The sequence below is a fragment of the Phasianus colchicus genome, unplaced genomic scaffold (genome assembly GCF_987193195.1).
Source record: "Phasianus colchicus unplaced genomic scaffold, bPhaCol1.hap1.1 HAP1_SCAFFOLD_60, whole genome shotgun sequence".
In the NCBI taxonomy this organism is placed as follows: domain Eukaryota; kingdom Metazoa; phylum Chordata; class Aves; order Galliformes; family Phasianidae; genus Phasianus; species Phasianus colchicus.
In genome coordinates this window covers 471,678-583,228 of record NW_028325236.1, presented here as the reverse complement: position 1 = coordinate 583,228, position 111,551 = coordinate 471,678, and the positions used below count along the sequence as shown (strand labels likewise).

Sequence of the window (111,551 nt, the reverse complement as noted above, 5' to 3'; positions counted from 1 at the left end):
TAATCGCTAACCCTAACCCTAACCCTAACCCTAACCCTAACCCTAACCCTAACCCTAACCCTAACCCTAACCCTAACCCTAACCCTAACCCTAACCCTAACCCTAACCCTAACCCTAACCCTAACCCTAACCCTAACCCTAACCCTAACCCTAACCCTAACCCTAACCCTAACCCTAACCCTAACCCTAACCCTAACCCTAACCCTAACCCTAACCCTAACCCTAACCCTAACCCTAACCCTAACCCTAACCCTAACCCTAACCCTAACCCTAACCCTAACCCTAACCCTAACCCTAACCCTAACCCTAACCCTAACCCTAACCCTAACCCTAACCCTAACCCTAACCCTAACCCTAACCCTAACCCTAACCCTAACCCTAACCCTAACCCTAACCCTAACCCTAACCCTAACCCTAACCCTAACCCTAACCCTAACCCTAACCCTAACCCTAACCCTAACCCTAACCCTAACCCTAACCCTAACCCTAACCCTAACCCTAACCCTAACCCTAACCCTAACCCTAACCCTAACCCTAACCCTAACCCTAACCCTAACCCTAACCCTAACCCTAACCCTAACCCTAACCCTAACCCTAACCCTAACCCTAACCCTAACCCTAACCCTAACCCTAACCCTAACCCTAACCCTAACCCTAACCCTAACCCTAACCCTAACCCTAACCCTAACCCTAACCCTAACCCTAACCCTAACCCTAACCCTAACCCTAACCCTAACCCTAACCCTAACCCTAACCCTAACCCTAACCCTAACCCTAACCCTAACCCTAACCCTAACCCTAACCCTAACCCTAACCCTAACCCTAACCCTAACCCTAACCCTAACCCTAACCCTAACCCTAACCCTAACCCTAACCCTAACCCTAACCCTAACCCTAACCCTAACCCTAACCCTAACCCTAACCCTAACCCTAACCCTAACCCTAACCCTAACCCTAACCCTAACCCTAACCCTAACCCTAACCCTAACCCTAACCCTAACCCTAACCCTAACCCTAACCCTAACCCTAACCCTAACCCTAACCCTAACCCTAACCCTAACCCTAACCCTAACCCTAACCCTAACCCTAACCCTAACCCTAACCCTAACCCTAACCCTAACCCTAACCCTAACCCTAACCCTAACCCTAACCCTAACCCTAACCCTAACCCTAACCCTAACCCTAACCCTAACCCTAACCCTAACCCTAACCCTAACCCTAACCCTAACCCTAACCCTAACCCTAACCCTAACCCTAACCCTAACCCTAACCCTAACCCTAACCCTAACCCTAACCCTAACCCTAACCCTAACCCTAACCCTAACCCTAACCCTAACCCTAACCCTAACCCTAACCCTAACCCTAACCCTAACCCTAACCCTAACCCTAACCCTAACCCTAACCCTAACCCTAACCCTAACCCTAACCCTAACCCTAACCCTAACCCTAACCCTAACCCTAACCCTAACCCTAACCCTAACCCTAACCCTAACCCTAACCCTAACCCTAACCCTAACCCTAACCCTAACCCTAACCCTAACCCTAACCCTAACCCTAACCCTAACCCTAACCCTAACCCTAACCCTAACCCTAACCCTAACCCTAACCCTAACCCTAACCCTAACCCTAACCCTAACCCTAACCCTAACCCTAACCCTAACCCTAACCCTAACCCTAACCCTAACCCTAACCCTAACCCTAACCCTAACCCTAACCCTAACCCTAACCCTAACCCTAACCCTAACCCTAACCCTAACCCTAACCCTAACCCTAACCCTAACCCTAACCCTAACCCTAACCCTAACCCTAACCCTAACCCTAACCCTAACCCTAACCCTAACCCTAACCCTAACCCTAACCCTAACCCTAACCCTAACCCTAACCCTAACCCTAACCCTAACCCTAACCCTAACCCTAACCCTAACCCTAACCCTAACCCTAACCCTAACCCTAACCCTAACCCTAACCCTAACCCTAACCCTAACCCTAACCCTAACCCTAACCCTAACCCTAACCCTAACCCTAACCCTAACCCTAACCCTAACCCTAACCCTAACCCTAACCCTAACCCTAACCCTAACCCTAACCCTAACCCTAACCCTAACCCTAACCCTAACCCTAACCCTAACCCTAACCCTAACCCTAACCCTAACCCTAACCCTAACCCTAACACCCTAACCCTAACCCTAACCCTAACCCTAACCCTAACCCTAACCCTAACCCTAACCCTAACCCTAACCCTAACCCTAACCCTAACCCTAACCCTAACCCTAACCCTAACCCTAACCCTAACCCTAACCCTAACCCTAACCCTAACCCTAACCCTAACCCTAACCCTAACCCTAACCCTAACCCTAACCCTAACCCTAACCCTAACCCTAACCCTAACCCTAACCCTAACCCTAACCCTAACCCTAACCCTAACCCTAACCCTAACCCTAACCCTAACCCTAACCCTAACCCTAACCCTAACCCTAACCCTAACCCTAACCCTAACCCTAACCCTAACCCTAACCCTAACCCTAACCCTAACCCTAACCCTAACCCTAACCCTAACCCTAACCCTAACCCTAACCCTAACCCTAACCCTAACCCTAACCCTAACCCTAACCCTAACCCTAACCCTAACCCTAACCCTAACCCTAACCCTAACCCTAACCCTAACCCTAACCCTAACCCTAACCCTAACCCTAACCCTAACCCTAACCCTAACCCTAACCCTAACCCTAACCCTAACCCTAACCCTAACCCTAACCCTAACCCTAACCCTAACCCTAACCCTAACCCTAACCCTAACCCTAACCCTAACCCTAACCCTAACCCTAACCCTAACCCTAACCCTAACCCTAACCCTAACCCTAACCCTAACCCTAACCCTAACCCTAACCCTAACCCTAACCCTAACCCTAACCCTAACCCTAACCCTAACCCTAACCCTAACCCTAACCCTAACCCTAACCCTAACCCTAACCCTAACCCTAACCCTAACCCTAACCCTAACCCTAACCCTAACCCTAACCCTAACCCTAACCCTAACCCTAACCCTAACCCTAACCCTAACCCTAACCCTAACCCTAACCCTAACCCTAACCCTAACCCTAACCCTAACCCTAACCCTAACCCTAACCCTAACCCTAACCCTAACCCTAACCCTAACCCTAACCCTAACCCTAACCCTAACCCTAACCCTAACCCTAACCCTAACCCTAACCCTAACCCTAACCCTAACCCTAACCCTAACCCTAACCCTAACCCTAACCCTAACCCTAACCCTAACCCTAACCCTAACCCTAACCCTAACCCTAACCCTAACCCTAACCCTAACCCTAACCCTAACCCTAACCCTAACCCTAACCCTAACCCTAACCCTAACCCTAACCCTAACCCTAACCCTAACCCTAACCCTAACCCTAACCCTAACCCTAACCCTAACCCTAACCCTAACCCTAACCCTAACCCTAACCCTAACCCTAACCCTAACCCTAACCCTAACCCTAACCCTAACCCTAACCCTAACCCTAACCCTAACCCTAACCCTAACCCTAACCCTAACCCTAACCCTAACCCTAACCCTAACCCTAACCCTAACCCTAACCCTAACCCTAACCCTAACCCTAACCCTAACCCTAACCCTAACCCTAACCCTAACCCTAACCCTAACCCTAACCCTAACCCTAACCCTAACCCTAACCCTAACCCTAACCCTAACCCTAACCCTAACCCTAACCCTAACCCTAACCCTAACCCTAACCCTAACCCTAACCCTAACCCTAACCCTAACCCTAACCCTAACCCTAACCCTAACCCTAACCCTAACCCTAACCCTAACCCTAACCCTAACCCTAACCCTAACCCTAACCCTAACCCTAACCCTAACCCTAACCCTAACCCTAACCCTAACCCTAACCCTAACCCTAACCCTAACCCTAACCCTAACCCTAACCCTAACCCTAACCCTAACCCTAACCCTAACCCTAACCCTAACCCTAACCCTAACCCTAACCCTAACCCTAACCCTAACCCTAACCCTAACCCTAACCCTAACCCTAACCCTAACCCTAACCCTAACCCTAACCCTAACCCTAACCCTAACCCTAACCCTAACCCTAACCCTAACCCTAACCCTAACCCTAACCCTAACCCTAACCCTAACCCTAACCCTAACCCTAACCCTAACCCTAACCCTAACCCTAACCCTAACCCTAACCCTAACCCTAACCCTAACCCTAACCCTAACCCTAACCCTAACCCTAACCCTAACCCTAACCCTAACCCTAACCCTAACCCTAACCCTAACCCTAACCCTAACCCTAACCCTAACCCTAACCCTAACCCTAACCCTAACCCTAACCCTAACCCTAACCCTAACCCTAACCCTAACCCTAACCCTAACCCTAACCCTAACCCTAACCCTAACCCTAACCCTAACCCTAACCCTAACCCTAACCCTAACCCTAACCCTAACCCTAACCCTAACCCTAACCCTAACCCTAACCCTAACCCTAACCCTAACCCTAACCCTAACCCTAACCCTAACCCTAACCCTAACCCTAACCCTAACCCTAACCCTAACCCTAACCCTAACCCTAACCCTAACCCTAACCCTAACCCTAACCCTAACCCTAACCCTAACCCTAACCCTAACCCTAACCCTAACCCTAACCCTAACCCTAACCCTAACCCTAACCCTAACCCTAACCCTAACCCTAACCCTAACCCTAACCCTAACCCTAACCCTAACCCTAACCCTAACCCTAACCCTAACCCTAACCCTAACCCTAACCCTAACCCTAACCCTAACCCTAACCCTAACCCTAACCCTAACCCTAACCCTAACCCTAACCCTAACCCTAACCCTAACCCTAACCCTAACCCTAACCCTAACCCTAACCCTAACCCTAACCCTAACCCTAACCCTAACCCTAACCCTAACCCTAACCCTAACCCTAACCCTAACCCTAACCCTAACCCTAACCCTAACCCTAACCCTAACCCTAACCCTAACCCTAACCCTAACCCTAACCCTAACCCTAACCCTAACCCTAACCCTAACCCTAACCCTAACCCTAACCCTAACCCTAACCCTAACCCTAACCCTAACCCTAACCCTAACCCTAACCCTAACCCTAACCCTAACCCTAACCCTAACCCTAACCCTAACCCTAACCCTAACCCTAACCCTAACCCTAACCCTAACCCTAACCCTAACCCTAACCCTAACCCTAACCCTAACCCTAACCCTAACCCTAACCCTAACCCTAACCCTAACCCTAACCCTAACCCTAACCCTAACCCTAACCCTAACCCTAACCCTAACCCTAACCCTAACCCTAACCCTAACCCTAACCCTAACCCTAACCCTAACCCTAACCCTAACCCTAACCCTAACCCTAACCCTAACCCTAACCCTAACCCTAACCCTAACCCTAACCCTAACCCTAACCCTAACCCTAACCCTAACCCTAACCCTAACCCTAACCCTAACCCTAACCCTAACCCTAACCCTAACCCTAACCCTAACCCTAACCCTAACCCTAACCCTAACCCTAACCCTAACCCTAACCCTAACCCTAACCCTAACCCTAACCCTAACCCTAACCCTAACCCTAACCCTAACCCTAACCCTAACCCTAACCCTAACCCTAACCCTAACCCTAACCCTAACCCTAACCCTAACCCTAACCCTAACCCTAACCCTAACCCTAACCCTAACCCTAACCCTAACCCTAACCCTAACCCTAACCCTAACCCTAACCCTAACCCTAACCCTAACCCTAACCCTAACCCTAACCCTAACCCTAACCCTAACCCTAACCCTAACCCTAACCCTAACCCTAACCCTAACCCTAACCCTAACCCTAACCCTAACCCTAACCCTAACCCTAACCCTAACCCTAACCCTAACCCTAACCCTAACCCTAACCCTAACCCTAACCCTAACCCTAACCCTAACCCTAACCCTAACCCTAACCCTAACCCTAACCCTAACCCTAACCCTAACCCTAACCCTAACCCTAACCCTAACCCTAACCCTAACCCTAACCCTAACCCTAACCCTAACCCTAACCCTAACCCTAACCCTAACCCTAACCCTAACCCTAACCCTAACCCTAACCCTAACCCTAACCCTAACCCTAACCCTAACCCTAACCCTAACCCTAACCCTAACCCTAACCCTAACCCTAACCCTAACCCTAACCCTAACCCTAACCCTAACCCTAACCCTAACCCTAACCCTAACCCTAACCCTAACCCTAACCCTAACCCTAACCCTAACCCTAACCCTAACCCTAACCCTAACCCTAACCCTAACCCTAACCCTAACCCTAACCCTAACCCTAACCCTAACCCTAACCCTAACCCTAACCCTAACCCTAACCCTAACCCTAACCCTAACCCTAACCCTAACCCTAACCCTAACCCTAACCCTAACCCTAACCCTAACCCTAACCCTAACCCTAACCCTAACCCTAACCCTAACCCTAACCCTAACCCTAACCCTAACCCTAACCCTAACCCTAACCCTAACCCTAACCCTAACCCTAACCCTAACCCTAACCCTAACCCTAACCCTAACCCTAACCCTAACCCTAACCCTAACCCTAACCCTAACCCTAACCCTAACCCTAACCCTAACCCTAACCCTAACCCTAACCCTAACCCTAACCCTAACCCTAACCCTAACCCTAACCCTAACCCTAACCCTAACCCTAACCCTAACCCTAACCCTAACCCTAACCCTAACCCTAACCCTAACCCTAACCCTAACCCTAACCCTAACCCTAACCCTAACCCTAACCCTAACCCTAACCCTAACCCTAACCCTAACCCTAACCCTAACCCTAACCCTAACCCTAACCCTAACCCTAACCCTAACCCTAACCCTAACCCTAACCCTAACCCTAACCCTAACCCTAACCCTAACCCTAACCCTAACCCTAACCCTAACCCTAACCCTAACCCTAACCCTAACCCTAACCCTAACCCTAACCCTAACCCTAACCCTAACCCTAACCCTAACCCTAACCCTAACCCTAACCCTAACCCTAACCCTAACCCTAACCCTAACCCTAACCCTAACCCTAACCCTAACCCTAACCCTAACCCTAACCCTAACCCTAACCCTAACCCTAACCCTAACCCTAACCCTAACCCTAACCCTAACCCTAACCCTAACCCTAACCCTAACCCTAACCCTAACCCTAACCCTAACCCTAACCCTAACCCTAACCCTAACCCTAACCCTAACCCTAACCCTAACCCTAACCCTAACCCTAACCCTAACCCTAACCCTAACCCTAACCCTAACCCTAACCCTAACCCTAACCCTAACCCTAACCCTAACCCTAACCCTAACCCTAACCCTAACCCTAACCCTAACCCTAACCCTAACCCTAACCCTAACCCTAACCCTAACCCTAACCCTAACCCTAACCCTAACCCTAACCCTAACCCTAACCCTAACCCTAACCCTAACCCTAACCCTAACCCTAACCCTAACCCTAACCCTAACCCTAACCCTAACCCTAACCCTAACCCTAACCCTAACCCTAACCCTAACCCTAACCCTAACCCTAACCCTAACCCTAACCCTAACCCTAACCCTAACCCTAACCCTAACCCTAACCCTAACCCTAACCCTAACCCTAACCCTAACCCTAACCCTAACCCTAACCCTAACCCTAACCCTAACCCTAACCCTAACCCTAACCCTAACCCTAACCCTAACCCTAACCCTAACCCTAACCCTAACCCTAACCCTAACCCTAACCCTAACCCTAACCCTAACCCTAACCCTAACCCTAACCCTAACCCTAACCCTAACCCTAACCCTAACCCTAACCCTAACCCTAACCCTAACCCTAACCCTAACCCTAACCCTAACCCTAACCCTAACCCTAACCCTAACCCTAACCCTAACCCTAACCCTAACCCTAACCCTAACCCTAACCCTAACCCTAACCCTAACCCTAACCCTAACCCTAACCCTAACCCTAACCCTAACCCTAACCCTAACCCTAACCCTAACCCTAACCCTAACCCTAACCCTAACCCTAACCCTAACCCTAACCCTAACCCTAACCCTAACCCTAACCCTAACCCTAACCCTAACCCTAACCCTAACCCTAACCCTAACCCTAACCCTAACCCTAACCCTAACCCTAACCCTAACCCTAACCCTAACCCTAACCCTAACCCTAACCCTAACCCTAACCCTAACCCTAACCCTAACCCTAACCCTAACCCTAACCCTAACCCTAACCCTAACCCTAACCCTAACCCTAACCCTAACCCTAACCCTAACCCTAACCCTAACCCTAACCCTAACCCTAACCCTAACCCTAACCCTAACCCTAACCCTAACCCTAACCCTAACCCTAACCCTAACCCTAACCCTAACCCTAACCCTAACCCTAACCCTAACCCTAACCCTAACCCTAACCCTAACCCTAACCCTAACCCTAACCCTAACCCTAACCCTAACCCTAACCCTAACCCTAACCCTAACCCTAACCCTAACCCTAACCCTAACCCTAACCCTAACCCTAACCCTAACCCTAACCCTAACCCTAACCCTAACCCTAACCCTAACCCTAACCCTAACCCTAACCCTAACCCTAACCCTAACCCTAACCCTAACCCTAACCCTAACCCTAACCCTAACCCTAACCCTAACCCTAACCCTAACCCTAACCCTAACCCTAACCCTAACCCTAACCCTAACCCTAACCCTAACCCTAACCCTAACCCTAACCCTAACCCTAACCCTAACCCTAACCCTAACCCTAACCCTAACCCTAACCCTAACCCTAACCCTAACCCTAACCCTAACCCTAACCCTAACCCTAACCCTAACCCTAACCCTAACCCTAACCCTAACCCTAACCCTAACCCTAACCCTAACCCTAACCCTAACCCTAACCCTAACCCTAACCCTAACCCTAACCCTAACCCTAACCCTAACCCTAACCCTAACCCTAACCCTAACCCTAACCCTAACCCTAACCCTAACCCTAACCCTAACCCTAACCCTAACCCTAACCCTAACCCTAACCCTAACCCTAACCCTAACCCTAACCCTAACCCTAACCCTAACCCTAACCCTAACCCTAACCCTAACCCTAACCCTAACCCTAACCCTAACCCTAACCCTAACCCTAACCCTAACCCTAACCCTAACCCTAACCCTAACCCTAACCCTAACCCTAACCCTAACCCTAACCCTAACCCTAACCCTAACCCTAACCCTAACCCTAACCCTAACCCTAACCCTAACCCTAACCCTAACCCTAACCCTAACCCTAACCCTAACCCTAACCCTAACCCTAACCCTAACCCTAACCCTAACCCTAACCCTAACCCTAACCCTAACCCTAACCCTAACCCTAACCCTAACCCTAACCCTAACCCTAACCCTAACCCTAACCCTAACCCTAACCCTAACCCTAACCCTAACCCTAACCCTAACCCTAACCCTAACCCTAACCCTAACCCTAACCCTAACCCTAACCCTAACCCTAACCCTAACCCTAACCCTAACCCTAACCCTAACCCTAACCCTAACCCTAACCCTAACCCTAACCCTAACCCTAACCCTAACCCTAACCCTAACCCTAACCCTAACCCTAACCCTAACCCTAACCCTAACCCTAACCCTAACCCTAACCCTAACCCTAACCCTAACCCTAACCCTAACCCTAACCCTAACCCTAACCCTAACCCTAACCCTAACCCTAACCCTAACCCTAACCCTAACCCTAACCCTAACCCTAACCCTAACCCTAACCCTAACCCTAACCCTAACCCTAACCCTAACCCTAACCCTAACCCTAACCCTAACCCTAACCCTAACCCTAACCCTAACCCTAACCCTAACCCTAACCCTAACCCTAACCCTAACCCTAACCCTAACCCTAACCCTAACCCTAACCCTAACCCTAACCCTAACCCTAACCCTAACCCTAACCCTAACCCTAACCCTAACCCTAACCCTAACCCTAACCCTAACCCTAACCCTAACCCTAACCCTAACCCTAACCCTAACCCTAACCCTAACCCTAACCCTAACCCTAACCCTAACCCTAACCCTAACCCTAACCCTAACCCTAACCCTAACCCTAACCCTAACCCTAACCCTAACCCTAACCCTAACCCTAACCCTAACCCTAACCCTAACCCTAACCCTAACCCTAACCCTAACCCTAACCCTAACCCTAACCCTAACCCTAACCCTAACCCTAACCCTAACCCTAACCCTAACCCTAACCCTAACCCTAACCCTAACCCTAACCCTAACCCTAACCCTAACCCTAACCCTAACCCTAACCCTAACCCTAACCCTAACCCTAACCCTAACCCTAACCCTAACCCTAACCCTAACCCTAACCCTAACCCTAACCCTAACCCTAACCCTAACCCTAACCCTAACCCTAACCCTAACCCTAACCCTAACCCTAACCCTAACCCTAACCCTAACCCTAACCCTAACCCTAACCCTAACCCTAACCCTAACCCTAACCCTAACCCTAACCCTAACCCTAACCCTAACCCTAACCCTAACCCTAACCCTAACCCTAACCCTAACCCTAACCCTAACCCTAACCCTAACCCTAACCCTAACCCTAACCCTAACCCTAACCCTAACCCTAACCCTAACCCTAACCCTAACCCTAACCCTAACCCTAACCCTAACCCTAACCCTAACCCTAACCCTAACCCTAACCCTAACCCTAACCCTAACCCTAACCCTAACCCTAACCCTAACCCTAACCCTAACCCTAACCCTAACCCTAACCCTAACCCTAACCCTAACCCTAACCCTAACCCTAACCCTAACCCTAACCCTAACCCTAACCCTAACCCTAACCCTAACCCTAACCCTAACCCTAACCCTAACCCTAACCCTAACCCTAACCCTAACCCTAACCCTAACCCTAACCCTAACCCTAACCCTAACCCTAACCCTAACCCTAACCCTAACCCTAACCCTAACCCTAACCCTAACCCTAACCCTAACCCTAACCCTAACCCTAACCCTAACCCTAACCCTAACCCTAACCCTAACCCTAACCCTAACCCTAACCCTAACCCTAACCCTAACCCTAACCCTAACCCTAACCCTAACCCTAACCCTAACCCTAACCCTAACCCTAACCCTAACCCTAACCCTAACCCTAACCCTAACCCTAACCCTAACCCTAACCCTAACCCTAACCCTAACCCTAACCCTAACCCTAACCCTAACCCTAACCCTAACCCTAACCCTAACCCTAACCCTAACCCTAACCCTAACCCTAACCCTAACCCTAACCCTAACCCTAACCCTAACCCTAACCCTAACCCTAACCCTAACCCTAACCCTAACCCTAACCCTAACCCTAACCCTAACCCTAACCCTAACCCTAACCCTAACCCTAACCCTAACCCTAACCCTAACCCTAACCCTAACCCTAACCCTAACCCTAACCCTAACCCTAACCCTAACCCTAACCCTAACCCTAACCCTAACCCTAACCCTAACCCTAACCCTAACCCTAACCCTAACCCTAACCCTAACCCTAACCCTAACCCTAACCCTAACCCTAACCCTAACCCTAACCCTAACCCTAACCCTAACCCTAACCCTAACCCTAACCCTAACCCTAACCCTAACCCTAACCCTAACCCTAACCCTAACCCTAACCCTAACCCTAACCCTAACCCTAACCCTAACCCTAACCCTAACCCTAACCCTAACCCTAACCCTAACCCTAACCCTAACCCTAACCCTAACCCTAACCCTAACCCTAACCCTAACCCTAACCCTAACCCTAACCCTAACCCTAACCCTAACCCTAACCCTAACCCTAACCCTAACCCTAACCCTAACCCTAACCCTAACCCTAACCCTAACCCTAACCCTAACCCTAACCCTAACCCTAACCCTAACCCTAACCCTAACCCTAACCCTAACCCTAACCCTAACCCTAACCCTAACCCTAACCCTAACCCTAACCCTAACCCTAACCCTAACCCTAACCCTAACCCTAACCCTAACCCTAACCCTAACCCTAACCCTAACCCTAACCCTAACCCTAACCCTAACCCTAACCCTAACCCTAACCCTAACCCTAACCCTAACCCTAACCCTAACCCTAACCCTAACCCTAACCCTAACCCTAACCCTAACCCTAACCCTAACCCTAACCCTAACCCTAACCCTAACCCTAACCCTAACCCTAACCCTAACCCTAACCCTAACCCTAACCCTAACCCTAACCCTAACCCTAACCCTAACCCTAACCCTAACCCTAACCCTAACCCTAACCCTAACCCTAACCCTAACCCTAACCCTAACCCTAACCCTAACCCTAACCCTAACCCTAACCCTAACCCTAACCCTAACCCTAACCCTAACCCTAACCCTAACCCTAACCCTTAACCCTAACCCTAACCCTAACCCTAACCCTAACCCTAACCCTAACCCTAACCCTAACCCTAACCCTAACCCTAACCCTAACCCTAACCCTAACCCTAACCCTAACCCTAACCCTAACCCTAACCCTAACCCTAACCCTAACCCTAACCCTAACCCTAACCCTAACCCTAACCCTAACCCTAACCCTAACCCTAACCCTAACCCTAACCCTAACCCTAACCCTAACCCTAACCCTAACCCTAACCCTAACCCTAACCCTAACCCTAACCCTAACCCTAACCCTAACCCTAACCCTAACCCTAACCCTAACCCTAACCCTAACCCTAACCCTAACCCTAACCCTAACCCTAACCCTAACCCTAACCCTAACCCTAACCCTAACCCTAACCCTAACCCTAACCCTAACCCTAACCCTAACCCTAACCCTAACCCTAACCCTAACCCTAACCCTAACCCTAACCCTAACCCTAACCCTAACCCTAACCCTAACCCTAACCCTAACCCTAACCCTAACCCTAACCCTAACCCTAACCCTAACCCTAACCCTAACCCTAACCCTAACCCTAACCCTAACCCTAACCCTAACCCTAACCCTAACCCTAACCCTAACCCTAACCCTAACCCTAACCCTAACCCTAACCCTAACCCTAACCCTAACCCTAACCCTAACCCTAACCCTAACCCTAACCCTAACCCTAACCCTAACCCTAACCCTAACCCTAACCCTAACCCTAACCCTAACCCTAACCCTAACCCTAACCCTAACCCTAACCCTAACCCTAACCCTAACCCTAACCCTAACCCTAACCCTAACCCTAACCCTAACCCTAACCCTAACCCTAACCCTAACCCTAACCCTAACCCTAACCCTAACCCTAACCCTAACCCTAACCCTAACCCTAACCCTAACCCTAACCCTAACCCTAACCCTAACCCTAACCCTAACCCTAACCCTAACCCTAACCCTAACCCTAACCCTAACCCTAACCCTAACCCTAACCCTAACCCTAACCCTAACCCTAACCCTAACCCTAACCCTAACCCTAACCCTAACCCTAACCCTAACCCTAACCCTAACCCTAACCCTAACCCTAACCCTAACCCTAACCCTAACCCTAACCCTAACCCTAACCCTAACCCTAACCCTAACCCTAACCCTAACCCTAACCCTAACCCTAACCCTAACCCTAACCCTAACCCTAACCCTAACCCTAACCCTAACCCTAACCCTAACCCTAACCCTAACCCTAACCCTAACCCTAACCCTAACCCTAACCCTAACCCTAACCCTAACCCTAACCCTAACCCTAACCCTAACCCTAACCCTAACCCTAACCCTAACCCTAACCCTAACCCTAACCCTAACCCTAACCCTAACCCTAACCCTAACCCTAACCCTAACCCTAACCCTAACCCTAACCCTAACCCTAACCCTAACCCTAACCCTAACCCTAACCCTAACCCTAACCCTAACCCTAACCCTAACCCTAACCCTAACCCTAACCCTAACCCTAACCCTAACCCTAACCCTAACCCTAACCCTAACCCTAACCCTAACCCTAACCCTAACCCTAACCCTAACCCTAACCCTAACCCTAACCCTAACCCTAACCCTAACCCTAACCCTAACCCTAACCCTAACCCTAACCCTAACCCTAACCCTAACCCTAACCCTAACCCTAACCCTAACCCTAACCCTAACCCTAACCCTAACCCTAACCCTAACCCTAACCCTAACCCTAACCCTAACCCTAACCCTAACCCTAACCCTAACCCTAACCCTAACCCTAACCCTAACCCTAACCCTAACCCTAACCCTAACCCTAACCCTAACCCTAACCCTAACCCTAACCCTAACCCTAACCCTAACCCTAACCCTAACCCTAACCCTAACCCTAACCCTAACCCTAACCCTAACCCTAACCCTAACCCTAACCCTAACCCTAACCCTAACCCTAACCCTAACCCTAACCCTAACCCTAACCCTAACCCTAACCCTAACCCTAACCCTAACCCTAACCCTAACCCTAACCCTAACCCTAACCCTAACCCTAACCCTAACCCTAACCCTAACCCTAACCCTAACCCTAACCCTAACCCTAACCCTAACCCTAACCCTAACCCTAACCCTAACCCTAACCCTAACCCTAACCCTAACCCTAACCCTAACCCTAACCCTAACCCTAACCCTAACCCTAACCCTAACCCTAACCCTAACCCTAACCCTAACCCTAACCCTAACCCTAACCCTAACCCTAACCCTAACCCTAACCCTAACCCTAACCCTAACCCTAACCCTAACCCTAACCCTAACCCTAACCCTAACCCTAACCCTAACCCTAACCCTAACCCTAACCCTAACCCTAACCCTAACCCTAACCCTAACCCTAACCCTAACCCTAACCCTAACCCTAACCCTAACCCTAACCCTAACCCTAACCCTAACCCTAACCCTAACCCTAACCCTAACCCTAACCCTAACCCTAACCCTAACCCTAACCCTAACCCTAACCCTAACCCTAACCCTAACCCTAACCCTAACCCTAACCCTAACCCTAACCCTAACCCTAACCCTAACCCTAACCCTAACCCTAACCCTAACCCTAACCCTAACCCTAACCCTAACCCTAACCCTAACCCTAACCCTAACCCTAACCCTAACCCTAACCCTAACCCTAACCCTAACCCTAACCCTAACCCTAACCCTAACCCTAACCCTAACCCTAACCCTAACCCTAACCCTAACCCTAACCCTAACCCTAACCCTAACCCTAACCCTAACCCTAACCCTAACCCTAACCCTAACCCTAACCCTAACCCTAACCCTAACCCTAACCCTAACCCTAACCCTAACCCTAACCCTAACCCTAACCCTAACCCTAACCCTAACCCTAACCCTAACCCTAACCCTAACCCTAACCCTAACCCTAACCCTAACCCTAACCCTAACCCTAACCCTAACCCTAACCCTAACCCTAACCCTAACCCTAACCCTAACCCTAACCCTAACCCTAACCCTAACCCTAACCCTAACCCTAACCCTAACCCTAACCCTAACCCTAACCCTAACCCTAACCCTAACCCTAACCCTAACCCTAACCCTAACCCTAACCCTAACCCTAACCCTAACCCTAACCCTAACCCTAACCCTAACCCTAACCCTAACCCTAACCCTAACCCTAACCCTAACCCTAACCCTAACCCTAACCCTAACCCTAACCCTAACCCTAACCCTAACCCTAACCCTAACCCTAACCCTAACCCTAACCCTAACCCTAACCCTAACCCTAACCCTAACCCTAACCCTAACCCTAACCCTAACCCTAACCCTAACCCTAACCCTAACCCTAACCCTAACCCTAACCCTAACCCTAACCCTAACCCTAACCCTAACCCTAACCCTAACCCTAACCCTAACCCTAACCCTAACCCTAACCCTAACCCTAACCCTAACCCTAACCCTAACCCTAACCCTAACCCTAACCCTAACCCTAACCCTAACCCTAACCCTAACCCTAACCCTAACCCTAACCCTAACCCTAACCCTAACCCTAACCCTAACCCTAACCCTAACCCTAACCCTAACCCTAACCCTAACCCTAACCCTAACCCTAACCCTAACCCTAACCCTAACCCTAACCCTAACCCTAACCCTAACCCTAACCCTAACCCTAACCCTAACCCTAACCCTAACCCTAACCCTAACCCTAACCCTAACCCTAACCCTAACCCTAACCCTAACCCTAACCCTAACCCTAACCCTAACCCTAACCCTAACCCTAACCCTAACCCTAACCCTAACCCTAACCCTAACCCTAACCCTAACCCTAACCCTAACCCTAACCCTAACCCTAACCCTAACCCTAACCCTAACCCTAACCCTAACCCTAACCCTAACCCTAACCCTAACCCTAACCCTAACCCTAACCCTAACCCTAACCCTAACCCTAACCCTAACCCTAACCCTAACCCTAACCCTAACCCTAACCCTAACCCTAACCCTAACCCTAACCCTAACCCTAACCCTAACCCTAACCCTAACCCTAACCCTAACCCTAACCCTAACCCTAACCCTAACCCTAACCCTAACCCTAACCCTAACCCTAACCCTAACCCTAACCCTAACCCTAACCCTAACCCTAACCCTAACCCTAACCCTAACCCTAACCCTAACCCTAACCCTAACCCTAACCCTAACCCTAACCCTAACCCTAACCCTAACCCTAACCCTAACCCTAACCCTAACCCTAACCCTAACCCTAACCCTAACCCTAACCCTAACCCTAACCCTAACCCTAACCCTAACCCTAACCCTAACCCTAACCCTAACCCTAACCCTAACCCTAACCCTAACCCTAACCCTAACCCTAACCCTAACCCTAACCCTAACCCTAACCCTAACCCTAACCCTAACCCTAACCCTAACCCTAACCCTAACCCTAACCCTAACCCTAACCCTAACCCTAACCCTAACCCTAACCCTAACCCTAACCCTAACCCTAACCCTAACCCTAACCCTAACCCTAACCCTAACCCTAACCCTAACCCTAACCCTAACCCTAACCCTAACCCTAACCCTAACCCTAACCCTAACCCTAACCCTAACCCTAACCCTAACCCTAACCCTAACCCTAACCCTAACCCTAACCCTAACCCTAACCCTAACCCTAACCCTAACCCTAACCCTAACCCTAACCCTAACCCTAACCCTAACCCTAACCCTAACCCTAACCCTAACCCTAACCCTAACCCTAACCCTAACCCTAACCCTAACCCTAACCCTAACCCTAACCCTAACCCTAACCCTAACCCTAACCCTAACCCTAACCCTAACCCTAACCCTAACCCTAACCCTAACCCTAACCCTAACCCTAACCCTAACCCTAACCCTAACCCTAACCCTAACCCTAACCCTAACCCTAACCCTAACCCTAACCCTAACCCTAACCCTAACCCTAACCCTAACCCTAACCCTAACCCTAACCCTAACCCTAACCCTAACCCTAACCCTAACCCTAACCCTAACCCTAACCCTAACCCTAACCCTAACCCTAACCCTAACCCTAACCCTAACCCTAACCCTAACCCTAACCCTAACCCTAACCCTAACCCTAACCCTAACCCTAACCCTAACCCTAACCCTAACCCTAACCCTAACCCTAACCCTAACCCTAACCCTAACCCTAACCCTAACCCTAACCCTAACCCTAACCCTAACCCTAACCCTAACCCTAACCCTAACCCTAACCCTAACCCTAACCCTAACCCTAACCCTAACCCTAACCCTAACCCTAACCCTAACCCTAACCCTAACCCTAACCCTAACCCTAACCCTAACCCTAACCCTAACCCTAACCCTAACCCTAACCCTAACCCTAACCCTAACCCTAACCCTAACCCTAACCCTAACCCTAACCCTAACCCTAACCCTAACCCTAATGCCTAACCCTAACCCTAACCCTAACCCTAACCCTAACCCTAACCCTAACCCTAACCCTAACCCTAACCCTAACCCTAACCCTAACCCTAACCCTAACCCTAACCCTAACCCTAACCCTAACCCTAACCCTAACCCTAACCCTAACCCTAACCCTAACCCTAACCCTAACCCTAACCCTAACCCTAACCCTAACCCTAACCCTAACCCTAACCCTAACCCTAACCCTAACCCTAACCCTAACCCTAACCCTAACCCTAACCCTAACCCTAACCCTAACCCTAACCCTAACCCTAACCCTAACCCTAACCCTAACCCTAACCCTAACCCTAACCCTAACCCTAACCCTAACCCTAACCCTAACCCTAACCCTAACCCTAACCCTAACCCTAACCCTAACCCTAACCCTAACCCTAACCCTAACCCTAACCCTAACCCTAACCCTAACCCTAACCCTAACCCTAACCCTAACCCTAACCCTAACCCTAACCCTAACCCTAACCCTAACCCTAACCCTAACCCTAACCCTAACCCTAACCCTAACCCTAACCCTAACCCTAACCCTAACCCTAACCCTAACCCTAACCCTAACCCTAACCCTAACCCTAACCCTAACCCTAACCCTAACCCTAACCCTAACCCTAACCCTAACCCTAACCCTAACCCTAACCCTAACCCTAACCCTAACCCTAACCCTAACCCTAACCCTAACCCTAACCCTAACCCTAACCCTAACCCTAACCCTAACCCTAACCCTAACCCTAACCCTAACCCTAACCCTAACCCTAACCCTAACCCTAACCCTAACCCTAACCCTAACCCTAACCCTAACCCTAACCCTAACCCTAACCCTAACCCTAACCCTAACCCTAACCCTAACCCTAACCCTAACCCTAACCCTAACCCTAACCCTAACCCTAACCCTAACCCTAACCCTAACCCTAACCCTAACCCTAACCCTAACCCTAACCCTAACCCTAACCCTAACCCTAACCCTAACCCTAACCCTAACCCTAACCCTAACCCTAACCCTAACCCTAACCCTAACCCTAACCCTAACCCTAACCCTAACCCTAACCCTAACCCTAACCCTAACCCTAACCCTAACCCTAACCCTAACCCTAACCCTAACCCTAACCCTAACCCTAACCCTAACCCTAACCCTAACCCTAACCCTAACCCTAACCCTAACCCTAACCCTAACCCTAACCCTAACCCTAACCCTAACCCTAACCCTAACCCTAACCCTAACCCTAACCCTAACCCTAACCCTAACCCTAACCCTAACCCTAACCCTAACCCTAACCCTAACCCTAACCCTAACCCTAACCCTAACCCTAACCCTAACCCTAACCCTAACCCTAACCCTAACCCTAACCCTAACCCTAACCCTAACCCTAACCCTAACCCTAACCCTAACCCTAACCCTAACCCTAACCCTAACCCTAACCCTAACCCTAACCCTAACCCTAACCCTAACCCTAACCCTAACCCTAACCCTAACCCTAACCCTAACCCTAACCCTAACCCTAACCCTAACCCTAACCCTAACCCTAACCCTAACCCTAACCCTAACCCTAACCCTAACCCTAACCCTAACCCTAACCCTAACCCTAACCCTAACCCTAACCCTAACCCTAACCCTAACCCTAACCCTAACCCTAACCCTAACCCTAACCCTAACCCTAACCCTAACCCTAACCCTAACCCTAACCCTAACCCTAACCCTAACCCTAACCCTAACCCTAACCCTAACCCTAACCCTAACCCTAACCCTAACCCTAACCCTAACCCTAACCCTAACCCTAACCCTAACCCTAACCCTAACCCTAACCCTAACCCTAACCCTAACCCTAACCCTAACCCTAACCCTAACCCTAACCCTAACCCTAACCCTAACCCTAACCCTAACCCTAACCCTAACCCTAACCCTAACCCTAACCCTAACCCTAACCCTAACCCTAACCCTAACCCTAACCCTAACCCTAACCCTAACCCTAACCCTAACCCTAACCCTAACCCTAACCCTAACCCTAACCCTAACCCTAACCCTAACCCTAACCCTAACCCTAACCCTAACCCTAACCCTAACCCTAACCCTAACCCTAACCCTAACCCTAACCCTAACCCTAACCCTAACCCTAACCCTAACCCTAACCCTAACCCTAACCCTAACCCTAACCCTAACCCTAACCCTAACCCTAACCCTAACCCTAACCCTAACCCTAACCCTAACCCTAACCCTAACCCTAACCCTAACCCTAACCCTAACCCTAACCCTAACCCTAACCCTAACCCTAACCCTAACCCTAACCCTAACCCTAACCCTAACCCTAACCCTAACCCTAACCCTAACCCTAACCCTAACCCTAACCCTAACCCTAACCCTAACCCTAACCCTAACCCTAACCCTAACCCTAACCCTAACCCTAACCCTAACCCTAACCCTAACCCTAACCCTAACCCTAACCCTAACCCTAACCCTAACCCTAACCCTAACCCTAACCCTAACCCTAACCCTAACCCTAACCCTAACCCTAACCCTAACCCTAACCCTAACCCTAACCCTAACCCTAACCCTAACCCTAACCCTAACCCTAACCCTAACCCTAACCCTAACCCTAACCCTAACCCTAACCCTAACCCTAACCCTAACCCTAACCCTAACCCTAACCCTAACCCTAACCCTAACCCTAACCCTAACCCTAACCCTAACCCTAACCCTAACCCTAACCCTAACCCTAACCCTAACCCTAACCCTAACCCTAACCCTAACCCTAACCCTAACCCTAACCCTAACCCTAACCCTAACCCTAACCCTAACCCTAACCCTAACCCTAACCCTAACCCTAACCCTAACCCTAACCCTAACCCTAACCCTAACCCTAACCCTAACCCTAACCCTAACCCTAACCCTAACCCTAACCCTAACCCTAACCCTAACCCTAACCCTAACCCTAACCCTAACCCTAACCCTAACCCTAACCCTAACCCTAACCCTAACCCTAACCCTAACCCTAACCCTAACCCTAACCCTAACCCTAACCCTAACCCTAACCCTAACCCTAACCCTAACCCTAACCCTAACCCTAACCCTAACCCTAACCCTAACCCTAACCCTAACCCTAACCCTAACCCTAACCCTAACCCTAACCCTAACCCTAACCCTAACCCTAACCCTAACCCTAACCCTAACCCTAACCCTAACCCTAACCCTAACCCTAACCCTAACCCTAACCCTAACCCTAACCCTAACCCTAACCCTAACCCTAACCCTAACCCTAACCCTAACCCTAACCCTAACCCTAACCCTAACCCTAACCCTAACCCTAACCCTAACCCTAACCCTAACCCTAACCCTAACCCTAACCCTAACCCTAACCCTAACCCTAACCCTAACCCTAACCCTAACCCTAACCCTAACCCTAACCCTAACCCTAACCCTAACCCTAACCCTAACCCTAACCCTAACCCTAACCCTAACCCTAACCCTAACCCTAACCCTAACCCTAACCCTAACCCTAACCCTAACCCTAACCCTAACCCTAACCCTAACCCTAACCCTAACCCTAACCCTAACCCTAACCCTAACCCTAACCCTAACCCTAACCCTAACCCTAACCCTAACCCTAACCCTAACCCTAACCCTAACCCTAACCCTAACCCTAACCCTAACCCTAACCCTAACCCTAACCCTAACCCTAACCCTAACCCTAACCCTAACCCTAACCCTAACCCTAACCCTAACCCTAACCCTAACCCTAACCCTAACCCTAACCCTAACCCTAACCCTAACCCTAACCCTAACCCTAACCCTAACCCTAACCCTAACCCTAACCCTAACCCTAACCCTAACCCTAACCCTAACCCTAACCCTAACCCTAACCCTAACCCTAACCCTAACCCTAACCCTAACCCTAACCCTAACCCTAACCCTAACCCTAACCCTAACCCTAACCCTAACCCTAACCCTAACCCTAACCCTAACCCTAACCCTAACCCTAACCCTAACCCTAACCCTAACCCTAACCCTAACCCTAACCCTAACCCTAACCCTAACCCTAACCCTAACCCTAACCCTAACCCTAACCCTAACCCTAACCCTAACCCTAACCCTAACCCTAACCCTAACCCTAACCCTAACCCTAACCCTAACCCTAACCCTAACCCTAACCCTAACCCTAACCCTAACCCTAACCCTAACCCTAACCCTAACCCTAACCCTAACCCTAACCCTAACCCTAACCCTAACCCTAACCCTAACCCTAACCCTAACCCTAACCCTAACCCTAACCCTAACCCTAACCCTAACCCTAACCCTAACCCTAACCCTAACCCTAACCCTAACCCTAACCCTAACCCTAACCCTAACCCTAACCCTAACCCTAACCCTAACCCTAACCCTAACCCTAACCCTAACCCTAACCCTAACCCTAACCCTAACCCTAACCCTAACCCTAACCCTAACCCTAACCCTAACCCTAACCCTAACCCTAACCCTAACCCTAACCCTAACCCTAACCCTAACCCTAACCCTAACCCTAACCCTAACCCTAACCCTAACCCTAACCCTAACCCTAACCCTAACCCTAACCCTAACCCTAACCCTAACCCTAACCCTAACCCTAACCCTAACCCTAACCCTAACCCTAACCCTAACCCTAACCCTAACCCTAACCCTAACCCTAACCCTAACCCTAACCCTAACCCTAACCCTAACCCTAACCCTAACCCTAACCCTAACCCTAACCCTAACCCTAACCCTAACCCTAACCCTAACCCTAACCCTAACCCTAACCCTAACCCTAACCCTAACCCTAACCCTAACCCTAACCCTAACCCTAACCCTAACCCTAACCCTAACCCTAACCCTAACCCTAACCCTAACCCTAACCCTAACCCTAACCCTAACCCTAACCCTAACCCTAACCCTAACCCTAACCCTAACCCTAACCCTAACCCTAACCCTAACCCTAACCCTAACCCTAACCCTAACCCTAACCCTAACCCTAACCCTAACCCTAACCCTAACCCTAACCCTAACCCTAACCCTAACCCTAACCCTAACCCTAACCCTAACCCTAACCCTAACCCTAACCCTAACCCTAACCCTAACCCTAACCCTAACCCTAACCCTAACCCTAACCCTAACCCTAACCCTAACCCTAACCCTAACCCTAACCCTAACCCTAACCCTAACCCTAACCCTAACCCTAACCCTAACCCTAACCCTAACCCTAACCCTAACCCTAACCCTAACCCTAACCCTAACCCTAACCCTAACCCTAACCCTAACCCTAACCCTAACCCTAACCCTAACCCTAACCCTAACCCTAACCCTAACCCTAACCCTAACCCTAACCCTAACCCTAACCCTAACCCTAACCCTAACCCTAACCCTAACCCTAACCCTAACCCTAACCCTAACCCTAACCCTAACCCTAACCCTAACCCTAACCCTAACCCTAACCCTAACCCTAACCCTAACCCTAACCCTAACCCTAACCCTAACCCTAACCCTAACCCTAACCCTAACCCTAACCCTAACCCTAACCCTAACCCTAACCCTAACCCTAACCCTAACCCTAACCCTAACCCTAACCCTAACCCTAACCCTAACCCTAACCCTAACCCTAACCCTAACCCTAACCCTAACCCTAACCCTAACCCTAACCCTAACCCTAACCCTAACCCTAACCCTAACCCTAACCCTAACCCTAACCCTAACCCTAACCCTAACCCTAACCCTAACCCTAACCCTAACCCTAACCCTAACCCTAACCCTAACCCTAACCCTAACCCTAACCCTAACCCTAACCCTAACCCTAACCCTAACCCTAACCCTAACCCTAACCCTAACCCTAACCCTAACCCTAACCCTAACCCTAACCCTAACCCTAACCCTAACCCTAACCCTAACCCTAACCCTAACCCTAACCCTAACCCTAACCCTAACCCTAACCCTAACCCTAACCCTAACCCTAACCCTAACCCTAACCCTAACCCTAACCCTAACCCTAACCCTAACCCTAACCCTAACCCTAACCCTAACCCTAACCCTAACCCTAACCCTAACCCTAACCCTAACCCTAACCCTAACCCTAACCCTAACCCTAACCCTAACCCTAACCCTAACCCTAACCCTAACCCTAACCCTAACCCTAACCCTAACCCTAACCCTAACCCTAACCCTAACCCTAACCCTAACCCTAACCCTAACCCTAACCCTAACCCTAACCCTAACCCTAACCCTAACCCTAACCCTAACCCTAACCCTAACCCTAACCCTAACCCTAACCCTAACCCTAACCCTAACCCTAACCCTAACCCTAACCCTAACCCTAACCCTAACCCTAACCCTAACCCTAACCCTAACCCTAACCCTAACCCTAACCCTAACCCTAACCCTAACCCTAACCCTAACCCTAACCCTAACCCTAACCCTAACCCTAACCCTAACCCTAACCCTAACCCTAACCCTAACCCTAACCCTAACCCTAACCCTAACCCTAACCCTAACCCTAACCCTAACCCTAACCCTAACCCTAACCCTAACCCTAACCCTAACCCTAACCCTAACCCTAACCCTAACCCTAACCCTAACCCTAACCCTAACCCTAACCCTAACCCTAACCCTAACCCTAACCCTAACCCTAACCCTAACCCTAACCCTAACCCTAACCCTAACCCTAACCCTAACCCTAACCCTAACCCTAACCCTAACCCTAACCCTAACCCTAACCCTAACCCTAACCCTAACCCTAACCCTAACCCTAACCCTAACCCTAACCCTAACCCTAACCCTAACCCTAACCCTAACCCTAACCCTAACCCTAACCCTAACCCTAACCCTAACCCTAACCCTAACCCTAACCCTAACCCTAACCCTAACCCTAACCCTAACCCTAACCCTAACCCTAACCCTAACCCTAACCCTAACCCTAACCCTAACCCTAACCCTAACCCTAACCCTAACCCTAACCCTAACCCTAACCCTAACCCTAACCCTAACCCTAACCCTAACCCTAACCCTAACCCTAACCCTAACCCTAACCCTAACCCTAACCCTAACCCTAACCCTAACCCTAACCCTAACCCTAACCCTAACCCTAACCCTAACCCTAACCCTAACCCTAACCCTAACCCTAACCCTAACCCTAACCCTAACCCTAACCCTAACCCTAACCCTAACCCTAACCCTAACCCTAACCCTAACCCTAACCCTAACCCTAACCCTAACCCTAACCCTAACCCTAACCCTAACCCTAACCCTAACCCTAACCCTAACCCTAACCCTAACCCTAACCCTAACCCTAACCCTAACCCTAACCCTAACCCTAACCCTAACCCTAACCCTAACCCTAACCCTAACCCTAACCCTAACCCTAACCCTAACCCTAACCCTAACCCTAACCCTAACCCTAACCCTAACCCTAACCCTAACCCTAACCCTAACCCTAACCCTAACCCTAACCCTAACCCTAACCCTAACCCTAACCCTAACCCTAACCCTAACCCTAACCCTAACCCTAACCCTAACCCTAACCCTAACCCTAACCCTAACCCTAACCCTAACCCTAACCCTAACCCTAACCCTAACCCTAACCCTAACCCTAACCCTAACCCTAACCCTAACCCTAACCCTAACCCTAACCCTAACCCTAACCCTAACCCTAACCCTAACCCTAACCCTAACCCTAACCCTAACCCTAACCCTAACCCTAACCCTAACCCTAACCCTAACCCTAACCCTAACCCTAACCCTAACCCTAACCCTAACCCTAACCCTAACCCTAACCCTAACCCTAACCCTAACCCTAACCCTAACCCTAACCCTAACCCTAACCCTAACCCTAACCCTAACCCTAACCCTAACCCTAACCCTAACCCTAACCCTAACCCTAACCCTAACCCTAACCCTAACCCTAACCCTAACCCTAACCCTAACCCTAACCCTAACCCTAACCCTAACCCTAACCCTAACCCTAACCCTAACCCTAACCCTAACCCTAACCCTAACCCTAACCCTAACCCTAACCCTAACCCTAACCCTAACCCTAACCCTAACCCTAACCCTAACCCTAACCCTAACCCTAACCCTAACCCTAACCCTAACCCTAACCCTAACCCTAACCCTAACCCTAACCCTAACCCTAACCCTAACCCTAACCCTAACCCTAACCCTAACCCTAACCCTAACCCTAACCCTAACCCTAACCCTAACCCTAACCCTAACCCTAACCCTAACCCTAACCCTAACCCTAACCCTAACCCTAACCCTAACCCTAACCCTAACCCTAACCCTAACCCTAACCCTAACCCTAACCCTAACCCTAACCCTAACCCTAACCCTAACCCTAACCCTAACCCTAACCCTAACCCTAACCCTAACCCTAACCCTAACCCTAACCCTAACCCTAACCCTAACCCTAACCCTAACCCTAACCCTAACCCTAACCCTAACCCTAACCCTAACCCTAACCCTAACCCTAACCCTAACCCTAACCCTAACCCTAACCCTAACCCTAACCCTAACCCTAACCCTAACCCTAACCCTAACCCTAACCCTAACCCTAACCCTAACCCTAACCCTAACCCTAACCCTAACCCTAACCCTAACCCTAACCCTAACCCTAACCCTAACCCTAACCCTAACCCTAACCCTAACCCTAACCCTAACCCTAACCCTAACCCTAACCCTAACCCTAACCCTAACCCTAACCCTAACCCTAACCCTAACCCTAACCCTAACCCTAACCCTAACCCTAACCCTAACCCTAACCCTAACCCTAACCCTAACCCTAACCCTAACCCTAACCCTAACCCTAACCCTAACCCTAACCCTAACCCTAACCCTAACCCTAACCCTAACCCTAACCCTAACCCTAACCCTAACCCTAACCCTAACCCTAACCCTAACCCTAACCCTAACCCTAACCCTAACCCTAACCCTAACCCTAACCCTAACCCTAACCCTAACCCTAACCCTAACCCTAACCCTAACCCTAACCCTAACCCTAACCCTAACCCTAACCCTAACCCTAACCCTAACCCTAACCCTAACCCTAACCCTAACCCTAACCCTAACCCTAACCCTAACCCTAACCCTAACCCTAACCCTAACCCTAACCCTAACCCTAACCCTAACCCTAACCCTAACCCTAACCCTAACCCTAACCCTAACCCTAACCCTAACCCTAACCCTAACCCTAACCCTAACCCTAACCCTAACCCTAACCCTAACCCTAACCCTAACCCTAACCCTAACCCTAACCCTAACCCTAACCCTAACCCTAACCCTAACCCTAACCCTAACCCTAACCCTAACCCTAACCCTAACCCTAACCCTAACCCTAACCCTAACCCTAACCCTAACCCTAACCCTAACCCTAACCCTAACCCTAACCCTAACCCTAACCCTAACCCTAACCCTAACCCTAACCCTAACCCTAACCCTAACCCTAACCCTAACCCTAACCCTAACCCTAACCCTAACCCTAACCCTAACCCTAACCCTAACCCTAACCCTAACCCTAACCCTAACCCTAACCCTAACCCTAACCCTAACCCTAACCCTAACCCTAACCCTAACCCTAACCCTAACCCTAACCCTAACCCTAACCCTAACCCTAACCCTAACCCTAACCCTAACCCTAACCCTAACCCTAACCCTAACCCTAACCCTAACCCTAACCCTAACCCTAACCCTAACCCTAACCCTAACCCTAACCCTAACCCTAACCCTAACCCTAACCCTAACCCTAACCCTAACCCTAACCCTAACCCTAACCCTAACCCTAACCCTAACCCTAACCCTAACCCTAACCCTAACCCTAACCCTAACCCTAACCCTAACCCTAACCCTAACCCTAACCCTAACCCTAACCCTAACCCTAACCCTAACCCTAACCCTAACCCTAACCCTAACCCTAACCCTAACCCTAACCCTAACCCTAACCCTAACCCTAACCCTAACCCTAACCCTAACCCTAACCCTAACCCTAACCCTAACCCTAACCCTAACCCTAACCCTAACCCTAACCCTAACCCTAACCCTAACCCTAACCCTAACCCTAACCCTAACCCTAACCCTAACCCTAACCCTAACCCTAACCCTAACCCTAACCCTAACCCTAACCCTAACCCTAACCCTAACCCTAACCCTAACCCTAACCCTAACCCTAACCCTAACCCTAACCCTAACCCTAACCCTAACCCTAACCCTAACCCTAACCCTAACCCTAACCCTAACCCTAACCCTAACCCTAACCCTAACCCTAACCCTAACCCTAACCCTAACCCTAACCCTAACCCTAACCCTAACCCTAACCCTAACCCTAACCCTAACCCTAACCCTAACCCTAACCCTAACCCTAACCCTAACCCTAACCCTAACCCTAACCCTAACCCTAACCCTAACCCTAACCCTAACCCTAACCCTAACCCTAACCCTAACCCTAACCCTAACCCTAACCCTAACCCTAACCCTAACCCTAACCCTAACCCTAACCCTAACCCTAACCCTAACCCTAACCCTAACCCTAACCCTAACCCTAACCCTAACCCTAACCCTAACCCTAACCCTAACCCTAACCCTAACCCTAACCCTAACCCTAACCCTAACCCTAACCCTAACCCTAACCCTAACCCTAACCCTAACCCTAACCCTAACCCTAACCCTAACCCTAACCCTAACCCTAACCCTAACCCTAACCCTAACCCTAACCCTAACCCTAACCCTAACCCTAACCCTAACCCTAACCCTAACCCTAACCCTAACCCTAACCCTAACCCTAACCCTAACCCTAACCCTAACCCTAACCCTAACCCTAACCCTAACCCTAACCCTAACCCTAACCCTAACCCTAACCCTAACCCTAACCCTAACCCTAACCCTAACCCTAACCCTAACCCTAACCCTAACCCTAACCCTAACCCTAACCCTAACCCTAACCCTAACCCTAACCCTAACCCTAACCCTAACCCTAACCCTAACCCTAACCCTAACCCTAACCCTAACCCTAACCCTAACCCTAACCCTAACCCTAACCCTAACCCTAACCCTAACCCTAACCCTAACCCTAACCCTAACCCTAACCCTAACCCTAACCCTAACCCTAACCCTAACCCTAACCCTAACCCTAACCCTAACCCTAACCCTAACCCTAACCCTAACCCTAACCCTAACCCTAACCCTAACCCTAACCCTAACCCTAACCCTAACCCTAACCCTAACCCTAACCCTAACCCTAACCCTAACCCTAACCCTAACCCTAACCCTAACCCTAACCCTAACCCTAACCCTAACCCTAACCCTAACCCTAACCCTAACCCTAACCCTAACCCTAACCCTAACCCTAACCCTAACCCTAACCCTAACCCTAACCCTAACCCTAACCCTAACCCTAACCCTAACCCTAACCCTAACCCTAACCCTAACCCTAACCCTAACCCTAACCCTAACCCTAACCCTAACCCTAACCCTAACCCTAACCCTAACCCTAACCCTAACCCTAACCCTAACCCTAACCCTAACCCTAACCCTAACCCTAACCCTAACCCTAACCCTAACCCTAACCCTAACCCTAACCCTAACCCTAACCCTAACCCTAACCCTAACCCTAACCCTAACCCTAACCCTAACCCTAACCCTAACCCTAACCCTAACCCTAACCCTAACCCTAACCCTAACCCTAACCCTAACCCTAACCCTAACCCTAACCCTAACCCTAACCCTAACCCTAACCCTAACCCTAACCCTAACCCTAACCCTAACCCTAACCCTAACCCTAACCCTAACCCTAACCCTAACCCTAACCCTAACCCTAACCCTAACCCTAACCCTAACCCTAACCCTAACCCTAACCCTAACCCTAACCCTAACCCTAACCCTAACCCTAACCCTAACCCTAACCCTAACCCTAACCCTAACCCTAACCCTAACCCTAACCCTAACCCTAACCCTAACCCTAACCCTAACCCTAACCCTAACCCTAACCCTAACCCTAACCCTAACCCTAACCCTAACCCTAACCCTAACCCTAACCCTAACCCTAACCCTAACCCTAACCCTAACCCTAACCCTAACCCTAACCCTAACCCTAACCCTAACCCTAACCCTAACCCTAACCCTAACCCTAACCCTAACCCTAACCCTAACCCTAACCCTAACCCTAACCCTAACCCTAACCCTAACCCTAACCCTAACCCTAACCCTAACCCTAACCCTAACCCTAACCCTAACCCTAACCCTAACCCTAACCCTAACCCTAACCCTAACCCTAACCCTAACCCTAACCCTAACCCTAACCCTAACCCTAACCCTAACCCTAACCCTAACCCTAACCCTAACCCTAACCCTAACCCTAACCCTAACCCTAACCCTAACCCTAACCCTAACCCTAACCCTAACCCTAACCCTAACCCTAACCCTAACCCTAACCCTAACCCTAACCCTAACCCTAACCCTAACCCTAACCCTAACCCTAACCCTAACCCTAACCCTAACCCTAACCCTAACCCTAACCCTAACCCTAACCCTAACCCTAACCCTAACCCTAACCCTAACCCTAACCCTAACCCTAACCCTAACCCTAACCCTAACCCTAACCCTAACCCTAACCCTAACCCTAACCCTAACCCTAACCCTAACCCTAACCCTAACCCTAACCCTAACCCTAACCCTAACCCTAACCCTAACCCTAACCCTAACCCTAACCCTAACCCTAACCCTAACCCTAACCCTAACCCTAACCCTAACCCTAACCCTAACCCTAACCCTAACCCTAACCCTAACCCTAACCCTAACCCTAACCCTAACCCTAACCCTAACCCTAACCCTAACCCTAACCCTAACCCTAACCCTAACCCTAACCCTAACCCTAACCCTAACCCTAACCCTAACCCTAACCCTAACCCTAACCCTAACCCTAACCCTAACCCTAACCCTAACCCTAACCCTAACCCTAACCCTAACCCTAACCCTAACCCTAACCCTAACCCTAACCCTAACCCTAACCCTAACCCTAACCCTAACCCTAACCCTAACCCTAACCCTAACCCTAACCCTAACCCTAACCCTAACCCTAACCCTAACCCTAACCCTAACCCTAACCCTAACCCTAACCCTAACCCTAACCCTAACCCTAACCCTAACCCTAACCCTAACCCTAACCCTAACCCTAACCCTAACCCTAACCCTAACCCTAACCCTAACCCTAACCCTAACCCTAACCCTAACCCTAACCCTAACCCTAACCCTAACCCTAACCCTAACCCTAACCCTAACCCTAACCCTAACCCTAACCCTAACCCTAACCCTAACCCTAACCCTAACCCTAACCCTAACCCTAACCCTAACCCTAACCCTAACCCTAACCCTAACCCTAACCCTAACCCTAACCCTAACCCTAACCCTAACCCTAACCCTAACCCTAACCCTAACCCTAACCCTAACCCTAACCCTAACCCTAACCCTAACCCTAACCCTAACCCTAACCCTAACCCTAACCCTAACCCTAACCCTAACCCTAACCCTAACCCTAACCCTAACCCTAACCCTAACCCTAACCCTAACCCTAACCCTAACCCTAACCCTAACCCTAACCCTAACCCTAACCCTAACCCTAACCCTAACCCTAACCCTAACCCTAACCCTAACCCTAACCCTAACCCTAACCCTAACCCTAACCCTAACCCTAACCCTAACCCTAACCCTAACCCTAACCCTAACCCTAACCCTAACCCTAACCCTAACCCTAACCCTAACCCTAACCCTAACCCTAACCCTAACCCTAACCCTAACCCTAACCCTAACCCTAACCCTAACCCTAACCCTAACCCTAACCCTAACCCTAACCCTAACCCTAACCCTAACCCTAACCCTAACCCTAACCCTAACCCTAACCCTAACCCTAACCCTAACCCTAACCCTAACCCTAACCCTAACCCTAACCCTAACCCTAACCCTAACCCTAACCCTAACCCTAACCCTAACCCTAACCCTAACCCTAACCCTAACCCTAACCCTAACCCTAACCCTAACCCTAACCCTAACCCTAACCCTAACCCTAACCCTAACCCTAACCCTAACCCTAACCCTAACCCTAACCCTAACCCTAACCCTAACCCTAACCCTAACCCTAACCCTAACCCTAACCCTAACCCTAACCCTAACCCTAACCCTAACCCTAACCCTAACCCTAACCCTAACCCTAACCCTAACCCTAACCCTAACCCTAACCCTAACCCTAACCCTAACCCTAACCCTAACCCTAACCCTAACCCTAACCCTAACCCTAACCCTAACCCTAACCCTAACCCTAACCCTAACCCTAACCCTAACCCTAACCCTAACCCTAACCCTAACCCTAACCCTAACCCTAACCCTAACCCTAACCCTAACCCTAACCCTAACCCTAACCCTAACCCTAACCCTAACCCTAACCCTAACCCTAACCCTAACCCTAACCCTAACCCTAACCCTAACCCTAACCCTAACCCTAACCCTAACCCTAACCCTAACCCTAACCCTAACCCTAACCCTAACCCTAACCCTAACCCTAACCCTAACCCTAACCCTAACCCTAACCCTAACCCTAACCCTAACCCTAACCCTAACCCTAACCCTAACCCTAACCCTAACCCTAACCCTAACCCTAACCCTAACCCTAACCCTAACCCTAACCCTAACCCTAACCCTAACCCTAACCCTAACCCTAACCCTAACCCTAACCCTAACCCTAACCCTAACCCTAACCCTAACCCTAACCCTAACCCTAACCCTAACCCTAACCCTAACCCTAACCCTAACCCTAACCCTAACCCTAACCCTAACCCTAACCCTAACCCTAACCCTAACCCTAACCCTAACCCTAACCCTAACCCTAACCCTAACCCTAACCCTAACCCTAACCCTAACCCTAACCCTAACCCTAACCCTAACCCTAACCCTAACCCTAACCCTAACCCTAACCCTAACCCTAACCCTAACCCTAACCCTAACCCTAACCCTAACCCTAACCCTAACCCTAACCCTAACCCTAACCCTAACCCTAACCCTAACCCTAACCCTAACCCTAACCCTAACCCTAACCCTAACCCTAACCCTAACCCTAACCCTAACCCTAACCCTAACCCTAACCCTAACCCTAACCCTAACCCTAACCCTAACCCTAACCCTAACCCTAACCCTAACCCTAACCCTAACCCTAACCCTAACCCTAACCCTAACCCTAACCCTAACCCTAACCCTAACCCTAACCCTAACCCTAACCCTAACCCTAACCCTAACCCTAACCCTAACCCTAACCCTAACCCTAACCCTAACCCTAACCCTAACCCTAACCCTAACCCTAACCCTAACCCTAACCCTAACCCTAACCCTAACCCTAACCCTAACCCTAACCCTAACCCTAACCCTAACCCTAACCCTAACCCTAACCCTAACCCTAACCCTAACCCTAACCCTAACCCTAACCCTAACCCTAACCCTAACCCTAACCCTAACCCTAACCCTAACCCTAACCCTAACCCTAACCCTAACCCTAACCCTAACCCTAACCCTAACCCTAACCCTAACCCTAACCCTAACCCTAACCCTAACCCTAACCCTAACCCTAACCCTAACCCTAACCCTAACCCTAACCCTAACCCTAACCCTAACCCTAACCCTAACCCTAACCCTAACCCTAACCCTAACCCTAACCCTAACCCTAACCCTAACCCTAACCCTAACCCTAACCCTAACCCTAACCCTAACCCTAACCCTGCCTAACCCTAACCCTAACCCTAACCCTAACCCTAACCCTAACCCTAACCCTAACCCTAACCCTAACCCTAACCCTAACCCTAACCCTAACCCTAACCCTAACCCTAACCCTAACCCTAACCCTAACCCTAACCCTAACCCTAACCCTAACCCTAACCCTAACCCTAACCCTAACCCTAACCCTAACCCTAACCCTAACCCTAACCCTAACCCTAACCCTAACCCTAACCCTAACCCTAACCCTAACCCTAACCCTAACCCTAACCCTAACCCTAACCCTAACCCTAACCCTAACCCTAACCCTAACCCTAACCCTAACCCTAACCCTAACCCTAACCCTAACCCTAACCCTAACCCTAACCCTAACCCTAACCCTAACCCTAACCCTAACCCTAACCCTAACCCTAACCCTAACCCTAACCCTAACCCTAACCCTAACCCTAACCCTAACCCTAACCCTAACCCTAACCCTAACCCTAACCCTAACCCTAACCCTAACCCTAACCCTAACCCTAACCCTAACCCTAACCCTAACCCTAACCCTAACCCTAACCCTAACCCTAACCCTAACCCTAACCCTAACCCTAACCCTAACCCTAACCCTAACCCTAACCCTAACCCTAACCCTAACCCTAACCCTAACCCTAACCCTAACCCTAACCCTAACCCTAACCCTAACCCTAACCCTAACCCTAACCCTAACCCTAACCCTAACCCTAACCCTAACCCTAACCCTAACCCTAACCCTAACCCTAACCCTAACCCTAACCCTAACCCTAACCCTAACCCTAACCCTAACCCTAACCCTAACCCTAACCCTAACCCTAACCCTAACCCTAACCCTAACCCTAACCCTAACCCTAACCCTAACCCTAACCCTAACCCTAACCCTAACCCTAACCCTAACCCTAACCCTAACCCTAACCCTAACCCTAACCCTAACCCTAACCCTAACCCTAACCCTAACCCTAACCCTAACCCTAACCCTAACCCTAACCCTAACCCTAACCCTAACCCTAACCCTAACCCTAACCCTAACCCTAACCCTAACCCTAACCCTAACCCTAACCCTAACCCTAACCCTAACCCTAACCCTAACCCTAACCCTAACCCTAACCCTAACCCTAACCCTAACCCTAACCCTAACCCTAACCCTAACCCTAACCCTAACCCTAACCCTAACCCTAACCCTAACCCTAACCCTAACCCTAACCCTAACCCTAACCCTAACCCTAACCCTAACCCTAACCCTAACCCTAACCCTAACCCTAACCCTAACCCTAACCCTAACCCTAACCCTAACCCTAACCCTAACCCTAACCCTAACCCTAACCCTAACCCTAACCCTAACCCTAACCCTAACCCTAACCCTAACCCTAACCCTAACCCTAACCCTAACCCTAACCCTAACCCTAACCCTAACCCTAACCCTAACCCTAACCCTAACCCTAACCCTAACCCTAACCCTAACCCTAACCCTAACCCTAACCCTAACCCTAACCCTAACCCTAACCCTAACCCTAACCCTAACCCTAACCCTAACCCTAACCCTAACCCTAACCCTAACCCTAACCCTAACCCTAACCCTAACCCTAACCCTAACCCTAACCCTAACCCTAACCCTAACCCTAACCCTAACCCTAACCCTAACCCTAACCCTAACCCTAACCCTAACCCTAACCCTAACCCTAACCCTAACCCTAACCCTAACCCTAACCCTAACCCTAACCCTAACCCTAACCCTAACCCTAACCCTAACCCTAACCCTAACCCTAACCCTAACCCTAACCCTAACCCTAACCCTAACCCTAACCCTAACCCTAACCCTAACCCTAACCCTAACCCTAACCCTAACCCTAACCCTAACCCTAACCCTAACCCTAACCCTAACCCTAACCCTAACCCTAACCCTAACCCTAACCCTAACCCTAACCCTAACCCTAACCCTAACCCTAACCCTAACCCTAACCCTAACCCTAACCCTAACCCTAACCCTAACCCTAACCCTAACCCTAACCCTAACCCTAACCCTAACCCTAACCCTAACCCTAACCCTAACCCTAACCCTAACCCTAACCCTAACCCTAACCCTAACCCTAACCCTAACCCTAACCCTAACCCTAACCCTAACCCTAACCCTAACCCTAACCCTAACCCTAACCCTAACCCTAACCCTAACCCTAACCCTAACCCTAACCCTAACCCTAACCCTAACCCTAACCCTAACCCTAACCCTAACCCTAACCCTAACCCTAACCCTAACCCTAACCCTAACCCTAACCCTAACCCTAACCCTAACCCTAACCCTAACCCTAACCCTAACCCTAACCCTAACCCTAACCCTAACCCTAACCCTAACCCTAACCCTAACCCTAACCCTAACCCTAACCCTAACCCTAACCCTAACCCTAACCCTAACCCTAACCCTAACCCTAACCCTAACCCTAACCCTAACCCTAACCCTAACCCTAACCCTAACCCTAACCCTAACCCTAACCCTAACCCTAACCCTAACCCTAACCCTAACCCTAACCCTAACCCTAACCCTAACCCTAACCCTAACCCTAACCCTAACCCTAACCCTAACCCTAACCCTAACCCTAACCCTAACCCTAACCCTAACCCTAACCCTAACCCTAACCCTAACCCTAACCCTAACCCTAACCCTAACCCTAACCCTAACCCTAACCCTAACCCTAACCCTAACCCTAACCCTAACCCTAACCCTAACCCTAACCCTAACCCTAACCCTAACCCTAACCCTAACCCTAACCCTAACCCTAACCCTAACCCTAACCCTAACCCTAACCCTAACCCTAACCCTAACCCTAACCCTAACCCTAACCCTAACCCTAACCCTAACCCTAACCCTAACCCTAACCCTAACCCTAACCCTAACCCTAACCCTAACCCTAACCCTAACCCTAACCCTAACCCTAACCCTAACCCTAACCCTAACCCTAACCCTAACCCTAACCCTAACCCTAACCCTAACCCTAACCCTAACCCTAACCCTAACCCTAACCCTAACCCTAACCCTAACCCTAACCCTAACCCTAACCCTAACCCTAACCCTAACCCTAACCCTAACCCTAACCCTAACCCTAACCCTAACCCTAACCCTAACCCTAACCCTAACCCTAACCCTAACCCTAACCCTAACCCTAACCCTAACCCTAACCCTAACCCTAACCCTAACCCTAACCCTAACCCTAACCCTAACCCTAACCCTAACCCTAACCCTAACCCTAACCCTAACCCTAACCCTAACCCTAACCCTAACCCTAACCCTAACCCTAACCCTAACCCTAACCCTAACCCTAACCCTAACCCTAACCCTAACCCTAACCCTAACCCTAACCCTAACCCTAACCCTAACCCTAACCCTAACCCTAACCCTAACCCTAACCCTAACCCTAACCCTAACCCTAACCCTAACCCTAACCCTAACCCTAACCCTAACCCTAACCCTAACCCTAACCCTAACCCTAACCCTAACCCTAACCCTAACCCTAACCCTAACCCTAACCCTAACCCTAACCCTAACCCTAACCCTAACCCTAACCCTAACCCTAACCCTAACCCTAACCCTAACCCTAACCCTAACCCTAACCCTAACCCTAACCCTAACCCTAACCCTAACCCTAACCCTAACCCTAACCCTAACCCTAACCCTAACCCTAACCCTAACCCTAACCCTAACCCTAACCCTAACCCTAACCCTAACCCTAACCCTAACCCTAACCCTAACCCTAACCCTAACCCTAACCCTAACCCTAACCCTAACCCTAACCCTAACCCTAACCCTAACCCTAACCCTAACCCTAACCCTAACCCTAACCCTAACCCTAACCCTAACCCTAACCCTAACCCTAACCCTAACCCTAACCCTAACCCTAACCCTAACCCTAACCCTAACCCTAACCCTAACCCTAACCCTAACCCTAACCCTAACCCTAACCCTAACCCTAACCCTAACCCTAACCCTAACCCTAACCCTAACCCTAACCCTAACCCTAACCCTAACCCTAACCCTAACCCTAACCCTAACCCTAACCCTAACCCTAACCCTAACCCTAACCCTAACCCTAACCCTAACCCTAACCCTAACCCTAACCCTAACCCTAACCCTAACCCTAACCCTAACCCTAACCCTAACCCTAACCCTAACCCTAACCCTAACCCTAACCCTAACCCTAACCCTAACCCTAACCCTAACCCTAACCCTAACCCTAACCCTAACCCTAACCCTAACCCTAACCCTAACCCTAACCCTAACCCTAACCCTAACCCTAACCCTAACCCTAACCCTAACCCTAACCCTAACCCTAACCCTAACCCTAACCCTAACCCTAACCCTAACCCTAACCCTAACCCTAACCCTAACCCTAACCCTAACCCTAACCCTAACCCTAACCCTAACCCTAACCCTAACCCTAACCCTAACCCTAACCCTAACCCTAACCCTAACCCTAACCCTAACCCTAACCCTAACCCTAACCCTAACCCTAACCCTAACCCTAACCCTAACCCTAACCCTAACCCTAACCCTAACCCTAACCCTAACCCTAACCCTAACCCTAACCCTAACCCTAACCCTAACCCTAACCCTAACCCTAACCCTAACCCTAACCCTAACCCTAACCCTAACCCTAACCCTAACCCTAACCCTAACCCTAACCCTAACCCTAACCCTAACCCTAACCCTAACCCTAACCCTAACCCTAACCCTAACCCTAACCCTAACCCTAACCCTAACCCTAACCCTAACCCTAACCCTAACCCTAACCCTAACCCTAACCCTAACCCTAACCCTAACCCTAACCCTAACCCTAACCCTAACCCTAACCCTAACCCTAACCCTAACCCTAACCCTAACCCTAACCCTAACCCTAACCCTAACCCTAACCCTAACCCTAACCCTAACCCTAACCCTAACCCTAACCCTAACCCTAACCCTAACCCTAACCCTAACCCTAACCCTAACCCTAACCCTAACCCTAACCCTAACCCTAACCCTAACCCTAACCCTAACCCTAACCCTAACCCTAACCCTAACCCTAACCCTAACCCTAACCCTAACCCTAACCCTAACCCTAACCCTAACCCTAACCCTAACCCTAACCCTAACCCTAACCCTAACCCTAACCCTAACCCTAACCCTAACCCTAACCCTAACCCTAACCCTAACCCTAACCCTAACCCTAACCCTAACCCTAACCCTAACCCTAACCCTAACCCTAACCCTAACCCTAACCCTAACCCTAACCCTAACCCTAACCCTAACCCTAACCCTAACCCTAACCCTAACCCTAACCCTAACCCTAACCCTAACCCTAACCCTAACCCTAACCCTAACCCTAACCCTAACCCTAACCCTAACCCTAACCCTAACCCTAACCCTAACCCTAACCCTAACCCTAACCCTAACCCTAACCCTAACCCTAACCCTAACCCTAACCCTAACCCTAACCCTAACCCTAACCCTAACCCTAACCCTAACCCTAACCCTAACCCTAACCCTAACCCTAACCCTAACCCTAACCCTAACCCTAACCCTAACCCTAACCCTAACCCTAACCCTAACCCTAACCCTAACCCTAACCCTAACCCTAACCCTAACCCTAACCCTAACCCTAACCCTAACCCTAACCCTAACCCTAACCCTAACCCTAACCCTAACCCTAACCCTAACCCTAACCCTAACCCTAACCCTAACCCTAACCCTAACCCTAACCCTAACCCTAACCCTAACCCTAACCCTAACCCTAACCCTAACCCTAACCCTAACCCTAACCCTAACCCTAACCCTAACCCTAACCCTAACCCTAACCCTAACCCTAACCCTAACCCTAACCCTAACCCTAACCCTAACCCTAACCCTAACCCTAACCCTAACCCTAACCCTAACCCTAACCCTAACCCTAACCCTAACCCTAACCCTAACCCTAACCCTAACCCTAACCCTAACCCTAACCCTAACCCTAACCCTAACCCTAACCCTAACCCTAACCCTAACCCTAACCCTAACCCTAACCCTAACCCTAACCCTAACCCTAACCCTAACCCTAACCCTAACCCTAACCCTAACCCTAACCCTAACCCTAACCCTAACCCTAACCCTAACCCTAACCCTAACCCTAACCCTAACCCTAACCCTAACCCTAACCCTAACCCTAACCCTAACCCTAACCCTAACCCTAACCCTAACCCTAACCCTAACCCTAACCCTAACCCTAACCCTAACCCTAACCCTAACCCTAACCCTAACCCTAACCCTAACCCTAACCCTAACCCTAACCCTAACCCTAACCCTAACCCTAACCCTAACCCTAACCCTAACCCTAACCCTAACCCTAACCCTAACCCTAACCCTAACCCTAACCCTAACCCTAACCCTAACCCTAACCCTAACCCTAACCCTAACCCTAACCCTAACCCTAACCCTAACCCTAACCCTAACCCTAACCCTAACCCTAACCCTAACCCTAACCCTAACCCTAACCCTAACCCTAACCCTAACCCTAACCCTAACCCTAACCCTAACCCTAACCCTAACCCTAACCCTAACCCTAACCCTAACCCTAACCCTAACCCTAACCCTAACCCTAACCCTAACCCTAACCCTAACCCTAACCCTAACCCTAACCCTAACCCTAACCCTAACCCTAACCCTAACCCTAACCCTAACCCTAACCCTAACCCTAACCCTAACCCTAACCCTAACCCTAACCCTAACCCTAACCCTAACCCTAACCCTAACCCTAACCCTAACCCTAACCCTAACCCTAACCCTAACCCTAACCCTAACCCTAACCCTAACCCTAACCCTAACCCTAACCCTAACCCTAACCCTAACCCTAACCCTAACCCTAACCCTAACCCTAACCCTAACCCTAACCCTAACCCTAACCCTAACCCTAACCCTAACCCTAACCCTAACCCTAACCCTAACCCTAACCCTAACCCTAACCCTAACCCTAACCCTAACCCTAACCCTAACCCTAACCCTAACCCTAACCCTAACCCTAACCCTAACCCTAACCCTAACCCTAACCCTAACCCTAACCCTAACCCTAACCCTAACCCTAACCCTAACCCTAACCCTAACCCTAACCCTAACCCTAACCCTAACCCTAACCCTAACCCTAACCCTAACCCTAACCCTAACCCTAACCCTAACCCTAACCCTAACCCTAACCCTAACCCTAACCCTAACCCTAACCCTAACCCTAACCCTAACCCTAACCCTAACCCTAACCCTAACCCTAACCCTAACCCTAACCCTAACCCTAACCCTAACCCTAACCCTAACCCTAACCCTAACCCTAACCCTAACCCTAACCCTAACCCTAACCCTAACCCTAACCCTAACCCTAACCCTAACCCTAACCCTAACCCTAACCCTAACCCTAACCCTAACCCTAACCCTAACCCTAACCCTAACCCTAACCCTAACCCTAACCCTAACCCTAACCCTAACCCTAACCCTAACCCTAACCCTAACCCTAACCCTAACCCTAACCCTAACCCTAACCCTAACCCTAACCCTAACCCTAACCCTAACCCTAACCCTAACCCTAACCCTAACCCTAACCCTAACCCTAACCCTAACCCTAACCCTAACCCTAACCCTAACCCTAACCCTAACCCTAACCCTAACCCTAACCCTAACCCTAACCCTAACCCTAACCCTAACCCTAACCCTAACCCTAACCCTAACCCTAACCCTAACCCTAACCCTAACCCTAACCCTAACCCTAACCCTAACCCTAACCCTAACCCTAACCCTAACCCTAACCCTAACCCTAACCCTAACCCTAACCCTAACCCTAACCCTAACCCTAACCCTAACCCTAACCCTAACCCTAACCCTAACCCTAACCCTAACCCTAACCCTAACCCTAACCCTAACCCTAACCCTAACCCTAACCCTAACCCTAACCCTAACCCTAACCCTAACCCTAACCCTAACCCTAACCCTAACCCTAACCCTAACCCTAACCCTAACCCTAACCCTAACCCTAACCCTAACCCTAACCCTAACCCTAACCCTAACCCTAACCCTAACCCTAACCCTAACCCTAACCCTAACCCTAACCCTAACCCTAACCCTAACCCTAACCCTAACCCTAACCCTAACCCTAACCCTAACCCTAACCCTAACCCTAACCCTAACCCTAACCCTAACCCTAACCCTAACCCTAACCCTAACCCTAACCCTAACCCTAACCCTAACCCTAACCCTAACCCTAACCCTAACCCTAACCCTAACCCTAACCCTAACCCTAACCCTAACCCTAACCCTAACCCTAACCCTAACCCTAACCCTAACCCTAACCCTAACCCTAACCCTAACCCTAACCCTAACCCTAACCCTAACCCTAACCCTAACCCTAACCCTAACCCTAACCCTAACCCTAACCCTAACCCTAACCCTAACCCTAACCCTAACCCTAACCCTAACCCTAACCCTAACCCTAACCCTAACCCTAACCCTAACCCTAACCCTAACCCTAACCCTAACCCTAACCCTAACCCTAACCCTAACCCTAACCCTAACCCTAACCCTAACCCTAACCCTAACCCTAACCCTAACCCTAACCCTAACCCTAACCCTAACCCTAACCCTAACCCTAACCCTAACCCTAACCCTAACCCTAACCCTAACCCTAACCCTAACCCTAACCCTAACCCTAACCCTAACCCTAACCCTAACCCTAACCCTAACCCTAACCCTAACCCTAACCCTAACCCTAACCCTAACCCTAACCCTAACCCTAACCCTAACCCTAACCCTAACCCTAACCCTAACCCTAACCCTAACCCTAACCCTAACCCTAACCCTAACCCTAACCCTAACCCTAACCCTAACCCTAACCCTAACCCTAACCCTAACCCTAACCCTAACCCTAACCCTAACCCTAACCCTAACCCTAACCCTAACCCTAACCCTAACCCTAACCCTAACCCTAACCCTAACCCTAACCCTAACCCTAACCCTAACCCTAACCCTAACCCTAACCCTAACCCTAACCCTAACCCTAACCCTAACCCTAACCCTAACCCTAACCCTAACCCTAACCCTAACCCTAACCCTAACCCTAACCCTAACCCTAACCCTAACCCTAACCCTAACCCTAACCCTAACCCTAACCCTAACCCTAACCCTAACCCTAACCCTAACCCTAACCCTAACCCTAACCCTAACCCTAACCCTAACCCTAACCCTAACCCTAACCCTAACCCTAACCCTAACCCTAACCCTAACCCTAACCCTAACCCTAACCCTAACCCTAACCCTAACCCTAACCCTAACCCTAACCCTAACCCTAACCCTAACCCTAACCCTAACCCTAACCCTAACCCTAACCCTAACCCTAACCCTAACCCTAACCCTAACCCTAACCCTAACCCTAACCCTAACCCTAACCCTAACCCTAACCCTAACCCTAACCCTAACCCTAACCCTAACCCTAACCCTAACCCTAACCCTAACCCTAACCCTAACCCTAACCCTAACCCTAACCCTAACCCTAACCCTAACCCTAACCCTAACCCTAACCCTAACCCTAACCCTAACCCTAACCCTAACCCTAACCCTAACCCTAACCCTAACCCTAACCCTAACCCTAACCCTAACCCTAACCCTAACCCTAACCCTAACCCTAACCCTAACCCTAACCCTAACCCTAACCCTAACCCTAACCCTAACCCTAACCCTAACCCTAACCCTAACCCTAACCCTAACCCTAACCCTAACCCTAACCCTAACCCTAACCCTAACCCTAACCCTAACCCTAACCCTAACCCTAACCCTAACCCTAACCCTAACCCTAACCCTAACCCTAACCCTAACCCTAACCCTAACCCTAACCCTAACCCTAACCCTAACCCTAACCCTAACCCTAACCCTAACCCTAACCCTAACCCTAACCCTAACCCTAACCCTAACCCTAACCCTAACCCTAACCCTAACCCTAACCCTAACCCTAACCCTAACCCTAACCCTAACCCTAACCCTAACCCTAACCCTAACCCTAACCCTAACCCTAACCCTAACCCTAACCCTAACCCTAACCCTAACCCTAACCCTAACCCTAACCCTAACCCTAACCCTAACCCTAACCCTAACCCTAACCCTAACCCTAACCCTAACCCTAACCCTAACCCTAACCCTAACCCTAACCCTAACCCTAACCCTAACCCTAACCCTAACCCTAACCCTAACCCTAACCCTAACCCTAACCCTAACCCTAACCCTAACCCTAACCCTAACCCTAACCCTAACCCTAACCCTAACCCTAACCCTAACCCTAACCCTAACCCTAACCCTAACCCTAACCCTAACCCTAACCCTAACCCTAACCCTAACCCTAACCCTAACCCTAACCCTAACCCTAACCCTAACCCTAACCCTAACCCTAACCCTAACCCTAACCCTAACCCTAACCCTAACCCTAACCCTAACCCTAACCCTAACCCTAACCCTAACCCTAACCCTAACCCTAACCCTAACCCTAACCCTAACCCTAACCCTAACCCTAACCCTAACCCTAACCCTAACCCTAACCCTAACCCTAACCCTAACCCTAACCCTAACCCTAACCCTAACCCTAACCCTAACCCTAACCCTAACCCTAACCCTAACCCTAACCCTAACCCTAACCCTAACCCTAACCCTAACCCTAACCCTAACCCTAACCCTAACCCTAACCCTAACCCTAACCCTAACCCTAACCCTAACCCTAACCCTAACCCTAACCCTAACCCTAACCCTAACCCTAACCCTAACCCTAACCCTAACCCTAACCCTAACCCTAACCCTAACCCTAACCCTAACCCTAACCCTAACCCTAACCCTAACCCTAACCCTAACCCTAACCCTAACCCTAACCCTAACCCTAACCCTAACCCTAACCCTAACCCTAACCCTAACCCTAACCCTAACCCTAACCCTAACCCTAACCCTAACCCTAACCCTAACCCTAACCCTAACCCTAACCCTAACCCTAACCCTAACCCTAACCCTAACCCTAACCCTAACCCTAACCCTAACCCTAACCCTAACCCTAACCCTAACCCTAACCCTAACCCTAACCCTAACCCTAACCCTAACCCTAACCCTAACCCTAACCCTAACCCTAACCCTAACCCTAACCCTAACCCTAACCCTAACCCTAACCCTAACCCTAACCCTAACCCTAACCCTAACCCTAACCCTAACCCTAACCCTAACCCTAACCCTAACCCTAACCCTAACCCTAACCCTAACCCTAACCCTAACCCTAACCCTAACCCTAACCCTAACCCTAACCCTAACCCTAACCCTAACCCTAACCCTAACCCTAACCCTAACCCTAACCCTAACCCTAACCCTAACCCTAACCCTAACCCTAACCCTAACCCTAACCCTAACCCTAACCCTAACCCTAACCCTAACCCTAACCCTAACCCTAACCCTAACCCTAACCCTAACCCTAACCCTAACCCTAACCCTAACCCTAACCCTAACCCTAACCCTAACCCTAACCCTAACCCTAACCCTAACCCTAACCCTAACCCTAACCCTAACCCTAACCCTAACCCTAACCCTAACCCTAACCCTAACCCTAACCCTAACCCTAACCCTAACCCTAACCCTAACCCTAACCCTAACCCTAACCCTAACCCTAACCCTAACCCTAACCCTAACCCTAACCCTAACCCTAACCCTAACCCTAACCCTAACCCTAACCCTAACCCTAACCCTAACCCTAACCCTAACCCTAACCCTAACCCTAACCCTAACCCTAACCCTAACCCTAACCCTAACCCTAACCCTAACCCTAACCCTAACCCTAACCCTAACCCTAACCCTAACCCTAACCCTAACCCTAACCCTAACCCTAACCCTAACCCTAACCCTAACCCTAACCCTAACCCTAACCCTAACCCTAACCCTAACCCTAACCCTAACCCTAACCCTAACCCTAACCCTAACCCTAACCCTAACCCTAACCCTAACCCTAACCCTAACCCTAACCCTAACCCTAACCCTAACCCTAACCCTAACCCTAACCCTAACCCTAACCCTAACCCTAACCCTAACCCTAACCCTAACCCTAACCCTAACCCTAACCCTAACCCTAACCCTAACCCTAACCCTAACCCTAACCCTAACCCTAACCCTAACCCTAACCCTAACCCTAACCCTAACCCTAACCCTAACCCTAACCCTAACCCTAACCCTAACCCTAACCCTAACCCTAACCCTAACCCTAACCCTAACCCTAACCCTAACCCTAACCCTAACCCTAACCCTAACCCTAACCCTAACCCTAACCCTAACCCTAACCCTAACCCTAACCCTAACCCTAACCCTAACCCTAACCCTAACCCTAACCCTAACCCTAACCCTAACCCTAACCCTAACCCTAACCCTAACCCTAACCCTAACCCTAACCCTAACCCTAACCCTAACCCTAACCCTAACCCTAACCCTAACCCTAACCCTAACCCTAACCCTAACCCTAACCCTAACCCTAACCCTAACCCTAACCCTAACCCTAACCCTAACCCTAACCCTAACCCTAACCCTAACCCTAACCCTAACCCTAACCCTAACCCTAACCCTAACCCTAACCCTAACCCTAACCCTAACCCTAACCCTAACCCTAACCCTAACCCTAACCCTAACCCTAACCCTAACCCTAACCCTAACCCTAACCCTAACCCTAACCCTAACCCTAACCCTAACCCTAACCCTAACCCTAACCCTAACCCTAACCCTAACCCTAACCCTAACCCTAACCCTAACCCTAACCCTAACCCTAACCCTAACCCTAACCCTAACCCTAACCCTAACCCTAACCCTAACCCTAACCCTAACCCTAACCCTAACCCTAACCCTAACCCTAACCCTAACCCTAACCCTAACCCTAACCCTAACCCTAACCCTAACCCTAACCCTAACCCTAACCCTAACCCTAACCCTAACCCTAACCCTAACCCTAACCCTAACCCTAACCCTAACCCTAACCCTAACCCTAACCCTAACCCTAACCCTAACCCTAACCCTAACCCTAACCCTAACCCTAACCCTAACCCTAACCCTAACCCTAACCCTAACCCTAACCCTAACCCTAACCCTAACCCTAACCCTAACCCTAACCCTAACCCTAACCCTAACCCTAACCCTAACCCTAACCCTAACCCTAACCCTAACCCTAACCCTAACCCTAACCCTAACCCTAACCCTAACCCTAACCCTAACCCTAACCCTAACCCTAACCCTAACCCTAACCCTAACCCTAACCCTAACCCTAACCCTAACCCTAACCCTAACCCTAACCCTAACCCTAACCCTAACCCTAACCCTAACCCTAACCCTAACCCTAACCCTAACCCTAACCCTAACCCTAACCCTAACCCTAACCCTAACCCTAACCCTAACCCTAACCCTAACCCTAACCCTAACCCTAACCCTAACCCTAACCCTAACCCTAACCCTAACCCTAACCCTAACCCTAACCCTAACCCTAACCCTAACCCTAACCCTAACCCTAACCCTAACCCTAACCCTAACCCTAACCCTAACCCTAACCCTAACCCTAACCCTAACCCTAACCCTAACCCTAACCCTAACCCTAACCCTAACCCTAACCCTAACCCTAACCCTAACCCTAACCCTAACCCTAACCCTAACCCTAACCCTAACCCTAACCCTAACCCTAACCCTAACCCTAACCCTAACCCTAACCCTAACCCTAACCCTAACCCTAACCCTAACCCTAACCCTAACCCTAACCCTAACCCTAACCCTAACCCTAACCCTAACCCTAACCCTAACCCTAACCCTAACCCTAACCCTAACCCTAACCCTAACCCTAACCCTAACCCTAACCCTAACCCTAACCCTAACCCTAACCCTAACCCTAACCCTAACCCTAACCCTAACCCTAACCCTAACCCTAACCCTAACCCTAACCCTAACCCTAACCCTAACCCTAACCCTAACCCTAACCCTAACCCTAACCCTAACCCTAACCCTAACCCTAACCCTAACCCTAACCCTAACCCTAACCCTAACCCTAACCCTAACCCTAACCCTAACCCTAACCCTAACCCTAACCCTAACCCTAACCCTAACCCTAACCCTAACCCTAACCCTAACCCTAACCCTAACCCTAACCCTAACCCTAACCCTAACCCTAACCCTAACCCTAACCCTAACCCTAACCCTAACCCTAACCCTAACCCTAACCCTAACCCTAACCCTAACCCTAACCCTAACCCTAACCCTAACCCTAACCCTAACCCTAACCCTAACCCTAACCCTAACCCTAACCCTAACCCTAACCCTAACCCTAACCCTAACCCTAACCCTAACCCTAACCCTAACCCTAACCCTAACCCTAACCCTAACCCTAACCCTAACCCTAACCCTAACCCTAACCCTAACCCTAACCCTAACCCTAACCCTAACCCTAACCCTAACCCTAACCCTAACCCTAACCCTAACCCTAACCCTAACCCTAACCCTAACCCTAACCCTAACCCTAACCCTAACCCTAACCCTAACCCTAACCCTAACCCTAACCCTAACCCTAACCCTAACCCTAACCCTAACCCTAACCCTAACCCTAACCCTAACCCTAACCCTAACCCTAACCCTAACCCTAACCCTAACCCTAACCCTAACCCTAACCCTAACCCTAACCCTAACCCTAACCCTAACCCTAACCCTAACCCTAACCCTAACCCTAACCCTAACCCTAACCCTAACCCTAACCCTAACCCTAACCCTAACCCTAACCCTAACCCTAACCCTAACCCTAACCCTAACCCTAACCCTAACCCTAACCCTAACCCTAACCCTAACCCTAACCCTAACCCTAACCCTAACCCTAACCCTAACCCTAACCCTAACCCTAACCCTAACCCTAACCCTAACCCTAACCCTAACCCTAACCCTAACCCTAACCCTAACCCTAACCCTAACCCTAACCCTAACCCTAACCCTAACCCTAACCCTAACCCTAACCCTAACCCTAACCCTAACCCTAACCCTAACCCTAACCCTAACCCTAACCCTAACCCTAACCCTAACCCTAACCCTAACCCTAACCCTAACCCTAACCCTAACCCTAACCCTAACCCTAACCCTAACCCTAACCCTAACCCTAACCCTAACCCTAACCCTAACCCTAACCCTAACCCTAACCCTAACCCTAACCCTAACCCTAACCCTAACCCTAACCCTAACCCTAACCCTAACCCTAACCCTAACCCTAACCCTAACCCTAACCCTAACCCTAACCCTAACCCTAACCCTAACCCTAACCCTAACCCTAACCCTAACCCTAACCCTAACCCTAACCCTAACCCTAACCCTAACCCTAACCCTAACCCTAACCCTAACCCTAACCCTAACCCTAACCCTAACCCTAACCCTAACCCTAACCCTAACCCTAACCCTAACCCTAACCCTAACCCTAACCCTAACCCTAACCCTAACCCTAACCCTAACCCTAACCCTAACCCTAACCCTAACCCTAACCCTAACCCTAACCCTAACCCTAACCCTAACCCTAACCCTAACCCTAACCCTAACCCTAACCCTAACCCTAACCCTAACCCTAACCCTAACCCTAACCCTAACCCTAACCCTAACCCTAACCCTAACCCTAACCCTAACCCTAACCCTAACCCTAACCCTAACCCTAACCCTAACCCTAACCCTAACCCTAACCCTAACCCTAACCCTAACCCTAACCCTAACCCTAACCCTAACCCTAACCCTAACCCTAACCCTAACCCTAACCCTAACCCTAACCCTAACCCTAACCCTAACCCTAACCCTAACCCTAACCCTAACCCTAACCCTAACCCTAACCCTAACCCTAACCCTAACCCTAACCCTAACCCTAACCCTAACCCTAACCCTAACCCTAACCCTAACCCTAACCCTAACCCTAACCCTAACCCTAACCCTAACCCTAACCCTAACCCTAACCCTAACCCTAACCCTAACCCTAACCCTAACCCTAACCCTAACCCTAACCCTAACCCTAACCCTAACCCTAACCCTAACCCTAACCCTAACCCTAACCCTAACCCTAACCCTAACCCTAACCCTAACCCTAACCCTAACCCTAACCCTAACCCTAACCCTAACCCTAACCCTAACCCTAACCCTAACCCTAACCCTAACCCTAACCCTAACCCTAACCCTAACCCTAACCCTAACCCTAACCCTAACCCTAACCCTAACCCTAACCCTAACCCTAACCCTAACCCTAACCCTAACCCTAACCCTAACCCTAACCCTAACCCTAACCCTAACCCTAACCCTAACCCTAACCCTAACCCTAACCCTAACCCTAACCCTAACCCTAACCCTAACCCTAACCCTAACCCTAACCCTAACCCTAACCCTAACCCTAACCCTAACCCTAACCCTAACCCTAACCCTAACCCTAACCCTAACCCTAACCCTAACCCTAACCCTAACCCTAACCCTAACCCTAACCCTAACCCTAACCCTAACCCTAACCCTAACCCTAACCCTAACCCTAACCCTAACCCTAACCCTAACCCTAACCCTAACCCTAACCCTAACCCTAACCCTAACCCTAACCCTAACCCTAACCCTAACCCTAACCCTAACCCTAACCCTAACCCTAACCCTAACCCTAACCCTAACCCTAACCCTAACCCTAACCCTAACCCTAACCCTAACCCTAACCCTAACCCTAACCCTAACCCTAACCCTAACCCTAACCCTAACCCTAACCCTAACCCTAACCCTAACCCTAACCCTAACCCTAACCCTAACCCTAACCCTAACCCTAACCCTAACCCTAACCCTAACCCTAACCCTAACCCTAACCCTAACCCTAACCCTAACCCTAACCCTAACCCTAACCCTAACCCTAACCCTAACCCTAACCCTAACCCTAACCCTAACCCTAACCCTAACCCTAACCCTAACCCTAATCGGGGTACCCTAACCCTAACCCTAACCCTAACCCTAACCCTAACCCTAACCCTAACCCTAACCCTAACCCTAACCCTAACCCTAACCCTAACCCTAACCCTAACCCTAACCCTAACCCTAACCCTAACCCTAACCCTAACCCTAACCCTAACCCTAACCCTAACCCTAACCCTAACCCTAACCCTAACCCTAACCCTAACCCTAACCCTAACCCTAACCCTAACCCTAACCCTAACCCTAACCCTAACCCTAACCCTAACCCTAACCCTAACCCTAACCCTAACCCTAACCCTAACCCTAACCCTAACCCTAACCCTAACCCTAACCCTAACCCTAACCCTAACCCTAACCCTAACCCTAACCCTAACCCTAACCCTAACCCTAACCCTAACCCTAACCCTAACCCTAACCCTAACCCTAACCCTAACCCTAACCCTAACCCTAACCCTAACCCTAACCCTAACCCTAACCCTAACCCTAACCCTAACCCTAACCCTAACCCTAACCCTAACCCTAACCCTAACCCTAACCCTAACCCTAACCCTAACCCTAACCCTAACCCTAACCCTAACCCTAACCCTAACCCTAACCCTAACCCTAACCCTAACCCTAACCCTAACCCTAACCCTAACCCTAACCCTAACCCTAACCCTAACCCTAACCCTAACCCTAACCCTAACCCTAACCCTAACCCTAACCCTAACCCTAACCCTAACCCTAACCCTAACCCTAACCCTAACCCTAACCCTAACCCTAACCCTAACCCTAACCCTAACCCTAACCCTAACCCTAACCCTAACCCTAACCCTAACCCTAACCCTAACCCTAACCCTAACCCTAACCCTAACCCTAACCCTAACCCTAACCCTAACCCTAACCCTAACCCTAACCCTAACCCTAACCCTAACCCTAACCCTAACCCTAACCCTAACCCTAACCCTAACCCTAACCCTAACCCTAACCCTAACCCTAACCCTAACCCTAACCCTAACCCTAACCCTAACCCTAACCCTAACCCTAACCCTAACCCTAACCCTAACCCTAACCCTAACCCTAACCCTAACCCTAACCCTAACCCTAACCCTAACCCTAACCCTAACCCTAACCCTAACCCTAACCCTAACCCTAACCCTAACCCTAACCCTAACCCTAACCCTAACCCTAACCCTAACCCTAACCCTAACCCTAACCCTAACCCTAACCCTAACCCTAACCCTAACCCTAACCCTAACCCTAACCCTAACCCTAACCCTAACCCTAACCCTAACCCTAACCCTAACCCTAACCCTAACCCTAACCCTAACCCTAACCCTAACCCTAACCCTAACCCTAACCCTAACCCTAACCCTAACCCTAACCCTAACCCTAACCCTAACCCTAACCCTAACCCTAACCCTAACCCTAACCCTAACCCTAACCCTAACCCTAACCCTAACCCTAACCCTAACCCTAACCCTAACCCTAACCCTAACCCTAACCCTAACCCTAACCCTAACCCTAACCCTAACCCTAACCCTAACCCTAACCCTAACCCTAACCCTAACCCTAACCCTAACCCTAACCCTAACCCTAACCCTAACCCTAACCCTAACCCTAACCCTAACCCTAACCCTAACCCTAACCCTAACCCTAACCCTAACCCTAACCCTAACCCTAACCCTAACCCTAACCCTAACCCTAACCCTAACCCTAACCCTAACCCTAACCCTAACCCTAACCCTAACCCTAACCCTAACCCTAACCCTAACCCTAACCCTAACCCTAACCCTAACCCTAACCCTAACCCTAACCCTAACCCTAACCCTAACCCTAACCCTAACCCTAACCCTAACCCTAACCCTAACCCTAACCCTAACCCTAACCCTAACCCTAACCCTAACCCTAACCCTAACCCTAACCCTAACCCTAACCCTAACCCTAACCCTAACCCTAACCCTAACCCTAACCCTAACCCTAACCCTAACCCTAACCCTAACCCTAACCCTAACCCTAACCCTAACCCTAACCCTAACCCTAACCCTAACCCTAACCCTAACCCTAACCCTAACCCTAACCCTAACCCTAACCCTAACCCTAACCCTAACCCTAACCCTAACCCTAACCCTAACCCTAACCCTAACCCTAACCCTAACCCTAACCCTAACCCTAACCCTAACCCTAACCCTAACCCTAACCCTAACCCTAACCCTAACCCTAACCCTAACCCTAACCCTAACCCTAACCCTAACCCTAACCCTAACCCTAACCCTAACCCTAACCCTAACCCTAACCCTAACCCTAACCCTAACCCTAACCCTAACCCTAACCCTAACCCTAACCCTAACCCTAACCCTAACCCTAACCCTAACCCTAACCCTAACCCTAACCCTAACCCTAACCCTAACCCTAACCCTAACCCTAACCCTAACCCTAACCCTAACCCTAACCCTAACCCTAACCCTAACCCTAACCCTAACCCTAACCCTAACCCTAACCCTAACCCTAACCCTAACCCTAACCCTAACCCTAACCCTAACCCTAACCCTAACCCTAACCCTAACCCTAACCCTAACCCTAACCCTAACCCTAACCCTAACCCTAACCCTAACCCTAACCCTAACCCTAACCCTAACCCTAACCCTAACCCTAACCCTAACCCTAACCCTAACCCTAACCCTAACCCTAACCCTAACCCTAACCCTAACCCTAACCCTAACCCTAACCCTAACCCTAACCCTAACCCTAACCCTAACCCTAACCCTAACCCTAACCCTAACCCTAACCCTAACCCTAACCCTAACCCTAACCCTAACCCTAACCCTAACCCTAACCCTAACCCTAACCCTAACCCTAACCCTAACCCTAACCCTAACCCTAACCCTAACCCTAACCCTAACCCTAACCCTAACCCTAACCCTAACCCTAACCCTAACCCTAACCCTAACCCTAACCCTAACCCTAACCCTAACCCTAACCCTAACCCTAACCCTAACCCTAACCCTAACCCTAACCCTAACCCTAACCCTAACCCTAACCCTAACCCTAACCCTAACCCTAACCCTAACCCTAACCCTAACCCTAACCCTAACCCTAACCCTAACCCTAACCCTAACCCTAACCCTAACCCTAACCCTAACCCTAACCCTAACCCTAACCCTAACCCTAACCCTAACCCTAACCCTAACCCTAACCCTAACCCTAACCCTAACCCTAACCCTAACCCTAACCCTAACCCTAACCCTAACCCTAACCCTAACCCTAACCCTAACCCTAACCCTAACCCTAACCCTAACCCTAACCCTAACCCTAACCCTAACCCTAACCCTAACCCTAACCCTAACCCTAACCCTAACCCTAACCCTAACCCTAACCCTAACCCTAACCCTAACCCTAACCCTAACCCTAACCCTAACCCTAACCCTAACCCTAACCCTAACCCTAACCCTAACCCTAACCCTAACCCTAACCCTAACCCTAACCCTAACCCTAACCCTAACCCTAACCCTAACCCTAACCCTAACCCTAACCCTAACCCTAACCCTAACCCTAACCCTAACCCTAACCCTAACCCTAACCCTAACCCTAACCCTAACCCTAACCCTAACCCTAACCCTAACCCTAACCCTAACCCTAACCCTAACCCTAACCCTAACCCTAACCCTAACCCTAACCCTAACCCTAACCCTAACCCTAACCCTAACCCTAACCCTAACCCTAACCCTAACCCTAACCCTAACCCTAACCCTAACCCTAACCCTAACCCTAACCCTAACCCTAACCCTAACCCTAACCCTAACCCTAACCCTAACCCTAACCCTAACCCTAACCCTAACCCTAACCCTAACCCTAACCCTAACCCTAACCCTAACCCTAACCCTAACCCTAACCCTAACCCTAACCCTAACCCTAACCCTAACCCTAACCCTAACCCTAACCCTAACCCTAACCCTAACCCTAACCCTAACCCTAACCCTAACCCTAATAACCCTAACCCTAACCCTAACCCTAACCCTAACCCTAACCCTAACCCTAACCCTAACCCTAACCCTAACCCTAACCCTAACCCTAACCCTAACCCTAACCCTAACCCTAACCCTAACCCTAACCCTAACCCTAACCCTAACCCTAACCCTAACCCTAACCCTAACCCTAACCCTAACCCTAACCCTAACCCTAACCCTAACCCTAACCCTAACCCTAACCCTAACCCTAACCCTAACCCTAACCCTAACCCTAACCCTAACCCTAACCCTAACCCTAACCCTAACCCTAACCCTAACCCTAACCCTAACCCTAACCCTAACCCTAACCCTAACCCTAACCCTAACCCTAACCCTAACCCTAACCCTAACCCTAACCCTAACCCTAACCCTAACCCTAACCCTAACCCTAACCCTAACCCTAACCCTAACCCTAACCCTAACCCTAACCCTAACCCTAACCCTAACCCTAACCCTAACCCTAACCCTAACCCTAACCCTAACCCTAACCCTAACCCTAACCCTAACCCTAACCCTAACCCTAACCCTAACCCTAACCCTAACCCTAACCCTAACCCTAACCCTAACCCTAACCCTAACCCTAACCCTAACCCTAACCCTAACCCTAACCCTAACCCTAACCCTAACCCTAACCCTAACCCTAACCCTAACCCTAACCCTAACCCTAACCCTAACCCTAACCCTAACCCTAACCCTAACCCTAACCCTAACCCTAACCCTAACCCTAACCCTAACCCTAACCCTAACCCTAACCCTAACCCTAACCCTAACCCTAACCCTAACCCTAACCCTAACCCTAACCCTAACCCTAACCCTAACCCTAACCCTAACCCTAACCCTAACCCTAACCCTAACCCTAACCCTAACCCTAACCCTAACCCTAACCCTAACCCTAACCCTAACCCTAACCCTAACCCTAACCCTAACCCTAACCCTAACCCTAACCCTAACCCTAACCCTAACCCTAACCCTAACCCTAACCCTAACCCTAACCCTAACCCTAACCCTAACCCTAACCCTAACCCTAACCCTAACCCTAACCCTAACCCTAACCCTAACCCTAACCCTAACCCTAACCCTAACCCTAACCCTAACCCTAACCCTAACCCTAACCCTAACCCTAACCCTAACCCTAACCCTAACCCTAACCCTAACCCTAACCCTAACCCTAACCCTAACCCTAACCCTAACCCTAACCCTAACCCTAACCCTAACCCTAACCCTAACCCTAACCCTAACCCTAACCCTAACCCTAACCCTAACCCTAACCCTAACCCTAACCCTAACCCTAACCCTAACCCTAACCCTAACCCTAACCCTAACCCTAACCCTAACCCTAACCCTAACCCTAACCCTAACCCTAACCCTAACCCTAACCCTAACCCTAACCCTAACCCTAACCCTAACCCTAACCCTAACCCTAACCCTAACCCTAACCCTAACCCTAACCCTAACCCTAACCCTAACCCTAACCCTAACCCTAACCCTAACCCTAACCCTAACCCTAACCCTAACCCTAACCCTAACCCTAACCCTAACCCTAACCCTAACCCTAACCCTAACCCTAACCCTAACCCTAACCCTAACCCTAACCCTAACCCTAACCCTAACCCTAACCCTAACCCTAACCCTAACCCTAACCCTAACCCTAACCCTAACCCTAACCCTAACCCTAACCCTAACCCTAACCCTAACCCTAACCCTAACCCTAACCCTAACCCTAACCCTAACCCTAACCCTAACCCTAACCCTAACCCTAACCCTAACCCTAACCCTAACCCTAACCCTAACCCTAACCCTAACCCTAACCCTAACCCTAACCCTAACCCTAACCCTAACCCTAACCCTAACCCTAACCCTAACCCTAACCCTAACCCTAACCCTAACCCTAACCCTAACCCTAACCCTAACCCTAACCCTAACCCTAACCCTAACCCTAACCCTAACCCTAACCCTAACCCTAACCCTAACCCTAACCCTAACCCTAACCCTAACCCTAACCCTAACCCTAACCCTAACCCTAACCCTAACCCTAACCCTAACCCTAACCCTAACCCTAACCCTAACCCTAACCCTAACCCTAACCCTAACCCTAACCCTAACCCTAACCCTAACCCTAACCCTAACCCTAACCCTAACCCTAACCCTAACCCTAACCCTAACCCTAACCCTAACCCTAACCCTAACCCTAACCCTAACCCTAACCCTAACCCTAACCCTAACCCTAACCCTAACCCTAACCCTAACCCTAACCCTAACCCTAACCCTAACCCTAACCCTAACCCTAACCCTAACCCTAACCCTAACCCTAACCCTAACCCTAACCCTAACCCTAACCCTAACCCTAACCCTAACCCTAACCCTAACCCTAACCCTAACCCTAACCCTAACCCTAACCCTAACCCTAACCCTAACCCTAACCCTAACCCTAACCCTAACCCTAACCCTAACCCTAACCCTAACCCTAACCCTAACCCTAACCCTAACCCTAACCCTAACCCTAACCCTAACCCTAACCCTAACCCTAACCCTAACCCTAACCCTAACCCTAACCCTAACCCTAACCCTAACCCTAACCCTAACCCTAACCCTAACCCTAACCCTAACCCTAACCCTAACCCTAACCCTAACCCTAACCCTAACCCTAACCCTAACCCTAACCCTAACCCTAACCCTAACCCTAACCCTAACCCTAACCCTAACCCTAACCCTAACCCTAACCCTAACCCTAACCCTAACCCTAACCCTAACCCTAACCCTAACCCTAACCCTAACCCTAACCCTAACCCTAACCCTAACCCTAACCCTAACCCTAACCCTAACCCTAACCCTAACCCTAACCCTAACCCTAACCCTAACCCTAACCCTAACCCTAACCCTAACCCTAACCCTAACCCTAACCCTAACCCTAACCCTAACCCTAACCCTAACCCTAACCCTAACCCTAACCCTAACCCTAACCCTAACCCTAACCCTAACCCTAACCCTAACCCTAACCCTAACCCTAACCCTAACCCTAACCCTAACCCTAACCCTAACCCTAACCCTAACCCTAACCCTAACCCTAACCCTAACCCTAACCCTAACCCTAACCCTAACCCTAACCCTAACCCTAACCCTAACCCTAACCCTAACCCTAACCCTAACCCTAACCCTAACCCTAACCCTAACCCTAACCCTAACCCTAACCCTAACCCTAACCCTAACCCTAACCCTAACCCTAACCCTAACCCTAACCCTAACCCTAACCCTAACCCTAACCCTAACCCTAACCCTAACCCTAACCCTAACCCTAACCCTAACCCTAACCCTAACCCTAACCCTAACCCTAACCCTAACCCTAACCCTAACCCTAACCCTAACCCTAACCCTAACCCTAACCCTAACCCTAACCCTAACCCTAACCCTAACCCTAACCCTAACCCTAACCCTAACCCTAACCCTAACCCTAACCCTAACCCTAACCCTAACCCTAACCCTAACCCTAACCCTAACCCTAACCCTAACCCTAACCCTAACCCTAACCCTAACCCTAACCCTAACCCTAACCCTAACCCTAACCCTAACCCTAACCCTAACCCTAACCCTAACCCTAACCCTAACCCTAACCCTAACCCTAACCCTAACCCTAACCCTAACCCTAACCCTAACCCTAACCCTAACCCTAACCCTAACCCTAACCCTAACCCTAACCCTAACCCTAACCCTAACCCTAACCCTAACCCTAACCCTAACCCTAACCCTAACCCTAACCCTAACCCTAACCCTAACCCTAACCCTAACCCTAACCCTAACCCTAACCCTAACCCTAACCCTAACCCTAACCCTAACCCTAACCCTAACCCTAACCCTAACCCTAACCCTAACCCTAACCCTAACCCTAACCCTAACCCTAACCCTAACCCTAACCCTAACCCTAACCCTAACCCTAACCCTAACCCTAACCCTAACCCTAACCCTAACCCTAACCCTAACCCTAACCCTAACCCTAACCCTAACCCTAACCCTAACCCTAACCCTAACCCTAACCCTAACCCTAACCCTAACCCTAACCCTAACCCTAACCCTAACCCTAACCCTAACCCTAACCCTAACCCTAACCCTAACCCTAACCCTAACCCTAACCCTAACCCTAACCCTAACCCTAACCCTAACCCTAACCCTAACCCTAACCCTAACCCTAACCCTAACCCTAACCCTAACCCTAACCCTAACCCTAACCCTAACCCTAACCCTAACCCTAACCCTAACCCTAACCCTAACCCTAACCCTAACCCTAACCCTAACCCTAACCCTAACCCTAACCCTAACCCTAACCCTAACCCTAACCCTAACCCTAACCCTAACCCTAACCCTAACCCTAACCCTAACCCTAACCCTAACCCTAACCCTAACCCTAACCCTAACCCTAACCCTAACCCTAACCCTAACCCTAACCCTAACCCTAACCCTAACCCTAACCCTAACCCTAACCCTAACCCTAACCCTAACCCTAACCCTAACCCTAACCCTAACCCTAACCCTAACCCTAACCCTAACCCTAACCCTAACCCTAACCCTAACCCTAACCCTAACCCTAACCATAACCCTAACCCTAACCCTAACCCTAACCCTAACCCTAACCCTAACCCTAACCCTAACCCTAACCCTAACCCTAACCCTAACCCTAACCCTAACCCTAACCCTAACCCTAACCCTAACCCTAACCCTAACCCTAACCCTAACCCTAACCCTAACCCTAACCCTAACCCTAACCCTAACCCTAACCCTAACCCTAACCCTAACCCTAACCCTAACCCTAACCCTAACCCTAACCCTAACCCTAACCCTAACCCTAACCCTAACCCTAACCCTAACCCTAACCCTAACCCTAACCCTAACCCTAACCCTAACCCTAACCCTAACCCTAACCCTAACCCTAACCCTAACCCTAACCCTAACCCTAACCCTAACCCTAACCCTAACCCTAACCCTAACCCTAACCCTAACCCTAACCCTAACCCTAACCCTAACCCTAACCCTAACCCTAACCCTAACCCTAACCCTAACCCTAACCCTAACCCTAACCCTAACCCTAACCCTAACCCTAACCCTAACCCTAACCCTAACCCTAACCCTAACCCTAACCCTAACCCTAACCCTAACCCTAACCCTAACCCTAACCCTAACCCTAACCCTAACCCTAACCCTAACCCTAACCCTAACCCTAACCCTAACCCTAACCCTAACCCTAACCCTAACCCTAACCCTAACCCTAACCCTAACCCTAACCCTAACCCTAACCCTAACCCTAACCCTAACCCTAACCCTAACCCTAACCCTAACCCTAACCCTAACCCTAACCCTAACCCTAACCCTAACCCTAACCCTAACCCTAACCCTAACCCTAACCCTAACCCTAACCCTAACCCTAACCCTAACCCTAACCCTAACCCTAACCCTAACCCTAACCCTAACCCTAACCCTAACCCTAACCCTAACCCTAACCCTAACCCTAACCCTAACCCTAACCCTAACCCTAACCCTAACCCTAACCCTAACCCTAACCCTAACCCTAACCCTAACCCTAACCCTAACCCTAACCCTAACCCTAACCCTAACCCTAACCCTAACCCTAACCCTAACCCTAACCCTAACCCTAACCCTAACCCTAACCCTAACCCTAACCCTAACCCTAACCCTAACCCTAACCCTAACCCTAACCCTAACCCTAACCCTAACCCTAACCCTAACCCTAACCCTAACCCTAACCCTAACCCTAACCCTAACCCTAACCCTAACCCTAACCCTAACCCTAACCCTAACCCTAACCCTAACCCTAACCCTAACCCTAACCCTAACCCTAACCCTAACCCTAACCCTAACCCTAACCCTAACCCTAACCCTAACCCTAACCCTAACCCTAACCCTAACCCTAACCCTAACCCTAACCCTAACCCTAACCCTAACCCTAACCCTAACCCTAACCCTAACCCTAACCCTAACCCTAACCCTAACCCTAACCCTAACCCTAACCCTAACCCTAACCCTAACCCTAACCCTAACCCTAACCCTAACCCTAACCCTAACCCTAACCCTAACCCTAACCCTAACCCTAACCCTAACCCTAACCCTAACCCTAACCCTAACCCTAACCCTAACCCTAACCCTAACCCTAACCCTAACCCTAACCCTAACCCTAACCCTAACCCTAACCCTAACCCTAACCCTAACCCTAACCCTAACCCTAACCCTAACCCTAACCCTAACCCTAACCCTAACCCTAACCCTAACCCTAACCCTAACCCTAACCCTAACCCTAACCCTAACCCTAACCCTAACCCTAACCCTAACCCTAACCCTAACCCTAACCCTAACCCTAACCCTAACCCTAACCCTAACCCTAACCCTAACCCTAACCCTAACCCTAACCCTAACCCTAACCCTAACCCTAACCCTAACCCTAACCCTAACCCTAACCCTAACCCTAACCCTAACCCTAACCCTAACCCTAACCCTAACCCTAACCCTAACCCTAACCCTAACCCTAACCCTAACCCTAACCCTAACCCTAACCCTAACCCTAACCCTAACCCTAACCCTAACCCTAACCCTAACCCTAACCCTAACCCTAACCCTAACCCTAACCCTAACCCTAACCCTAACCCTAACCCTAACCCTAACCCTAACCCTAACCCTAACCCTAACCCTAACCCTAACCCTAACCCTAACCCTAACCCTAACCCTAACCCTAACCCTAACCCTAACCCTAACCCTAACCCTAACCCTAACCCTAACCCTAACCCTAACCCTAACCCTAACCCTAACCCTAACCCTAACCCTAACCCTAACCCTAACCCTAACCCTAACCCTAACCCTAACCCTAACCCTAACCCTAACCCTAACCCTAACCCTAACCCTAACCCTAACCCTAACCCTAACCCTAACCCTAACCCTAACCCTAACCCTAACCCTAACCCTAACCCTAACCCTAACCCTAACCCTAACCCTAACCCTAACCCTAACCCTAACCCTAACCCTAACCCTAACCCTAACCCTAACCCTAACCCTAACCCTAACCCTAACCCTAACCCTAACCCTAACCCTAACCCTAACCCTAACCCTAACCCTAACCCTAACCCTAACCCTAACCCTAACCCTAACCCTAACCCTAACCCTAACCCTAACCCTAACCCTACCCTAACCCTAACCATAACCCTAACCCTACCCTAACCCTAACCCTACCCTAACCCTAACCCTAACCCTAACCCTAACCCTAACCCTAACCCTAACCCTAACCCTAACCCTAACCCTACCCTAACCCTAACCCTAACCCTAACCCTACCCTAACCCTAACCCTACCCTAACCCTAACCCTAACCCTAACCCTAACCCTAACCCTAACCCTACCCTAACCCTAACCCTAACCCTAACCCTAACCCTAACCCTACCCTAACCCTAACCCTAACCCTAACCCTAACCCTAACCCTAACCCTAACCCTAACCCTAACCCTAACCCTAACCCTAACCCTACCCTAACCCTAACCCTAACCCTACCCTAACCCTACCCTAACCCTAACCCTAACCCTAACCCTAACCCTAACCCTAACCCTAACCCTAACCCTAACCCTAACCCTAACCCTAACCCTAACCCTAACCCTAACCCTACCCTAACCCTAACCCTAACCCTAACCCTAACCCTAACCCTAACCCTAACCCTAACCCTAACCCTACCCTAACCCTAACCCTAACCCTAACCCTAACCCTAACCCTAACCCTAACCCTAACCCTAACCCTAAACCTAACCCTAAACCCTAACCCTAATCCTAACCCTAATCCTAACCCTAACCCTACCCTAACCCTAACCCTAACCCTAACCCTAGGGACTAGAGAAATTGCAGTGGAGCTGTGACAGAACGCAGCAGTCCCTGTCCCAGCCCTGTCCTCCACAGCCCATGTGCAGGGCACTGCCTGGGGGATGGCACAGCAGGCCTTGCACAGGAATACAATCAGCATCAGCACTGGTAGCACTCTGGCTAAATCTGATTAACCATAACAAAGCTGTCTAAAACTCGGGGGCTGAAAGAACTCATAGCTGACATTTCAGTACAACAGCTGAGGGCCTACTGAGCCTGGGACTTAAGACAATGCATGGCAAGGAGTCTGTCATCTTACCCCAAAACAGAGAGCAGCCCAAGCGCCCTTGAGCCTTCCTGCACTGGAGCTGGCTGCACGGCAGGATCTCTCCTCAAGCAGTGATGTCTCTCGAGGTCACACCTGCACAGAGATCCCTGGCACCTTGATGTCAAGACTCCTACTCAATATAGATCTTCTGTAATAGACTCATGATTACTTTGGAGTTTTGTGAGCTTCTCTAAGATGATGTGTAAGAGTGAAGATCTGTAGGTTATTACAGAATCATAAGATTGGCCTGAGTTGAAAAGGAACTCAAAGATCATCTAGTTCCAACCCCCTGCTGTGTGCACAGTCACCATTCACCAGACCAGTCTGCCCTGAGTCACATTTGGCCTGGCCTCAAATGCATCCAGGGATGGGGCATCCATGACCTCTCTGGGCAAGAGGTGGTGGGCGTCACCACCCTCTGAGTGAAAAACTTCCTCCTGTTTCAATTTAAAACCATTCCCTCTTGACCCATCACTATCCACCCTCGTAAACAGCCGTTCCCCCTACACCTTTATACATTTCCTTCAAGTACTGGAAGGCCACAATGAGGTCTACCCGGAGCCTTCTCTTCTCCAACCTAAACAAGACCAGGTCCCCCATTGCACCCAGAATGCCTCGGCGGCTGCATTTCCCTCCTACGCCACCAGGCGGCGCTGCTTCCCATCCAGCTCAGCACGCACCCTGTGCTCACTTCCAGGGCCCGTTGTCAGCAGCGGGTGCCCTCTGCACGAGGCAGCCCGGGCTGCGCTTTACTGACCTGCTGCTCGGGTGCGTTCTCCACGTGTGCTCCAGTCAGCCCACAGGCTGTCAGCTTTTCAGCGTCTATTACACAGCCCAGTGCCGGAGCTGGTGCAGATGCTGGACGTGCTCAGGGCCGCAGCTGTGCGCTAAAGGCATCTGCGGCTGCCGGGACAGCCTGAACAAAAGCCTCAGGAGGGGGTTGCGCAACCCCAGCGGAGCCATCAGCCCAGTGCTAATGAGATGTAAGGGGTCCATAACACTGCTTGGCTTTGCTAACTCAAAAGGAATTTGCTTAGTTTAACTTTTGCTAACTCAGAAGGAATTGCTTGGTTTAACTTTTCTTTGCCCAAGCACATTCTTAAAAGGAGGCCTTCTCAAGTCAGCAGAAAGGGGCCAATGAGAAAACAATGGAAAGGGATGACAAACAAGACAAGAAGTTGCTGAGGCACGTAGGGTGGGAGAAGAGCTCAGAACTAGGACAAAGGTCGGAAGGACATGGCGAGGAAGATGTCTGAATTCATCCAGAGACGACCACCAGGTGAAGAGGAAGATGTCGAGCCTTCATCCAATGGAAGCTACTGCGCATGCACAAGGGGGAGGAACAGTATGTAAATGAATTCCTGGAAAAGTAATGAATATTTCAATAAGTCTTGGGAAATATTGTTGAATATGTATGGGCTTCGCTTATAAATATATTGGGATCCTATTCTCCGGTGTGCAAGCTAGGAGTGATCCCCCTTGCACCCAGTGTGTGGCGCAGCACTGAAATAAAGATGTATCTGCTCTTATAACCTTACGTGGATAGAGAATTTGAGAGTTTGATTCCGCAAAGCAGCAGTTCAGAATCCTCTCTTGCAAACCTGACGTGCTGGATTTTGAGCTTATGAAGTGTGCTCCATCTTCCTAAGGTGTTCCCTTCTGCTTTAAAGGAGAAGGGCCGCAAGGTGGTATTTCTCTTGTGGCTTGCAGCTGCACCCCTTGGCACAGACCTCGAATGCTGTTTCCATGTGGCAGACTATTTTGCAGACTGTGGGTGTCCCAAATTCAGACTTCTATTCCTCTAGTCTGAGAAACATTTTATTTGGAGGAGGAAAGAAGAACATTTGAGTGTTAACACAGCAAGGTGAATGAGGACCCCACTGAAAGGTAGAAAAGGGGCCCCATAAGAAAAAGTAAAAGGCAGAAAGAAGGTTTCACAGTAACTGAAAATAGGGGGGGATAGAGGAGGATAGTTAGAGATAATTTATAGAAGCAGGAATGTAGAGCTCGTTAGAGAAGGGGGGACAGCAGACACTGGATCTGAGATAGTGAGGGGGATGGAGGCCATGCTGATAAGGTTTGAGAACAACCCAGAGACATCTGGCAGTAAGGTGATTAGATGTCCACAGAGCAAGACGAAACTAGTTTGGGGGATGCCCCTCCTTCTCTGTCGGGAGTTTATGGCGAGGAAGGTCAGAAGCCTTCCCGAAAAAGACAACAAATTCTTCAACCCACGACCCACTACGCACGCGCAACAGGGGAGGGCCTGCATGCTTTTGGGGTATAATGAATATGCATCTGAATTCCGGGAAACTACTGATTATGTATTAGTTCGTCCTATATTTGCAGCACAATTTTTCCAGATGGTGTGCAAGCTTGGAGGAATTATCCCCCTTGCACCAGGGCTTTTGCACAACTGCCAATAAAACATACCTCCTCTATATCCTTACAGGCCATAGGGTTTGATTTTCCGCACATCAGTTTGGCAACCCAGATGGGACCCGCTGTTTGGCTGCAGGACCGGCTGAGAAAGGGGATGCCTTTGGTGCATCCCGAGATTTCTCAGAAGGACTCCCTTTCATCATCCAATCACTGTGGGAGGAGACAAGGACCATCAGCGGACTAGGTATGTGATTGGGAAAGGGGACCTGTAAGTCATACACGAGGAAGAGAGCTTTTTGCTCCCCCTTAGGCTGGGTTGGTTGGTGACAGGATATAGGGGGTATTCTGTCAAAAGGTTGCCTGGGCTCTCCTTGCTGTGATAGCAGGAGATTTGGGTTTGCATGCTCTTTTACCTTCTATTGTTATATTCGGTACCGTGTATTTGAACTATTGTACTATTGTACTAGTACCACCAAATATCTTCTAAGGAATTCTGAACTTGGTTAAGACAGGTCTTGTATGTCCTGAGTGAATCTGGTATGAGTGAGACATAGCAAAGCTACAGGGCGAGAGTGGAGTCCTGACCCGCGCTTCCGTTCTCTCGCGAGGGAAACAGCCGGGGATGGATGAAGTGAAAGTTTGTCTTTATCTTTTTATCTGTTGATGATTGTCTTGTTAACTGTTGTTATTATCTTGGTAGTTGTAAAATACCTAAGTGGATTGGGAAAGGGAAAACCTTGCCAGAAGGGGGGTTTGGTTTGCCGATATTGTAGAAACAGCCGTGGTTTAAGTGTGATTAGAGTAAGATGGGGGGAGTGCAGGGAAAAGAAATACTGAGGAAATCTCCTTTGGGATGTACATTAGCACATTGGAAAGATATAGCTGGGGAACTAGGAGGAACTCTGAATAAGAGTAATGGATCTAAAGGATGCATTTTTCTGTCTACCTTTGAGGCCTTAAAGTCAATTGCTATTTGCATTTGAATGGGAAAATCCCAAATCAGGAAGGAGAACACAACTTACATGGACAGTGCTTCCCCAAGGGTTCAAGAACAGCCCAACAATCTTTGGGAATCAGCCAGCCACAGATTTGGAACAGTAGGAGTGACCCACAGAAAAAGGAGTTCTATTGCAATATGTAGATGGTCTTTTAATAGCTACAAAAACAAAAGAAACATGCATAACTTGGACAGTAAGCTTGCTTAATTTGGGGGGACTTAATGGATATCGAGTTTTCCCACAGAAAGCCCAGGTGGCCAAACAATGAGTAGTCTATTTAGGCTATGAAATCACCGCCAGACAAAGGATACTTGGGACAGCAAGAAAAGAAGTTATCTGTCAGACTCCTGAGCCACGAATAGCTGCAGAATTATGCACATTCCTGGGAATGACAGGCTGGTGTCGGCTTTGGATTCATAACTACGGACTACCAGTAAAACCGCTCTTCACACTCTTAAAAACTAACCCCAACATCCTCACATGGGATGGGGAAACCAGCAGAGCCTTTAAACAGCTAAAACATGAACTTATGCAGGCTCCCACTTTGGGGTTGCCAGATACAACGAAACCTTTCTGCTTATTTTCATATGAGAAACGGAATAGCTTTAGGGGTTCTAGCCCAAAACCTGGGGCCCTATCGTAGGGCAGTAGCATATTTCTCCAAACAGTTGGACAAAGTAAGCAAAGGATGGCCTCCCTGCCTGAGAGCAGTGGCTGCACTATATTAAATATCCAGGAAGCGCATAAATTTACTCTGGGCCAGAAAATTATGGTATTCATATCACATACAGTTTCAGCGGTGCTGGAGGTGAAAGGGGAACACTGGCTTTCACCACAAAGGTTCCTTAAATATCAAGTTATTCTGGTGGAACAAGACGATGTAGAGATAGTAGTAACCAATATTATCAACCTAGCATCATTCCTCAGTGGGACCTCAGGAGAACCTGTGACACATGACTGTCTAGAAACCATCGAAGCAGTGTATTCCAGCCGACCGGACCTGAAGGAAGAACCTCTAGAGGAGAGGCCGCAAGGTGGTATTTCTCTTGTGGCTTGCAGCTGCACCCCTTGGCACAGACCTCGAATGCTGTTTCCATGTGGCAGACTATTTTGCAGACTGTGGGTGTCCCAAATTCAGACTTCTATTCCTCTAGTCTGAGAAACATTTTATTTGGAGGAGGAAAGAAGAACATTTGAGTGTTAACACAGCAAGGTGAATGAGGACCCCACTGAAAGGTAGAAAAGGGGCCCCATAAGAAAAAGTAAAAGGCAGAAAGAAGGTTTCACAGTAACTGAAAATAGGGGGGGATAGAGGAGGATAGTTAGAGATAATTTATAGAAGCAGGAATGTAGAGCTCGTTAGAGAAGGGGGGACAGCAGACACTGGATCTGAGATAGTGAGGGGGATGGAGGCCATGCTGATAAGGTTTGAGAACAACCCAGAGACATCTGGCAGTAAGGTGATTAGATGTCCACAGAGCAAGACGAAACTAGTTTGGGGGATGCCCCTCCTTCTCTGTCGGGAGTTTATGGCGAGGAAGGTCAGAAGCCTTCCCGAAAAAGACAACAAATTCTTCAACCCACGACCCACTACGCACGCGCAACAGGGGAGGGCCTGCATGCTTTTGGGGTATAATGAATATGCATCTGAATTCCGGGAAACTACTGATTATGTATTAGTTCGTCCTATATTTGCAGCACAATTTTTCCAGATGGTGTGCAAGCTTGGAGGAATTATCCCCCTTGCACCAGGGCTTTTGCACAACTGCCAATAAAACATACCTCCTCTATATCCTTACAGGCCATAGGGTTTGATTTTCCGCACATCAGTTTGGCAACCCAGATGGGACCCGCTGTTTGGCTGCAGGACCGGCTGAGAAAGGGGATGCCTTTGGTGCATCCCGAGATTTCTCAGAAGGACTCCCTTTCATCATCCAATCACTGTGGGAGGAGACAAGGACCATCAGCGGACTAGGTATGTGATTGGGAAAGGGGACCTGTAAGTCATACACGAGGAAGAGAGCTTTTTGCTCCCCCTTAGGCTGGGTTGGTTGGTGACAGGATATAGGGGGTATTCTGTCAAAAGGTTGCCTGGGCTCTCCTTGCTGTGATAGCAGGAGATTTGGGTTTGCATGCTCTTTTACCTTCTATTGTTATATTCGGTACCGTGTATTTGAACTATTGTACTATTGTACTAGTACCACCAAATATCTTCTAAGGAATTCTGAACTTGGTTAAGACAGGTCTTGTATGTCCTGAGTGAATCTGGTATGAGTGAGACATAGCAAAGCTACAGGGCGAGAGTGGAGTCCTGACCCGCGCTTCCGTTCTCTCGCGAGGGAAACAGCCGGGGATGGATGAAGTGAAAGTTTGTCTTTATCTTTTTATCTGTTGATGATTGTCTTGTTAACTGTTGTTATTATCTTGGTAGTTGTAAAATACCTAAGTGGATTGGGAAAGGGAAAACCTTGCCAGAAGGGGGGTTTGGTTTGCCGATATTGTAGAAACAGCCGTGGTTTAAGTGTGATTAGAGTAAGATGGGGGGAGTGCAGGGAAAAGAAATACTGAGGAAATCTCCTTTGGGATGTACATTAGCACATTGGAAAGATATAGCTGGGGAACTAGGAGGAACTCTGAATAAGAGTAATGGATCTAAAGGATGCATTTTTCTGTCTACCTTTGAGGCCTTAAAGTCAATTGCTATTTGCATTTGAATGGGAAAATCCCAAATCAGGAAGGAGAACACAACTTACATGGACAGTGCTTCCCCAAGGGTTCAAGAACAGCCCAACAATCTTTGGGAATCAGCCAGCCACAGATTTGGAACAGTAGGAGTGACCCACAGAAAAAGGAGTTCTATTGCAATATGTAGATGGTCTTTTAATAGCTACAAAAACAAAAGAAACATGCATAACTTGGACAGTAAGCTTGCTTAATTTGGGGGGACTTAATGGATATCGAGTTTTCCCACAGAAAGCCCAGGTGGCCAAACAATGAGTAGTCTATTTAGGCTATGAAATCACCGCCAGACAAAGGATACTTGGGACAGCAAGAAAAGAAGTTATCTGTCAGACTCCTGAGCCACGAATAGCTGCAGAATTATGCACATTCCTGGGAATGACAGGCTGGTGTCGGCTTTGGATTCATAACTACGGACTACCAGTAAAACCGCTCTTCACACTCTTAAAAACTAACCCCAACATCCTCACATGGGATGGGGAAACCAGCAGAGCCTTTAAACAGCTAAAACATGAACTTATGCAGGCTCCCACTTTGGGGTTGCCAGATACAACGAAACCTTTCTGCTTATTTTCATATGAGAAACGGAATAGCTTTAGGGGTTCTAGCCCAAAACCTGGGGCCCTATCGTAGGGCAGTAGCATATTTCTCCAAACAGTTGGACAAAGTAAGCAAAGGATGGCCTCCCTGCCTGAGAGCAGTGGCTGCACTATATTAAATATCCAGGAAGCGCATAAATTTACTCTGGGCCAGAAAATTATGGTATTCATATCACATACAGTTTCAGCGGTGCTGGAGGTGAAAGGGGAACACTGGCTTTCACCACAAAGGTTCCTTAAATATCAAGTTATTCTGGTGGAACAAGACGATGTAGAGATAGTAGTAACCAATATTATCAACCTAGCATCATTCCTCAGTGGGACCTCAGGAGAACCTGTGACACATGACTGTCTAGAAACCATCGAAGCAGTGTATTCCAGCCGACCGGACCTGAAGGAAGAACCTCTAGAGGAGAGGCCGCAAGGTGGTATTTCTCTTGTGGCTTGCAGCTGCACCCCTTGGCACAGACCTCGAATGCTGTTTCCATGTGGCAGACTATTTTGCAGACTGTGGGTGTCCCAAATTCAGACTTCTATTCCTCTAGTCTGAGAAACATTTTATTTGGAGGAGGAAAGAAGAACATTTGAGTGTTAACACAGCAAGGTGAATGAGGACCCCACTGAAAGGTAGAAAAGGGGCCCCATAAGAAAAAGTAAAAGGCAGAAAGAAGGTTTCACAGTAACTGAAAATAGGGGGGGATAGAGGAGGATAGTTAGAGATAATTTATAGAAGCAGGAATGTAGAGCTCGTTAGAGAAGGGGGGACAGCAGACACTGGATCTGAGATAGTGAGGGGGATGGAGGCCATGCTGATAAGGTTTGAGAACAACCCAGAGACATCTGGCAGTAAGGTGATTAGATGTCCACAGAGCAAGACGAAACTAGTTTGGGGGATGCCCCTCCTTCTCTGTCGGGAGTTTATGGCGAGGAAGGTCAGAAGCCTTCCCGAAAAAGACAACAAATTCTTCAACCCACGACCCACTACGCACGCGCAACAGGGGAGGGCCTGCATGCTTTTGGGGTATAATGAATATGCATCTGAATTCCGGGAAACTACTGATTATGTATTAGTTCGTCCTATATTTGCAGCACAATTTTTCCAGATGGTGTGCAAGCTTGGAGGAATTATCCCCCTTGCACCAGGGCTTTTGCACAACTGCCAATAAAACATACCTCCTCTATATCCTTACAGGCCATAGGGTTTGATTTTCCGCACATCAGTTTGGCAACCCAGATGGGACCCGCTGTTTGGCTGCAGGACCGGCTGAGAAAGGGGATGCCTTTGGTGCATCCCGAGATTTCTCAGAAGGACTCCCTTTCATCATCCAATCACTGTGGGAGGAGACAAGGACCATCAGCGGACTAGGTATGTGATTGGGAAAGGGGACCTGTAAGTCATACACGAGGAAGAGAGCTTTTTGCTCCCCCTTAGGCTGGGTTGGTTGGTGACAGGATATAGGGGGTATTCTGTCAAAAGGTTGCCTGGGCTCTCCTTGCTGTGATAGCAGGAGATTTGGGTTTGCATGCTCTTTTACCTTCTATTGTTATATTCGGTACCGTGTATTTGAACTATTGTACTATTGTACTAGTACCACCAAATATCTTCTAAGGAATTCTGAACTTGGTTAAGACAGGTCTTGTATGTCCTGAGTGAATCTGGTATGAGTGAGACATAGCAAAGCTACAGGGCGAGAGTGGAGTCCTGACCCGCGCTTCCGTTCTCTCGCGAGGGAAACAGCCGGGGATGGATGAAGTGAAAGTTTGTCTTTATCTTTTTATCTGTTGATGATTGTCTTGTTAACTGTTGTTATTATCTTGGTAGTTGTAAAATACCTAAGTGGATTGGGAAAGGGAAAACCTTGCCAGAAGGGGGGTTTGGTTTGCCGATATTGTAGAAACAGCCGTGGTTTAAGTGTGATTAGAGTAAGATGGGGGGAGTGCAGGGAAAAGAAATACTGAGGAAATCTCCTTTGGGATGTACATTAGCACATTGGAAAGATATAGCTGGGGAACTAGGAGGAACTCTGAATAAGAGTAATGGATCTAAAGGATGCATTTTTCTGTCTACCTTTGAGGCCTTAAAGTCAATTGCTATTTGCATTTGAATGGGAAAATCCCAAATCAGGAAGGAGAACACAACTTACATGGACAGTGCTTCCCCAAGGGTTCAAGAACAGCCCAACAATCTTTGGGAATCAGCCAGCCACAGATTTGGAACAGTAGGAGTGACCCACAGAAAAAGGAGTTCTATTGCAATATGTAGATGGTCTTTTAATAGCTACAAAAACAAAAGAAACATGCATAACTTGGACAGTAAGCTTGCTTAATTTGGGGGGACTTAATGGATATCGAGTTTTCCCACAGAAAGCCCAGGTGGCCAAACAATGAGTAGTCTATTTAGGCTATGAAATCACCGCCAGACAAAGGATACTTGGGACAGCAAGAAAAGAAGTTATCTGTCAGACTCCTGAGCCACGAATAGCTGCAGAATTATGCACATTCCTGGGAATGACAGGCTGGTGTCGGCTTTGGATTCATAACTACGGACTACCAGTAAAACCGCTCTTCACACTCTTAAAAACTAACCCCAACATCCTCACATGGGATGGGGAAACCAGCAGAGCCTTTAAACAGCTAAAACATGAACTTATGCAGGCTCCCACTTTGGGGTTGCCAGATACAACGAAACCTTTCTGCTTATTTTCATATGAGAAACGGAATAGCTTTAGGGGTTCTAGCCCAAAACCTGGGGCCCTATCGTAGGGCAGTAGCATATTTCTCCAAACAGTTGGACAAAGTAAGCAAAGGATGGCCTCCCTGCCTGAGAGCAGTGGCTGCACTATATTAAATATCCAGGAAGCGCATAAATTTACTCTGGGCCAGAAAATTATGGTATTCATATCACATACAGTTTCAGCGGTGCTGGAGGTGAAAGGGGAACACTGGCTTTCACCACAAAGGTTCCTTAAATATCAAGTTATTCTGGTGGAACAAGACGATGTAGAGATAGTAGTAACCAATATTATCAACCTAGCATCATTCCTCAGTGGGACCTCAGGAGAACCTGTGACACATGACTGTCTAGAAACCATCGAAGCAGTGTATTCCAGCCGACCGGACCTGAAGGAAGAACCTCTAGAGGAGAGGCCGCAAGGTGGTATTTCTCTTGTGGCTTGCAGCTGCACCCCTTGGCACAGACCTCGAATGCTGTTTCCATGTGGCAGACTATTTTGCAGACTGTGGGTGTCCCAAATTCAGACTTCTATTCCTCTAGTCTGAGAAACATTTTATTTGGAGGAGGAAAGAAGAACATTTGAGTGTTAACACAGCAAGGTGAATGAGGACCCCACTGAAAGGTAGAAAAGGGGCCCCATAAGAAAAAGTAAAAGGCAGAAAGAAGGTTTCACAGTAACTGAAAATAGGGGGGGATAGAGGAGGATAGTTAGAGATAATTTATAGAAGCAGGAATGTAGAGCTCGTTAGAGAAGGGGGGACAGCAGACACTGGATCTGAGATAGTGAGGGGGATGGAGGCCATGCTGATAAGGTTTGAGAACAACCCAGAGACATCTGGCAGTAAGGTGATTAGATGTCCACAGAGCAAGACGAAACTAGTTTGGGGGATGCCCCTCCTTCTCTGTCGGGAGTTTATGGCGAGGAAGGTCAGAAGCCTTCCCGAAAAAGACAACAAATTCTTCAACCCACGACCCACTACGCACGCGCAACAGGGGAGGGCCTGCATGCTTTTGGGGTATAATGAATATGCATCTGAATTCCGGGAAACTACTGATTATGTATTAGTTCGTCCTATATTTGCAGCACAATTTTTCCAGATGGTGTGCAAGCTTGGAGGAATTATCCCCCTTGCACCAGGGCTTTTGCACAACTGCCAATAAAACATACCTCCTCTATATCCTTACAGGCCATAGGGTTTGATTTTCCGCACATCAGTTTGGCAACCCAGATGGGACCCGCTGTTTGGCTGCAGGACCGGCTGAGAAAGGGGATGCCTTTGGTGCATCCCGAGATTTCTCAGAAGGACTCCCTTTCATCATCCAATCACTGTGGGAGGAGACAAGGACCATCAGCGGACTAGGTATGTGATTGGGAAAGGGGACCTGTAAGTCATACACGAGGAAGAGAGCTTTTTGCTCCCCCTTAGGCTGGGTTGGTTGGTGACAGGATATAGGGGGTATTCTGTCAAAAGGTTGCCTGGGCTCTCCTTGCTGTGATAGCAGGAGATTTGGGTTTGCATGCTCTTTTACCTTCTATTGTTATATTCGGTACCGTGTATTTGAACTATTGTACTATTGTACTAGTACCACCAAATATCTTCTAAGGAATTCTGAACTTGGTTAAGACAGGTCTTGTATGTCCTGAGTGAATCTGGTATGAGTGAGACATAGCAAAGCTACAGGGCGAGAGTGGAGTCCTGACCCGCGCTTCCGTTCTCTCGCGAGGGAAACAGCCGGGGATGGATGAAGTGAAAGTTTGTCTTTATCTTTTTATCTGTTGATGATTGTCTTGTTAACTGTTGTTATTATCTTGGTAGTTGTAAAATACCTAAGTGGATTGGGAAAGGGAAAACCTTGCCAGAAGGGGGGTTTGGTTTGCCGATATTGTAGAAACAGCCGTGGTTTAAGTGTGATTAGAGTAAGATGGGGGGAGTGCAGGGAAAAGAAATACTGAGGAAATCTCCTTTGGGATGTACATTAGCACATTGGAAAGATATAGCTGGGGAACTAGGAGGAACTCTGAATAAGAGTAATGGATCTAAAGGATGCATTTTTCTGTCTACCTTTGAGGCCTTAAAGTCAATTGCTATTTGCATTTGAATGGGAAAATCCCAAATCAGGAAGGAGAACACAACTTACATGGACAGTGCTTCCCCAAGGGTTCAAGAACAGCCCAACAATCTTTGGGAATCAGCCAGCCACAGATTTGGAACAGTAGGAGTGACCCACAGAAAAAGGAGTTCTATTGCAATATGTAGATGGTCTTTTAATAGCTACAAAAACAAAAGAAACATGCATAACTTGGACAGTAAGCTTGCTTAATTTGGGGGGACTTAATGGATATCGAGTTTTCCCACAGAAAGCCCAGGTGGCCAAACAATGAGTAGTCTATTTAGGCTATGAAATCACCGCCAGACAAAGGATACTTGGGACAGCAAGAAAAGAAGTTATCTGTCAGACTCCTGAGCCACGAATAGCTGCAGAATTATGCACATTCCTGGGAATGACAGGCTGGTGTCGGCTTTGGATTCATAACTACGGACTACCAGTAAAACCGCTCTTCACACTCTTAAAAACTAACCCCAACATCCTCACATGGGATGGGGAAACCAGCAGAGCCTTTAAACAGCTAAAACATGAACTTATGCAGGCTCCCACTTTGGGGTTGCCAGATACAACGAAACCTTTCTGCTTATTTTCATATGAGAAACGGAATAGCTTTAGGGGTTCTAGCCCAAAACCTGGGGCCCTATCGTAGGGCAGTAGCATATTTCTCCAAACAGTTGGACAAAGTAAGCAAAGGATGGCCTCCCTGCCTGAGAGCAGTGGCTGCACTATATTAAATATCCAGGAAGCGCATAAATTTACTCTGGGCCAGAAAATTATGGTATTCATATCACATACAGTTTCAGCGGTGCTGGAGGTGAAAGGGGAACACTGGCTTTCACCACAAAGGTTCCTTAAATATCAAGTTATTCTGGTGGAACAAGACGATGTAGAGATAGTAGTAACCAATATTATCAACCTAGCATCATTCCTCAGTGGGACCTCAGGAGAACCTGTGACACATGACTGTCTAGAAACCATCGAAGCAGTGTATTCCAGCCGACCGGACCTGAAGGAAGAACCTCTAGAGGAGAGGCCGCAAGGTGGTATTTCTCTTGTGGCTTGCAGCTGCACCCCTTGGCACAGACCTCGAATGCTGTTTCCATGTGGCAGACTATTTTGCAGACTGTGGGTGTCCCAAATTCAGACTTCTATTCCTCTAGTCTGAGAAACATTTTATTTGGAGGAGGAAAGAAGAACATTTGAGTGTTAACACAGCAAGGTGAATGAGGACCCCACTGAAAGGTAGAAAAGGGGCCCCATAAGAAAAAGTAAAAGGCAGAAAGAAGGTTTCACAGTAACTGAAAATAGGGGGGGATAGAGGAGGATAGTTAGAGATAATTTATAGAAGCAGGAATGTAGAGCTCGTTAGAGAAGGGGGGACAGCAGACACTGGATCTGAGATAGTGAGGGGGATGGAGGCCATGCTGATAAGGTTTGAGAACAACCCAGAGACATCTGGCAGTAAGGTGATTAGATGTCCACAGAGCAAGACGAAACTAGTTTGGGGGATGCCCCTCCTTCTCTGTCGGGAGTTTATGGCGAGGAAGGTCAGAAGCCTTCCCGAAAAAGACAACAAATTCTTCAACCCACGACCCACTACGCACGCGCAACAGGGGAGGGCCTGCATGCTTTTGGGGTATAATGAATATGCATCTGAATTCCGGGAAACTACTGATTATGTATTAGTTCGTCCTATATTTGCAGCACAATTTTTCCAGATGGTGTGCAAGCTTGGAGGAATTATCCCCCTTGCACCAGGGCTTTTGCACAACTGCCAATAAAACATACCTCCTCTATATCCTTACAGGCCATAGGGTTTGATTTTCCGCACATCAGTTTGGCAACCCAGATGGGACCCGCTGTTTGGCTGCAGGACCGGCTGAGAAAGGGGATGCCTTTGGTGCATCCCGAGATTTCTCAGAAGGACTCCCTTTCATCATCCAATCACTGTGGGAGGAGACAAGGACCATCAGCGGACTAGGTATGTGATTGGGAAAGGGGACCTGTAAGTCATACACGAGGAAGAGAGCTTTTTGCTCCCCCTTAGGCTGGGTTGGTTGGTGACAGGATATAGGGGGTATTCTGTCAAAAGGTTGCCTGGGCTCTCCTTGCTGTGATAGCAGGAGATTTGGGTTTGCATGCTCTTTTACCTTCTATTGTTATATTCGGTACCGTGTATTTGAACTATTGTACTATTGTACTAGTACCACCAAATATCTTCTAAGGAATTCTGAACTTGGTTAAGACAGGTCTTGTATGTCCTGAGTGAATCTGGTATGAGTGAGACATAGCAAAGCTACAGGGCGAGAGTGGAGTCCTGACCCGCGCTTCCGTTCTCTCGCGAGGGAAACAGCCGGGGATGGATGAAGTGAAAGTTTGTCTTTATCTTTTTATCTGTTGATGATTGTCTTGTTAACTGTTGTTATTATCTTGGTAGTTGTAAAATACCTAAGTGGATTGGGAAAGGGAAAACCTTGCCAGAAGGGGGGTTTGGTTTGCCGATATTGTAGAAACAGCCGTGGTTTAAGTGTGATTAGAGTAAGATGGGGGGAGTGCAGGGAAAAGAAATACTGAGGAAATCTCCTTTGGGATGTACATTAGCACATTGGAAAGATATAGCTGGGGAACTAGGAGGAACTCTGAATAAGAGTAATGGATCTAAAGGATGCATTTTTCTGTCTACCTTTGAGGCCTTAAAGTCAATTGCTATTTGCATTTGAATGGGAAAATCCCAAATCAGGAAGGAGAACACAACTTACATGGACAGTGCTTCCCCAAGGGTTCAAGAACAGCCCAACAATCTTTGGGAATCAGCCAGCCACAGATTTGGAACAGTAGGAGTGACCCACAGAAAAAGGAGTTCTATTGCAATATGTAGATGGTCTTTTAATAGCTACAAAAACAAAAGAAACATGCATAACTTGGACAGTAAGCTTGCTTAATTTGGGGGGACTTAATGGATATCGAGTTTTCCCACAGAAAGCCCAGGTGGCCAAACAATGAGTAGTCTATTTAGGCTATGAAATCACCGCCAGACAAAGGATACTTGGGACAGCAAGAAAAGAAGTTATCTGTCAGACTCCTGAGCCACGAATAGCTGCAGAATTATGCACATTCCTGGGAATGACAGGCTGGTGTCGGCTTTGGATTCATAACTACGGACTACCAGTAAAACCGCTCTTCACACTCTTAAAAACTAACCCCAACATCCTCACATGGGATGGGGAAACCAGCAGAGCCTTTAAACAGCTAAAACATGAACTTATGCAGGCTCCCACTTTGGGGTTGCCAGATACAACGAAACCTTTCTGCTTATTTTCATATGAGAAACGGAATAGCTTTAGGGGTTCTAGCCCAAAACCTGGGGCCCTATCGTAGGGCAGTAGCATATTTCTCCAAACAGTTGGACAAAGTAAGCAAAGGATGGCCTCCCTGCCTGAGAGCAGTGGCTGCACTATATTAAATATCCAGGAAGCGCATAAATTTACTCTGGGCCAGAAAATTATGGTATTCATATCACATACAGTTTCAGCGGTGCTGGAGGTGAAAGGGGAACACTGGCTTTCACCACAAAGGTTCCTTAAATATCAAGTTATTCTGGTGGAACAAGACGATGTAGAGATAGTAGTAACCAATATTATCAACCTAGCATCATTCCTCAGTGGGACCTCAGGAGAACCTGTGACACATGACTGTCTAGAAACCATCGAAGCAGTGTATTCCAGCCGACCGGACCTGAAGGAAGAACCTCTAGAGGAGAGGCCGCAAGGTGGTATTTCTCTTGTGGCTTGCAGCTGCACCCCTTGGCACAGACCTCGAATGCTGTTTCCATGTGGCAGACTATTTTGCAGACTGTGGGTGTCCCAAATTCAGACTTCTATTCCTCTAGTCTGAGAAACATTTTATTTGGAGGAGGAAAGAAGAACATTTGAGTGTTAACACAGCAAGGTGAATGAGGACCCCACTGAAAGGTAGAAAAGGGGCCCCATAAGAAAAAGTAAAAGGCAGAAAGAAGGTTTCACAGTAACTGAAAATAGGGGGGGATAGAGGAGGATAGTTAGAGATAATTTATAGAAGCAGGAATGTAGAGCTCGTTAGAGAAGGGGGGACAGCAGACACTGGATCTGAGATAGTGAGGGGGATGGAGGCCATGCTGATAAGGTTTGAGAACAACCCAGAGACATCTGGCAGTAAGGTGATTAGATGTCCACAGAGCAAGACGAAACTAGTTTGGGGGATGCCCCTCCTTCTCTGTCGGGAGTTTATGGCGAGGAAGGTCAGAAGCCTTCCCGAAAAAGACAACAAATTCTTCAACCCACGACCCACTACGCACGCGCAACAGGGGAGGGCCTGCATGCTTTTGGGGTATAATGAATATGCATCTGAATTCCGGGAAACTACTGATTATGTATTAGTTCGTCCTATATTTGCAGCACAATTTTTCCAGATGGTGTGCAAGCTTGGAGGAATTATCCCCCTTGCACCAGGGCTTTTGCACAACTGCCAATAAAACATACCTCCTCTATATCCTTACAGGCCATAGGGTTTGATTTTCCACACATCAGTTTGGCAACCCAGATGGGACCCGCTGTTTGGCTGCAGGACCGGCTGAGAAAGGGGATGCCTTTGGTGCATCCCGAGATTTCTCAGAAGGACTCCCTTTCATCATCCAATCACTGTGGGAGGAGACAAGGACCATCAGCGGACTAGGTATGTGATTGGGAAAGGGGACCTGTAAGTCATACACGAGGAAGAGAGCTTTTTGCTCCCCCTTAGGCTGGGTTGGTTGGTGACAGGATATAGGGGGTATTCTGTCAAAAGGTTGCCTGGGCTCTCCTTGCTGTGATAGCAGGAGATTTGGGTTTGCATGCTCTTTTACCTTCTATTGTTATATTCGGTACCGTGTATTTGAACTATTGTACTATTGTACTAGTACCACCAAATATCTTCTAAGGAATTCTGAACTTGGTTAAGACAGGTCTTGTATGTCCTGAGTGAATCTGGTATGAGTGAGACATAGCAAAGCTACAGGGCGAGAGTGGAGTCCTGACCCGCGCTTCCGTTCTCTCGCGAGGGAAACAGCCGGGGATGGATGAAGTGAAAGTTTGTCTTTATCTTTTTATCTGTTGATGATTGTCTTGTTAACTGTTGTTATTATCTTGGTAGTTGTAAAATACCTAAGTGGATTGGGAAAGGGAAAACCTTGCCAGAAGGGGGGTTTGGTTTGCCGATATTGTAGAAACAGCCGTGGTTTAAGTGTGATTAGAGTAAGATGGGGGGAGTGCAGGGAAAAGAAATACTGAGGAAATCTCCTTTGGGATGTACATTAGCACATTGGAAAGATATAGCTGGGGAACTAGGAGGAACTCTGAATAAGAGTAATGGATCTAAAGGATGCATTTTTCTGTCTACCTTTGAGGCCTTAAAGTCAATTGCTATTTGCATTTGAATGGGAAAATCCCAAATCAGGAAGGAGAACACAACTTACATGGACAGTGCTTCCCCAAGGGTTCAAGAACAGCCCAACAATCTTTGGGAATCAGCCAGCCACAGATTTGGAACAGTAGGAGTGACCCACAGAAAAAGGAGTTCTATTGCAATATGTAGATGGTCTTTTAATAGCTACAAAAACAAAAGAAACATGCATAACTTGGACAGTAAGCTTGCTTAATTTGGGGGGACTTAATGGATATCGAGTTTTCCCACAGAAAGCCCAGGTGGCCAAACAATGAGTAGTCTATTTAGGCTATGAAATCACCGCCAGACAAAGGATACTTGGGACAGCAAGAAAAGAAGTTATCTGTCAGACTCCTGAGCCACGAATAGCTGCAGAATTATGCACATTCCTGGGAATGACAGGCTGGTGTCGGCTTTGGATTCATAACTACGGACTACCAGTAAAACCGCTCTTCACACTCTTAAAAACTAACCCCAACATCCTCACATGGGATGGGGAAACCAGCAGAGCCTTTAAACAGCTAAAACATGAACTTATGCAGGCTCCCACTTTGGGGTTGCCAGATACAACGAAACCTTTCTGCTTATTTTCATATGAGAAACGGAATAGCTTTAGGGGTTCTAGCCCAAAACCTGGGGCCCTATCGTAGGGCAGTAGCATATTTCTCCAAACAGTTGGACAAAGTAAGCAAAGGATGGCCTCCCTGCCTGAGAGCAGTGGCTGCACTATATTAAATATCCAGGAAGCGCATAAATTTACTCTGGGCCAGAAAATTATGGTATTCATATCACATACAGTTTCAGCGGTGCTGGAGGTGAAAGGGGAACACTGGCTTTCACCACAAAGGTTCCTTAAATATCAAGTTATTCTGGTGGAACAAGACGATGTAGAGATAGTAGTAACCAATATTATCAACCTAGCATCATTCCTCAGTGGGACCTCAGGAGAACCTGTGACACATGACTGTCTAGAAACCATCGAAGCAGTGTATTCCAGCCGACCGGACCTGAAGGAAGAACCTCTAGAGGAGAGGCCGCAAGGTGGTATTTCTCTTGTGGCTTGCAGCTGCACCCCTTGGCACAGACCTCGAATGCTGTTTCCATGTGGCAGACTATTTTGCAGACTGTGGGTGTCCCAAATTCAGACTTCTATTCCTCTAGTCTGAGAAACATTTTATTTGGAGGAGGAAAGAAGAACATTTGAGTGTTAACACAGCAAGGTGAATGAGGACCCCACTGAAAGGTAGAAAAGGGGCCCCATAAGAAAAAGTAAAAGGCAGAAAGAAGGTTTCACAGTAACTGAAAATAGGGGGGGATAGAGGAGGATAGTTAGAGATAATTTATAGAAGCAGGAATGTAGAGCTCGTTAGAGAAGGGGGGACAGCAGACACTGGATCTGAGATAGTGAGGGGGATGGAGGCCATGCTGATAAGGTTTGAGAACAACCCAGAGACATCTGGCAGTAAGGTGATTAGATGTCCACAGAGCAAGACGAAACTAGTTTGGGGGATGCCCCTCCTTCTCTGTCGGGAGTTTATGGCGAGGAAGGTCAGAAGCCTTCCCGAAAAAGACAACAAATTCTTCAACCCACGACCCACTACGCACGCGCAACAGGGGAGGGCCTGCATGCTTTTGGGGTATAATGAATATGCATCTGAATTCCGGGAAACTACTGATTATGTATTAGTTCGTCCTATATTTGCAGCACAATTTTTCCAGATGGTGTGCAAGCTTGGAGGAATTATCCCCCTTGCACCAGGGCTTTTGCACAACTGCCAATAAAACATACCTCCTCTATATCCTTACAGGCCATAGGGTTTGATTTTCCACACATCAGTTTGGCAACCCAGATGGGACCCGCTGTTTGGCTGCAGGACCGGCTGAGAAAGGGGATGCCTTTGGTGCATCCCGAGATTTCTCAGAAGGACTCCCTTTCATCATCCAATCACTGTGGGAGGAGACAAGGACCATCAGCGGACTAGGTATGTGATTGGGAAAGGGGACCTGTAAGTCATACACGAGGAAGAGAGCTTTTTGCTCCCCCTTAGGCTGGGTTGGTTGGTGACAGGATATAGGGGGTATTCTGTCAAAAGGTTGCCTGGGCTCTCCTTGCTGTGATAGCAGGAGATTTGGGTTTGCATGCTCTTTTACCTTCTATTGTTATATTCGGTACCGTGTATTTGAACTATTGTACTATTGTACTAGTACCACCAAATATCTTCTAAGGAATTCTGAACTTGGTTAAGACAGGTCTTGTATGTCCTGAGTGAATCTGGTATGAGTGAGACATAGCAAAGCTACAGGGCGAGAGTGGAGTCCTGACCCGCGCTTCCGTTCTCTCGCGAGGGAAACAGCCGGGGATGGATGAAGTGAAAGTTTGTCTTTATCTTTTTATCTGTTGATGATTGTCTTGTTAACTGTTGTTATTATCTTGGTAGTTGTAAAATACCTAAGTGGATTGGGAAAGGGAAAACCTTGCCAGAAGGGGGGTTTGGTTTGCCGATATTGTAGAAACAGCCGTGGTTTAAGTGTGATTAGAGTAAGATGGGGGGAGTGCAGGGAAAAGAAATACTGAGGAAATCTCCTTTGGGATGTACATTAGCACATTGGAAAGATATAGCTGGGGAACTAGGAGGAACTCTGAATAAGAGTAATGGATCTAAAGGATGCATTTTTCTGTCTACCTTTGAGGCCTTAAAGTCAATTGCTATTTGCATTTGAATGGGAAAATCCCAAATCAGGAAGGAGAACACAACTTACATGGACAGTGCTTCCCCAAGGGTTCAAGAACAGCCCAACAATCTTTGGGAATCAGCCAGCCACAGATTTGGAACAGTAGGAGTGACCCACAGAAAAAGGAGTTCTATTGCAATATGTAGATGGTCTTTTAATAGCTACAAAAACAAAAGAAACATGCATAACTTGGACAGTAAGCTTGCTTAATTTGGGGGGACTTAATGGATATCGAGTTTTCCCACAGAAAGCCCAGGTGGCCAAACAATGAGTAGTCTATTTAGGCTATGAAATCACCGCCAGACAAAGGATACTTGGGACAGCAAGAAAAGAAGTTATCTGTCAGACTCCTGAGCCACGAATAGCTGCAGAATTATGCACATTCCTGGGAATGACAGGCTGGTGTCGGCTTTGGATTCATAACTACGGACTACCAGTAAAACCGCTCTTCACACTCTTAAAAACTAACCCCAACATCCTCACATGGGATGGGGAAACCAGCAGAGCCTTTAAACAGCTAAAACATGAACTTATGCAGGCTCCCACTTTGGGGTTGCCAGATACAACGAAACCTTTCTGCTTATTTTCATATGAGAAACGGAATAGCTTTAGGGGTTCTAGCCCAAAACCTGGGGCCCTATCGTAGGGCAGTAGCATATTTCTCCAAACAGTTGGACAAAGTAAGCAAAGGATGGCCTCCCTGCCTGAGAGCAGTGGCTGCACTATATTAAATATCCAGGAAGCGCATAAATTTACTCTGGGCCAGAAAATTATGGTATTCATATCACATACAGTTTCAGCGGTGCTGGAGGTGAAAGGGGAACACTGGCTTTCACCACAAAGGTTCCTTAAATATCAAGTTATTCTGGTGGAACAAGACGATGTAGAGATAGTAGTAACCAATATTATCAACCTAGCATCATTCCTCAGTGGGACCTCAGGAGAACCTGTGACACATGACTGTCTAGAAACCATCGAAGCAGTGTATTCCAGCCGACCGGACCTGAAGGAAGAACCTCTAGAGGAGAGGCCGCAAGGTGGTATTTCTCTTGTGGCTTGCAGCTGCACCCCTTGGCACAGACCTCGAATGCTGTTTCCATGTGGCAGACTATTTTGCAGACTGTGGGTGTCCCAAATTCAGACTTCTATTCCTCTAGTCTGAGAAACATTTTATTTGGAGGAGGAAAGAAGAACATTTGAGTGTTAACACAGCAAGGTGAATGAGGACCCCACTGAAAGGTAGAAAAGGGGCCCCATAAGAAAAAGTAAAAGGCAGAAAGAAGGTTTCACAGTAACTGAAAATAGGGGGGGATAGAGGAGGATAGTTAGAGATAATTTATAGAAGCAGGAATGTAGAGCTCGTTAGAGAAGGGGGGACAGCAGACACTGGATCTGAGATAGTGAGGGGGATGGAGGCCATGCTGATAAGGTTTGAGAACAACCCAGAGACATCTGGCAGTAAGGTGATTAGATGTCCACAGAGCAAGACGAAACTAGTTTGGGGGATGCCCCTCCTTCTCTGTCGGGAGTTTATGGCGAGGAAGGTCAGAAGCCTTCCCGAAAAAGACAACAAATTCTTCAACCCACGACCCACTACGCACGCGCAACAGGGGAGGGCCTGCATGCTTTTGGGGTATAATGAATATGCATCTGAATTCCGGGAAACTACTGATTATGTATTAGTTCGTCCTATATTTGCAGCACAATTTTTCCAGATGGTGTGCAAGCTTGGAGGAATTATCCCCCTTGCACCAGGGCTTTTGCACAACTGCCAATAAAACATACCTCCTCTATATCCTTACAGGCCATAGGGTTTGATTTTCCGCACATCAGTTTGGCAACCCAGATGGGACCCGCTGTTCGGCTGCAGGACCGGCTGAGAAAGGGGATGCCTTTGGTGCATCCCGAGATTTCTCAGAAGGACTCCCTTTCATCATCCAATCACTGTGGGAGGAGACAAGGACCATCAGCGGACTAGGTATGTGATTGGGAAAGGGGACCTGTAAGTCATACACGAGGAAGAGAGCTTTTTGCTCCCCCTTAGGCTGGGTTGGTTGGTGACAGGATATAGGGGGTATTCTGTCAAAAGGTTGCCTGGGCTCTCCTTGCTGTGATAGCAGGAGATTTGGGTTTGCATGCTCTTTTACCTTCTATTGTTATATTCGGTACCGTGTATTTGAACTATTGTACTATTGTACTAGTACCACCAAATATCTTCTAAGGAATTCTGAACTTGGTTAAGACAGGTCTTGTATGTCCTGAGTGAATCTGGTATGAGTGAGACATAGCAAAGCTACAGGGCGAGAGTGGAGTCCTGACCCGCGCTTCCGTTCTCTCGCGAGGGAAACAGCCGGGGATGGATGAAGTGAAAGTTTGTCTTTATCTTTTTATCTGTTGATGATTGTCTTGTTAACTGTTGTTATTATCTTGGTAGTTGTAAAATACCTAAGTGGATTGGGAAAGGGAAAACCTTGCCAGAAGGGGGGTTTGGTTTGCCGATATTGTAGAAACAGCCGTGGTTTAAGTGTGATTAGAGTAAGATGGGGGGAGTGCAGGGAAAAGAAATACTGAGGAAATCTCCTTTGGGATGTACATTAGCACATTGGAAAGATATAGCTGGGGAACTAGGAGGAACTCTGAATAAGAGTAATGGATCTAAAGGATGCATTTTTCTGTCTACCTTTGAGGCCTTAAAGTCAATTGCTATTTGCATTTGAATGGGAAAATCCCAAATCAGGAAGGAGAACACAACTTACATGGACAGTGCTTCCCCAAGGGTTCAAGAACAGCCCAACAATCTTTGGGAATCAGCCAGCCACAGATTTGGAACAGTAGGAGTGACCCACAGAAAAAGGAGTTCTATTGCAATATGTAGATGGTCTTTTAATAGCTACAAAAACAAAAGAAACATGCATAACTTGGACAGTAAGCTTGCTTAATTTGGGGGGACTTAATGGATATCGAGTTTTCCCACAGAAAGCCCAGGTGGCCAAACAATGAGTAGTCTATTTAGGCTATGAAATCACCGCCAGACAAAGGATACTTGGGACAGCAAGAAAAGAAGTTATCTGTCAGACTCCTGAGCCACGAATAGCTGCAGAATTATGCACATTCCTGGGAATGACAGGCTGGTGTCGGCTTTGGATTCATAACTACGGACTACCAGTAAAACCGCTCTTCACACTCTTAAAAACTAACCCCAACATCCTCACATGGGATGGGGAAACCAGCAGAGCCTTTAAACAGCTAAAACATGAACTTATGCAGGCTCCCACTTTGGGGTTGCCAGATACAACGAAACCTTTCTGCTTATTTTCATATGAGAAACGGAATAGCTTTAGGGGTTCTAGCCCAAAACCTGGGGCCCTATCGTAGGGCAGTAGCATATTTCTCCAAACAGTTGGACAAAGTAAGCAAAGGATGGCCTCCCTGCCTGAGAGCAGTGGCTGCACTATATTAAATATCCAGGAAGCGCATAAATTTACTCTGGGCCAGAAAATTATGGTATTCATATCACATACAGTTTCAGCGGTGCTGGAGGTGAAAGGGGAACACTGGCTTTCACCACAAAGGTTCCTTAAATATCAAGTTATTCTGGTGGAACAAGACGATGTAGAGATAGTAGTAACCAATATTATCAACCTAGCATCATTCCTCAGTGGGACCTCAGGAGAACCTGTGACACATGACTGTCTAGAAACCATCGAAGCAGTGTATTCCAGCCGACCGGACCTGAAGGAAGAACCTCTAGAGGAGAGGCCGCAAGGTGGTATTTCTCTTGTGGCTTGCAGCTGCACCCCTTGGCACAGACCTCGAATGCTGTTTCCATGTGGCAGACTATTTTGCAGACTGTGGGTGTCCCAAATTCAGACTTCTATTCCTCTAGTCTGAGAAACATTTTATTTGGAGGAGGAAAGAAGAACATTTGAGTGTTAACACAGCAAGGTGAATGAGGACCCCACTGAAAGGTAGAAAAGGGGCCCCATAAGAAAAAGTAAAAGGCAGAAAGAAGGTTTCACAGTAACTGAAAATAGGGGGGGATAGAGGAGGATAGTTAGAGATAATTTATAGAAGCAGGAATGTAGAGCTCGTTAGAGAAGGGGGGACAGCAGACACTGGATCTGAGATAGTGAGGGGGATGGAGGCCATGCTGATAAGGTTTGAGAACAACCCAGAGACATCTGGCAGTAAGGTGATTAGATGTCCACAGAGCAAGACGAAACTAGTTTGGGGGATGCCCCTCCTTCTCTGTCGGGAGTTTATGGCGAGGAAGGTCAGAAGCCTTCCCGAAAAAGACAACAAATTCTTCAACCCACGACCCACTACGCACGCGCAACAGGGGAGGGCCTGCATGCTTTTGGGGTATAATGAATATGCATCTGAATTCCGGGAAACTACTGATTATGTATTAGTTCGTCCTATATTTGCAGCACAATTTTTCCAGATGGTGTGCAAGCTTGGAGGAATTATCCCCCTTGCACCAGGGCTTTTGCACAACTGCCAATAAAACATACCTCCTCTATATCCTTACAGGCCATAGGGTTTGATTTTCCGCACATCAGTTTGGCAACCCAGATGGGACCCGCTGTTTGGCTGCAGGACCGGCTGAGAAAGGGGATGCCTTTGGTGCATCCCGAGATTTCTCAGAAGGACTCCCTTTCATCATCCAATCACTGTGGGAGGAGACAAGGACCATCAGCGGACTAGGTATGTGATTGGGAAAGGGGACCTGTAAGTCATACACGAGGAAGAGAGCTTTTTGCTCCCCCTTAGGCTGGGTTGGTTGGTGACAGGATATAGGGGGTATTCTGTCAAAAGGTTGCCTGGGCTCTCCTTGCTGTGATAGCAGGAGATTTGGGTTTGCATGCTCTTTTACCTTCTATTGTTATATTCGGTACCGTGTATTTGAACTATTGTACTATTGTACTAGTACCACCAAATATCTTCTAAGGAATTCTGAACTTGGTTAAGACAGGTCTTGTATGTCCTGAGTGAATCTGGTATGAGTGAGACATAGCAAAGCTACAGGGCGAGAGTGGAGTCCTGACCCGCGCTTCCGTTCTCTCGCGAGGGAAACAGCCGGGGATGGATGAAGTGAAAGTTTGTCTTTATCTTTTTATCTGTTGATGATTGTCTTGTTAACTGTTGTTATTATCTTGGTAGTTGTAAAATACCTAAGTGGATTGGGAAAGGGAAAACCTTGCCAGAAGGGGGGTTTGGTTTGCCGATATTGTAGAAACAGCCGTGGTTTAAGTGTGATTAGAGTAAGATGGGGGGAGTGCAGGGAAAAGAAATACTGAGGAAATCTCCTTTGGGATGTACATTAGCACATTGGAAAGATATAGCTGGGGAACTAGGAGGAACTCTGAATAAGAGTAATGGATCTAAAGGATGCATTTTTCTGTCTACCTTTGAGGCCTTAAAGTCAATTGCTATTTGCATTTGAATGGGAAAATCCCAAATCAGGAAGGAGAACACAACTTACATGGACAGTGCTTCCCCAAGGGTTCAAGAACAGCCCAACAATCTTTGGGAATCAGCCAGCCACAGATTTGGAACAGTAGGAGTGACCCACAGAAAAAGGAGTTCTATTGCAATATGTAGATGGTCTTTTAATAGCTACAAAAACAAAAGAAACATGCATAACTTGGACAGTAAGCTTGCTTAATTTGGGGGGACTTAATGGATATCGAGTTTTCCCACAGAAAGCCCAGGTGGCCAAACAATGAGTAGTCTATTTAGGCTATGAAATCACCGCCAGACAAAGGATACTTGGGACAGCAAGAAAAGAAGTTATCTGTCAGACTCCTGAGCCACGAATAGCTGCAGAATTATGCACATTCCTGGGAATGACAGGCTGGTGTCGGCTTTGGATTCATAACTACGGACTACCAGTAAAACCGCTCTTCACACTCTTAAAAACTAACCCCAACATCCTCACATGGGATGGGGAAACCAGCAGAGCCTTTAAACAGCTAAAACATGAACTTATGCAGGCTCCCACTTTGGGGTTGCCAGATACAACGAAACCTTTCTGCTTATTTTCATATGAGAAACGGAATAGCTTTAGGGGTTCTAGCCCAAAACCTGGGGCCCTATCGTAGGGCAGTAGCATATTTCTCCAAACAGTTGGACAAAGTAAGCAAAGGATGGCCTCCCTGCCTGAGAGCAGTGGCTGCACTATATTAAATATCCAGGAAGCGCATAAATTTACTCTGGGCCAGAAAATTATGGTATTCATATCACATACAGTTTCAGCGGTGCTGGAGGTGAAAGGGGAACACTGGCTTTCACCACAAAGGTTCCTTAAATATCAAGTTATTCTGGTGGAACAAGACGATGTAGAGATAGTAGTAACCAATATTATCAACCTAGCATCATTCCTCAGTGGGACCTCAGGAGAACCTGTGACACATGACTGTCTAGAAACCATCGAAGCAGTGTATTCCAGCCGACCGGACCTGAAGGAAGAACCTCTAGAGGAGAGGCCGCAAGGTGGTATTTCTCTTGTGGCTTGCAGCTGCACCCCTTGGCACAGACCTCGAATGCTGTTTCCATGTGGCAGACTATTTTGCAGACTGTGGGTGTCCCAAATTCAGACTTCTATTCCTCTAGTCTGAGAAACATTTTATTTGGAGGAGGAAAGAAGAACATTTGAGTGTTAACACAGCAAGGTGAATGAGGACCCCACTGAAAGGTAGAAAAGGGGCCCCATAAGAAAAAGTAAAAGGCAGAAAGAAGGTTTCACAGTAACTGAAAATAGGGGGGGATAGAGGAGGATAGTTAGAGATAATTTATAGAAGCAGGAATGTAGAGCTCGTTAGAGAAGGGGGGACAGCAGACACTGGATCTGAGATAGTGAGGGGGATGGAGGCCATGCTGATAAGGTTTGAGAACAACCCAGAGACATCTGGCAGTAAGGTGATTAGATGTCCACAGAGCAAGACGAAACTAGTTTGGGGGATGCCCCTCCTTCTCTGTCGGGAGTTTATGGCGAGGAAGGTCAGAAGCCTTCCCGAAAAAGACAACAAATTCTTCAACCCACGACCCACTACGCACGCGCAACAGGGGAGGGCCTGCATGCTTTTGGGGTATAATGAATATGCATCTGAATTCCGGGAAACTACTGATTATGTATTAGTTCGTCCTATATTTGCAGCACAATTTTTCCAGATGGTGTGCAAGCTTGGAGGAATTATCCCCCTTGCACCAGGGCTTTTGCACAACTGCCAATAAAACATACCTCCTCTATATCCTTACAGGCCATAGGGTTTGATTTTCCACACATCAGTTTGGCAACCCAGATGGGACCCGCTGTTTGGCTGCAGGACCGGCTGAGAAAGGGGATGCCTTTGGTGCATCCCGAGATTTCTCAGAAGGACTCCCTTTCATCATCCAATCACTGTGGGAGGAGACAAGGACCATCAGCGGACTAGGTATGTGATTGGGAAAGGGGACCTGTAAGTCATACACGAGGAAGAGAGCTTTTTGCTCCCCCTTAGGCTGGGTTGGTTGGTGACAGGATATAGGGGGTATTCTGTCAAAAGGTTGCCTGGGCTCTCCTTGCTGTGATAGCAGGAGATTTGGGTTTGCATGCTCTTTTACCTTCTATTGTTATATTCGGTACCGTGTATTTGAACTATTGTACTATTGTACTAGTACCACCAAATATCTTCTAAGGAATTCTGAACTTGGTTAAGACAGGTCTTGTATGTCCTGAGTGAATCTGGTATGAGTGAGACATAGCAAAGCTACAGGGCGAGAGTGGAGTCCTGACCCGCGCTTCCGTTCTCTCGCGAGGGAAACAGCCGGGGATGGATGAAGTGAAAGTTTGTCTTTATCTTTTTATCTGTTGATGATTGTCTTGTTAACTGTTGTTATTATCTTGGTAGTTGTAAAATACCTAAGTGGATTGGGAAAGGGAAAACCTTGCCAGAAGGGGGGTTTGGTTTGCCGATATTGTAGAAACAGCCGTGGTTTAAGTGTGATTAGAGTAAGATGGGGGGAGTGCAGGGAAAAGAAATACTGAGGAAATCTCCTTTGGGATGTACATTAGCACATTGGAAAGATATAGCTGGGGAACTAGGAGGAACTCTGAATAAGAGTAATGGATCTAAAGGATGCATTTTTCTGTCTACCTTTGAGGCCTTAAAGTCAATTGCTATTTGCATTTGAATGGGAAAATCCCAAATCAGGAAGGAGAACACAACTTACATGGACAGTGCTTCCCCAAGGGTTCAAGAACAGCCCAACAATCTTTGGGAATCAGCCAGCCACAGATTTGGAACAGTAGGAGTGACCCACAGAAAAAGGAGTTCTATTGCAATATGTAGATGGTCTTTTAATAGCTACAAAAACAAAAGAAACATGCATAACTTGGACAGTAAGCTTGCTTAATTTGGGGGGACTTAATGGATATCGAGTTTTCCCACAGAAAGCCCAGGTGGCCAAACAATGAGTAGTCTATTTAGGCTATGAAATCACCGCCAGACAAAGGATACTTGGGACAGCAAGAAAAGAAGTTATCTGTCAGACTCCTGAGCCACGAATAGCTGCAGAATTATGCACATTCCTGGGAATGACAGGCTGGTGTCGGCTTTGGATTCATAACTACGGACTACCAGTAAAACCGCTCTTCACACTCTTAAAAACTAACCCCAACATCCTCACATGGGATGGGGAAACCAGCAGAGCCTTTAAACAGCTAAAACATGAACTTATGCAGGCTCCCACTTTGGGGTTGCCAGATACAACGAAACCTTTCTGCTTATTTTCATATGAGAAACGGAATAGCTTTAGGGGTTCTAGCCCAAAACCTGGGGCCCTATCGTAGGGCAGTAGCATATTTCTCCAAACAGTTGGACAAAGTAAGCAAAGGATGGCCTCCCTGCCTGAGAGCAGTGGCTGCACTATATTAAATATCCAGGAAGCGCATAAATTTACTCTGGGCCAGAAAATTATGGTATTCATATCACATACAGTTTCAGCGGTGCTGGAGGTGAAAGGGGAACACTGGCTTTCACCACAAAGGTTCCTTAAATATCAAGTTATTCTGGTGGAACAAGACGATGTAGAGATAGTAGTAACCAATATTATCAACCTAGCATCATTCCTCAGTGGGACCTCAGGAGAACCTGTGACACATGACTGTCTAGAAACCATCGAAGCAGTGTATTCCAGCCGACCGGACCTGAAGGAAGAACCTCTAGAGGAGAGGCCGCAAGGTGGTATTTCTCTTGTGGCTTGCAGCTGCACCCCTTGGCACAGACCTCGAATGCTGTTTCCATGTGGCAGACTATTTTGCAGACTGTGGGTGTCCCAAATTCAGACTTCTATTCCTCTAGTCTGAGAAACATTTTATTTGGAGGAGGAAAGAAGAACATTTGAGTGTTAACACAGCAAGGTGAATGAGGACCCCACTGAAAGGTAGAAAAGGGGCCCCATAAGAAAAAGTAAAAGGCAGAAAGAAGGTTTCACAGTAACTGAAAATAGGGGGGGATAGAGGAGGATAGTTAGAGATAATTTATAGAAGCAGGAATGTAGAGCTCGTTAGAGAAGGGGGGACAGCAGACACTGGATCTGAGATAGTGAGGGGGATGGAGGCCATGCTGATAAGGTTTGAGAACAACCCAGAGACATCTGGCAGTAAGGTGATTAGATGTCCACAGAGCAAGACGAAACTAGTTTGGGGGATGCCCCTCCTTCTCTGTCGGGAGTTTATGGCGAGGAAGGTCAGAAGCCTTCCCGAAAAAGACAACAAATTCTTCAACCCACGACCCACTACGCACGCGCAACAGGGGAGGGCCTGCATGCTTTTGGGGTATAATGAATATGCATCTGAATTCCGGGAAACTACTGATTATGTATTAGTTCGTCCTATATTTGCAGCACAATTTTTCCAGATGGTGTGCAAGCTTGGAGGAATTATCCCCCTTGCACCAGGGCTTTTGCACAACTGCCAATAAAACATACCTCCTCTATATCCTTACAGGCCATAGGGTTTGATTTTCCGCACATCAGTTTGGCAACCCAGATGGGACCCGCTGTTCGGCTGCAGGACCGGCTGAGAAAGGGGATGCCTTTGGTGCATCCCGAGATTTCTCAGAAGGACTCCCTTTCATCATCCAATCACTGTGGGAGGAGACAAGGACCATCAGCGGACTAGGTATGTGATTGGGAAAGGGGACCTGTAAGTCATACACGAGGAAGAGAGCTTTTTGCTCCCCCTTAGGCTGGGTTGGTTGGTGACAGGATATAGGGGGTATTCTGTCAAAAGGTTGCCTGGGCTCTCCTTGCTGTGATAGCAGGAGATTTGGGTTTGCATGCTCTTTTACCTTCTATTGTTATATTCGGTACCGTGTATTTGAACTATTGTACTATTGTACTAGTACCACCAAATATCTTCTAAGGAATTCTGAACTTGGTTAAGACAGGTCTTGTATGTCCTGAGTGAATCTGGTATGAGTGAGACATAGCAAAGCTACAGGGCGAGAGTGGAGTCCTGACCCGCGCTTCCGTTCTCTCGCGAGGGAAACAGCCGGGGATGGATGAAGTGAAAGTTTGTCTTTATCTTTTTATCTGTTGATGATTGTCTTGTTAACTGTTGTTATTATCTTGGTAGTTGTAAAATACCTAAGTGGATTGGGAAAGGGAAAACCTTGCCAGAAGGGGGGTTTGGTTTGCCGATATTGTAGAAACAGCCGTGGTTTAAGTGTGATTAGAGTAAGATGGGGGGAGTGCAGGGAAAAGAAATACTGAGGAAATCTCCTTTGGGATGTACATTAGCACATTGGAAAGATATAGCTGGGGAACTAGGAGGAACTCTGAATAAGAGTAATGGATCTAAAGGATGCATTTTTCTGTCTACCTTTGAGGCCTTAAAGTCAATTGCTATTTGCATTTGAATGGGAAAATCCCAAATCAGGAAGGAGAACACAACTTACATGGACAGTGCTTCCCCAAGGGTTCAAGAACAGCCCAACAATCTTTGGGAATCAGCCAGCCACAGATTTGGAACAGTAGGAGTGACCCACAGAAAAAGGAGTTCTATTGCAATATGTAGATGGTCTTTTAATAGCTACAAAAACAAAAGAAACATGCATAACTTGGACAGTAAGCTTGCTTAATTTGGGGGGACTTAATGGATATCGAGTTTTCCCACAGAAAGCCCAGGTGGCCAAACAATGAGTAGTCTATTTAGGCTATGAAATCACCGCCAGACAAAGGATACTTGGGACAGCAAGAAAAGAAGTTATCTGTCAGACTCCTGAGCCACGAATAGCTGCAGAATTATGCACATTCCTGGGAATGACAGGCTGGTGTCGGCTTTGGATTCATAACTACGGACTACCAGTAAAACCGCTCTTCACACTCTTAAAAACTAACCCCAACATCCTCACATGGGATGGGGAAACCAGCAGAGCCTTTAAACAGCTAAAACATGAACTTATGCAGGCTCCCACTTTGGGGTTGCCAGATACAACGAAACCTTTCTGCTTATTTTCATATGAGAAACGGAATAGCTTTAGGGGTTCTAGCCCAAAACCTGGGGCCCTATCGTAGGGCAGTAGCATATTTCTCCAAACAGTTGGACAAAGTAAGCAAAGGATGGCCTCCCTGCCTGAGAGCAGTGGCTGCACTATATTAAATATCCAGGAAGCGCATAAATTTACTCTGGGCCAGAAAATTATGGTATTCATATCACATACAGTTTCAGCGGTGCTGGAGGTGAAAGGGGAACACTGGCTTTCACCACAAAGGTTCCTTAAATATCAAGTTATTCTGGTGGAACAAGACGATGTAGAGATAGTAGTAACCAATATTATCAACCTAGCATCATTCCTCAGTGGGACCTCAGGAGAACCTGTGACACATGACTGTCTAGAAACCATCGAAGCAGTGTATTCCAGCCGACCGGACCTGAAGGAAGAACCTCTAGAGGAGAGGCCGCAAGGTGGTATTTCTCTTGTGGCTTGCAGCTGCACCCCTTGGCACAGACCTCGAATGCTGTTTCCATGTGGCAGACTATTTTGCAGACTGTGGGTGTCCCAAATTCAGACTTCTATTCCTCTAGTCTGAGAAACATTTTATTTGGAGGAGGAAAGAAGAACATTTGAGTGTTAACACAGCAAGGTGAATGAGGACCCCACTGAAAGGTAGAAAAGGGGCCCCATAAGAAAAAGTAAAAGGCAGAAAGAAGGTTTCACAGTAACTGAAAATAGGGGGGGATAGAGGAGGATAGTTAGAGATAATTTATAGAAGCAGGAATGTAGAGCTCGTTAGAGAAGGGGGGACAGCAGACACTGGATCTGAGATAGTGAGGGGGATGGAGGCCATGCTGATAAGGTTTGAGAACAACCCAGAGACATCTGGCAGTAAGGTGATTAGATGTCCACAGAGCAAGACGAAACTAGTTTGGGGGATGCCCCTCCTTCTCTGTCGGGAGTTTATGGCGAGGAAGGTCAGAAGCCTTCCCGAAAAAGACAACAAATTCTTCAACCCACGACCCACTACGCACGCGCAACAGGGGAGGGCCTGCATGCTTTTGGGGTATAATGAATATGCATCTGAATTCCGGGAAACTACTGATTATGTATTAGTTCGTCCTATATTTGCAGCACAATTTTTCCAGATGGTGTGCAAGCTTGGAGGAATTATCCCCCTTGCACCAGGGCTTTTGCACAACTGCCAATAAAACATACCTCCTCTATATCCTTACAGGCCATAGAGTTTGATTTTCCGCACGTCACCAGAAGGAAACTTGGTGCTGTTGAAGCCCTGACCAGTGTCAAGGTCGGAGGTAATGCCGGCCGGCAGGTGTGGCCAACAATTGAGGTGAGGAGGGAATGAAACACGATGGCTGAGCTGACGGCAGAGAGCTTCTGGGAAAAGCTTGGTGCCAGCTCTGAATTTGGTCCGATGACCTTCTTGTGTGCGGATGTCCAGCCCCGCTTTGCGGAGCAGCCTACGTTCCGCGATGCGCCTGGTAGGCCTGGGGCTCGGAGCAGGCCAGGCGGAACCCAGTGTGCTTTGCTCTCATTGGTCCGGTGCAGTTCCTCCCGCCCCCGGCCTCTCATTGGTCCGGTGCAGCGCCGTCCCGCCCCCGGATTCGCATTGGCCAGCGGCAGCGCCACCGGCTCCGATTGGCTGAGATGCAGCGCGCGGGAGAGGCCGTTGGCCCCGAGCTCGGAGCCGCTGGGGTCTCCTCTAAGCCCCACTCAGCACCGCCCTCCCCGGAGCTCTGCCCCTGACCCCTCCCCCACCTCCCGAGTAGATCCCTGAGGGCTCTCCGTTCCCCCCCCTCCCGTCCTCTTCGCCCCCTGCTGCCCCTGGAGTTGCACTCGGGCTTCAGGCCGTGCGTGCGGGCTGCGTTGGCATGGCAACACCGCGCACTCCCCCCATGCGTCGCGCGCAGCCGTCCCCGCGACGGCGGTGCATGCGTGACGGCGTCCCCATGGCGACAGCGCCTGAGCGCGCACGCGCCGTCCCCGCCGAGAGACGTCATCACGCTGCGACCCGGGGAGTCGGCCGTGCGGAAGTCGTGCCGTGTCCCGCACCGCTCCGACGCCGCCTCGGCTCCTCCAGGTGGGTGTTGGGGAGCACCGCGGCGGGGGCTGAGTTAAGGGGGTTGGGGGCCGCGTGCGGCTCTGACTCGGCCCCGCGGGGTCTCTGCGGTGCTCGGGGCTTCCGCTCGGCGGGGGCGGCTGCCCTGCGTCTCGCCGCCTCCCCCACCCCGTGTCTTTCGCTGCCCTCCCCCCCTCTCCCGCTGCCGCTGATCGCCCACACCCCCCAGTTCCTCTGTGTCACTCCCGGGTATACGCCCTCTCCCTGTTCCCCCCCTCCATTTCCTCCATTCTGATCACTGTAGTCCTTTTCCACCCCTCCCCTCTGTGCCTCCCCCATTCTGACTCCCAGGGTCCCCCAGTCTGTCCCCTCCCCCCCCGGCCCCTCATCCCTTCCCAGTGCCCTGTTCTGATCCCTAGTGTCCCCCCCTGCCCACATGTCTCCCATTCTGTCCCGTAGGGTCCCCCCCCCCCTTTTCCCAGTCCCCTCTATCTGACCCCCAGAATCCCCTCTCCTCCTCCCAAGTGCCCCCACTCAATTTCCCCCATTCTGATCCCTAGAGTCTCCTACCATGCCCCATTCCCCTCTATTTGACCCCCAGGGTCCTTGTCCCCCCTTCTCCCTCCACCTCCTCACCCCTTTTTTGACCCCTAGAGTCCCTTGTACCCCCCCCCCCCATGCGCTCCTCCATCTGACCCCTGGAGTCAGTTCCCCCATTTTGACTTCCAATCCCCCCATAACTGGACACCTTTTCTGCCCCATAGAAGTCCCCCACAACCCCTGGCTTTCCTCTCCCCCTCCTCCGTCTGCCCCCAGATGTCCTTTCTGCCTTGTAGAGACTGTGTTCACCTCTTTCCCCAACACAACCCACTGAGTTCCCCCCCCAGACTCTCATTCAACATTGAGACCCTGTTCCCCCCCTTCCCCCACTGTCCCCCTAAAGTCTCCTCCAACCTCTTTTCCACAGCATGGAAGCCTCATTAACCCCTTGTTTCCTCCCACCACCTCCCCTATTCACCCCTGGAGTCATGCAGAAAAATGTGAAAATGTCCTAGAGGGGTTTGGGGCATCCAGTTGGTCCCCAGGTGGGTCCAGGAGGTCCTTGGAATCATTTAGAAGGGTCTGGGGATGTCCTGGAGGGGTCTTGGGGGTGTCCAGGGGGTCCCCAGAGGTTCCTGGACTACTCTAGAGGTCTCCAGTGGGGATTCTGAGGACAACCTCACATAGTGACACGTTCTCGCTCTGCTTTGTCCCCTTGGGATCGCCCCCAAAAATGTCTGTTTGTATTAAAATAAATACTAGGTCAATTTTATTGTCACCGTAACTGTGGAACCTGGAGCCGTACCAACGTACCTCGAGAGCCCCATCAGCGTCCTCCAGCTCCTGGATTCTGTCACCCTGGCTGTCCATGAGTGTCCCACTCTGTCTCCCCTGCCATGGTGGCACAAGTGCAGCGCAGTGCCATCCTCTTTGAAGAGGTGACGAGGAGGGGTACAGGGAGGGGGGCTGGGGACAGTCGGGGACATGTGGGGTCTGGCATGGGTGGGTGTGACATGGGGTCTCTGGTGTCACCATCGTTGGGTGTTACCTTCACCGGATGCCATTGGGTGTCACTGAGTGTCAGTGTCTTCTGGTGTCACCGTCACTCAAGTGTCACCGTGACTCACAGTCCACCCCCACAGACCACATTGTTCCCAGGGGGCGGGGGTGACACCCCTTACTTTTGTAACTAGGATTTATTTTTTTGATAATGGGGGATTGGGGGATGCCCCCCACACACCCCCATGTAAATAATAAAGGGCAGAGGAGCAGCTGTGGGGCTCCACATCTCACATTGGAGGGGGATCTTTGGGGACAAAGGTCACTGCAGCATCCTGGCCCCATAGCCCCTCTGGCCCCATAACCAATAGAGCCCCATCTCATAGCCATCCCATCCCATACCCATCAGATCCACCCCATAGCCATCCCATATCCATATCCCATGACTTTGTCCCATTCCGTATCCCATCCTATATCCATAGCCCATCCCATATCCATCAGATCCACCCCCTAGCCTTCGCACCACCCCCTGTCTCTCATTGGTCCGGTGCAGCTCCGTCCCGCCCCTGGGGAGGGCTGTGGGGGGGCAGGGGGCTACAGAAGGCTGCTGGGGTATAGGGAGGCACACGGGGCTGGAGTGGGCTGTGCTAGGGGATTGGGGTATATGGGGCTCTAGGGGTGGGTCTAGGGGGATTTGGGGCAATAGAGGGCTGTGAGGAGCTTATGGGGGGATACAGTGCCATAGGGAGCATTGGGGGGGTTTGGGAAGGGGCTCCAGAGGCCGGGTGGGGCTGGGGGAGGATATACGAGAATGTGGTTGTACAGATGTCTGCAGGGGGCAAATAGGTGGGCTAGAAGGGGATATAGAACCATAGACTCACCAAGGTTGGAAAAGGCCTAAAAGATCATCCAGCCCAACCGTTCACCTATTATCAATAGCTCCTACTAAACCATGTCCCTCAACACCACATCCAGTCTTTCCTTGAACACCCCCAGGGTCGGCGACTCCACCACCTCCCTGGGCAGTCCATTCCAGTGCCTGACCACCCTTTCTGAAAAGTAATACTTCCTAATGTCCAGCTTAAATCTCCCCTGCCGTAGCTTGAAACCATTCCCTCTGCTCCTATCACTAATGACACGAGAGAAGAGGCCGACCCCCAGCTCACTACAAGCTCCCTTCAGGAAGTTATAGAGAGCAATGAGGTCTCCCCTGAGCCTCCTCTTCTCCAGGCTGAACGTTCCCAGCTCCTTCAGCCTTTCCTCATATGGCCTGTGTTCCAGACCCCTCACCAGCTTTGTTGCCCTCCTCTGAACACGTTCCAGGGCCTCAATGTCTTTCTTGCAGTGAGGGGCCCAAACCTGGACACAGTACTCGAGGTGCGGCCTCACCAGTGCTGAGTACAGGGGGAACAATCACCTCTCTACTCCTGCTGGCAACACTGTTTCTGATGCAAGCCAGTATGCTGTTGGCCCTCTTGGCCACCTGGCCACACTGTGGGCTCATGTTCAGCTGAGCATCAGTCAGTACCCCCAGGTCCATTTCCTCTACGCAGTCCTCCAGCCACTCTGCCCCAAGCCTGTAGCGTCGCCTGGGGTTGTTGTAGCCAAAGTGCAGGACCCGGCCTTTGGTCTTGTTGAACCTCATCCCATTGGCTTCAGCCCAGCTCCCCAGCCTGTCCAGATCCCTCTGTATGGCCTCGCTACCCCCAGGCAGATCCACACTTCCAGCCAATTTGGTGTCATCTGCAAACTTACTGAGGGTGCACTCAATGCCGTCATCCAGGTCATCAAGAAAGTTCTTGAAGAAGACAGGCCCCAGCACCGACCCCTGGGGAACACCACTCGTGACCGGTCGCCAGCTGGATTTAACTCCATTGACCACCACTCTCTGAGCCCAGCCCTCCAGCCAGCTCCTCACCCAGCCCAGAGTGTAGCCATCCAAGCCTCGGGCTGCAGCTTCTGCAGGAGAATACTGTGGGAGGCAGTGTCAAAGGCTTTGCTGAAGTCTAGGTAGACCACATCAACAGCCTTTCCCTCATCCACCAGATGGGCCACTAGATCATAGAAGGAGATCAGGTTGGTCAAACAGGACCTGTCCTTCATGAACCCATGCTGGCTAGGCCTGATCCCCCGCTCATCCCGCACATGCCACATGATCTCCCTCAAGACAATCTGCTCCATGTGGGGCTAGAGGGAGCAGGGCGATGGGTGTGATATGGAGAAACAGGCACGATAGGGGTCTGTGGAGGGGTGTAGGTGGGACATAGGGAGATGTGAGGTTATAGAAGTCCGTAGGGGAGCTCTAGGGGGCTTGCGTAGGCTATAGTAAAGTATAGGGGAATATGGGGCTACGGGGAGGCTATAGGGTAATGTGGGGAGAGGAGGCCCACGTAAGAAGAGGAGGCCCAGATACAGAAACGATAAGGGGGATAAAGGGGGGCCAACAGATGGATATAAAGTAACTTCAGGGGGCTGAAAGAAAAAGTAATAAAATAAGAAGTAAGATAAGATAAAAGAATAAAAAAGAAAAACCAACCAAGAAACAAACAAGTGACAAAAAAGAAACGGGGAGGGTTGTAAGGAAAATAGAAAGAAAGAGGAAAGGAAGAATAAAAAGTAAAAAGCAATGCATGTAAATGTAGAGAAAACAAGTAGGAAAGCTAACCATAGCACAGCAAAGCAAAGCAAGGCAAAGAGTGAAAAATTGCAACCTTGCAGGAATGGAGGAATGTGGGAAGAGCTGAGCCCTTGCTTGCCACGGGAGCAACGCGGAAGGAGAAGAAGCTGGGCCCAAAGGTAAGAGGGGTTTGGTCCTTTGGGTTGTGGGCTTGAAGCAGACCTGCCCAGGAGGAGCTGTGGGTAGCTCCAGGCCACCTTGCTGTCTCCCCAAGAGATGAGGGCTGTGGGCTAGGTTAAAGGGGGGTAAAGGAAAACCTATGATCAAAATCAGACAAAAAAAGACAGAAAAAGAAAAAAGAGAAAAAAATGAGGAATAAAGAGAGAAAAAAAAGATTACATGAGAAAAAGAGGGGAAAAAAAAGAAAGAATAAACAAGAAAGAATAAAGAAAAGAAAAAAGGATGAAAACATGGAAAAAAGAAAAAAAGGAAAAAGAAAGAAACAAAATAGAGAAAAAAATATATAATAAAAATAAGAAAAAAAAAGTTGAAAACAGAAAAAAATGAAAAAAGAGCAAAAAACGAAATTAATGGAAAAAAAGAGCAAAAAGAAGAATGAAATAGAAAAAAATAAAAGCAGAAAGAAAAGAAGAGCTAGAAAATAATATATGAAAAGAGAAGAAAGGCAAAGAGAATAGAAGAAAAAAGCCAAGTAAAAAGTGAAGAGTAAGAGCTAAGAAAAGAATGGCTGGCAAGAAATATGGAGAGAGCAATGCATAGCATTGCAAAGGAAAGCAAGGCAAGAGGAGCAGCAAAAGGCAGGAGAATCCAGAAGAGTTCAGTGAAGAGCAGGAAAGGTAAGTTTGGCATAAGGCAAGGGGGAAGGGGAGGGGAAAAGGAGAGAAGAGGGGGAAGGGGAGGGGAGGGGAAGTGAAGGAAGGGAGGAGAGGGGAGGTAGGAGAAAATGAGAGGTAGGGCTGTGGGGTGGGGAGGGTTAAAGGGGAAATGTCACTGAAGAACCGGTTTTGGCATTACAAGAGAAAAGTGAATCTCTTGATTTGCACACAGCAGTAAAAACAACACTGAAGTGATTTTCTTTCTCCTTTGACAGCATCTCTGTGTCTTTAATGTCCCTTCCCAGCCGAGCCATTCCAGCGTTCCCCATTTCCGTGCCATCCATGCGACAAGCAGCGGTCTCCTGCTGCTCCGGATGCCTGGGAATCCTCCCCCAGCACAGCAGCGCACACAGCAAGCCCAGGGGGAAGCTGGCCCTGGTGGCGGAACAGATGTGCATCATGGGGACGTGGGGTCACAACGCCCCGCCTGGTGCCGTGAGCTCACAATGCTCAGCGTGTGCCCCAGGCGTTCTGTGCCACCCAGCAGCACTCGCTGTGGCTGCAGCGGTGGTGGTGGCAGCATGGCACGAGTGTGGGGGGCCACGGCCCCCGCCCGCCTTGCTCTCCTCCTCCTCCTGACGGCCGCGTGTTCCCAGGAGACTTGTGCCGCTCCGTGGCGAGCGCCAGCAGCAGGTGGGTGGGCAGAGATGGGGCCAAAATCAAGTGGCGGCGAGGGCGAGAGCTCCAGGCTCTTGTCCCCGTGTGCCGCGCTGCCCTGGGGCTGCCTTCCGTGGGGGTGTTGGGATGGGGGGGACGGGCAGCACCACAGGAGCCGGGCGAGGGCATGTGGAAGCAGTGCTCTGCAGGGCTGGCTCCAGCCGTGCAGGGCCGTGGCTCTGCTGCTGGCTGAGCACGCTCTTCGGACGGGGCTGACCTAGTGGGAGCTCAGAAGATGTGTGCTGGGAAAAGCGGGAGCATTTCTGCTCCGGCTTCCCGATGCTCCCCGTAGATGAATCCTGGCTCCCAGCAGAGACCCCCGGCCGGAGCCCAGATGGCTTCAGGTGTCTTTTCTTGGTGTGCTCTTCCACGCGGTCCCGGAGGGGTGTTGCACGTGGCCTGGAGAGCTTCAGAGAGCTGCCGATGCCAGGCTCCAGGTCACCCTGTAGCTTTGGCAGTCACGGCCTGAGTCTGCCATCCATTAGCTGAGCCCTCCCCCATCACTGAGGGAGGAGATCACAACATGCCATGGGAACATCCCTCTTCTGTTCTTGCATCTAGATGATGGTGCTCCGTATCCAGATGATTGGGTGATGACTGCTTTTGTGCCTCAGGGGGAACCCAGAGGTAAGTTGTGCCTGCTTCCTTGAAGGCAGAAAAGTGAGCGCTGTCATAGATTATTTGGGTAGTCAGGAAACTCCAGGGGTTTTTCAAGTCTCTTTGTGCCTCGAAGGCTGTACACAGATCAGTCCTGAGTATTTCTTTATTTGGAGAGTTGTCACATATCTGTGGGAAGGCAGCCCTTGCCACTCTTTGGAGGAGAGAACCTGTCCGTTTGCCTTCTGGGCCGTGTCATTCCCCAACCTGCCGTCAGTCCTTGCAGGTCACTGCAGAAAAAAATAACCAGGCCCCCAGGTGCAGTGGAAGCTGTCCTCACCTGTGTCTGATCACATTTGTGCCTGCAGGCCCTGTTGGTGGATTACCAGAAGGGAGTCCTGTTCCTGAGCCTGGGCTGGATGCCAGAGGTAAGTCACCAGCCTTCATCTCACGCTCTCTGCTCATATGTGGTTGTGGTAGTTCAGGAAGGGTTCAGCTTTTCACTGCCTGGTGATTTCTACTCCACGAGAAGCCTGGGTAGTCACTGTTTCTTGGGTGCTGCGTGCTCCCAGTGTCCTGCTGGCTTTGTCTCTGTACATCAGAGATCCATCCGGTAAGAAAACCCAAATGTTCTTCCACGCTGTCTCTGAGGATTGTTTCACATGGCACGGAGAGAGTATCCAGAAAGCTGCTGAGTGCCAGCCAACTGCTCACCCGGCACCTCTGCAACTTGCGTAACTCTGTAATGCAGCTGTGTAGATTGCAGCGTGATGGAAAGTTCTCCTCATCCTTTGGGTGCAGAAGTGCCTCCAGGGAAGGCTGGGCAAAAACCCTTGGCTGCCTCCTGTGCTGGAGCCCCACAGGTGTCCCCGGGTGGCTCTTGTCTTTATTGACTTCACCAAAAAGACCATTCAGTTCAGTACTTTGTCTGAAATGTATTTTCATGCTTTCTATTAAGGTCCTGAGGAATGGAAAGAGGCATCAAAAACTGGAAAATATCCGCAGAGGCTCTCTCATGTCCTGAAGAAAATGATGAAGGAGAAGGCAGCACATGGTGGGTGTCTTTCTGTCTGTTCTCTGAAAGACGCGCGAAGCTGAGTTTCTAGGTAGATACATGGAGAAGGTGTAGCATGCACAGCAGGAAAGGATGGATCAGAGCCCTGCGGTGGTGACGCCTCTGTGTCTGAACTGGCTTGTAGCATCATCTTGTAACTTGCCAGAATCGCACAAGGTGCACCGTGAATAAGAAGCCTGCCTGCAACCTGCTGGTCTCCCAGCAGGACAGGTCTTGCTGTCTGTGCTCGCAAACTGGAAAGTGTGCAGCACTTCAGTTTGTCTCACAGAACGGCACGCAGTTTGGACTAGGAATGAAGCGCACCACAAAAAGCCCAGGCTTCGTTCCTAAACTTGACTGCTGTGCCTAGAGAACCGGTGCCTCCCGAAGATACCATCTTCCTGGTGAGAAGCAGTTACTTACAGCCCCGCTCTCTTCCCTCCTTTCTAAAGAGACAGACAGAGAGCCTGTGCACAGGGATGCATTTCAGCAAGGCAGCCGTCGCACACTGCACGTCCCTGCAGGGGAAGCAGAGGCCAAGCACACAACTGGCGCTCCAGGTAAAGCCCCTCGTCGAGCTCCTCGCTCATAGAGCTCCATGGCCGTGGTTAGAGGTTGCTCCCCTCTCATCACACCCAGCTCCCAGGGACTTAGGAACTTTGTCCTTTTGGGAACAAGGCCAGGGGAAGCACATTCAGCAGATGAGGAGAGGAAATAGGACCCTCCAACGTATCTCCCTGCCACAGTCCCTGCATTCCAGAGTTTGGTGTGCCTCCCTTGAGGCACCTGGCACACCAGCAGCCTGGAGCAGGATCCCTCCTGCAAGCTGAGGTCCAGAGGGATGCTCTGACTCATAGATGGGGCAGTGGCACAGAGGGAGCCTCCCGTCCTGCCTCCTCTTTGCCTGCACCGTGCTGAGACTTGGCCTTTCTCTCGTTCTTCACAGAGCTGTCAGAGCCCGGGAAAGCCCAACACAACTGGATCTATGGTTTTTTTCTGAAGAATCCAGGTAAGCAATGATCAGGCAGGAGTTCGTAAGGCGGAGAAAAGTAGGAGCGTGCAAGTTGTGCCCATGCCGGGGGAAAGGCAAAAAGGGAGAGGCAGGTTCAGGTGCCTGCGGAGAGGGCCTGACTCTGCCCCCGAGGAGTGGGTTCTGAGTGGGAGGGGGGAGCTCAGGGCAGCACTCCCTGCCCGACACAGCAATTGTTCTTGTCCATGTCACTCATAGCAGCACTTGGTTAAACAGATCCACGCGCTCTCCTTCTGCTCTAATGAGATTTGCTTAGTCAGACAACGTGCCCCAAAGGGTCACAGTGTGCCTGCCTGCAGCAGCACTGCCCAGCCTCACGAGGCGAGGGTGGGCGAGTGCAAAATAAGTCTTAGAGCACGATGGAGAAGTAGGAGCAATCCCATGGCCCAGGAAGGTCTGGACCATGGCAGAGCCAGAGTATAAACAAAGCTGAGAGGCAAAAGAGCCTCCAGAGTGCGTTGCTGTGCAGCGCCTCTGGGAGTTCCCTTTGCTTCCCCTGGAATCAGGGAAAGCATTGCAGCCTGGGGATTTTCCCTTGTTCCAGGAGGCCAACAAAATGAAAAAGAGCATGTTGTGGCAATGTCAGAGCTCCTGCGAGCTTGCCGCTATGGCACAAGACACAGCAACGACCACTTTATTCCTCCAGGTGTGGATGGTGAAGGACGTGCAAACGCTGAGCAAGTTAAAGATGCACAGAAGTTGTACCTGGAACTTGCCGCATCTGTCCCGGTTTCCCTATTGCTAACGATGATTCTGTGCTGTCTTCTTTTCTGGTGGTGCAGGAAGAGAAAGCAGTGAGTTGTTGTTCACCCCCACCCTCATCCAGCCCAACTCTTTACTGTAGGGCTGCCGTGAGCCAGGAGGCATTTCTAGTGAAAGCAGCTTCGGCCCATTCTTCCTGCTGGGCCCAAGACAGGCTGGGAGCCGAGGGCGGCTCTTTGCCATTGAGGAAGGAGAGCAGGGGCTCTCCTGTGCCCTCAGCACGTTCCTCTCTCCGCAGGCGCCTGGCTGCAGCTGATGAAGCGCAGGACGATAGCAGCAGCTCCAGCTCGCAGTCAGACGAACAGTCTGCTGACGTCGAGTGGCCCGACAGGCAGAGCCATCGCCAACCACCTGTGCGGAAACAACCTGCCTGCCTGCCGCAGGGCAGCACCAGAGCGGCCCCTGCCAGGCTGGACAGCCGCCGGGCTCAGCTACCCCCACCTCGGCCCCCGCGGCCCACCGGCCTGGGCTCCGCATCCCGGGGGATGAGCGACAGGCCCAGCGACCCCCAGCCCCAGCGGGCATTGACGCCGCCCCCCCGTCCTCCTCCACCATCCTTCAAGGGGCAGAAGGAACCCGCCCGGGGCGGAGGCTTGCGGTCATCGGCCGGCACCCAAACAATTGCTCCCTGGCAGATGAGCGACAGGCCCAGCAGCCCCCGGTCCCAGCGGGCATCGACACCGCCCCCCCGTCCCCCACCACCATCCTTCAGGGGACGGGAGCGGTCCCCTCAGCGTGTCGGCTCGGGGGCATCGTCCGGCACCCAGACAGCCGCTGCCTCGGGGAAGCCTGAGAGGCCCGGCAGCCCCCAGCCCCCCCCAGCACCACCTCTGCCCTCCCCCTCCTCTCCGCCATCCTTTAGGAGGTGGGAGCAACCCCCCCAGGATGGCAGCTCGGGGGCATCATCAGACACCTGGAAAACCACAGCCACGGGGAAACAGTCCAGGTCCAGCAGCCCCCAGCCCCCCCTGGCACCACCTCTGCCCTCCCCTCCACCATCGGTCAGGGAATGGAAGCGATCCCCGCAGAGTGCAGACTCGGGGAAACTGTCCAACAGGACAGCTGCTGCCTGGGGGAAGCGCCACCGGCCCGGCAGCCCCCCGCCTTGCCAGGCACGGTCACCACCTTCCCGTTCCCCTCCACGATCCTTCAGGGGACGGGAGTGGCCCCCTCAGGCACCCCGACTGCCTTCCCCCTCTTCTCCAGCATCCCTTAGGAGGTGGGAGCAGCCCCCCCAGGGTGGCAGCTCGGGTGCATCATCAGACACCTGGAAAACCGCTGCCACGGGGAAACAGACCAGGCCCAGCAGCCCCCAGCCCCCCCCAGCACCACCTCTGCCTTCCCCCTCCCCTCCACCATCGGTCAGAGGATGGCAGAAATCCCCGCAGAGTGCAGACTCGGGGAAACTGTCCGACAGGACAGCTGCTGCCTGGGGGAAGCGCCACCGGCCCGGCAGCCCCCCGCCTTGCCAGGCACGGTCACCACCTTCCCGTTCCCCTCCACGATCCTTCAGGGGATGGGAGTCACACTGCCTTTTTTTCAACCCACATTTACTCTTTCACAAAAGAGCATCAACTTCTGATATTTGTTCTGCAAACTGGGGAAGAGTAACCCGCAGAATGCTAACTGCTGCAGAGGACAGGTTGGAAGACAGCCGCTCCACACGCCCATCGTGCTACGGCAGCTCCTTGCTGGATGTGCCTGGCATAACTGGTTGGCTCCTGACAGCAATCCCTCACAGTGGGGAGGAAAGCAGCACTTGCACAGCTGGTTTTAAGAGCGCTAACCAAGCTCAGCTAAAACGCTCAAGGGAGACTGTCTACAAGCACGGTCACAGGATGTGTTTGTTATACTGAGGACTAAAGGAGATCACTTCAGATTGACATCAGGGAGGAACGGGGTAAAATTCCCCGCTGGCCCACACTGCAGGATTTGTGGCACGTTTTTCTGCTCAGTTGCTGTTTCTAAAGTTGGAAAGAGGCAGTAAAATATGCATGGAAAGAGTTGAGGAGTCAGAGTCTCCACAGCTACAGAAAGATGTTGGATGCCTTCTTTCTGTGGGAACGTTTGTGGAAAAGTGCCTTTACATAGTTTAAATCTCTGTCTTGTGACACAGGAGCAAAATGGAGCCAGGAATGTATTCTTACTTCCATAATAAGAGCGTCAGAAGGAAACACTCTGAGACTTGTTGTAGGGGTGTCCGTCTGCTGTCTGCCAAAAACCAGTCGGGGGAAAGGCACGAGAGGGGTGTGCTCTGCTAGCTCCAGGTCTTAAGACCTTAGAAACCCGGTCTCTCTCAAACAGCTGAGGGTGTTCCATTCTTAGAGCTCAGCCCTGAAGTCTTGCTGGTTCAATTCCTCTAAAAGATGCAGTGCAGGCGAGCAAAGCTCCACAGCTGTGCAGCACAGCATCTAAGGGACAGCTCTTATTGAGCCGGCAGGTGTAACTGCTTCCCGAGGAGCTGTGCAGCCATAAAGGCATTCCAAAGCACCTCTTAGTCTTACATTAACGCATCATTGGCCTCATCTCACTGCCGTGCTGAATTTCCAGTGCTGACAGGTTTGTCCAGCAGCTCTGCTTAGAGAAGCACGATTTGTTTCAGGCACGTGTCCCGAAATCTGGAAAACCCCGCTGTTTCCAGGTGCAGGCAGTGCAGGCAAGGACAGACATCAGATGGCTTTGCACACTTCCTGAAAAGGAAGGAACGGTACCACGGCGTGGCTAAACTGAGCCCATCGAGCACGTGTGTGTTAGCTGAGTCCTCAGAGTCCAAAGAGAGGGAATTCACTGCAACACTTCAAGCACGATTAGAGCAACAGTTTCAGCGAGTTTAGCATCAGTGAGAGCTTCCTGCCCCAGCAAGTCTACCGAGCACCTGTGTTTTCTTACACCCCTGCACCACGCCGTGCTGCTCAGTGAGTCCAGCGCAGCTCTGCAGGACCCGGGGGACTACAGAACACGTGCCAGCGGTGAGCTGAGCTCGTTCTTCAGGTCCTGCTCCGGGCTGTGCCCTTCTCACGTCCCGTGCACCGAGCCCGGCCGGGCCACCGCTCGGCTCTTCTTGGAGGAGAAAGCCACCAGAGATGCCGCCGCAGGAGCTGGGAGAGAACCGGGCAGAGATGCGCGCTCGGCTTTCAAGAAGTGCCGGGAGCTCGGGATCGGCCTGGAGAAAGCGATTCTGGGGAAGCTGGAGACACCGCAGGTCTCAACGCAGATCCCGCAGGAGCGGTGCCATTAAATGGTGTTGCCATGGTGACGGCGCGCCCTCCCTCCTCACAGCGCACACAGCCGTCCCCGCGGCGATGGCGCATGCGTGACTATGGGGAGATGTTTCCCACAACAGGTTGGGGACCCCATTTTTCAATGATAACTACTAGTACATAATAGGGAGGTCCCACAAATCCTGGAATTTGCCCTGGAATCATTTTATCTAGGGGGGTAGCATTTTCCACCTTGACCCATTTATAGAAATTCCAGAGAAAGGACATGATGTAAATTTTAGTATATTTGACTTACCTGGCTCGCCAAGTGTATAATCAAAGAATATTAAGATGTTATAATAATGAAATAAACAGGAGAGTTAGGCAAAGCAAGACAAAGGGAACAAATAGGACACTTACCTGTATCCTGGGCTCGCTCAGGAAACTCCAGCGGAGTGAGTCACCAGAAGAGATCCTTCCCCATTGGTAGTCAGCTCTTAAATAGATCTAGGAGAGGTGCAGCCAAAGGTGCAGAGACGTGCAGCCCCTCCAATGGCTGACTCATTGCTTGCCTCAGGTGATCAATCAGAGGTTCAGGCCGTGACTCAGCAGTTCCCATACACCTACCCACACTTAACTCCGGGTGTTTCTCACACTTTACTCTGGGTGTTTCTCACAATTTGCATGGCATTTATTCACTGTTTTCTCCGGGTTTTACACACACTTTGCACTAGGCTTGCACACACTTTGCTCCTGGATTTCTCTTACTCTACTCCGGATGGACTCACATCTTACTCTGCTTTTACTCACCATTTACTCCACGTTTACCTTACAATTTATTCCAGATTTCCCATCACTTGACTTGGTGTTGCCTCATGCTTTACTCCAAGTTTCCTCTCACTTTACTCTGGGTTTACGCACACTTGACTTGGTGTTACCTCACGCTTTAGTCCATGTTTACTCACACATTACTGTAGGTTTACTTACACTTCTTTTTGGAGTGTCTTTGACTCACTCTTTACTCAAGGTGGACTCCAACTTTGCACCTACTTTACTCACACTTTTCTCCTGGTTTTACTGACACCCTACGCCATGTGTTCGCACTCTCTTCCTGCCCTACCCACACTTTACTCTAGGTGTTTCTCATAGTTTTCTCTGAGGTTATTCACTGTTTTCTCCGGGTTTTACTCACACTTTCCACTACACTTGCACACTCTTTGTTCTGCAATTACTCTTTCCCTACTCCAGGTGGACTCACACCTTACTCTGCTTTTACTCACCATTTACTCCACGTTTACCTTACACTTTAAACTGGGTTTCCCCTCACTTGACTTGGTGTTAACTCCAAGGTTACTCGTTCTTTACTCCAATTTTACTCACACTTTTTTTGGGGGGTGTTTTTGACTCACACTTTACTTGAGCTGAACTCCAACTTTACTCACACTTTACTCCTGCTTTACTCACACTTTTCTCCTGGTTTTACTGACACCCTTCCCCATGCATTTTCGCTCTTCCTTCCTGCCCTACCCACTTTTTACTCCGGGTGTTTCTCACAATTTACTCTGCGTTTATTCACTGTTTTATCCAGGTTTTACTCACACTTTCCACTACACTTGCACACTCTTTGTTCTGCAATTACTCTTTCCCTACTCCAGGTGGACTCACACCTTACTCTGATTTTACTCACCATTTACTCCACGTTTACCTTACAATTTACTCCAGATTTCCCCTCACTTGACTTGGTGTTACCTCATGCTTAATTCCAAGGTTACTCATTCTTTACTCTGGTTTTACTCACACTTCTTTTTTGGTGTGTTTTTGACTTACACTTTACTCAAGGTGGACTCCAACTTTGCTCCTACTTTACTCACACTTTACTCCTGATTTACTCACACTTTTATCCTGGTTTTACTGACACCCTTCTCCGAGTGTGTTTGCTCTGTCTTCCGGGCCTAGCCTCTCTTTACTCCGGGTTGTTAACCCTAATTGTCCAATTGTATGTCTAAAAAGTTGGTCTATCTCCAGCCTCTTTGTTCCTTTCAAAACCTAGAAGACTGCAATGAGGTCCACTGGAGCCTTCCTTCTCTAAGCTAAACCATCCCAGCATCCTTAACCTTTCATCAGAGGAGAGGTACTTCAGACCTCTGAAAATCTTTGTAGCACTCCTCTGTACCCGCTCCAACAGCTCCATGCCTTCCTTGTGCAGGGACTCCAGGCCTGATCTTGATTTTCAGTACGAATACAGACAGTGAAAGCGGGGCCTCACGATCCTTTTGGCTTTTTAGTGCTCCAGATGGCACCTTACAAAGGCAGAGGAGAGGGGAAAATCACCTCCCTCTCATTGCTAGACACCCCTGTGTTGGTGCAGCCCAGGATACCATTGGCCATCCAAGCGAAAGAGCGCAGTGCTGGCTCATGGCCAGCTCTTCATCCATCAGGACCCCCAACCGAATCCACTTTCCACAGTGGAGAACCTCTGAGCAATAGAAAATATCTTCTCGTTGTGTCAAACACAGATTTCACGACCCCCCAAAACACTCACTGCCCATGTACTTTCATTGCTGCTGTTTCATCTCTGACACAGTGAGGCGTATGCTGAAATCTCAAGTTCCATAGAATCAAGGAGGGAAAAGAAGAGACAAATGGAAAGTATTGGAGGGGAACAGAAGAAGCACAAGTAGTTAGAAAATGTTACAGATGTATTAAAGGAAAAAACATACTAATGGAAAACAACCAAGCACAACCTTAGAATGGGACACATTAGAGGTCTCCTGGGGAGAGAGATGGAATCGTTACGGTTACTGAAAAACATCCACAATAGCAGTTTCCAAATGGCATCCCTCAGTGCTTGGTTCCTCACGCTGTAGATGAGGGGGTTCACTGCTGGAGGCACCACCGAGTACAGAATTGCCACCGCCACATCCACAGCTGGGGAGGAGATGGACTGAGGCTTCAGGGAGGTAAAGAAGCCAGTGCTGATAAAGAGGGAGACCACAGCCAGGTGAGGGACGCACGTGGAAAAGGCTTTGTGCCGTCCCTGCACAGAGGGCATCCACAGCACGCACTGAAGATCTGCACATAAGAAAGCAGAATGAAAACAAAACAACCAAAAAAGAAAGAACCACTAAACGTTATAAG

The 111,551-nt window shown here is 49.3% G+C and overlaps 1 protein-coding gene across 2 annotated transcripts; it reads left to right on the top strand.

Annotated features, from left to right (window-relative positions):
- The first annotated feature begins 64,431 nt into the window (after positions 1-64,431).
- On the top strand, positions 64,432-108,946 carry LOC149911687 (uncharacterized). 2 transcript variants are annotated; one of them, XM_090133388.1, is made up of 11 exons: positions 64,432-96,082; positions 97,364-97,539; positions 100,319-100,396; positions 101,329-101,746; positions 102,332-102,397; positions 102,736-102,795; positions 103,326-103,421; positions 103,874-103,981; positions 104,368-104,430; positions 105,098-105,245; positions 105,452-108,946. In XM_090133388.1, exons 2-11 carry the CDS (start codon positions 97,498-97,500, stop codon positions 107,067-107,069), a joined length of 2,697 nt encoding a protein of 898 aa, XP_089989514.1. In that variant the 5' UTR covers positions 64,432-96,082; positions 97,364-97,497; the 3' UTR covers positions 107,070-108,946. The 2 variants fall into 2 exon arrangements, with proteins under 2 accessions (XP_089989514.1, XP_089989515.1); XM_090133389.1 differs by lacking the exon at positions 64,432-96,082 and having other exon boundaries at positions 96,808-97,539.
- Positions 108,947-111,551: the final 2,605 nt, after the last annotated feature.

Excerpts from the sequence above, each read along its gene's own strand:
- LOC149911687 (XM_090133388.1), top strand. The coding sequence starts at position 97,498 with ATGGTGGCACAAGTGCAGCGCAGTGCCATCCTCTTTGAAGAG. Across the intron at positions 103,422-103,873 it reads GAAGGAGAAGGCAGCACATG|AGACAGACAGAGAGCCTGTG; the intron begins GTGGGTGTCTTT and ends TCCTTTCTAAAG. Across the intron at positions 105,246-105,451 it reads TGGTGCAGGAAGAGAAAGCA|GCGCCTGGCTGCAGCTGATG; the intron begins GTGAGTTGTTGT and ends CTCTCTCCGCAG.